The following is a 144179-nucleotide window of genomic DNA, read 5'->3' as shown; positions in this document are numbered from 1 at the left end:
TCAGTTTGGGCGCTCGACAAAAATCAATTTCTCTGAAAAAATCTGAGAAAATTACACACGTATAGACATTAGTCCTGCAGTATTTTCCCGAAATATTTTGAGCGGCAAAAATTTTTCGGGCACGTGAGCGCCATTTGAACTTCTCGATATGGTAGAAAACCAGGTACAAAAGAAAAATTCTCTATAAATGGACCGTTTCACGCATTCATTCGAAACTTGCTTTCTTGTGTTTTTAGAGCATCGCGCTTTTATTATAGGACAGCTGCTTAGAATAGCTTGATGTTTTTCACTCCTTGGCGCGTAGGTAAAATAGGGTAAATTGCACTGTTTTCGGGAATATTTTTACAAAAGACGACTGTAGATCAAATACATCAATTATTTTTATAGAATTATCCATAAAACGTACTATCACCTAAAATTCTTGTCATGCCTGTGTGCGGCGCACAGGCTTTAAAATAAAATCCTGAACTTGGAAAAAACGCTACATTGGCCTATGTTCAGACGTCTGTAGCACCCTATAAGGTGGTCCAAGAAAAAATAAGCAGAAAAGCGCATACGATTGAGAATCATAACTTCGTCCACAGAAAGTTTAATCGAAGTAGTTTTTGTTTTAGTGAAGAAAAAAATTTTTGAAGTTTAGTCCCACCATTGCATTATTTTGCTATGGGGGCAGTACAAACCGACTGAATTTACTGCATAAAAAAAAGAGGTAATGTATTCCTAGCACATGGTTTTCAGCTTCTTTTGTTAGTACTTTATGATGTATATTACATATCAAGGAGACGATAAACAGAGGTAAAAATATAACAATACCATTAGCTTAGATGCCGAAATTCCCCAATAATGAATCGCGTTACTTATTGCATGCGGCTATGAGAATCATTTGGCGTCAAAATAAGTTAAGTCTCAAAGTTCATGTAAATCGGAGAAAGGAGGCGTGAGCGTGGTCATTTATAGCGGGTCCAAACGGAGCTCATCTAAGTATTCTGCGACGAACGGCACATAATGTGACATCGCGCCGCGTATTCACGCATTCCGTCCGCCGACTGCGGCACTACGGACGGGATGTGCCAAGCTATTTTTCACATCCTTATTTGGACGGTTGCAGGCAGCAGATTTTGGTTAAAGTAGAATTTGTCAGTCTGGTAACATGCACTGTTTTACAGCTGTTATGAAATCACAACAGTCTATTTATGTGGCGCAGTTGTCCGGCGCCGCTTCCTCCGCCTCCGGTGTGCGTAAACAATGCAATAGGTAACGCGATTCATTATTGGGGGAATTTTGGCATCTAAGCCAATGGTATTGTTATATTTTTACTTCTGTTTATCGTCTCCTTGATATGTAATATACATCATAAAGTACTAACGAAAGGAGCTGAAAACCATGTGCTACGAATACATTACCTCTTTTTTTTTATGCAGTAAATTCAGTCGGTTTGTACTGCCCCCATAGCAAAATAATGCATTGGTGGGACTAAACTTCAAAAAAGTTTTTCTTCACTAAAACAAAAACTACTTCGATGAAACTTTCTTAGGACGAAGCTGTTATGGTTCTCAATCGTATGCGCTTTTCTGCTTATTTTTTCTTGGACCACCTTAGGGTGCTACAGACGTCTGAACATAGGCCAATGTAGCGTTTTTTCCAAGTTCAGGATTTTATTTTAAAGCCTGTGCGCCGCACACAGGCATAACAAGAATTTTAGGCGATAGCACGTTTCATGGAGAGTTCTATAAAAATAATTGATGTATTTGATCTACAGTCGTCTTTTGTAAAAAAAATTCCCGAAAACAGTGCAATTTACCCAATTTTACCTACGCGCCAAGGAGTGAAAAACATAAAGATATTCTAAGCAGCTGTCCTATAATAAAAGCGCGATGCTCTAAAAACACAAAAAAGCAGGTTTCGAATGAATGCGTGAAACGGTCCATTTACAGCGAATTTTTCTTTCGTACCTGGTTTTCCAGCATATTGAGAAGTTCAAATGGCGCTCACGTGCCCGAAAAATTTTTGCCGCTCAAAATATTTTGGGAAAATGCCTATACGTGTGTAATTTTCTCAGATTTTTCCAGACAAATTGATTTTTGTCGAGCGCCCCGGCTGGGACAGTTGGCGTGGAATGACCCATCTATCTATCTATCTATCTATCTATCTATCTATCTATCTATCTATCTATCTATCTATCTATCTATCTATCTATCTATCTATCTATCTATCTATCTATCTATCTATCTATCTATCTATCTATCTATCTATCTATCTATCTATCTATCTATCTATCTATCTATCTATCTATCTATCTATTTGATCGCATTATATCATCGCAGTAGGGAACACAAGGTCAACAAATGGCCGTACACATCTGCCAACCTATTAGAAAGAGTGCAGGTGCACACTTTCGTTTGGCAAGACAGGTATTTTACGCCAAGGGAAAACGAAGAACGAACCAAACATGTTGAAGTATTCCACATAACCAGACAGAAAATCATTTGCGTCGTTCTGCCTCTCTAATAAAGAGATTAATTTTCTTAGCACAGTGGTATCAAATAAAGAATTGCTTATCGCGATGGTTGTTTGTGCTTGCGACAGGTAGTTCCTGCCGGGCATAGGCGTGCGCACAGGGGGGGGGGCAGGGGGGACGGCCGCCCCCCCCCCTAATTACCTAAGAGGGGGGGGCGTAAAATCTGCCCCATACATTGACTTAGTAGGTTGGGGGGGGGGGCTACGATGAACCTTCGCCTCCCTGATGGGGAACCCTGCGCACGCCTATGCTGCCGGGTATAATTAGTCATTCAAGTATAATTCCCTTTAGCGGTCGGTTGGTCGGTCGGTCGGTTGGTGAGTCCTTAGTAATCTGGCTCAACCCACCGTGGGGGGGATCGCCCATGAAACGGGCGGTACCTAGTTTTAGAGATGAAATTGTTTTATACCTAAAATGTTTGGAAATAGATAGTTTACGAAATAGATAAGGGCTAGCTTGTCCCTCGGTTTTATTCAACTTGTCTTTCGTGTGTTCTGCTGGTTTTATTGCGATAGCAATTATATGGACACTCGAGGAGAATTTCAGCCGTCGCCGTCATGTTCCATACAAAGCTTAAATTGATAACATCGTCCCACGCGTCGTTTGTTCTATGTGCGAGCGAAAGCTTGCAAAGCCTGCAGGCGGGCGCAACTCAAGCAGAGATGAAGCACGCCGACCGGCTCCGTGGAGCGAAGAACCATGAAAATTGGGGACTGCATCTCTCGGGCAGCAGCTCCCAACTTTCACCAAATGACCACGCTATCTCGACAGACATCAGTGAATGGCTCCTACCTTTGTACGTAGCCCCGCCACGCTGGTCTAGTGGTTATGGCGCTCGACTGCTGACCCGAAGGTCGCAGGATCGAATCCCGGCCGCGGCGGCTGCATTTTCGATGGAGGCGAAAATGTTTGAGGCCCGTGTACTTACATTTAGGTGCACGTTAAAGAACCCCAGGTGGTCGAAATTTCCGGAGCCCTCCACTACGGCGTCTCTCATAATCATATTGTTACGAGAAAACGTATATTTACAAATATATACAAGCAGAAATAGACGCTGAGACAATGGCGGACCGGAGCCTGTCCTTTCAGCACTTCGTCGTTGTCCCCCTTTCAGAGTGGGTCCCACTACCACCTTGAGCCACTGGCCCACTGCTACCTTGTGACACTACCCCGCGGAGTAAAGGCGCCGACCCGGCGCTGGTCACGGAAGTAGTGAGGTGGACGGCACATATGGTTTCAGTCTTGCGACGTGCACAACAGTGGATGGCGTTGGCGTTGACTGCACTGAATCAGCGACTCGCTGTATTTCATATGTGAGGTCAGTGACCTTCCGCAGGACTTTGTATGGTCCGTCATAGCGAAATAACAACTTTTCTGCGAGACCGATGCGACGACATGGGGTCCACAATAGGACAAGTGAACCGGGTTCATAAGAGGCATCTCGGTGTCGGCGATCATACAGGTCTTTTTGAGAGGCCTGAGATGCTGTGAGGCGCTCTCGGGCAATCTGTCGTGCTGTGTCGGCTCGGGCAATGGCATCGAGAACGTATGTGACAGGCGAGTTCGAGCCAGTGGGAAGCAGCGTGTCAAGAGGGAGGGATGGCTCACGTCCATACAGAAGATAAAACGGGGAATAACCTGTGGTGTCATGCCTGGAGGAGTTGTAAGCGAATGTGACGTAGGGTAACGTTGCGTCCCAGTCGCGGTGGTCGGCAGAAGCGTACATCGACAACATGTCGGTGAGAGTGCGGTTCAGGCGTTCCGTAAGCCCATTAGTTTGCGGGTGGTATGCCGTTGTGAATTTGTGGTTCGTAGAACAGGAACGAACAATGCCCTGGATGACGCGGGACAAGAAGTATCGGCCTTGGTCGGTGAGAAGCTGGCGAGGAGCACCGTGATGCAAGATGATGTCATGCAGTAGAAAGTCGGCGACATCAGTTGCGCAGCTGGTGGGAAGAGCGCGGGTAATGGCGTAACGTGTGGCGTAGTCAGTCGCTACGGCGACCCACTTGTTCCCGGATGCAGAAGTGGGGAATGGTCCGAGGAGGTCGAGGCCGACGCGGTAGAATGGTTCGGCGGGGATATCAATAGGCTGGAGGTGTCCGGCTGGAAGCATTGTTGGTCGTTTTCGACGTTGACAGAGGTCGCAGCTGCTGACGTACTTTTGCACAGAGCGATAAAGGCCTGGCCAGAAGAAACGGCGCCGGACGCGATCGTAAGTGCGTGTAACTCCAAGGTGACCGGCGGTAGGTTCATCATGGAGCTGGCGAAGAACATCTGCCCGCAAATGGGAAGGCACGACGAGAAGGCGTTCAGGGCCGTGGGGGCGCATATTGTGGCCGTATAGAACACCGTCGTGAAGGCAGTACAAGTGTAGAGAACTGCTTGGAGTTCCGGAACTCAGACTGTCAATGATGGGACGTAAAACCGAGTCGCGGCGTTGCTCACAACCTATATCGAGGAAGTCTGATATTGAGAATACCCCAGACTCAGCGGATCCCTCTGCGGTGTCGGGTGGATCCACTGGGTACCGTGACAGACAATCGGCGTCCTGATGGAGTTGGCCGGATTTGTAAACCACCGAGAAGGTGTATTCTTGAAGGCGGAGAGACCAACGACCGAGGCGGCCCGTGGGATCTTTGAGCGAAGAGAGCCAGCACAGGGCGTGATGGTCAGTTACAACAGTAAAGCTGCGGCCGTACAGGTATGGGCGAAACTTAGCAACTGCCCAAACTAGAGCAAGGCACTCTCTTTCGGTGATTGAATAGTTCCTCTCCGCCGTGGACAACAGTCGGCTGGCGTAGGCGATGACGCAGTCTCGTCCGTGTTGAAGCTGAGCGAGAACAGCACCAATCCCATGGCCACTCGCGTCGGTGCGAACCTCTGTCGGGGCGGTGGGATCAAAGTGGGCTAATACTGGAGAAGTTGTGAGGGCTGTAACGAGCGCCGAAAACGCAGCAGCTTGAGGCGAACCCCAAGTAAAGTTGACGTCTTTCTTGAGTAGTTCTGTGAGAGGACGCGCAATATCGGCGAAATTCCGGATGAAGCGGCGGAAATAGGAACACAACCCGAGAAAGCTGCGGACATCTTTAGCCGAACAAGGTACGGGAAATTGTGTCACTGCGCGAATTTTGTCGGGATCAGGCTGGACGCCAGCTGCGTTAACGAGGTGACCCAGTACAGTTATTTCACGACGGCCAAAACGGCATTTGGAGGAGTTTTGCGGAATACCTCGAGAACAGTGGAGAGCCGCTCAAGATGGCTTGCGAATGTTGGTGAAAAAACGATGACATCGTCCAGGTAGCACAAGCATGTTGACCACTTGAAGCCGCGTAGAAGGGAATCCATCATCCGCTCAAAGGTGGCGGGAGCATTGCAAAGCCCAAACGGCATGACCTTAAATTGGTACAGGCCATCTGGGGTTACAAATGCGGTTTTTTCTCGGTCTTGCGGATCAACAGCGATCTGCCAATAACCAGATCGAAGGTCAATGGATGAGAAGAACTTGGCGCCATGAAGGCAGTCGAGTGCGTCATCGATGCGTGGCAAGGGGTAAACGTCCTTCTTAGTGACCTTGTTGAGGTGCCTGTAGTCAACGCAAAATCGCCATGTATTGTCCTTCTTCTTTACAAGCACGACAGGAGATGCCCACGGACTAGCTGATTGTTCGACGACACCTTTGGCGAGCATCTTTTCGACTTTTTTCTGGATGACAGCGCGTTCGGCAGCGGACACACGGTAAGGGCGCCGGTGAATTGGGTTGGCATCGCCGGTGTTAATGTGGTGGGTCACAACCGATGTCTGGCCTAAAGGGCGGTTGTCAAGATCGAAAATATCGGCATAGGATGTCAAGAGACCACGCAGGTCTTGTGCTTCAGTGGGCGGAAGATCGGGCGCTATCATTTTCTCAATGTCAGTGCGTGCAAGGTCGAGTGCAGTGAGCGAGTTGGCATGGTGACTAGGAACACCTGCTGATAACTGAGAGATATGGCAATCTTGCAGTGACGACACGACGCCGAGCGTCATACCTGCAGGCAGCACATGGGTGGTTAGACCGAAGTTCAAGAGAGGTAAACAAGTCTGGTTGCGGCATACTGTGACCACAGTGTGCGGTACGGCAACAGAATACTTCAAGACGACGTCGGTAATCGGTGAAACAACATATTCACCATCGCGCACAGGTGGATCAAGGATAAGCTGGACGTACGTCGCGGCTTGAGGCGGAAGATGCACAAACTCCATGGCACATAGGCGACTGGGAGCGTCATGGTCAACGTAGGCGTCTAGAGGGAGTTCCAGCTGAAGAAGGCCCGTCGAGCAGTCGATAAGAGCGGAGTGCGTCGAAAGAAAGTCGAGACCGAGGATCACGTCATATGGGCACTGCGCAAGCACGGTGAACAATACGATGGTCTGACGGCCAGCAATACACACGCGAGAGGTGCACATACCAAGAACTGTAGATGTGCTCCCATCGGCAACTATTACTGCACACTGAACAGGAGGCGTGAGCACTTTGCGCAGTTTTTCCCGGAGAGCAGCACTCATCACTGAATCTGTGCACCAGTGTCTATTAGGGCTGTAACGGTAACGTTATCCACCAAGATTTCTAAAATGTTTCGGCGTGTAGGAATCGTCAACAGAGGATTTGAAGTCCGGGTCGTTGTCGCAGCGTCACCTCCGGGAGCTGCATGGACTAGTTTCCCGAGGTCGAGGGGCCAGGCCGTGTAGGGGACGTTGATCGACGAACAAGCGGCGATAGAGATCGACGGCCTTGGGGTGACGGGGATCGGCTGAACCTTCTGCTTGGAACGTGGACATCAGTAGCCTGGAGATCGGAACGAGGAGAAAGCCTGCGCGAGTTGCCTTCAAATCGGCGCCATGTCCCGGTGTTCCAGGAAGTCGACGACCACCGATTGCGACAGTGGCGCGCAATGTGTCCTACGCGAGAGCAGTGGAAGCAGATTGGCCGATCATCAGTTGTCCTCCATTCAGCAGGGTTTCGGTAGCGTGAAGGGTACACTGGGTTCTGGTTGACGACGGCAGGAGTGCTCTCGGGAGTGCGAATAGAGCAAACAGGTGCTATGCCGAGATTCGCAATCTCTTGGCGTACGACTGCTTGTATGAGCGATACGGTGGACGCGTTAGCCTGTGGAACGTCAGCAGGAACCATTGCTTCCAGTTCACGACGGACGATGCGGGTGACATTTTCTGACGACGTAGCCTGCGTGAACGTGGGGGGGTCTTGGCAGGTCGATGTGGCTGCAGTATTAGGTAGTCGTACGAAATGGCGGCTGATGCGACGACTCTTGGCCTGCTCAAAACGCTGACATTCCTTGACCACGGCGTCGACGGTGGTGCAATCCTTCACAATCAGTAGATTGAACGCATCGTCGGCAATCCCCTTCAAGATATGGGCAATCTTGTCAGCCTCCGTCATGTTCCCGTCAGCTTTTCGACAAAGACCCAGTACGTCCTGTATGTAGCAGACGTAAGACTCTGTCGACGTCTGAACGCGGGACTCGAGATCTTTTCTTGCGGCCTGCTGGCGACCAAATGGCCTGCTGAACAACTCGATGAGCTTCGACTTGCAGGTGTCCCAGGTGGTTAATTCCGACTCGTGCGTCTCGTACCAAACGAGGGCGGTATCCCTGAGGTAGAAGACCACGTTGGCGAGCATCAACGTGGGGTCCCACCTGTAATACTCGCTGACGCGCTCGTACAATGCGACCCAGTCCTCCACATTCACCTTGTCTTTGTCAGTGCCCGAAAAGGTTCCTGGGTCTCGAGGAGGCAGGAGAACCACATGGGGCTGCTGCTGCTGCTGATGCTGCTGCTGCGCCGGCGAACCTCGGTCAGTCATTGCAGGGAAAAGGAGGCGACGACCGCTCCGAAGTTCCGTGTTGGTTTTCCGAGAGGAAACGCAGGCACGCAGGTGTACCCAGCACCTCCACCAATAATGTTACGAGAAAACGTATATTTACAAATATATACAAGCAGAAATAGACGCTGAGACAATGGCGGACCGGAGCCTGTCCTTTCAGCACTTCGTCGTTGTCCCCCTTTCAGAGTGGGTCCCACTACCACCTTGAGCCACTGGCCCACTGCTACCTTGTGACAATATCGTGGTTTTGGGACGTTAAACCCCAGATATTATTATTATTATTACCCTTGTACGTATACGTGCTGTGCTCTCCCCGCTTACTCTGTGGTGACGCGACAGACAGCCCGAAAGCCGCTTCGCTCCCTGGAGCGGCCGTATTCCCTTACACCAGCATTTTGTAGAGTTACACGAGATTGGATCCCAATGGAGTTAGCTGCTATTCTTACTCAGTATAACCTTCCAATTCAATGCTTCGCGCTCGCGGTGAAACTGACTTTTTTTTTATCTGTTCCATTAACTTGTATACACCGCAATTGGCATTACATGAGATTATTGTAGGGCGAACATGACTGACAGGTCACTGCATAAATGAGAACAGCCATCGCGATGGTATAGTGATCGTTTCATTACCTTCGTACACAGCAGGGTCTCAAACTCGCTGCCTGCGGCCGGCATGCGGCCCGCGGGCCTTTCGCTAGCAGCCCGCGGCTTCACACGAAATAAAGCTTTGCGACTTTGCTAAATAGTATACTAGCATTATTTTTGAGCCTATTGCAATTAATGGCTCTTTGTTCGGGTAAGGTACAAAGAGGGGACTATTCTCAAGCATATTTTTTTCGTGAGGCACCCCATGCGGTCACTATAAGAGGAACATAACCGTGGAACAAAAAACTGGGAGACGCTTAAGCTTTTTAAGAGTTGAACGCGATAGCGATATCCTGCCCTAGTGCGTACTTCGACCACTACGTGTGTGTAACAGATTGCGCGCACTAAGGTGTGTGCCTTATGTAATGGGTAGCATGCTTTAAACCCGAAGCAATAATGCGCTATAAACTTTTTCGAAGTTGCGATGCACCCACTACGTGGTCTTAAGGGAATACGCGCAGTAATGCGTGTGCCTTTTGCAATGGTTGGCTGGCTTTAAATCACCAAGTCGTTATTATATTCACATGGTGTGACGCCCGATGGCAATGTACGCTTGTACCACGCAATATTGCTGCGATATTACATCTCGTACTGTGATACCTGCATACAGGACTGATCACACTTTCACATTTCTCCAACTCAAAAGTAAAGAACGCAAACAACCACTCACATTCTCTCGTTACAACTTTTCACGAGTTGGTTTGCCCGGAGGCTTTCAGAGCTGAGAACACCGTCAAACACATAAGTGACATTAGACCGAAGCGAAGAGGAATGTTCGGCGGGGGCTTCGCGTATGCTTTCTGGCGACTATATAATAGCGGCAGTGCCAAGCCGAGTTTCCCAGGAGGCTCTTCAAAGTCGTCACGCGTCGGGAGTTAGCTAGTTATAATAGTTTAGTCTTCCAGCTAGCGACGCGGTTCCCTCGGGACTCGCGCGCTGCTTCGTTGTCGCAGGCAGCAGTCCTCCGGGGGGGCAAGTTGGCTGAAACCGGAGTTACACTTTTCGCTCATCATTCCCTTCCACTAGCTCCTCACTCGGGGCCTCTAATGCATTCCGAAAGAGTGCGCGATGTGCCGCTAGCGTATCCTACATGCTTCGGTGGCTTCGGAAACATCTTTCGCGTACGGACAGCCTACTCCCAGCGAAGCACAGCCGTCACTGGGATTCACACGCTCCAAACTTTACATCTAAGTTTTCTTTCTTTTGTTAATGTGTATTTAAGCAGAAACTTTTGCCTTCGACTCATAGTTGTCGTCACAAACGAATATAGACAAACACATGGACGAACATTCGCATACTCGATCATTTATTATATATATATATATATATATATATATATATATATATATATATATATATATGCAAGGAAGGGGCGACGAAACTTTCTTGAAAGCAGATTTACTTAACGTTTTCAGCTGGTGGACCAGCCTTCGTCAGAGTACGTCAGCCTTCGTCAGAGGTTACTCTGACGAAGGCTGGTCCACCAGCTGAAAACGTTAAGTAAATCTGCTTTCAAGAAAGTTTCGTCGCCCCTTCCTTGCATATAATACGTCGGGTCCAGCGTGAATGACGTTCGAAGAATTCTATATATATATATATATACATATATATATATATATATATATATATATATATATATATATATATATATATATATATATATATATATATATATATATATATATATATATATATATATATATATATATATATATAGAACATGGGAAGGTAAGCTACGTTACAGCCAGCTATCCCATCAACATGATATTAGTGTTGAAGAAACACAAAAACAAGAAAATTTAGAACGAATAAAAGAATAAGAAAAAAGAAAAATAATCATAACAGACGACTTAGTTTAATAGTTTAACAGTTTAACAGACGACTTAGTAAATATAACAGATAATGATTTATTTTTTTCCATGTTGTGAAATTGTTCTTGCAACAACAAATGTATGTACTACGTGTCTCGAAATTGTATTTGGTGATCTATACTCACGTTGCTCCTGATAATGTTTTGTTGATATTTCTATATGTGTGTGTATATATCCCTGCAAGCGTTCCTTTATTCTGGTTATGTTTTTGTTCCCCCCCTACGTAATGCCTATATGGCGATGTAGGTAATCTGCAAATAAAAAAAATAAATAAGCACTATGTACATATACGATATGTGGCGTATGAAAAATGGGCAGAGTCTTAGGGCAGAGTCCAATACATTCAGGGTAGCACATAGATTGCCGTTGATAGAGTCCGAAAATATAGTATTCCATGCCCTTACATATACCATGACCATGAAATCTGCTCACTAACAACACAATACCTTCAAAGGGAACAATAATGACAACTACAAACCGCCCATTTCGTTTGTGTCCATTAAAAACTGACGAAGAACGCTCACTGCGCGTCTTCGTCAGGATGTGTTCACGGTCCAAGCACTTTGCTAATTGCCAGTGGTCAATCACTCAGTCGAGCACGTTGTTCTTCGTATTGTGGGAATTCTATAACGACATGCTCCACTGGCGCATCGGTACAGTGGTCGCAGTGTGGGAGCTGTTGTTCTTTTGACGTCTCAGTGCACCTGATATATATACGTTCACGCAAGAGGAATGTTCACGCAGCATAAAAGTGTTCAAAAAATACGAGTGTCCACACAGCGGATATTGGACACTTGCAAATTAGGTATCTCTCGATTGCCGTACTTTATGAGTGCAACAGTTACGTATACACGCAGACACGAATACTATACAAAAACTTGAAAATACGACGAACGCGTCACCAACAGTATACTGTAGTCAAACACATAACTTCTTGACAATGGGTTCAACACTCCAATAGTGAAGGTCTGCAAGTTTTACGGGGCATTAGAGGGCGCCGGTATAGTTTTGTCCGTGCAGAAATAGTTTGAACGACAGTAACGTGAGCTTTTTGGTAGATTCATCATAGCCTTTGCAGCGTAGGAATCGCGTTGGCAGCGGTGTATCGAGGCCCAAGAAAACTATTTTGAAGAGTTTTAACAGTATGTACTACCTACCGGATGAATAATGTTCGTTTTACTAGGCCGAATGAAAGAAGAGAATTTTGAGGGCTCGTTTTTTTGTTTGACACAACGTTAACGAAAACCAGTCTCATTACTCTACAGACCGTGTAAGCTGATGAAATCACGAAATGCGGCCGCTGGATGAAAGACTCGATGTCGTTGCCTCTCGTGACCTGGTAAGCTCTCGAACTCCCTTGCGAGCTTGCGAAACAAGCCGCAGGGAATTCTAACGAGACGGCGAAACGTAAAAAGAAAAGAAAAAATTGTTTAGGCATCCAAGCGATGATACTCGTTCCTTTGTTGTGCCGTGGCAACATTTTATCGTAACGAGAAATCGACCCGCATTCCCTGTCTGCTTACGCTCCTTATTGGTTTGGTGACGACCGCCACCGATCTGTCTTGCATAGAGTGACAGGGTCTTTTTTTCCTACAATGCAATGAGAATTGTGCGGGCCGGTGTTGCGACACGCGTCTGACTCGATAAAACGACGCAATACGCAACAGTCCTGCTGCAGTGCTTGCTGCCGCCATTTGAAGCGTGAGACGCAAGCGCGTCGTTTCTTGCGGACGCTCGGACAGCTTGAGCGTGAGCAACTTGAGTGACATTTCGGCCGTGACTGAATTTACAAAGTTGTTCGTTGCTCGTTGTCATTCTCCAACGCTCTCACAGCCGTCCCATTTAAAATCAAGATGTGTTGAATTCATTTTGAAGAGTCGTTTATTATTTCTTTTCCTCGAGTACGAGCAGCATCGTGAATGGAGGTTCGAGACCGGGCCCGCAACGCCTGCACGCCGGAGTGCTCCGTAAGAAATGGTGCCGAACAATTTCAGTGGTGAACGAGAGTCGATCAAGGCGATAAGCATACGGCAAACAGTACGTACGTGTTTCTTTTTGTCTTGTGCTGCATATTCTCGCACCGTTTTTAATTCCTGAAGCAAAGCAAACCTTCGAAAATTATGTCGAACTATAGAACATCTGGGAATCAGTACCAAAAACCGATATAGTGTAAATTGCAAGACCACCGCCTCACAGCCTACGTTCCTTTACACTTAGCCGGCAATATATATATATATATATGATGGAACTGACGAGACTTCCTCGGAGTGCGCTCAAGAGAGTGATCAGACGACACCTGGACACGAATTAGCATAGTACTTTTTGGATCCTGGCTCATGGTTGTGAAAAGGAGAAGAGTTAGCTTCACGACGAACTGCTACGTAGTTTTGTGGGTGGATCAATTAATCCCCTCATGTTTTTGCTAAGAAAAATAAAACAAACAAGGCAAATGCTCATACACAGGCATACCACAAGCAAATTTTTCTTCGTCACTCAAGAAAAGTCATTGCAACATTTCTTTCTTCTTGCTGCTTCCCGTCACGAAGATCATGTGATGGCAATAAATGACTTTTTAATCATGCAGCGCATTAGTACTGAGACGCGCGTACACTCGACAAGGAGGCCCTGCAACACTTCTTCAACATGGTCAGAAAACGCTACCGATCGGTAGTCGAGGCTCCTGAGAACACGCGAACCAAATATTATTGCGCAGCCCACGGCCTGGAATTTACAATTAATTCTCAAAGTCAGCTAGAAATCGTTCCCTCTTCTCTCGACAAATGGTGCCATATATCCAAATGACCGCGCCATATACCCAATTGCCCGGCCATTGGCTGATTTGAGCATCCTGAGCTGAATAGTTACGGCCGCTGCTGGAGGCCGCCATGGGAGCGCACGCGCGCGCTCACGATCACACGGAAAGTAAGACGAGTGTTCGAAGAAAAAAAAAAGAAAAAGTGCTCAAGGTCATGAAGCTCGCGTGACGTAACTTCTTTCTCCCGTGCCATCCCTCTCTGCTTTCGTGACGAGAGAAGAGAGAAATCAATGGCTCTATCTATTACAGCGTGAGACAAATCTCTAGCTCCGCTCGTACTTGAGGGATTCTAAAAACTTTTGCGGCGGTCGAATTATGAGGCTATAAACTCCTCTAATAAAGCTATTCGACGGTTACTTGTAAAAGCGTTGCAGTGCCCTTTTAAAGAAGGCATTCAATTTTTTTTTGCAACTCACTAAACCTAAACCGTCATGAGTAAAAGAGAATGTCGTAGATGATTGCGAGCGAGCGCTCGTAACAGTTTACAACGTTCGCGCTATCATAGACGTTACTCCGGTATTTACGCGGAACACGTCGTCGCATTAACGCAGCTGAACAGAACTCGTTAAAAATCGCGTCATCAACGTCCCCATCGACTGCGCCTCCGAAGACAGACGCAGTCCGATATTGTTTTTTTTTTCTGTTTCCCTTCTTTTTTCACCTGGAGCAAAACAATAACATTCCGACGCACTCACGCAGTCGACTGACAGCTTGTGCTTCCCAACATTAAAGACAAAAAATTCATTTTTAGTGGAGGCCGGCAAGCCAGAGCCGTGTCATTGGCGGTATTTCCGGTCGTTATAAAACCTGGCACTGAAACTCGAAACACCCTCCCTAAGAAATGAGAAGGAAGGAATGCGATGTGAAATCTGCCCTTGCTTTTCGAGCCTCTTTATTTTGTTCTTTTCTTATTGATGCCAAACACGCGTGAACTGGTAGCGAAAATATTCCGCTACAATATTCTGAAATTGACGCTGTCATAGCATGTGGTGTATACGCTAAGCTCTTCTTGAGCATGTTATATATATATATATATATATATATATATATATATATATATATATATATATATATATATATATATATATATATATATATATATATATATATATATATATATATATATATAGAGAGAGAGAGAGAGAGAGAGAGAGAAAACTTAAGGGACGTCACGAACCTAAGTCCAAGTCGCTGCTTAAATTGAGTTCAAATTCTCTCTTTCCTCTTTTTTTTTAAAGTAACCTGTTCCGAACGTTGTTTTCTTTATTTCTTTTTTATTTGGCGATATCCGAGCGAGGGCCCCTGTCACATCGTAAATGAGGGAGCCACAGGGGCCGTAACTTAACAGTAAAGGACAGACTCGTGCGAGAGGGCAGAAGTCAGGAATCTGATACGGCCCGAAAAAGCTTTTAGTCCCCGCTGCCTTCAAAGTTCGCAAATAAACATTGCGGCTGATGGTGGGAAATGCTGGTATGATTAGATACGACAAATTGACACGTGCCGGAGTTGTGTTACGCTTTCGCGAGCTACGCGAAGTTTTTAGGGGCTCCGACGTGACTTCCTCTTTCGCGATGTCGCGAGAGCGTTCGGACACGTGGATTCCAGAAAAAGACGCGGAAATTTCATTACCTGCGGCGGCTGACGTTGAAAAATGTATATATTATAAATGCTTATAATTTTATAAGAGGAGGAGGTGGCGAAAAAAATCACGTTTTTATTTTTCCGATGCGACTTACACGTGAAATTTCTCAGAATTGCTGCTGAAAGAGGTTGTTTCGTAATGTGGGAGCCAGATATAGCGAAAGCAATGTTGACTTAAAAGCGAGGAAAGTGCGTGTGACTGCGGTACAGAGTTTGTCACATGACGCAACTGTACGCGTACAAACATACATTGTTATTGCATGTATGTATGTATGTATGTATGTATGTATGTATGTATGTATGTATGTATGTATGTATGTATGTATGTATGTATGTATGTATGTATGTATGTATGTATGTATGTATGTATGTATGTATGTATGTATGAGCACAAGAATCTCTCTCTGTCTTGAAAAACTAAGGCCTGTGAGAGCCACATGCGAAATAGTACTTGATAAGTTGCATGTTTCTTCCGGTTGCCTTTGTAAATATTTTTGCCCACAAAAATAAACAATCAAATAAAAAACACCGGTCCATTCAACTATAACTCAGAATAACGCCACAATTATGAGCAAACTTGTTCAGCAGAAGACCAATAGTAAAAGCGTTCTTCAGTTTGTTTGTTTTTTTTTCTTTCTCTCTAAATTTTACGTTAATCCGCATCACATGTTGGAGATGGCTCCAAAATTAACCTTCCCTTTAACATTCTCTGAGTATTCGAGAATTTTCTGTATCCAAATCCGGTCCCACGCGGCGCGCGGTAACCAAACCCACGACCTTGTAACCTTGTATACTCAACATCAGGCGTGGTACAGCCTCTGAACTATTACTACATGACGTGCTCCGTGGCCACCACCACCATAACAAAGCACGAAAGAAGCACTGCGTTAGTTGGCCGGTGCCTTCATCGCAAACATCTGCGCACCGCTGTTATTTATCGCCGCTGGCGGCATGGAAACGGGGAGTAAACAACGGCGACCCGTGTTCACACCGATTGCTGCAGCGTGTGCACTGTCACGCCCTTCTTTCTTTCTTTCTTTCTTTCTTTCTTTCTTTCTTTCTTTCTTTCTTTCTTTCTTTCTTTCTTTCTTTCTTTCTTTCTTTCTTTCTTTCTTTCTTTCTTTCTTTCAGGGATTCCGCGCTTTATCCATTCTTTCATAGCTAGAAACAGTAAAGAGAGGAACCCTCCGAATCTTCTGCAACTGCAAACTTCTGAAACCATCTGCAACTCTTCGTTTCGCGGACCCTTTGTTTCGTGAATCATGAATTTTTTTCCTGGCTCGTAAAACAACGCCACGCTTATTCGTTATCGTGGCTTTTATCACATCCCTTAGTCCATGTTACGCTAACATTTGCTTTTTTTCGGCGCTAGGTAGTTGAAGGATTAGCATATATTCAATGTGTATACAGGGTGTTTCAAGAAATGTGTCCGGAAATCCTCAAAAGTAATGGAAATGGAATATTTGTTCGCTGTCTTCATAATTGTTTTTTTTTCTGCAGCGGCAGACATCATAAGATGTCTAGTGACATCAATTACGGTTTAAGCTAACTAATAAAATGATTAAGCTAACTAATTGGTTAATTAGTGGAGACTGGCGGCCGGATCAAATGGGAGACTTGAAGTACCTCCTGTGAAAAGCCCATGACCGTTTCAGAGCGAATGCTAGCCGCTTTAAATCGACCTGTAAAAAAAAATTACAGTATAAATTGACAGGCGCCAATTATAAATGTTATTGCGATTAACATAACAGTGACTCGAACGCACTAATTTTTTTAGTTATACTTGGCGATACCACGGTAATATCATGAGACACACCGTATATAGTGAGAAAAACCCCGGATTTAATTTTCACCATCTGGTGTTCTTTAACGTGCACCTAAATCTAAGCACAAGCGCTTTTTTTTTTCATATCGCCCCCATTGAAATGAGACTGTCGTGGCCGGGATTCGAACCTGCGTCCTCAAACTTAGCAAAGGCGGCACTTTAGCATCTCACCTCACAGCTATGACGACGGTAACACTAATACGTGAACGCACGGAGGGAGACATCCGCGATGGCAACCCAAAGCACGCCAGGAAGTAGGCGCACCGTTGATGGCACTGCAGGCTTCTGCCTGTCACGCTTTCCTACCATGCGGTTGATTGAGTTACATTGTGTGCGACGCAGATTGTGCCGCCGCCACACGCCAGAAAGAAGAAAGAAAGAGGCTGCTCGGCGTGAGAGCGAGTTGTGGCTAAACTCGGAGAGTAAACGTGGCCTGGCCGCGACAGGAACACGAGGACTAAAATGTGGTCGCTGGTCAAACACGACGGGCCAGCACCCTAATGAAATACTCAACTACGTCGGAAGACGACGGAAAAGAAACAGCTAAAACTACAGACGAGTGCCAAAATGAACTTGTTCTTGTTCTTTGGATGCTTTTTTTGTGCACGTGTCCAGGTTTAACAATGTATGATCAGAAATCTTTAGTCGGCGTGATCACTTTACGTGCAATCTTGAAAAAAAAATGAATGATGAACCTGAGTGGAACCACAATACTGAATGAAAGAATGAATGAATAAACTTTAATTGTTGTCAGTACTGCGAGAAACTGTAGTACCTACCCTCGATATTTGTAACCCGATTGCAGCATGCTCCGGAAGGTTCGATCGTATTAAATGTTCCTGCGATGGAACCACAGCATACGACAGACAAATTACTACGGAACAGTGTGTGTGTTTAGGAAACAATGGAGGATGATTTATAGCACTGTGTACTACTGCAGAGGGAGAGCTGTATGCAGCTGTCGCTGTCGAAAGATTCGTTTACTGCCACTCCAGCAAAAAGTGCACAATTTAGGGCGCAGTGTACACTACTATGAAATCTCAGTTATCATCTAGACCAAGTATACGTTAGTGTTAATTGCGCTATACTGTATGTGAATTTCAATAATCTGTGTAGTCAAGATATTCCCTGTGCAATGACACGAAGTTCAAGTGGTGAAGCGAGTTTTTAGCAATGCCACAAGGCCCGCCGAGTAAGTTAGCTTAAGTCAGACGTACGTTGAGGTAAAACGTTGCCGCGCCGACACATCTGTTGTACTAGACTGCACAATATTTGGCACGAAAATACTGTACTAAATTCAACCTGCGCGTTCTTGCATCGAAATGTTTACTATTCGCGCTTCGCGCCCTCCTACACATACGGCGATATTCATGCCAGCCGTCTTTCTTAATAAATAATTAGGCTTGAATTAAATAATTAAGCAGACGCTAAGCTTTATCATAGTATTCTTACTCTTAATATGTCTAACTATGCTATTTTTTATACCTAATGCGAGCTACGTTATGGGAATTAAAGTGGAATTTTTTTTTACCACTTTCCAATCAGCGTGAAGAACTGAGCTAAAGTTGTGAAAACTTTTATTGAAGTAAAGTAATGCATAAAAGTAACTGTAAAGACAAAATAAAAGCTATAGTAACGGCCTTGTATACATTCCAAGATTAATTACATTAAATAAAAACACGCACATCATTAAGAAGCGGTACTCAACTTAAAATTGAGGAGTGTGTTGCCTCAGGGGCCAAGGAGTATTGTTTGCTCATCTTAGCTCGTGTTGGCGACTGCCAGATAATACTGGCTACATTTTTGCCAAATGTTCGCAACCCACTCAGGCAACAATGTAATGAAATATAACGCACGTGCACTACTATACGCCTCTGCCTCTCCCCGTTAAATGCCTCGCAGCATTACGGCAGTTCCACCTACGGAATGTCTAACCTAAATTTTATCGTCTAACGCATTATATTCCAGTTTTTTTTTCCTTATTCATACTATTTCAGATAACCGAGCTTTTGCAACGCACCCGCCCCTCTGATGGCCTAATCGCACCACGCTGCGTAGATGCATGCAACACGTATCTGTACCTAATGGAGGCCTCATTATGCGCGACCCCATCATGAGAGATCTCACGAGGGTCTCGTCGGTAACGTCTCAGCGCTCCTTTAGCTCACGTTGACCGCACGCCTATCAAAGCCGCGCGACGGCAGCTGCAGGGTACGATGCTAAAGTTCCTCTAGGGAGACGGAAGTTTTCCCCAGAATCGTCTCTCTCTCTTTCCCTCTCTCTCAATATATATATATATATATATATATATATATATATATATATATATATATATATATATATATATATATATATAAAGTTACAGAGGGCTATTTCTTCGCAGATCGCTAACGTAAGGCGTTTACGGTCTGCAGGCTATCAGCGAGGATCAACTACCGCCATATTTTCAGAAACCGTTGGGATACGTACATTTGCATCTTTTACCGAATGAGCACTCGTTTGGGGCCGTACGTGCAGGTGCTCCTCATGCAAGGGCGTCTCTACATTTACAGCTGCCGCTGCGATTGCGGTCACATATCATTATACGCTGCTATTGCACATTCAAGTAATGCGCGTTGGGGGGCTAGTTGGTACGACGTTGAAACTGAAATAAAACTGCGCAGGGGACGGAACACAGGTAGAAGAATTAGAGCATCCAGCGCTCTTTCTGCATACTTCTACTTTTGTTTCGCCCCTTGCGTAGGCAGTTCTATTTCAGTTTCAATATTGCACATTCGCCAATCCCTATTCGTACATTGTTATTTACTGTGACTACTACTAATACTACTACTACTAGCAGCAGCAGTATAGTAGTAGTAGTAGTAGTAGTAGTAGTAGTAGTAGTAGTAGTAGTAGTAGTAGTAGTAGTAGTAGTAGTAGTAGTAGTAGTAGCAGCAGCAGTAGTAGTAGTTGTTGTTGTAATCATACCATATTGGTAGTCGAGGCAACAATGCGGAAGCCCCCCACCACACGCAATATACTCTCCTACTGGATGCTGGTCACCTACGTAAAACTCCCCCAAAATCGCGAAATAATAAATAAATGTATAGCGGCCGTTACACGACTCTACACTATAGTTTATCTCAAGCCGCTACACCTGATGTTAACCTACTTACAAAACACGCAAAAACTTTTTTTTTTGTTTTTTCGCTCGTATATTCTTGTTATTTTCTTAGCTACTTAATTAGACACCCTAATTTTATGTTAAAACCTGAAGAACGTTCCTGCGTTGCGAAGTTTAGTGTTGCAAGAGCCCGGAACACGGTTGAATATACCTTAGCACAAACTGGCCATTAAAAAAAATCTTTCCTCGTTTCTTTTTTTTTTTTCTGGGAATAGCGATTAGTTGGGCTAGTAAAATAACGCGTGCATACCTCACAATGTACACCATATTTCCTCCTTATGGCACTGCGAGCATGCACTTAACGGCTTATTTCGTTAGACGGGACTTTTTTTGTTGTAAGCTCGGAATGAAAAGCAGCATTAATAGCCTCGTATGTGTCACCATAAACCACGAAGAGAATACGCAGGTGGCCGTTAAGGAGTAGCGACGTGCATAGTGACCATTTTTTACCGAAACTATTGCTTGGTATTTTTTTTTTCGCTTTTAACAACTTGCGACGACGCATTAAAAAGGCGGACTAATAATAAAAATCACCTTTCTTTACGAAAATCGTAATTTTAATGCACGGTGCATTAAGCCCGTTTTAATATTACCGCGGCACAGCTTAATAACGGCCTGAGCACGCTGTAAATCTCTTTAAATGGGTTTACATAACTCTTCGGTAACTTAAATCGATTATTTTCTTTACGTGCACAAGTAGAATAAACGTGGTTAGGAAAGACTTAAAATGACTGTGCATAAAGTGACAGCGACAAAATGTCGCGATGGGGACATGTGTTGCAGTTTGAAATTTTAAAACAAACTCCAGACATTTTCGCTTGAATGCTTTCATCTACGAGAGAAGCAATAGGAAAGCAAGACCAGTAGATATGTAAAAAAAAGTACTTTAGTAAATTCAACGTATATACAAAGTAACCCCATCGCATCTTCGCCTTTTACCCATTGCTCCAACGCGCCCAATGCGATGTGTCTTACGTCTTACTGGTGTCCCCTCCCCTCCCCACTTACTGTAACAAGGAATATGACACCCACAATGTCGACGATCATTTCTGACCGAACTTGTCTCAAGAGGCTTTTTATTCACTAGGCTATAAGCGGAAGTGGAAATCACAGTGCAATAAGAGACCGCAAGTACAAACCGGAAGTCACTTATGTTAGCAGCAGCCAGCACAAGCAGCGCGGTCAGGAAAGCTTGACGAGATTTACAAAGGGAATCCTCGATTAAAAAAAAAAATCACAGCATATTCACGGAGTGAACGATGATGAGTGGGCGAAGCTGCGGAGGGTCATCGGTAAACCGTGAATCTTCGGTGAATTCTGCCCAGTACATCATCACCAACGTGAGATCGGGCGCGTTTATACTAAAGGTTCGATGAGTTATGACGACTTGCAGCTCACTTTAATTTTACATGTACGCTGTGAATTTTCATTGTTTAGAAAACCATTGCTTTATAAAACATCTGGCGTCTTTCGTTAAGCAGCTGGCGTCTTTTCGTTTTGCTTTAGAAACATCTGGCGTTCTTTCGTTTTGCTTTTACAAAACATCTGGCGTCTTTCGTTGGTTTATTTCATCAATCAACGGCGTTTTGAACAACACTTTTATTGTTTAATCACGCACAGGAGAAATCTCATCAGGCACTACCTTGGAGGTAAACAATGGCTGCTAATGGGAATCAGAGACAGAAGAAGTCGGCTTTTAGCTAACACTTACACTTCTACTTCTACTAACGCTTCCTACTGGAACATGCCAATGACTGCTAATGGGGAATGAGAGACAGAAGAATTCGGCTTTTAGTTAACGCGCACGCTGCGAATTTTTTATTGTTCAACAACGCACAGGAAAAATCTCCCACCGGCACCACCTTGGAGGTCAAACCGTAAGACTGGTTACGCACTACGACTACTACGACGACTACGAGGGACGAACAGGTGCCGGCTTAAGGAGCTTCGCCCCTAAAAGAGAGATATGTAAATAAAACTGTACTAAATTGAACATTGTCAGGCTCCGCCACATAAGCGCTATACTTGCGGAGGTGCACGCTTTACAGGCAAGAGCTCCCTAAAGTACGGTGAGTTTTTCTTTTTTCTTTCTTTTTTTTTTGGCAATAGAATTATTATGCAACGTTGAGGATACTGTCATCGTGATGCCCAGGTATCAGCGGACCTGCGTGGGAGAGTGAAAACGCCTCGTTTCTAGAGACCCGAGCGACGAGCAGTCCAAACGGACTGCGAACAGCGCTGCGAAGCTCGCCCGAAGTCGGAGAAGCAAGCTGAGCGACAACAAACTCGAAAAATGCACCTGCGCGGAATCTATTTGCATTGCACGACGCCGTTATGCATTCAAGCGGGCGTAGGCGACATCGACGAACGACAAACCAACAGCACCCCTCCAGGCGACCGTGCCGCGCCGGTAACTCGTATCTGAGTGGCCGCCATCTTCATTGCTTCTCCGTGGGTTTCTGGTATACTGCACCGCGGGCGAACAAAAAGCGATCGTTGCATTCAAACAGCAAGGAGCTCTCGCGCAAGTACACACAGTGGCATAAATGGCGCTGTTGCCATTGTTGGCCGCAAAGCGTCGCTCGTTCTGCGTGCAGCGTTCGAGTTTGCCTCCGCGAGGACAATGACGACTGGATCCATTGTGTCCCCGAGAGTGCCTTTCGGTCCTTTCGTCGTGGCCGAGATTCTATCCTCGTTGCGTGTCCTCGTAGCTATATGCATGTTCCCGTCTCTTTGTTTGTTTGTTTATCTTACTTTTACGTCTCCCCTGTTCCCCATTACAGGAACTCTTTCATCACCCTACCGTCGTTATGGCCACCATTATTCTATTCTCTGTACGCTCTTTCACAATCGCATTGCACGCAATCGGATCGAGTCCCCCATACACGCACCATCGTTTGTTGTGTTACCGAGCGCGCTAAATAATTTATCGTGCGGAGGTGTGAGATGGCCCTCCTATTCAGGCGTATGCGCCAGAAGCGCCGAGAGAAAACTGGGAGTGAATGGGAACATAACCTGTCGGCACTAACGAACCAACTTATTCTAGCATTAGTTTAGGCGCTTATCACAGTAAAATGAGAATAGGTACACGAAGGTGAAAAATAAAAAAGGCTTCTATTGAATGAATGAATGAATGAATGAATGAATGAATGAATGAATGAATGAATGAATGAATGAATGAATGAATGAATGAATGAACAACTTTATTTGTCCCTGGTTAACAGGAAGGGGGCAATGGGACAGAGGGTGGGGGGAGAACCTACTTTAAGTAGGCCTCTTCAACCCTCTCAGCCCAAGAACGGCACTTGGATGCTTCATAATTGGACTTAGTAAGGCATACACAGGTCATAGATATTCGCTCGCTCTCTCCTGCCGCAAAAAAAAAAAAATATGAATAGATGTTAGCACTCTCGTTTCCATGAGTGCCGTGGCTCTGCAAGATTACCTTTATGTGAGTAGTTCGTTCCCGAGATCATTTTCCCCCGTGTCCCTTGGAAAAGAGCATGGAAGAGGTAGATGTGCCTCATGCGAGAACACTCCTGCAGTTTTGTAACTAAGCTCGAACCTCGATATTACGAACGCGAATATAACGAATTATCGGTTATAACGAAGTAAATGCAGAATAGTCTTGTCATAGATACAGTGTTACGAGTATATGTTCATAACGAATTGTCGGATATAACGAAGTTACTTTCGTGTCAGATGCGACTTTGTTATAGGTGAAGCCTTGAAGAAGACAAGACCGTCTGTCTAAACGTTGGCTCCAGCAACACACCCGTGTTCCAAGAATTTTTCATCGCTTCAAGTTTTTATCTTCACCTGAACTTCTATCTTATTTGTTATGTTGAGCTTTGAGTGTAGTGCTATATACGAAGACAGCACCGAGGCGAAGGCCTTATGAAAATCTCACTAGATTAATGTTTCCTTTTTGGCATGTTTGTCTAGAGATACACGATGTGCACTACCATAGTTTTTCTCATGTCTTTGTAGAGAAACAAAGTGATGGCTATCATTAGCATTAGTAATGCCATGTGCCATTTTAGAATTGGGGGGAAATGAGTATAAAAAACCATCACCGGTAAGATGAGCACGTAGCACGCCATATTCAGACACTGTGGTCACAACCATGCATAGCCACGCAAGCCTGATATTTTCCAAGTAAGACGGAGGTCCTAGCTATACTACCTAAATAAGGTTCTGGCTCAGATTTCAACTGAAGTAGGAAAGCTTGTGGCAACAGGAACACAGGGCGAATAGGACAAACCTAAGATGTATGTTCGATACCTGGCCGTGACATCCCCATTCATTTCAGTGGGGGCAAAATGAAAAAACAACCATGTGCTTATGTTTAGGTACGCGTTAAGGAAACCCAGGTGGTCGAAGTTATTGTGAATTTTTCCCACTACAGCACACCTTATAATCATATTGTGGTTTCGGGATTTAAAACCCCAGGATGTAGTCACTTTATTTATTATAAGACTAATTAAACAATTAATTATTAACTATGTTGCTAAGAACTTGAGGTGAACGCACTCTACCTGTGCCCGTACAGATACGATCATCAGCCTGTCCCATCTGCTGCAATTGTACTGATACTATTTCACTCATGCTTTAGATATAAATCTAGATAGAGATGCATGTAACATTTGTACGCAGCAGTGAGCTGATCACTCCATGTCATAATATCACAAGAGGGTCCACCATGTTATTTTGCTCATAAGAGCATGCCTTAAATCGAAACGTCGGCCCACATTTATGGTGCTAGAGTTGAGAATGTGCTAATCCTGCGGTGCTTTTTGTTGCTATTCAAGTGCCAAGCTAGCGGCTATTATGGCACAGAAATGCAATTCGCCTACCACTCATATGTGAATCACTTTTGTCAGGGTAGTCACAATGTAGTCGTCTATCTGGCATATAAAGGATTCATTAATGTGAAAGTGCATCAGAAGATTATCCTACAGTAAACATGAACAAAAGCATTTTGGAGAAAGGATGGGGAAAAAAATTCGTTCAATAAGAGTTTTTATGGTGACATTGAAAACCTTAAAGGGGTACTGACACAAAATTTCGCGGCCGAGATAGCCTGCTGGATCGATTCCCGTGTACGTGCGTGTACCATCTGCAAAATATCGACAGCGAATAAAGCTTGGAAGGTATTTTATATGAATTTTGAAGTTCGCGAGCGCGATCCAGCATTATAGGCCGTACCTAGTGCATTGACACCCTCGGAGGTGACCCGAGGTGACCCCCCTACTTCCCCTACGTAACCGTTGTAGCCGGTACAAGTTATAATTACGTCATAGTCGCCATTTCTGTTTTGACGCGCTTCCCGATGAATCGCTCCTCGCCAGCGGGTCAAACCTGAAGTGATTCGCCACGTCGAAAGTTCCTTCCATCCCCGCCGCAAGAAAATCGACGCCATCAGACGACGATGAGCCCGACAACGACAGACCGCGCGGATATGTGTCACTGTTCTGTGTGCTCACGTGACCGAGCGTTTCACTCGCTAGGTGGTGATAGTTGCACCCGGCGGCTTGTCGTTTTTCGAGCTCTGTGAAACCGAAACTGAGGCTGCGTCGGTAATGAGGAGCTTGTAATTAATTATCTGTCGTGCGCTGCAGCGAACGATGTGCCATGTTATGAATAACAGGCCCCCAGCAACACACTGCAGTAAAAAAACTCGGGGCGAAAATTTTTGTGTCAGGACTCCTTTAATCACAAAAATCAACAAAAATTGTGTTGAGCCCAACATGCACATCGAAGTAAAGTTTAAAGGAACCAACAAATCATATAGCAATTTCTTTATTAGTTTTGCTGTACATTGAAACTGACATAAATATGATTGTTCATGGTCAGATAAAAACAACATATATGACAAATATGATAATGAACATGACGAAGTAGTGGTGTTCGTTCACACACACATTTTACAGAAAGATAGTGAACAAAATGCCTACAGATGCGCACTAACATTTTCTTTTTGTGCTTTAGAGACGGTGTTCCGGAAAACAAATGTGATGTTTTCTTCTGCAGCAACCAGGTGAGGGTCCTGTAAATACCAAAAAATGGGAAACAATGGTTAACATGAGAATCTTAATTTTTGTCAAAAACTGGAAATTTCTGAGCATCCACACTAACAGTGAACAAAACTCACAATGTTTTAACTTGGAATGTACCATATGTTCTTCTCATTCTCATGAAGACATCTCACACACATTACGCTTTAAGAAGCATGACTGAAGCTCTTTATAAACTTCTCAAACTTTGTCAAATGTTCGATACTTATGAGCACTTATAGCTGGCTGCTTGTTGCTAATACGCTTCGGCAATTTTTACGGTTCACTTTTCTTGGGTGCTCTTTTGAGTACGCTTTCATAGGTTTGAACTTCACTATTTACGCATGTGTTCTTAATGTTTACTACATAAATTTTATTTATGTAAGTTAGTCAAAGGCCCACCAGCTCAATGGCTCACAAGGGGGCCTTGAGTGGTAATATTAAACACACAAGCAAACAAATTATTGCTATGGTGTTCGGTTTCCTTGACACCAAATCTTCTAAGTCACTTCCGAGACTAACAAAAAAAAGAAGACTACCGTATTTACTCGAATCTAATCCTATGTTTTTTTCGAAAAAACGATGTGCGAAAGTGGGGGGTAGGCTTAGATTCGAGTACAATGAATAGGTTTTTTTCTTTTCTGGCCTTGTGACTTTCGGGGATCGGCTTAGAATCGGGGCCGGCCTAGATTCGAGTAAATACGGTACTTATCGCAGTTTCTGGTGCACCCACCTGCAAAAAATGCTCGCCAATTGGCGCCACAATGTGTTCCCACCGCAACAAGTCGCTCATGCCAAGCTTCTGTAATGGGATAAAACAAAAAGCAGGTGCAATGGCCTTGCATTAGGTTTTGCAAGGAACGCAGCTCATTCACTCTTGAGAAGAGCTGTACGTCTGTGCTGTAAAGGAGTTCTCAAAGATTGCAGAACATCTTTTAAATCGCTGTGCAGTGAGAGAAGTCTGGTGTTGCCAAAATAACAGCAATTTTAAATCAATTAAAAAACACTATTTGCAAACTTTGAACTTAGAAATGTAGATGGTAGTATACCTTGGACAGCAAGGAAACAAAAATAAAAAAAAAACACTGTTACCAAAATACTTGAAAAACGCCCAAACACAACCTTTTGTTGCATTCCGTCACCCACCCTGAGCATGGTATCATTATCGCGAAGTGAAAGAAAAACACACGTAACACAAAGGTCACTTCACTCAAAATACACAAAAAATCATTACCGAAAAATCACCAAAAAACACACATACAAAAATCTAACACACAACATCAATTTACACAAACGCCTAAACATAGGCATTAAGGCTCTCTATGAAGAGGTTCACACAATGACCTGCATAAAGCAGAGCTTTAGAAACAGTCTTGTTTCAATGCATTCAGATTTCTGCCGAAATGCTACGTAGCTTCATGACAACGCAACATGTACAGTAAAACCTCGGTGATACGATCACGGCTCGTACAAATTTCGGGGTGATACAAATTTTTCTCTTGTCCCGGCCAAGGCCCATTAGCCTGCAATGTATTGAAGTACGGTTGTTGCAAACCGATTTGCACCCCGTGGCATTTGATACGAACGTACGCTAGCGCACAGGTACGAACAGGTGCTGCCCGCGCTATCGCGAGCAGCACCTGTTCCACGTTTTCCATTTTCCATGTTTTCTGGTGATATGAATATTTTTGGTAACCCCGCGAGATTCGTATCACCGAGGTTTTACTGTAGTGCCATGAAGCTGCACCACACCCGATCAAAAAAAAAAAAAGTCACACTGCAGTGAAGAAATGTAATGAGGCAAAATTTGCAAACAATCATCACCCCTGTTTTATTTAATCCTGACGTTCAAATTTAAGATGCGGGAAGCACACGCAAAAATGTGACATTTCCTGGCTCCCGTGTGATTATCACTAGAGGTAAGCAACTGAATTGTGTGACGCCAGAGTTGGATAAATCACTCATTGTACAGAACAGACAAAAAATTCTTGAACACGTGATTTCGCTGGAGCCAACAATTCGACAAGCGGTCTTGTCTTCTTCAAGGGTGCAACTGTTCAAAAATTGTTTTATCTCTTCGAGCTTCCATCTTCCCCTGAATTTCTACCTCATTTGGATTTTCATTATACAGTGCTGACACACTTGTACCAAAAGTAGGCTGACCGTGTGCATAGAGAACGCACCTTTCTGATGATGCTGTGAGTTGTTGCGCTGCCCAGTTGAGATGAACGCTTGGGTGTGTCACTTGGCTCTGCTACAGCATCAGCTCGGGCGTGACTGCCAGAAAAATCGTCGTCTGTTTCCTCCACACTGTCGCACCTACAACTCAGCAGCTTGTGAGTCGAGCTAGTGGTTTCATCATCGAGCGTGAACAGATCCTGCAACATTATTTAGAGATGTATAGCACTACAGGCAAGAGCTGACGAACTGGTTACGATGAAAACGCAAAGAATTTTATACGGGGAGCTTATTGTCCCGCACGAATCGATGCCACGCTGTGTATAGAAAAACAAATTTCTTTTCGTGACGGGATACCAAAATTTAACTTCAGGATATTATAGGTAAAACAAGATACAGTTGAAACTCTATCTAACGATGTGATGAGGATGCTCGAATCATTTCATTAAATCGGGAATTTTGTAAAATCGAGAAAGCGATTTTTCGATCCTTCAAAATCTAAAATAGCAACGTAGGGAAACCCGAAGCTACAACGGCATTGTTTTCACTAGCAAGCCACACTTGCACGTCTGAAAAGGCCGTGAAGGCTGGTTCGAGAGCAGCTTAGACATAGGGAATTGGCTGCATTGCCATGCCCTGGCGATGCAGGCCACGTAGATGGTCACATGAGGCTAATGACAGGACACCGACATGCGATTACGCGCAAAACTATTGCAGAGATCGTGCAAGCAGGTCGAGTGAGAAAGAACAACCGCCGCCGCCGCCTCTAGTATCATCGATATGCAAGAGCGCCACTGACTGCCGAGTCCGTTGTTTCCGTGCATGGCCGTGGCATGCAGCCACGTCAAACTAAAGCTAGGGCCATAACAAGGGCGCGGAGATGTTTTATCACAACAGCGTTAGAGAGCAAAGAAAGACCTATCTGGGTCAAAATTAGAAGGAAGTCGCCGCTTTTTCACTCACTTACTTCAGAAAAATTCGTTAAATCGAGTTTAGTGGCTAAATTAGTTTAACTTGAGTCGATGATAACACTGAACCCTATGGGTATTTGCCGAGAAATGGAAATTTTTTCGTTATATCGTGAACTTCATAAAATTGTGTTTTGTTAGATTGAGTTTTAACTGTATACAACAAAGAACTTCACTTTGCCTGACGGCAAATGAAGTTACCCAGTTGTTATATAACGATTGCCAAATGTCAGAGAAAAATTCTGAAGCTTTATGTTCCAAAACCATAACGGGACCTGCCATAGATGGGGATTGCAGATTAATTTTGACTACCTCGGGTTTTTTAACCCTTTATTGCCTGAATTATGAAAGCGCCGAAGAAAAAAAATTCTTTTTCGTTTTTCAGCTTTAAATAGCAACCTTACAACTAAATCAGCAGTTGTATTATCTAAAATGCAGCTTTAATGCATACTTTTAGGTATGTCGCGAATTCGCGACAACCGGCACTTAAGCCAGTAGTAGCTCAATATGTTCAGTGCAACGCAAGTATGGCATCGCCGCATCAATGAAGCGGATCTCTTCACGGCGACGTAACTTGGCGTCGTCATTGTTGTTAAATGCAAGTTTGACTTTATTGCCTCCTACCAATCACGTGACATCGTGTCGGCCACCATGTGTGCCCTAGTATGTGCCCAGTATAGCCGACTTCTTGGGAGCCGACAGAATGACATGAAGGTGACGGCACCGAGAAATAGATTTAGCTCAGCACGAAACAGAGCGAGTCCTTTGTTCGGATTTTTCTGCGTCGCAAACAGATTGCTCTGCTGAACGATGTGTTCCGTGAAGGTGTCATAAACAAATCCTTGAAATATTGAATAGGAGCTCGGACAGTGTCACATTGAGGATCAGCGGTTTTCCAGTGTGGCATTTCCCGCTGTTCTTGACAGTCTTTTTTTTTCACCGCACTGCATGTTTTAGAGAGGCACTAGCTTGGCTGGTCTACCACATCTTCGTCTTCATCCTCACTGCTCGATGAAGACACTCGTGCTTGTGAATAAGGATCGAGATCGACATCGTCGTCTTCGCTGTCACTGAAACAGCTGTCGTCACTTTTATCTTCAGGAGGCAAGCGCGTGCGAAGCCTTTTTTTCCATAAAATGAGCAGAAGTCCATCATGAACTTGTCATACCGGCAGTCGTCATTGACTGACTCAAATGCCGGATGTCGCGAATTCGCGACATACCACAGAAGCGAGGATAGTGCAAGAAATAACGTACTTCAAAACAACGTGATATATCGTGTGCAACCTCTTGTGTGCGTGCACATCGAAAAAATTTTATAGGAGATGGAACTTATGTCCATCGGGCAGAAAACAACGAAGACGTGAGAGCTGTTGCACGTGCTTCGCGCTCTCCGGCAAGTGATACACAACACTGGGTTCCAGATTGCAATACCTGACATGCAATGACGCTAGATGTCTCGTGCGGAAAGCTACGTTCGCCGCAAATACGTGACAGCCACCGGTGAAGGCATGAACGCGTTTCGTGTGTTACTTAATCGGCGTCTTTCGGTATGTCGCGAATTCGCGACAACCGGCAGTAAAGGGTTAATGTGTACCTAAATCTAAGTACATGGGAGCATTTATTTCACCCTGGTTTTGGGACGTTAAACCCAAGATATTATTATTATATTACATTTATTTCACCAGCTCGAAATGCGGCTGCCGTGGCTAGGAATGGAACCACATCCTTGAGCATAGAAACACCATAGCCACTAAGCTATCACGATGGGTAATCATCAGATAAACAGTCAATCGTTGGAACATTGTTTCTTACGTTGTGTCCTTGCTGATTACGCTAATTCCCATCAGCACTATGCCTGTCTGAACACACTTCCGCAGCTCCTGTAGTTGATCTTAAAGGCATACTGACACCATTTTTCAAAGCTGAGTGTACTTCATCAAACAAATCTCCTGTATACAGAGACCACTGTAAGCAAGTGTGAAGCTCAGTATACGCTGATCAGATATTTTATCTTGATATTAAGGTCAGTTTTCGCATGGTGCACCTACTGACATCAACACTATAGTCAGGAACAACTTTAGAAGGCAGCGGCATTTTCTCCTCAAAGGTGGATGCACACGAGCCTCCACTAATAGGCGCGCACTTCAAGTGACGTCATGAGCCGGACGGCCGGTGGCCCCGCCCACGGAGAACATGCCTAACATGGCCGCCTGGAAATATTTCTTTAGTCACGGAGGCAATTTGCTGCTGCGCTTCGGTCATCTGGGCGGGGCCTCTCCTGTCTTCTAAAGTTGTACACGACTATACTGTGGTGTCAGGCTGCAGTGTCTATTCTGGTGACCACGCACAACTACGGTTAGTGGTGATGACATCAGGTACCAAGCACACAATATAACTGCTTGCGCATCACCAAAAACATTCAAAATGGCCACTCGTGCATCACCAACAGTGCCACGCAGCGGAGCGGCCGTAGAAATGTCACAATATCTTGTGCGACCAGGTGATGGGAAGCTTTTAACGTCTCGTCACGCCAGGGCACAGTAGGAACCGAAACTAGGTTGTTGTAATGAATTTTTCAGAGTGCACTCTTGCTTACCAGTACATTTTCTAGGCTCTTGAGAGCTTGATCTTTCATTTGGTGCAAAAAGACGACAGCTGAATATTTTTCTATCAGTACCCCTTTTAAGTAAAGCACAAAAAAATGACAACACAGAGGAACGAGAAAGACAGGACAACGCGTGTCTTCTTCATTCCTTTCCGTTCTTGTTTCTTTGCGCTTTACTTCAAGATGCACGTATACCAACTCGCTCAACTGTCCTTGTTAGTCCTGTAGTTGAGTTCACCGATGCTGTCCTTGGATACGAGCACACTAATCACCTTCAGGTCTTCGAGGGAAAACTTGGCTCTCTTTCCATCCTTCTTGTTCTCTAGAACAGCTCCGCTGAGTTCCTGTTTTGTCACTTGCCGCTGGAAGATCTTCTCTTCGATGGTGCCCTGTTGAAATCGAAAATGGGAAGCAGCAGTGGATTTCAGTGATTTCAGTCGTTTGCCCAAGCCTCGCATATAAAAAGCAGAGGCTGCTACACACTTTCATGCATGGTACTAACATAGAGCACAGCAATATAAAGTGAACACATTACAGCAGCCATTTTGAGAGGATGCAAGAATCTTTGATGCCTTCTTCATACTTTAAATTGAGAGAATGAATTATCATACACGATACATTATTTGTTATATTAGACAATGTTTGCTAAATAAACATACTCCAGCTGAAACAGTGTTTAGTATAAGTTCTACTATAAACACTGGTGTAGCCAGGTGGGGTTGGGCTGTTCAACGACCCCCCTCCCCAAAATATTTTTAATTTTGCATTTGTACATATGCACGCACACATACGCATGCACACGTAAAAGATGGTTGCATTCCTCCCCAGAAAAAATGCTACATATACAACATCATTAACATTATCAGTTATCCCAAGTAAAGAAATGCCATCATTGTGCTTTACACAAGACAACAAAAAATGCCAGTTCCCATTGCTGGTAGCAGTAGTATACTTGAAAAGCTGTAAGTTTCGAAACAACAAAGTTTAAGAATTATTTCAGATACTGCACCAAGGGTTATCTTATACATGCTATGCACTTTGATAAAGAAGTCTACAGTGAGTGAATTATGTAAGAAGCCTCAGTTAATATTTCCAGTTCAGCAAATGACACAATAATGGTGAAGTGCACTTCCTCAAAGTGATGCTAAATTTCCCTTAACGTCAGGATACTGCCCACAATAAGCAGGACTTTATAAGCTTACAAGCAAACTGTTTTCAAAAGCAACGCAGGCAACGGCTAACCGTGGTCAGGAGTCTGTAAATGGAAACGTGACGAGATTGGCCGTCCCTCCAAACACGTGCCATGGCTTGCAGGTCGTTTGCAGGGTTCCAGTCTACGTCATACAAAACAATACGACTGGCTCCCACAAGGTTCAGCCCAACACCGCCTGCCTTACAGCTGAGCAGGAACACAACTGCAAACAAGGGTTGAACATAACACGTTGGTCAGGAATGGATCGCCGACTGGGCAAAATATGACATCCCCGCAGAGAGTTTTGAACGTATAGCTGCAGCATGTGAACCAATGTTCAACTTGTTCCATAGTCGTGCAACATAAACAGACACAGAAATGATGCGAACTGTCTGTTTACACACAGACTCTCAACTCAAAGTAAACACATACATACTTATAAATCAGAACGTCACTATATACAAGAATGACCATAAAACTAAAGATTAGGAGAAACAACCTATCATGAAAATCTTGTCATATTTAGTTGCAATGCTCTTTTCAACAACACTAATTTTCAATACTTATTCTACCCGCACAAACATGTTTTTCTCCCTAGTAAAAAAGACCTCCATCGCTTCACAAGTGTCCAAGAGTGAACGCTCATGCTGTCAAAGAATTTTGCAGAATGATGCAGCTTCGGTTTTGTCTTTGTCGGTATTCTGGTCTTTGTCGGTATTGCTGGCCCTCTAGGCATTGACACCATAAGAAACATGACGTAACATGGTACACTTCAAAGTGTACTGCACATACAGCAGTTTGAATGTGGAGAGTTAAATCGCTCGACAAGCTCCAAGCGCTGTGTCGATGACGTCGACCCATCCAGCCTCAAGAACGGATATCCTTTCTGCATGCACACATCTTCAAGGATGTCCAGAGTCTGGAAAGAAGGATGGGGAACATCAGCAACAGTGGAAGATAAAAAGAAAGAAGACGGTGAGAGGATGCATCTACGGGTATGACAAGGCATATGGATGCACACGTTATAGCGTTCTTCCAACAAAAGCCTTCGTACCTCCACCAAGGCTGAATTGGTAAAACACTGAAAGCATTAGGTACTACTTGTTATGTGTCTGGCTCCCACAGGTAGCAAATTGTCTTTTCAGTGACTTTCACTTCCCATTTTCTTTGCTATTTACGCATTTCAGTAAAAATACTGTTTATTTGCCTCAGACTTTCCTTAGTTTCATTGTATGTTATCTTTGTTTGGTTGTTGCTAACAAAAAAATGTCAGGCCTGCAGGGAACACGGCAGCACAGTTGCAGAGAAAACGGGAGGAGCGGTTTTTCTAGAGCCCGTCGTAAACTCCCTTGGGACGACTACTGCAAGTGCAGTTGCAAGGTACCCACTACGCCATAAAAAATCATAATATTGCGAAGTAGGGAAGTACTCACTATGCCACTGTTCGTCATTTTATGGAGATGCGAGGTGCCCATGACTCGTCTGTGAGACATTATGTGCACCTTGTTGATGCTGTGGCAGTTGATGAGGAATTATGGCTGAGCCTTTCGTAATGGGTACGAAGCTTTAAACGATCCACGCATTACACAATTCGCATTGTGTGACACCTGGTTTTATTTCACTCTTCTACCATACTATAATACATCTGTTAACATGATTCCTTGCCTGATATGACCTCTCTATAGGGTCTTCAAGTTTCAAGCACTGGCATGACTCTGTGGTAGAATACTTGACTGCCACGCAGAGTGCCTGAGGTCAAATCCCACTCGAACCCTTGGTTTTTTTTTCTCATTGTATGCAATAGCTGTTACGGACACCAGCGGTGGTGGATAACTATGCCACCAAATTCGGCTGTTGTTCTGATTTCATAACAGCTTTCGCTGAAAAAGTCAAGCCCCTCGGCTTCCACAACCCTTGTCACTTTTGTCTTATATACATAGCAAATGCTACAAAGCGTTGCAATCGCTAAAGTAACACTAAGTCACCTTTGTGAAGTTAGAGACCAGGACTATCCTCTCCCGAGGCAGGGAGGTCCATAGAGAATGAAGCATGGCAGCCAAAACCATGAGTTTTCCAGAGCCCGATTCAAGGTCCATCGTCATCGGATTGAATTCAGGAGGGAGGACTCTGCGAGCTTCGGCATGTAGAGCGGCCTGCCAAATCAGAGCAAACATTACCATGCAAGCCACGAAACAATGAAATTTCGTCAGATCTAGAATATAAATGTTCTAGCTATATTACAATCTCTGAAAGTGGTAGTAACCCCTCATCACCGATTCTGTGTTGTAAATAAGAAAGTGTGAAAAAGCTTGCTTTTATCTATGTTTCTCTCTTTTTTTTCGTATAATAACACTCATAACTGAGTCTTCACCGTGTACTGCAAGTCAATTTCTAGAAACTAGCAGTGAATGTTGCAGAAATTAAGGGTGTGCGTAGTTTCAGACAATAAATTCATGTGGCAACAAAGTTTGTTAACCCTTTGTAGGTTTGCCTATATTTTTACACGATGATATAAAAACCGGCTGTGGTATATTGATATAAACTACAAAAAAATAGTACAAAACAAATTTCATCAAAATCAAGCCAGTAGTTTACTGAAAAAATGTGGGACATATATGTCCCACTGGGTACTTGGTATTGGGTATGGGTATATGCGATGAAATGGCCGAAGCAAGTGGCACAGAGTATCACTTCTCAAGTTGCGCTGAGGAAAATTATGCGGACCTGATTTCCAGCAGTAGAACACCACCTGCACCTGCGCCTCTTGTGAGCCTTCATAGCGCTGTGGTCTATTCCTGTAAAGCTTACTTCACCGCATGCACCAACTATTTTTTTTCTCCATTTGCCTGTCCTTGCTTTGGCGATCGAAATTGTTGAGTACGGCTGTTGCCCATGAATATCTTCCTACTTTTCAGGAGGTGTATGATATGAAGAAAAAATATTTCCACGCACCAATATCCGCAGTTACACTGAAGGATGAGCGTGGTAATTTTGCAGGGGATTATGTTTCGATGCATTTATCGGTCAAGTTATTGCGCAAGTTTACGAAAACACGTGATGACTGGACGCTAAAATGGCCTCTCTGAAAAACCAGACAAAGAGGAAATTATCCGGCATTTTGATTGGTAGGTTCTTTCTCTCTGAAGAAGAGGAAGATTCAGAAGCTATCATAAAAAGGTTGATTGAAATTAAACGCCACTGTAACACTACTTCTGCCCTTCGAAAGCGTGGTAAAAGAATTTTCCTCGAGATTATGAAGACTAATGTCAGACATGAGTGACATAGCGTTGTGCTAATTGCAACGGGTGAGGGGGTAGAAAATTTTTTCTGCAGACGGAAAAGTGGGACATTGAGTGAGTCGACTCATGAGTCCGTTAGCGTATAATTAAATTTTTCGATCAGGATGTCAATCCACCTAAATGCCGATATCTCGCATAATCGATGGTCTACGATACACATTTTGATCTCTTACCTTCACATATGAGTTATCAGTGACTGCAATCCAGTGAGGACATTTTTATTGAAAGATACGACTCACATGAGATATTTTTATCAAGAACTTCCTCTGAAAAATTTTGCGGGGGGGTGGGGGAGGAGGAGGAGGAGGAGATCAAGGAAGGCATGCCTATGATCAATAAATGTTGAGCTGCCATATGAACGATAGTGCGTTGAAATATCTGTGAGTAGAAGGGAGTATCAACGTGAGCAGTGATAAGGTTGATAGTAATGTTGAAGTTGAGTAGTTATCACCATAGGATGGCAAACAAATTTGGAGCTCACTCAGACTCACTCAAGAAACATATTTTGTGCTTAGGACTCACTCAGACTGAGACTCACCGAAATTTTCCTCAACCGGACTCACTCGGACTCGGACTCACCAAAATATCACTCACCCGGACTCACTCAGACGGACTCACGGCTCGATCTGAGACTGTGTGAGTCTGAGTGAGACGACTTATGAGTGAGTTTGCCGACCTATGATCATGTGTAAAAAGTCAGAGTTGCAATATGCAAAACAAAGAATCTCACCAAGCCTGCGTCGTCGTCCTTGTCGGCAAATTCCTGGGACGCAACAAGTAAGGGATGGTTGCAGAGTTTCCGAAGAGCCAGAATGCAAGCCAGGTGGCAATTGGCATCAGTCGACAGATAACTGCTTAGGCAAGCTCGCACCATGTTTGTTTTCAGCATGTTTTGGTAGAGTGCTAGTTGAAGTGGTTGCGGGCGGCAGAAGACAACACACTCAACTGGAAAAAAAGAAACGCACCACATGTAAGGAAATATGAGCAAGGGCAAGCACCTGCATGCGATACCAGTATACATTTTGACAGAAGAGACTTTAGTTAATCACTTTGATCAATGCGTATAACGTACATGTACATGAATCCACGTATATACAACAAGAGTTCAACTGAAGCTGCATTTCCAGAACTGCAGTGCATCTGCCTTGTGTGCTTATGAACGTGTGCAGTACTCACGGATTAAAACACGACATCATTTTTTTTAGTATGTCGACTTCTATGAGCAACTGCTCGTGATAACCGCCTCATGGCGCTGCAAATATGACCGCTAAAGGTCATGTAGGCTCTGACGTAAGTGTTCGAGTCAAAGTTACGCCGATATGACAAGAACTGTAGACGCTGCAAGTGAAAGTAAGCCGAAATTTAGCCTGAAATTTTTGCATTTCAATCCATGAATACCGTGCTATCGTGAGCAGTACGAGCTGGAATACCGAATTCATGCTTATTCAACGATTACTTGTAATGTACTCATACGAATGTGACATATTGAATTGCCAGAGATACCTTCTCGCTTGAGCATTTAGTGTCATGATCGCTATTGCGCTTGCCAACTGCATTTAGCTGCTATGACCGTTAAAGGTAATTTCAATGTTCCAGCTTACATTGCTCACGACTATGCACAACGCCTTGCAGATGAAACATGCTAAAGAAAGCTTTCAAAGAGTCGAGAAACAAACATTAGCCTTCAAATTGGCAATTATGGAAGCACTGAAAATAGCAAGCTTGTGTACTTAGTTCAAAAAGTATAGAACTGGCAGTGCTGTCAGAAGAACTATCAATTTCAAATGTTATTCAGCATGAGCACAACGTTTCTGCTTATTTGCGAGCACTGCATCAGTGCACATCTACTGACACATAGTATGGCCTGTTTTCTAAAAAAGACACAGTTTCGCCGCAACGACGAAGCAATGAATGCAATAGCAACAAATTGGAATGTAACGCGAAGAACGGAATGCAGCTCGAAAAGCAGGACGCACAAAACGAACGCACAGGTACACACAGGATGAGTGCGAACTACTAACTGTCACAGTCGTTACTTATTTCTGTTTGAACAGCGCGCTCCTTTCACAAAGGCGGCCCCTACAGCAAGTGAAGTGACCTTCGTACGCTCTGCAACTTCAGCACGGACATCCCGGAGAAAGCAAGAGACATACACCCCCCACCCAAACCCCCCATTCCTCGAGATAAGTGCGCGCGCAGGCGACCATACCCTGTAGGGCGAAAAGCATCGGCATGGCAGGAGCGGGGCGACGACCTTTAAAGCGCCGCGCACTTCGCACCATCTCGCTGGTGACCAAGAAGCCAGGTCGAAGTAAATGGTGTACAGTAGAACCCCGCTGATACGTTTTTGAAGGGACCGTAGGAAATAAACGTAAGAGCCGAAAAACAGGAAAAACGGCAAAATATTTAGTGGTACAGAATTTTATTTCAATTCTTACGAGCAGCACGAAAATTGGCGCGCTCAGCCGCGATCTAGTCGATGGATAGAAACGCGGAGCTTAGGACGGCCTCATCCACAGAAATGTAATCAACGTATGTGATTTTTTTAACACCAACAGCTGTAGGCATGAAATAAATAAGCACACGCAATCACGACCGGCGCGGCGAGTCCGACCGCGAACCGCACGCACGACCATGCAAGCTCCAACCAGCTCGAACTCCTCCCGTTCTCCGACACATAACGATGACGATGAGTCTACGCCAACGCGATGGCAGAAGTGAATGCCAATCTCGAAGGCCTTGCTTTCGCAAGCAATTACGTCATACACGCCATGTTTGTGCGATACAAATCTCAAAGGCTATGCTTTTGTCAATAGTAAATGCCAATCTCGAAGGCCTTGCTTTCGCAAGCAGTTACGTCATAGATGCCATCTTTGCCATTTGAATCTCGAAGGCCATGCTTTTGTTTGCACAACTGAAAGATTCTGTTGCTTGCGCCTCTCATGCGGCTAATATTACGGTCAAACGAGGCCAAGCTGCGTGAAAATGCACCATGGCCGCTCTCTTTGGTAGTCACTCGGTCGGCTCCGAACGCACTTCGCGGCGTATCATACGGGAACGGTCCGACAGTTACGACGTAACAGCGGGGTTCCCAATACATTGTATCCTATGGGAGCTATGCCGGGACCGGCGGAAAACGACGTAACAGCCGGGAAAACGTAGCAGTGAGGAACGTAACAGCGGGGTTCTACTGTACATAAATAGCTCGCCGTTAGCACACTGAAAGACATATTTCTCGTGGCCTAGCCATCTAACGGCGCGCGCTGCAGAGTGAGAGGTCGCCCGTTCGATTCCTCGCTTCAGAAAAAAGTTTTCTGAATTATTTTTCTTTTTGGCTTTGATATATATATATATATATATATACATATACGGGCTGCGACAGCAAAAACCAGCCGAGAGTGTTCATATAATCGCTATTGCAATAAAAAGACATGTACAGTTGAAACCCTTCATAAGAGACACTTTATAAGAAGCCCTTTATAAGAGACACGCAGCGTACGCTCTGTGTGTGCACATGCGAAGCGCGCTTAGCCTCCAACGTGGCGGAAATGCACACGGTGACCGCTAGATGGCAGATGATTTTGCATAAGGTCTATAAAGAGTTTTGTCTCTATAAGTGTGACTGCTGCCTTCTTCATCGTCACTATCACATGACAATATATTGACAGCTGAAGAGGCAGCAAGATGAATGGGGTGGGAAGATGGAATTGTACCTCGTAGATGAGGAAAGTCCGCTTCCTTTTTATTTTTCTGCCTGTTGGCGTGCTTTGTCTGAGTACTAATATGTTGCATTTGAATGTTCACGAATGTAGGAACTTCTGACGTTCCCCCTGCCACAAGGAATCCAAGAGGCAGCCACCCTCCTGTGACAGTCTCACCTTTCCCAGGAAGGTAGCTTTGAATGACATCCTGGGTCCGGCGAAGAATGAACGGCGAGGTGGCCTGCATCAGCTCGTTGGCCCGTGCCTGGCCTAGCTCCTTCTCTTCCTCTGTGGCCCCCGGAAGTTGTGACCGCAGAATGGGTTCCTCGTAGATGCGACGAAAACTTGACGACTTGCCTGGGAACGTCAAGAAGACGATGCGTAACTACGGGTGTTTCACCAACGCACACCAGGGTATCGTATTTGCTCAAATCTAGGCTGCTTTCACTCACAACATAATGTTGTAAATATGTCGCAGTGACCCTGGTTTCTCTACTGCAAATCAGTTCTGTGGAATCCCGCAAAGTGGCGGAAAGGTTAAGAAAGAGAAATTGACAACCACCCATTTGTAGCACAAGGCCGCAAGGAAATGCATACAGATCTCTCAGAAATCCAAATGAAATTCGTATGAATTCGTATCAGAATTCTCAAAAATTGATAGAGTGACCGCTCCGGAAGGCATTGGTCTTGGGTTTGATCCCCGAACCAGGACAAATTTTTTGGCAGCTAAGAAGCTTTATTTCCAAGAAATTCGTATGAATTTCCTTGTGGCTTTGTGCTATAAACAGGTGGTTGTCAATTTCCCTTTCTTGGCTTATCTACTATCTCGCCATCACTGGCAGTACAAGTTGCGGTTTCGATTGTGTGTTAACACCTCCAGCTTCAGATTTCAAGTTTAAATAAAATAAGTTGACCTACAGTCGTATAAATACAGCATTCTTGTGTTTGATTTGCCCCTTATAGTATAACTGTTGCAATGCGCAAACATTTTTCGAAGTACTATGGTCATGCACTATCTGTGGTGGCATCATTGTGAGCGTGCGATTAGAATACTTAAGTGTATTAAAGAGTAAAGAGTGGATCATGTACAGAGCGCAGCTTTCTCAATTCCCGGGTTGTCGAATATGTACATAAGCGTAGTAGTGTGCAAGTGCGCATTATGAATCACATCGTGCGGACCAAAAGCAGCATGTATTTTTGACAGACACCACGCCTCACATCAAGACCACCAACTACACCAGTTCCCACTGAACTACTCTCATAAAAACAGTTGGATATATCAGATTCAGAACATGTTACATGCATGCATGCGTATAGCTCATTTTACTCTAAAGGTGCAGAAAACACAGGTATTACATGTGAGGAAGATTAATCAAGCCGCATACATTGTCTTACAAATGATGAAAGGAACAGACAGGATTCAAATGTTCTGCGTAAGATGATGGCACAAAAGCATTAACACCGACTCAAACTGAACCTGAAGATGAAGAAAAACACTGACTCATTGCCGCTAACCTAATACGTAGCCCTAGAATTACTTTGAACATAAGTAAAAGCCCATAAGCTCACCCAGTATCCCAGGATTGCAGAAATCAACAAGGGCAAAAAACTCTTGCAGGTCATTCTGAACAGGTGTCCCTGTCAGCAGGATTCTACGTAACGTTCCCAAGTTGTGTAGAGACTAGAGGTGAGTGGGAAGGAAATGAAAGAGATCAACAACATAGAGAAATTTAGTTGGCAGTGAATTTTGCAAAAGAAGCATGAAAAAAGCTGTGGGATAGTAATAACATAACAGGTCAGCTTGGAAAGGAACTAAGGTCATGTAGTGCTGAACAGTATTGCATTGCAAATCACGCAATTTATACAGAGTGCCCTTCATTACAACAAAAACTTCATTACAAAAAGAAAAAAAGTGTCCAGAAATATAATTTCACAAAAAAGTTTTGGAGACAACTCGCTTTTATAGAAAACGTATTTCACAATCTCCTTAGAAGAGGTGACAATGGGACCACTGTTTGTAGCAGGCTGCGAGTGATAGTTATGCATACTCGCGCAAAATAAATTAGGCAAAAAAGACAAATGGAAATTGAATGAAGGTGCAGAAAGAAAGTGAAAGATTAGCAATAATAACAGAGGACTCGACAGCCGCTGAAACGACAGGAATGCTACGGCGATTCTGGTCGGCTGAAGTTACCAAGCTGACTTACCTCCGTGGTTTTGATGTTGGCGTTCTTCAACCTGTGTGCCTCGTCGCAGATGAGCAGGTCAAAGTTGATGCCAGCGAGGCTATTGCTGATGCGCATGTACATCTCATACGAAAGAATCAGCACGGGATACGTAGATGGCTGATTTAGAAAGACCTGGAAAAAAAAAGTTAGTTATACAGCATGGTTATCTCTTAAAATCGAGCTCTGCACGGCAATACACTGGACCACCATTTACGGAGCACAAAAACGCTAATTTCAGTCCGCCGGCAACAATGGTACCATGCAAATCATGATGCTGTAGCAAGTGCTATAACTTGTGGCTATTACAAACTGCTATAAACGTATAAAAGCAACGAAAGAAGGGCAAATAATGTGTTGTTCATTATATAGCAGCACAGAGGTTCAAGCGTAAAAAGTAAAAACACTGCGTGTTTGTAAGGACAATGCTTTAAAGGGCCCCTTCAGCTGTGGTGTAGGTGTTGCAGTCGTGCACAAGTCTACAACGAACATGTGGCTGTGAGAATTTCTTGAAATGATGCTGTAATAGCGGAGTTAGACATGTATGATGATTGAAATGCGACACTTGCTCGTCTCGCTGTTTCCTTCGCTATGCTCAGTTTGTTGGCTCGTCTCTCCTCCTCGCCATGCAAGGAGGATAAGCAGGGAGCACGCGTACCTGCAGGCAGATAAACAGGTTCTTTCTGCTGCTAACATGGCCAGATTCTCGCGGTGATGTTACAACCAATGCTGGGGATACCGAAAGGATTAAAGAGAAGCACGGATTTGCGTTTTTTTTTGTGCGTTTGGCACGCCCACGGCGCATAGCATTGCCACGTTTGGTACTGTTGGTTGTGACGAAACTCTGAACTCAATGCGCGTGTTTATTTGAAATGTTAAACAAAAATATCGGAGGTGGTTTAGTGGCCCTCTAAAAATTATGAACCAGTCAAACATTTCAATAGGAAAAGCTCCAGTACAAATCTTCGACGAAATTATTTATAGCTAGTTGCTCGGCTACAATGCAACATTTCGGCAGTTCAGAAATTGGGCTTTCACAGAGCCAGTAAAGGGTATGGCACTCACGTCAATTTTGTTATTTTGGTCGACGTGGTAGACTCGGAGGTTTCTGTTCTGCAGCCATTTCTTGAACTCTTTGACCCAATTCTGCATATGATGAACAATGAGTAAGATGTTAGCATGTCTACAACATTGCAGAGGCATACAACACACAAATTATTGGTTATTAGCACTAACAGCATTCCAGTACATCCTACCAGCATCACAGTGTTGACAGAATGGGAGCACATGGCCTCTACGCTTGATGATATTGAGATGCGTACACTGTATATCTTTTAGGTGAATGTCCTAAACTGTCTAATGCCCCTTTTCTAAAAGTTTTTGCTTGAGCTTTCAGTTCTTAACCCTGAATAAGCGGCAGCACTAATGTATTCCAAGTACACAGGGTATTGCGCCAAGCGACAGTACCTTTAGTTTTAGCCAGTGACACACAGTCACAATGAACAGAAAAACAAGCATGCTTATCAATATGTCTTAAAGATCTAGCAGTTTACTATATGTATATGTACAGAGCAGCATCCAAATAGGACTGTAGCACAGAAAATAAGGACATGATAACGTGTGTCTGGGGCAAGCAGTACTTTGGTATTACTACAGTATTACAGTCCTGGATCACTACTGTAGATGCTATAAGGTGAAGTAATTGCTGCAGAGGAGCTATTAAACAAACTCTTCGAATGAAGTGTGCACAAAAATTCCCAAAGAAAATCGACGCTTCACACTCCTTTTTATAACTGCGTTGCACATAACATTGGTTTCCTTCAGTTATGACAGCATGAATGAACATACTTATTTTTCAACACCGCGTTCATGTCAGTGTTGTTTGCCCCGTACACACCTTAACAAGGCTACTCGGTGTCACAATGATGATTTTGCGGAGACATGGCTGGCCTCCATATGGTCCTTGCCTCAGTAGCGTCCTGAAGTGAATCGCATCACATTGTTCATTTCACTCTGCAATTTGTTTCACAGCTGTCACATGCAATGTTTATTGCGTAAGCACATGCTTTTGCACTGTTAGTGCTCACCATATCAGTGTGATGCACTGAAGAGTCTTTCCAAGGCCCATTTCATCCCTGAAACGAGATGTTCACTTTGGAAAAATGCGTAAATGCATCCCTTCTCCAAAAGAGACAAAATCATTTGAAAGATCCTATTACTCAAAACACAATAAACAGAAAAACAATATTTTCATTATTGCAAAAGCTATATATAAACCTAAAAGAGAATTCCCAGACAACACATACTCTTGGGAAGTGCTACATTTGGCCTTCCCCAATTGAATACATTCTACGTATGATATGCAGAAATTTGAATTTTTAGTCAAGACTGAACCAATTAACTCTCTCAGATCATTTTTATTAGATCCAACAGGAAAGACCTAATTGTAGTGAACCTGAGGGTCAGCTTCTGTTCATTAGAGTATATTTTTTGTAATTGCAGAAAAATGAGAGTTGAAACTATCGAAGCATCATGCTGAAAACAGACACATTATGCAAGGAAAACTTATCCAAATTATGTAATGTACATAAGAATGTTTAGTGAGTAAAAAGGAGTGATATTGCCTATTATTTGTGAGTAAACCGTTCACTGCAAACTTCAATGCGGACAATGTAACCCCTTAAAACTTGTTGCTGGTATAGTTGGCACAGGCTAACTGGCGATAAAAAAAGATATGCAACAACTACTGAAGAAGATGCTCATGTTGTTGTTCCTCAGATACTTGGCGCAACCCACCCCCGAGGATTGGCCATGAATCGGACGATGCCCTGATTAAGAAATTGATTAGCTAAAAGGAATAGGTATAGAAATAAACAGTTTAACTGCAACTCATTAATGATATAATCAAATAAAATTCAGAAAAAGAAACTAAACATATAGATACATATATATAAATATACATATACAGGTAAATGAACCACTGTGATCAAAGAAAAAAACTTTTGAAAAAGAAACAGAATTAAGTTACTTCAGTTCCTTTAGTCTCCCGTAGGAAATTCCATATAGATGGCTTGCATGTGACGTCATGGACACAGCTTCTGAAAGGAACTGGTACTCCACAATGGTGACTTTGATGACAAACAAGTTGCATCTATGTGAAAACGACGCGGCAGCAACGTCCCTGTGTGTGAATAATGAAAGAACCTGCGTGTGATGTTTTGATAACATCAATGCGACATCGGAAACTTCGCGTCCCCACGTGCTGGTGCTCCAACAGGGCACTTTCAGTGACGTCAGTGCAAGCCATCTATAGCGTCAAAAATGCTTCTATGGCTAAAACCAAGTATGGTAGCACCAAATGAAAGAACCCCCAGAAGTGACAAATTCAAGCTTATCTTTTAATGGGGTTCTTCAATTTTAAACCTTCAGCACGTCAAAAAGAAATGATCCAGAGATTCACTCTCATTGCAGTGAAAGCATAAAGGTGACTAAGCCAGACCAGGCCTGTGAAAGTAGATGTTCAGTGGGGAGACCCGAAATTGTAGCTTTGCAGTTGAGAGTCCTTACCTTCTGTCTACTCTTCCAAGGATGTTTTAGTTCTGGGAAATCGGATGAAAACAAAGGAGACTTGTCGAATTTTTTGAACGTGGTAAGCTTTTCGAATCGCGCTGCCCCTTTCTTCGTCTTCTTCCTTCAGCGGCTGTTGCGCATCTTTTTCACATCAATTAGAACAACTTTCACATAGACTACTAATCGATTAGGTAAATTTGTAGAAGTTCTGAATGCTGAAAAAAGAAAAAAACGTAACTACAGACAGTGTGCTGGGGCAATTCATGAACATCCTGCTGGTTTGCCATTGGGATAGTGGAAACTAGCTTTGAAAGAAAAAAAAAGGAAGGAATTCTTACGCCAGAATAGCACCGCATCCATCAAATGCTCTCATCTGCATGATACACTCGTAGAGGAACACGACGCCTTCTCGCTGGTGAGGTCTCAGACATCGGGCAAGCGAGTCTTCAACGACTACGTCTGTAACAGGGAGGTTCTTCTTGTTGTTGTCCCACTGTAAAGCAAACAGAGTTGAGCTGATATAATATAACTCTATCCTATTTCATGCTACTTCAAACTGACATACTCGAAGTCCCAGCTCATAAGTTTTTGAGAAATGTGCAGGCTTTTTTGCAATAGTTCACCTCTATTTAGAAAATGAGGGACGCAGGCAACACTCACAGTCAATCAGTTTTGCCAACCTGTGCAATGCAAAACCTGCACATTGCACAGGTTTTACATTTGCATATTATTTCGGACATGGCCAAACGTGTCCAAAGGTGACGAGCATATCTGAACACTTATATATATTATATCTGTCACTTATCAAAGTTTTGCTCATTGAACTCAGGTCCTGCTTTGATTTGCTCGTTCAAATATGCACACCAAATGCAGAAATGTTCCAGTTACACAACCATGAAATGAGCTTGTATAAAATTTTGTTAACTTTAGCAAAGCCAAATTTTACTAAACATTAGAAGTAAAGGTTTTATTTTGAGGCCGAAATATTTTATAAGTTTTGCCAAGAACAAGTACAAAAATTTTTAATTTTTTAAATTTAACTAAGTTAGCTCAGTAATTCAGCACCAAGAACCGACATCACTACTCCGCAAATTTTCTAAGACAACCATATTATTGCATTAGTAGCTGACAGTTTAACAAACAGTTACACTGAGCAAGCCAGTTAAGGAAAATTCTTATCACAAATGAGTGACTTGTGTAAGAACATGAATAATGACTATATTTTATCAGCTTTAGATGTCTCACTGTATGCAACTTGCACAAATGCAATATTTTTGTTGCTGTTACAGAATTGTACACAGGATGTGTCACTTTTAAAATTTTTAAGCAATGGCCTATGGAGAAATCTGCTTCAAAAAAGTCAGTAAATCTTACCTTGTTATCTTGTTTTAATGCAATGAATCTCCTCTTAATTTATTGAGTAAATGCTGAGCAAAATTATTTCTTATTCTCATTTATTTAGGTAGGAGCTCCAGAGGTACAGCTTCCTGCGAATGTCATGCCATCTGTGTCTCCTCATTATTATTGATTTGAAAGGAGATACACATCCACAAAGCAAGGAGTCAGGAGCAATAGGACTATCATCAAATTGAAATGTGCAGCAGCCCTTGTGAACTTTGGTGCATTGAGTAAGTGAAGAGAGAGCTCGAGAAAGCTCTTTATTGATAATGAACAAGCAAGACTACTGTTCCTATGCACGAAAGATGGTAAGCATTTTTTGAAATATTAGCTTCACACTCTGGCTTGCAGAGGACATACAGCAAACATCAGGCAAAACTATTTCATTCTTTGAATGGGTACTAACAAACAATGATAATATTTCTCTGGTCCCCCATCAAAGTGCTACATGGCACTCCTGATATTTCCAGCATTACAAAATGACCAAACACTAAACAATGATGTTGATGTCAATACTTCAGTGCCTTTGGGTGAAAATGCCCGCCTTTCTTACTACCCTCCTGCCTCTAACGCTCCTATCTCCCAGTGTTGGACAACAATCTGGACTTTCTGTCCTGGTTAACATTCCCACACTGCCACGTTCATCTCATTGCAACACCACTACTAACATACTATCTGCTTTAATTAAAAAGTTAAATTCCGGGGTTTTACATCCCAAAGCTTCCATATGATTATGGATCGTGGTGTGGACTTCAAATTGATTCTGACTACCTGAGGTTCTTTAACGCGCACCTTAACTTAAGTACATGGGTATCTTCGCATTTTGACCCCATCAATACGCACCGGTCAAGGCCAGAAATTGAACTCACGTCTATGGTGGGTAACCAACTGATGTGAAGTAACCCGCTTTTGTGTTGAAACAGCCAGTGTCCATTGAGTTAGCCTCATCTTGAAACATTAACAGTCCCAATGATGCAATAGAAGTGTGTCACAATGTTTTCCTTCCATGTACAGTGGCATTCAATATGAACTGCTACATGGTGACCATGGTTGATGGGGTGCCAAACCTACACTGTAACACCGGCAAACGTGAAACCAGTTTTGAAAATGCCAGTAGCCAAAACAGTTTTAACGTCACTGATTTTTTCCTGTGTCGGTGCCACCATGCAGTCTTGGCACCGCTTTGACCATGGGTAGCATGTTGCAATTCATATTGGGCACAACTGTACTCGGGCCAAAAGCTTGCTACGTAACGTGCTATACACAAGTTCTGAGAGTATGCATAGATTACATTGTTTACAGTGTTTTCTTTTCCTACGAAAAATAGCAGGTGGCCAACAAGCAGGTTATGCTCATACTTGGTGAATGTTGTTTGGGCGTGGCATGACTAGCGAGTCCGGCTTGATCTGTGGACAGGGTGGTGGGTTGAAAACCTTTTTGCTGCTCACATTAGAGGGAAGGCCTCCCACATGAGGACTTCTGAAAGCTGGGAACTTGACTGTGGCATTTTGTTGTGCCGATGTCTCTGTGTAGAAGTGAAAGAAGTTTTCATTAACTGTAGTACTTCATTAGCTGTATTATGAAGTGCTGACACTGACAGCACAATTACCGTATATGCACTCATGCAAGTGTCGCACTTCTGATATCTGTGATTTTCACAAGCTGCTGCCCTTACACAGAGACCACTCCAGTCAAATTTTATCACGCATGTGCTTCCCCGCACGATTTCGTCACCCCAGAAAAGTTAATTAATTACATCAGTGCATTATGAATGCAATAGCTTTCATAATGCAGATGTTTGTTAACTTTTGCACTCGTGTAATTTTCACTGCCCTTGCTGCTATCACTGCTTATATTTTTGTCACAGCTTATGTAGAATTGAATAATATTATTTTTTGTTCTGCTTTTTTCAAACACTGCCTTTTGTTTTAATTTTGTAAAAACCAATGACAAAAATTTGATAGTTCCAGTAAAATTACAGTATAATAGGAGACTGTTAATTCAGAACTTCTGTGAACCAAGCATTTTTTATTTGAATGAAACTAAATAGCTTTATATCAACATAAGTTGACTAAAGCGTAAACAGAAATAAAATGTCCTAGCGTAAACAGAAACAGAATGTCCTTGCGTCCTACAACGCTAAAGTCGGGAACCAGACGAGTTATGCGCAACACCCCACTGCATTATAAGCAGCCGATTCAATGGCACCATTTTGCTGAAGGCTCGTCGACGTAAACAGTGGTATCAAACATGGATACAATTTGACTGCATATGCCCCAAGAATGCCCTGCCAATCACCTGTTCTTCTGTTCTTTACTTTGTTCCTCCGTATAAAACAACAGGGTTTGAATTACCCTTCATTTATTACTGATTTCCTTTGTTTAGAAGCCTCTGGAACAAATTGGAAACACAAACTAAGACTTCAAGATGTGTTTGAGAACCAGAATTTTCATGTGTTTATTTCAGATTGAATTATCTCAACGCGATTGCATTGCTTTTCAGTTGCCATGCCATATCTCGAGACTTCTTCCAGCCATTTATTTGCACAGGCCAGTGCCACAAATGTTACAAAAAGTCGTCAAGACCTTATGTACATTACAGACTGAGAAGGCGGTACAAGCAATTAGTATAGGTCGTTTTTACTAAGTCTAGGTGCTGAACTTGACAGGTTTGAGTCTTCTTGCGTGGCTGCAGGTACAAAGCCGTCACTGAAGCAGCATCCCGATAAATACTCTTCAGTAGATATGGATGCTTGGATCTGTGGCAAAAAGAAACACATATAAAGAGGTAGACAATAAAAAAAAAAACATTCATCACAAGAATTCACTGAATTGATAGCCACATACAAAGAATATGCAGGAAATGAACTGGAGTGTTGTTAGATTAAGGCAAATTTTTATTGCTGTTTTAACAACAGTACATTAACACTGATGTTAAAAAACAAGCGTGAGAAACCTGGCCCTAGTCGGCTCGTATAGATAAGATGCCATTCATAGTGAAACTAGTATACCATAAGTAGCATAGAACTCTTGCATGCTAAGACAATAACGTCAAAATAAATAAACTGTGATAACTCAACATCACTGTAATAAAAAAATCGTTAACTAGGTACTGGGTGTGTTCAGATAAGGACAGACCAAGGGGGGTCCCGACTATTTTTTGTTTTGCACGAAATTTTTATATGAGGTGGGCAAATGTCTCTATAGAAAGGAATGAACCTTCGTTTTGCGGAAATTGTCACGGATTTCTAGGAAAAAATTCGCGTTTCACAACATGTGGAAAAAGGCAATTCTGCAACTTTCAGATTTCACAAATTTGGAGGCCTATCACTAAAAACTTAACGCATTGTGGACATCAGTGTTAATTTTTCGTAAATCTTCAGCAATAGTACTATCGGCCTACGGGAATTTAAATTTGTGTGACTGACAGTACATTTTCGAAAAATTGCCATACTTTGGTTTTTCAGCGACTGCCTCTGGCTGACCCCAAATTCAAGGGTCTTTTTTCGCAGTTTTCGCTAAAGCGCTGAAGCTGAAAATATTTCTCACAAGTCTACGAAAGGTTTTTCGCTAATTCAGCAATAAGTTATGCGACTACACTGCATATTTGTTTCGTTATAAAATCCCAAAAATGCCATAATTCCAAAACTAGCGAAAATTGCAATATTTTAGGGTCGTTTTAAAAAAAATAATCATCACCAATTTTTATGAAAATGATGAACTATACCCGACCATGACTGCTAAATATTGTGCTGCAAAAATATGTTGCATTATTTTGTTTTAAGTGAGAAAATTGAGCTTATTTTAATACCCATGTATGGTCTTCACATCAATGTGTGGCGTTCTAATGATAAAATAAATTTAATAGACATATTTAGTTCGTAGCTCGCTTTTTTGGTTTTAGTAATGACGATGGACCCAGCTTGTGTCTTCCTGACCGTTTTGACTCACAGAAAAGGTGAGCTTGAATTTTTCAGAGCTCCTCTGTCTGTATCCATACTACGGCACATTGAGGCACCAGGCACACGAGAGCGCGTACAGCAAGACCAGAGCGTAATTGAATGCCACCCGCAAGAGAGGGAAACAAAAGTACGTATAACAGCCAAGCACTCCGAGAACCTGTGACGGAGAACACATGACTGTCGTGAAATGCGAGACGCACCGCGGTGCGCCTGCAACGGTCGGCCCCAGACAGGAGAGAGCGTTCCCCTCACCCCTGAAAAGAAGCTTTTTGGGTGTGGACCGTATGTCAGTCTGGATAGTGAACTCGAACAAAGAAGTCGTGTTGTTTTCTACGTGTGTCAATGATACAGTTTTTTCATCACATTGTAGTTACTCTCGTGTCGTCCTCTATTATTAATAATAAGTTATCGTAAGCAGATAAGATAGAGATTGCGGAGTAAGTAAGAAGCCCACTGCAAGCAGCTCTCTTCACGTAAACCCTGGTGTCAAGACATCAGCTGCGATCCGGCTACTGAACTTTCGTTATTGCACTAAGAACTTCCTTGGACGCTACCTTCACCCCAAAGTGAGTGTACCTTATACTCACTGTAACCTACTGTGTCACCGAGAGACCGCACTGTGGCAAAGTTCTGATGGCGAAGTTTCCTGAACGAAATTGCTGTGCCGACTACTTAAAGAGACAAGCGGAAGATCAGGTTTCAGAGGAATTTCCGCAGTGTCAGACTTGGGAAATGACAATCTAAAGAAAGTGTTGGAAGCTGACACAGCGCTCAGAGTGCATGAATCGCACTTTGTGTGCCAGAATTGCTTTAGGAAATTTAAGGAAGACATTGTGCATATGGAAGAGGAATCCAGTCAGTCCAATCAGGGTTTCCAGACTTCAGAGGAAGTTATGGAAAGCATTAAGGCAGTCGTTGGTGCCCCATCAGCAGTGTCGCCACTAAAGCCTCCTCGGAGTGTAAAGAAAGGGAAGAGACTCTCGTACGCAAAGCGCAAGGCAGATGAAATTACTAGAGCTGCTGTAAGAAACATTCGATGCGGAATTCGCACAGCATACGGCATTAAAGACATTCCATCACAATTCAGTTGCTGCGCCTCTGCCAGCTGGAAGAAAAACCTACACACAGCGTACATCAAGTGCACATCTTTTCGAGAGTGCTGCCGTCTGCTATCCTTGATACATCTGAGCCTAACAATAAAAGAGGTGCAACGCTTCATTCCAGAGGCAACGAAGCACACGATTCTAAAGGCCAGGAAGATAGCTGCAGAACAAGGTGTGTGGAGCCTTTTGGAGCCGTACTGCAGAGAAAAATTGAGTGAAGCAGACACCAACAAAATCCTTGAATACTACACAAAAGATGAGCTGGACTGTTCAAGACAGAGTCCAAACAAGAAAGATGCGGTGCGCGTGCGCATAGATGGAAATGCCGAATTCATTTTGAAGCGTTTCTTGACGCGGTCGCTACAAGAGACATACTCAGTCTACAAACTTGCTAATCCGCTGTCAGCGGTTGGTCTGACAAAATTCATATCTTTGCGCCCAGAATGGGTCAAATGCTCACCGCATCGGGAGGGGTGTGTATGGGCATATTGTGCAAATTTCAAACTATGCCTTATCGGGATCAAAAATGCGTCGGGGTCTTTGATGTCGACTGATGATGTGCAGGCGTTCTGTGTGTGCACGCAGCCTAGCACCAAATGCTTCTTAGGCGAGTGCGAACAATGTCATGTGAAGAATGGTCTCAGCCTGGGAACTCTTGGCATAGCGCCGGACGAAGAAATTGTATTTGCTACTTAATTGGGAATCAGGTGAACTAATAAAGAAGACCATGATGCCTCCAGCATTCCTAAAGGAATTTCCAAATGTGACCATGCAATGGATCCCTCATTACTACCTCAGGCGCACGCAAGCAAATGCCATACACGAGGAAAAACAGTGTTGTGAAAAGGGTTCCATTGTTTTCCACTTTGACTTTGCCGAAAATTGGTCCATCGTACTCCCAGATGAAGTACAATCTTACCATTGCCAAAGTACGCAAATTAGCATCTTTACTTGCGTTGTATCGACAAGAAAGTCGACATGGAACTACGCAATAATTAGCGATGTCGTTTGCCACGACTCTGCACATGCTTGCTAGGCCCTGAGAAAAATCAAGGATCACATTGAAGATTATGCTCCAATTTACACGAAACTAACACTTGTGAGTGAGCTGCCCATTTTAAGAACCGCTTCCAACTGCACGAATTGCAATGCAGTCAGCTTCAGACAACCAAGTGGCTTTTTTCGGCAACGGGGCACGGCAAAAATGCCTGCGACGGCATCAGTGGCCTTGTGAAACACCAAGCCACACTACATAACCTGCGTTCACCCGCCACCGAGGTCATTCAGTGCGCAAGTGATTTCGTTACTATTGTAGCCAGTAAACTTAAAAAGGTTTTCTTACTGCATATGGAGAAGAGTGAAGTGGAAGCCTTCAGAGAACTGAAGAAGGAGGAATGGAAACTTGCCAGACGGGTTCAAGGTATTCAGGCAGCCCACATGTGCAAACACATGAAATCGGACCAAAGGAACTTCCTGTACGTAGCGCGGTGCGCAGACACAGAGTGGAAGGAGTTGTGAATCTGCAGTGTGCAAAATTTGATTGCCTGAATGGATATTACTCATTCTAGGTGACGTGAATAAACTATTTAATGCGCAACATGAACGTGTGCTTCTTGTAGATTCATAACTCCCTCATTCCCACCATCTCAACCCGTTTCTGCGAATGATAAATTCGTCGAAATATTAAGACCGCAATGGTCTTAATATTCCCCATACAATGGTAATGCTCGAGCCACCTGTACATTATTGTAACCAACTCTAGTCCATAAATTTCGTTGCTTGATGGAAGGATATCAGGGTAAGTACTCAGTTGAAGATGGTAACACGAAGGCTTTTATTATTAATAAAGTATAGGAAGATATTTTTGCAGGATTTTCATCGAAATATGGCCCTCAAGCAGTCTTAGGGCAAGTTAATAATCATTTTCCTTAAAGAAACAGACGCGAACGTCACATTTCTGGCCCCCTTTCTCTACCACCCAGCCACGAGCAATGGGGTCTAGGCACACTAACGCAACAATAACATTTTCCCGTACTGTTAAGGAAACACTAGTTGAATCTCTTTTGTGTTAGATACGTGGTATGATGTGAACTAAAATGGTTGACGTGCAGAAAGATTTGCACTCTACACCACGGGCTTTCATTTGTACGCGCTCTCGGGTGCCGGCTGCCTCAATGTACTGGTAGGGACACAGACAGAGGAGCTCTGAAAATTCAAGCTCAGCTTTTATGTGACTCAAAACGGTCAGAAAGACACAAGCTGCGTCCATCGTCATTATTAAAACCAGAAAAGCGAGCTACGAACTAAATATGTCTATTAAATTTTTTGTCGTTAGAATGCCACACATTGATGTTAAGACCATACATGGGTAATAAAATAAGCTAAATTTTCTCACTTAAAACAAAATAATGCAACATATTTTTGCAGCACAATATTTAGCAGTCATGGTTGGGTATAGTTCATCATTTTCATAAAAATCGGTGATGATTATTTTTTTTAAAACGACCCTAAAATGTTGCAATTTTCGCTAGTTTTGGAATTATGGCATTTTTGGGATTTTATAACGAAACAAATATGCAGTGTAGTCGCATAACTTTTTGCTTAATTAGCGAAAAACCTCTCGTAGACTTGTGAGAAATATTTTCAGCTTCAGCGCTTTAGCGAAAACTGCGAAAAAAGACCCTTGAATTTGGGGTCAGCCAGAGGTAGCCGCTCAAAAATCAAAGTTTGTCAATTTTTCAAAAATGTACTGCCACTCACACAAATTTAAATTTCCGTAGGCCGATAGTACTATTGCTGAAGATTTACGAAAAATTAACACTGATGTCTACAATGCGTTAAGTTTTTAGTGATAGGCCTCCAAAGTTGTGAAATCTGAAAGTTGCAGAATTGCCTTTTTCCACCTGTTGTGAAACGTGAATTTTTTCCTAGAAATCCGTGATAATTTCCGCAAAACGAAGGTTCATTCCTTTCTATAGAGACATTTGCCCAGCTCATATAAAAATTTCGTGCAAAACAAAAAATAGTCGGGACCCCCCTTGGTCTGTCCTTATCTGAACACACCCTACTATAATTCAGCAGCTCTATACCAGTGAAAAATTGACAATGATTGAAATTCTGTAAACGAACAGTCATCACTTCAAACAATTCATGCATTAATAAATTTACTATACCTCACATTCTTTGCCACCAATGCCGAAAATGCTTCCTTCTTCGATTGCATCGACCTCCTTCACTTTGTACCCAAACGCAGATGCCAATCTGCATTGTTTATAGGAATTGGATGAACAGAGAAAAATAATGTTGGTGAGAATTTTATCAGTTTATACTTCTTTCTATGTTTGTAGACTCCAATATAGAACACGTAAACTTACTCAGCCTCAGCAAAAGGAGCTCTAATAGCACATTCAACAAATGTAAATACGATACCCATATATTGCATAAGGGAGAAATATAACATGAATTGAACTGCGGAACAAGTGGGAACCAAGTATTGGATGCTGGGCACGTTGGTAATCGATATTGATGAAGAATATAGCACAGAAAAACGAAGGATGAGAAGGAAAACACACACACAAAAATAAGAGAAGTGACCTTGCATTCAGATCTGGTGGTCCCATACTGCAAGTCATTTCCCTTCTTCCGTTCTCGTGCCCTGTCTTCCTTCTCAGCATTTGTTTTTCCTGCACCATTCTTCATCTAAGAGTGAACAGTTGACATCAACGAAGAGGATGTTTCACTAAACTTACTAAACCATAACATGAGAAAAACATTTATAGTGGTATATAGCTCGCTCACATGCTTCGGTGTTTCTCAGAAAAAAATGACATTTGCTGCAGAAGCAAGTTTGCTCCTCCGACTAAGAAAGTTGTTGTGCGTGAGGCATAATACGGGTTATGCCGTTCGGAAAAAAAAACACAAGGTACCGGTTAATATACTAATGCACATCTAATGCGTATGAATAATTGGACTAAACTCACTCTTTTCCCTCCAGGCTTCTCAATGTGGCCGACCGTCCTTTGATGATGAGTACAGCTACATCAAAAAAATGCCCATGGAAGGTAAGTTCCGAGCACATTAACACAGTAACAAAAAGGGATCCAGAAAAATAAGAGAGCAAAAAAAAACAAAACAATAAGAGGCGGTGAAATCAGCCAGATGGCCGACCAGTTGGCCACCCTGCCATCCGAGAGAAAGGAGGTGAGAGATTTAAAGAACAAAAATGTGGAAAAAGAAACAATTTCCGAGGTTCTACATGACAAATCCACAATATAATATAATGAGGTATGCTGTAGTGAGGGACTACGGATTAATTTTAGCCACCTGGGCTTGCTTAACGTGATCTAAATATAGGTACACACGCATTTTTGCAATTCATTCCGATAAAAAGAAATGCAAGAGGAGGGAGGGAGAGTTAATGTAGATACTAGAAGATACATGGTGCCTTTAAGAACTTTATGAGATGCATCGATTTCAACGTGCAATTAAAGCATGCAAAGTCTCAATAGAGTATTGCTACTTACCATCGCCTTCCCACTTCTTGTGCTGCACATGAAAGACAAATGTCGCATCAATATTTCTGCCAGTTTAGATTCTAATGCAACAACAAGGCAAGAAAAACGAGCTAAGCTCACTTTTTTCGTGGATTTCTTGCACCAGACGACACTGTAGTAACGAGCATTGTTAGTGGCTCCCGATCCTTCAGACAGGGGCAACTGCGTTCCTGTACTCTTAGCTGGTGCCGGTGGTGTTGGCGGACTGCGTAGACATTAACGATGAGTTAGTGACAAAATTCAAAGACAGTTTGATGAGGCTGTGTAGTCTGCCTGACAATGACAGTGAAGCACCTTGTAAACCAATATCTAAAACTCTTAGATCGCCATAAAGGAGATAACATGACAAAGATAAGGCAAAGAAAAGATAGGGACATTCAACAGGGGTCAGCAACCCTGTGCTGCATGGAAGGACAAGAGGTATGAAAGATAACAGAAAAAGAAGAGAATAATGAAAATTAAGATGTTTGTGTGGGTGCTATCACATGCTGGTTTATGAAGGGGCAACACAGTCGTACCCAGCATCAATGTGCAATCCAAAGGTGTTACCATCTGCTGTGCCTGTTTTTGCAACTACTTTTTGACAATGGATACCTGACAGTGCCTCGCAGTTATGTGTAGCAAATGTTTTCATGCCCAAGGAAAAAAACGTAGCACTGTGGCATAAAGGGCAAAGTACTGACAACAACAGCGAGATTTAGAATTGCACATGACCTCCTCTGGCACTGTACCAGATATATGTGGGTGCAACTATGCATGGGTGCACCATACACTAGTGCAATATACACTGGGGTACCAGAAATTTCACACCTTTAAAAACTTTAGTGCACTGCATAAGGCCTGTAATGGTGCACCAGCACTACTGCGCTGCCCCTAAAGAGCTCTGATGCTTGCACCAGTGAAATTGCATCACGTTCAGATTGCAAGGCCTAATATTTGTTTGCAATTTTTTCGTTGTCTAAGAAGATTTAAACAGAAGATACAAATTGAAAATCAAATGTTTTATCATTGCACGTAACAATTGTCTAAAATTCTGAGAAGTTATTCAATGACAACCACAATACCTGCTCTGAACAACATTCCCATTCCAATAATATGAAATCTGCTTGACACATATGGCATGCCATACACAGGTAGCATGCATATACATGCATATACATAAATTAAATAATTAGTCATTATTAATCCACTTCTCAAATATTATAATCACAGCATAAGTGTCAATGAGAAGATTGTAAACCACCCTGAAAATTTTCTGATCCAGGTTTCTATCGCACTACAGGTGCTATGACAAAGTTTTTTTTTTTTCCATGCCAGAAAGAAAGCTCACAAAATGCAAGAAAGTGTCAAGTGGCTAATCAGTGCGGTGCATTGCTAACACACAAAAAGTTACATTAATAAAAGCTCTGTTAGCTGTGATTTTCACAGAGCATGGACAATAAATGCTGCAAGCAACATCAATGTCACACTATTCTGATGCAGCGTTTCAAACTAATTAGTTACCTTTCGTGACAGCTCTCAGCATGTGGTGAACCAAAGCTGGGGCTTAGTGTCGCACTAGCTGAATGCTCAACACGGACCTTCTTCGTCGCATCTTGTGCAGGTGGTGGTTGATTAACAAGGTTCATTATATCGCTGATACTTCTTTTCCGAACCCCATTGTCAGATCCAGTCGCAGCAATGTGACGATCTGTCTGTACCTACAAAGATAAAGCATAACACAGTCATGAAAGAAGACCTTCCTCTCTAGCAAGCTGATAAGATTCATGGACTCGTGGCTTTGGAGCCAACAGCGAGCTGAGGCTCTCAGAGATGACACTGGGCAAGGCAAACATTTCGAACAACCTTTAACGTCTCCCGACTGTCACTTCTCTAGCAAAGATCTACAAGATGTCCCCACCGTGTCCCATAACCACATGCCAACATTAACTATGATAGTCAGCGGTGCAGCACACTCTACAAGTTTCACCATCTGCGTCTCCTCAGGATATCTGATGGTGTTTCTGATTGTGATACTGATGGTGTTTCTGATGGTGATGGTGATGGGTATCTGATGGTGATACTGTATTCTACTACTGAATTGGTGGATTCTGCCTTAGTGTCTGGGTTTGTCTCTCACAACAGTGTGGTGTATTAGTTACCCCTCTGCAATGTCAGATACCATGGTCAAACATTTACTTGCCTATGAGTGGGTTCTCGCCATTGGACCTTTGTGCATTATGTGGGCAAGTAGTGGTAGTAGATCCTTAAACTTGTGGCACACGGCCACACCGAGGGACTGGCCAAGAACTGGGTAGTTTTTAAAGGAAATCTTTAAAATATAATAGAAGTTATCTTTTCTGAATTAGTAAAGAAGAAATACAGAATCGTTGGCCCATTTCCTCCTCTTTGGCTAATGATAAAATCCCGAAAGAGAGACATACTTAATGCAATACCCATCATGTGGTCTGCCAGTAAGTGATATTTTGTTTTTGACATATTAAACGCATTTTTTTTTTCTCTACTATAAGCACTTGACTAAAATTTTTGCCGCCGTTCCATGCTGGCTTCACCAAAAAATTCACACAGGATTTGTACAGGTTTCAAAGGAGAAAATTCACGGATATTCAAGGAATTTCAAGGGCCTGTCACACGTTTTTCAAGGACTAAAAAACGGCATCCAAATAAGGATTTTTTTTACTCTAACAATGTTCCAATTCTGGCTTAATTTATCGCACTTATGCAGTTGAAACTCAATTTAACGAAGTCATCACCACACTCAAATTACTTTGTTAAATCAAGAAAGGCATTTTTCAGTTCTTCGAAACCTAAAATTGTAACATAGAGGCACTCAAAATCTACTACGGCATTGTTTTTGCCACTAAGCCATGCGTGTTCATGTGAAAAGTCTGTTCATGTGTGCAGAACATTGAGCCTCACATATGTGGTCCAGGCGATGCAGGCCAGGTAGACAGTCATGTGAAATATGATACGCAGCCGAAATGTAAAGACGGGGAGAACGAATGCAGTCATTATGCGAGCAGGACGAGCAAGAAAGTTGCAAGGAGATGGTCAGTGTCGTCTGTCACATAAATCATGAAATAACGAAAGCACGCAGTAGTGTTCCTGTGGGAGTGTTGAGAGGAACACTAAGCCACCGCCACCCGTAGTAGTTTGTGGTATGCAACAGCGCGACTGTTGAGTCCACTGTTCCGTACATGTGGGTGGTGTGTAGCCTTGTTAAAATAAAACCAGGCTCGTGACTATGGATGACAGATGTTTTAACGCAACAGCTTCAGTGCCCGCGCATGAAGAAAAATGATATCTGTGTAAAAAAAAATAGCGCTTCTTTTTAGTAATATATTTCAGGAAAAACTTCTAAGTTAGTTTCATTAATTTGTGCTGAAAACAATGTTGAACGTTGTGAGTACATGCCGGGGAATGCAAATTTCTTCCTTAGATTGCGAACTACGTAAAATCGGATTTTGTTAGATCGAGTTTTAACTGTAGTATTACACTGTAGAAAAGACTAGCCTTGATGCCATCCAAAGTAGTTCCCAACACACAACAAATGTTCAGGACAGGTGCTGAGACTTCTCTAGTATTAGCAAGGCTTGACATCATTACAGTTTACTAACCACATGTACCGCTCCCTTGACAGGGAAAAAAGCAGCATAAATGTAGGATACACGAGCGAAGTCGCAAGGAGACGAGTACAGAAAGAGAGAAAGCAAGACAAGATGCACTGACGGGTGAGGAGTGAAATGAACGTTAGGCCAAGGCATGAACAAACAGAATACATGCAAACTCGCAAGGTGTATTGTTTGTGAAATGGAAAGTCTGCTGCATCGACGCTAATCTACAACAGAGAGCAGGTTGCACTGTGGACTTTAGACTACACTGGTCCCGAAATTCATGGGTTTTCAAGGACAGAATACAATTCCAGAACCTTCGAGGGCCTTGAAAATGTCATTTTCAAATTCAAGGGTTTTCAAGGACCTGTACGAAACCTGTACTCACACGATCACTTTCAGATTATATTTAGTACCTTAACATTATTTTGCAGAGTAAAAATAGAAAGACTTTTAATTTATGGTGGAGTAACGGTAATACACAGCATTATGTTACAGGAGAGGAAGGCACTCCATCAATTCAATACATTTACACTGCGAAACTTGGCGAATACACGCTTGTGGGTATGTGCCGTACATACGTTGGAGGCAACAGCAGCAACAACAACAAAGATCACCGCGAGATAGCAAGTATTATCGGTAGACTACCAGGCGCAAAATTTTGTAAACTACTCCAAATTTAAAAAGAATTTACAGTCAACTTTGTCATCATTGTCCAGTATGGAGAGAAATGTTAAAGCTATGAGTCTTTGCTCGGTTTTAAAACGTACCATAACAAAATCACAGTTCACTATATCGTCAGCAAAAGGAAATTCAGTGTGTGCATGGTGGAATTCGGATTGTGCAAGAGATTATAGACGCCGAAAAGCGGCCTGGAAGAAACTTCTTATAAACCAAAGTCCTACTAATTGGCGAAATTATTTGTACGCTAAAGCTATGTTCAAAAGAACAGTATCATTAGCAAAAGATGAATATGACGAAAAACGATATAATTTTCTATCCAAGAGTGGTAATAAAAAAGCTCTGTTTAGATTTCTTCGTAGTCGTAAGGCTATTGCAGCGCCCGTAAACATTGACTCGGTTATTCTTTCACCTAAGGAATTGGCAGATTTATTAACTGAAATTGCATCGGGCCTTGAAAAGCGATTTACATCACAGTTACAACTAAAGTTTGTGAAGCATTCATGTGTGAACGATTTTATCGAAGTAAATATGGAAGAACTTGCGCATGTCATTCACCTTCTCCCTAATTCAGCTCCAGGCCCAGATGGAGTTACGTCAGAAATGTTAAAGATATTATTTGATATCTCTCCAAACGATCTTCTTAACGTCGTCAACCACTCCCTTAGAAATGGCTGGATTCCTCCTGACTGGAGACTTGCAAAAATTGTTCCCCTTCTTAAAAAACAGGGAGCGGGAATGCAGATAGACAACATTAGACCAATCGCTCTAACGTCCCATGTCGTTAAATTAATAGAAAGAATTTTATACATAAGAATTATGAAGTTTATCACAGATAAAGCAATACTGAGCGCGTGCCAGATTGGATTTCGACCCGGTTGCTCGATATGGTGTGCTCATGTCGATTTAGAGGCTCGTATAAAGCTTGCCCGGCACAGAAGACAATTATCGGCTTTAGTAACCCTAGATTTAGCCAAGGCATATGATAGCGTTGAACATATCATTCTCCTTAATGCCCTCAACGAATTAAATTTCCAGCAATATATTACAAATTGGCTGTACGAATTTTTAAAAGATAGAAAATTTTATTGCTCCCAACGAGGCGTTTCTACGTCTAAGCATAGTCAAACGAGAGGTGTTCCCCAGGGCTCTGTTCTTTCACCTGTTTTATTTAATATCTTGTTAAGTTCGATTCCACTGTGTGATAAGGTACAAGTGTATGTATACGCAGATGACATTGCGTTTTTCGCATCTGATTATGATATACATTTACTCCATTCAACGTTGCAATCATATTTAGCAACATTAGACTCCTGGTTTGAAGATATTCGAATGCAACTAAACGTTACCAAAAGTGCCATAATTGTTTTTCCTTTACATATGCCTGTTAATATTTCTCTTCACTATCGGCAAGAAAGAATTCCCCAAGTGGACTGTATTAAATATCTGGGAGTAATATATGATGAAAAACTGAGCTGGCGTAGTCACATTGAACATGTTAAAGCTAAGGCTACACGCGCTGTCGGAATGATAACTAAACTTGGTCGGCTCCGTTCCGGGCTACGCAGAGATACCCTGATCATGATTTATCGTATGTATGTTCGCCCGATTCTTGAATTTGGTTGCGTGCTTTTTTCTGGTGGGCCAGCATACAAGATTACTCCTTTGGTTCTCTTAGAGCGCCAAGCTCTTCGGAGTTGTCTTGGTGTTCCTAAATTTACAGCTAATAGCGTGTTGTATCAAGAAGCTCGGGTACCCACTCTTGCTTGCAGATTCCGTATTTTGACAGTTAAAACATATTTAAAATTATATGAAGCTACTCCAAGACGGTTGCAATTCGTATTTTCTGCTGAATCGAGTGCTTTTTTCAATGAGCACTGGTCCCGTCTTCATAAACCTCAGATTTTGTTTGTTCAAACATTGCTGGAACCCCTAAATGTTAATATCTCCGAAATCATTCCATTAGATAAATCCATATCCAATGTAAAAATAGAATTCGACGACATATTCCCAGAAAATGCGAAACTCTTGCCCTCTAAGTATTTAATTGGCGTATTCGAAGATCACCTCTTACAATTAGGAATTGATAATGTAATTGCAACAGATGCATCCATGAATGATAAGAGAGCAGGGGTGGGTATCTTCTCCCAATCATTATCCTGGTCATATTCATTACGCCTTCCAGATTATACGCCTATATTTGAAGCGGAGTTAATGGCCGTTATTTTAGCCCTTCAAAAACTTCCCGCAAATCATTCGACAGCTGTTATAGTGACCGATTCATTATCTGTGTGTTCGTCCCTCACTACAACTTCGGAGTCAGTTATTCTAAACACATTCAGGTCATTAATCCCCATAAACATTCGCCTAGTGAGGCTCATATGGGTTCCAGGTCATCGTGGAATATTTGTAAACGAGATGGCTGACTCACTCGCGAGAGTATCCCTTGAAGGCCCAGTTTTGTCAGTTATGCCTCCTACAGCTTATGTCACAGCGGTGAGGTTCAGAAAATTTTCTCTTATTGAAGATTCAGAAAAGATTAAAATACCAAATTCAGAATATTCACACTTGCAATTTGCGTGGAATAATAAATGGTGTCCCACGCGTAAATTGGAAGTATCCATCACAAAATTAAGATGTCGTATTCCACCGCTTAATTTCTACTTAAACAGGTCTGGTCTGGTCCCATCCCCTCTGTGTCCCAACTGTAACGAACCCGAAAATATCGACCATTATCTTCTAAGATGCCACCGTTTTAAAAACCAAAGAAAAAAATGCTTTGAAATTTTATTTAAAAAATTAGGAATATCACTAAGTACTCTAAATATCCTCTCCTTTGGGGCTGCTTCATTGGAATTCAGTAAAAGGAACGTCTGCGGGGCCCTCTGCGAATTCCTGATTGACACGATGAGATTACCTTGCTAATCCTTTGTTTATCAATTTATGGTTTCCCATCCCCTTTTCCCGAATACAAATTCTTATTTATTTCGTTATTTCCTTTTCTCTTATCACTAGAATCACCTTATTCTACTTGAAAAATGCCACCTTTCCCTTTCCCTGATTTTCTTTTTTAACCCAATGTTTCAATTGACTGTAACCGCCGGCTTCTTGGCCAATCCCCCGGTGTGGGTGTGAGCCAAATGCAAGGAGCAAGCAAGCAAGCAAGCAAGCAAACGTCCCATTTTTCAAGCGTGCCATTTGTGAACACCTATTTTAGACTAAATGTAGCGAACACCGTCTGCGACTGTCATGTGTGGGCTCACGGGCTACCACTAGGGTCAATGCGATAATTTTGCACAATCGATATTTCTACTTCAACATTTTGCAGAGTTTACGAGGGCGCGCGTTCGATGGAGGCGAAAAGCAAGAAAATTCGCCCGTGTATTTTGATTTAAGCACGTTTTAGCTGAAGCGCCAGGCGGTCAAAATTAAATTGGAGTTTCCCACTACGACGCGCCTCATATGTGGCAGTATTGGAACGTAAAACCCTAGAACTTAAATTTCTTAAAAGGTTGAGACGCGTAGAATAAAAGCGTTACATAATCTAACATTTACCTTTTCTATCACAGGCGAAGCAGTCGATAGAGGCTTCAGGAAGGGGCTATTAAACTTCTTATTCGCAGATTGCTGAAGAATTGATGACTTGCGCATGTTTCCTTACACGCGTCTGAAGTTTACGAACCACTCAAATGTGTTTGATATAAACAGGGAGAAACAGTTTCTCAAATAATACACTGTATACACGCATTATGCACGCATCTTACGAATCAACCTAACCGCGCTATTTTTTCGCTTTCTTTGTTTGCTGCCGAGAATCGCCAATCACCTGCTACGTCAACTTTAGCCACAATAAAAAGAAAAGCATTAAATCAGTATTGAAGAATAAACTATTATATACTAGCAATAATAATAAAGATTGGTTATTTTTAGATAAAAAATGAATGTTGAATACAAAAAAAATATATTTTTAACACCAGATGGTTTGTTATTGAGTCAAAGCCAATCGAAAAAAGACACCGTTCTAGCCAAATCAAAATCTGGCTAATCTGGCCACTGCTGTGCAACCGCGATCGTAGTGCGTGAGCTTGCCGACTTGTTTTCCGGCGTAAATAATTCGTTCTCGTTGTCACTTCTCTGTACCGTTGTGCAGCGGCCCCCAAAACCGTGCTTTCTTGTTCAACTGGAATATGTAGTACAGCCTTGGCGAGAACAACTCGTCTCGATGCGTCAGTGACATGGGCAACACCAACGCGACACAGTGTAAGTGCCAGCATTTTCGCTACGGCCCTCTTATCACCCGCTCGTACCGTTTTCTTTTTTTAACCGATTCAGTACCCCGTGCCTTATCCTCCGTATGGGTGTGGCGAAGCTGCACGGGTGCTATGCACTTATAATGTATGCTTTCGCGGTTCAAATATTCGTGACCTGGAGTGACCCAAAACGGACTTTGACCGGCCGATCGCGTCGGGAAAAAATGTGCGGGAACGTTTCACTCCCGCTGATGCAACGCGGAAATGTGGGGCGTAAATATAACAGTCTCGGCGTGGTTTCGGAACACGTCGCCTTGCGCTTGGGGACGCGGCATGTTTTTCAGAAAGTCGTCTTTACGGAGAAAACATTCGAGCGGCCGATTCTCGCGTCTTCCTTGTCTCCCGATAACATCTGCTTTTGCGTGGCGAGCGAAGTTGCAATCTTTGTCTCGCCATGGTGTTTAGGGTTTGTTTTACTGTATATCTGCTGAAGGTTCACTCCCCTGTGCTCGTTTACTTCATTGGTTATCGGTTTTCTGTTTCCTTCCTACACGCCTTTTGAATTTGAGCGCTCACAGGCCTAAAATGTTATGCTAGCCTCCCGCGTTACTTTAGTCGTTGCAACGTCTAGTTTGCAGTGTGTTCACTATCGCGAGCGATGAAGGTTACGCGCGCGCATTTATGCTATTACCTACTGATAAATAAAACGGCGTTGGGCTACCGACGGAGTTATTATGGAAGCTATTGATGTGTTGTCACTTATGAAAAGTGTTGTCTCTACAATTTGAGGACTTGCGCGTAGTAGTTATAGTGTGAAAGGTAAAGTAGGTGTTCATGCATCTTTATATTTATTTATTTATTTCTGAAACTATTTTCATTATCAAAACTTTCCTGAGCATACGAGCATATACCATGCCTTAAGCCATACTGCTGCAAACGTGTCGCTATGAAGGGCAATTTCCGGCAGCATTAGCTCAACTCTGGTCTTATCTATAACGCCGCGCGGCAGCCTTTCTGCTGCTTTATATAGAAAGCTAGTCGTACCACGACGTTGCAAACGAAATTAGGTGCCGAGGCAAAAGCGTACTTGTAAGGACTGACAAGCGACACATTATATTTTCAGAACACTGTACTTACTAATGAACCGTGGGACCGCACTAAAGTTACAGCATAAGAAAAAAAATTATGTAGAGTACATTTTAGTGTATCACTTGGAGCATGCTTGCACACTGCTGGGAGATAAGTTTGTGCATTTGGTGTGGATTTCAGGCGGTTTACTATGCTAGCCTGTGAGGCGTTTATTGGATGCATTTGTTTGCCCCAATCGTTTTTGTCAGTTTTATTCGGATGTTGTCACAAGTAGAATTGTCTTCAGGCGGCCCCTAAATATGTTTTTTTTTTTTTCAAGGCTGTAGCCTCACTGAAGACATCTCTAATGCTACAACTAATTAAATATCTAGACTACCAATGCTGGAACGTTATTTCTGTGCTTCCACACACTATGTGCAAATATGCATTTTGCAGGCGGTGACACTTTTTGTGATGCCTTCCTTGAACTGCAGCACTTCCTAGATCTGCGGCTTGACACTTCCCGTGAAAGTGGCTCTCAAGAACAGCGTTTGCCCGAGCTTGTTAGTTGCAACGTTCACCAATGTCAACAGAAGGGAATAAGAGCCTCACACTCCTCAAACTTTGGAAACACCCACTAAGGTGCCCTTATAGTCCATTGGGCAGCTTCCTTATGTTATTGCCAGCCAGTCACTCTGGCTTGCAACTGTTCAAGGAACCCTTCATAACACAACAATTGGTATGATATACAAGTTGTCTTAAAGGGGTCATGAAGCACCCCTTGGGCTTATTGAAAAAACACATCCTGCGGAAAGCTGACACGGCTATGAACTGCTCTGCCAAATATTACAGTCGTGCGCGCCGCGTAATGGCCACAAGCGGAGCGCGAAGTTGCCGTTTCCCCAGGCACCCTCTTTTCAAACAGAGGCCGGTTCTCACTCTCGTCGGTGGGCGGGCCATCTGTCCGCTGTACGTCGCAAGAGACATAGCATGCTTATTGGCCGATAGCCGACGTAAATCGAGAGCGGCGTTCGGATCAGATGCGCTTCTTGCCGCGGGGTGCCGCCACTTGCCGGCGCCGCACTCCTCAGTACACGGTAGCCGCACTCGCGCAAGCGAATCACAGCGGGAGAGCGATCGCGTTTCATGACGCGTGCTGGCGTAACTTCTTTCCCCCATGCCATCCCTCCCTGTCTAGCTTCCAGTGCGCTCGCCGGCACGAGAAAAGAGAGAAAGCGCTGGGAGCGTGCGCCAAACCCCCATAACTCCGCTGATTCTTGATGGATTCGAGAAATTTTTGCGGCAATCGATTCGGGAGGCAGTACACTCCGATACTGAGGCCATTAGATCATTACTTGGAAAAGTGGTTCATGACCCCTTTAACAGGAGTAGGTGCCTCAGACAGGCTAATTGGTAGAAATAATAATATCTGGGGTTTTACATGCCAAAACCACAATATGATTAGGAGGCACGCCCTAGTGGAGGGCTCTGGAAATGTCGACCATCTGGTGTTTAAAGGGACACTAAAGGCAAATATTAAGTCAACATTGATTGTTGAAATAGCGGTCCAGAAACCTCGTAGTGCTACTTTTGTGCCAAGGAAGTGCTTATTTTTAAATAAAATCACGTTTTAGTGGTCCGCATCGCGTTAACGCACTTCAAATCACCCGCCTGAAAGCGGTCTTTCTCACGTCACTGTTGTCGTGCCCAACGTTGCCCGCCTTTACTGCGCGGCGGCGTGTACCATTCAGGCATCCGGCAACATCACATGCATGCAGAATTTTGTCGAACTTTCTGTCAGAGCGACTTTCAAGAGCATGAAAAACGCACGGGGAAGTGCGCGATACCGGAACTGCCACTGAGACGCGACCGTTTGAGCGAAGCAGGGCGCCGGGCAAAGCGCAGTTCAGTGAAAACGGAACTTTTGAACCACACGCGCCGTTCCCCATGGCAACCCCAAAGAGGTTCTTTTTTCCATTAATCAAACAGAAACGAACAAGCAGCATTTTATTATTTTTTTATTTTATTCAAAATGCCTTACAGGCCCATTGAAGGGCATTGAGTAAGGGGGGCATCAGTATTTACAAAACAATAAAGAGGAATACAGACAAAAAGCAAAAAAAAAGAAAAAGATAACAAACAGCAAGACGGAACAACGTTATACAATGCTAGAGTACAATGAAATCAGGTTATCACGGAATGTTTCACGATTAGGGATGGATACAATGTGATCAGGAAGATCGTTCCAATGTGCAATGGCTCGAGGTAGTGATGATGAGTTAAATGCCTGCGTGTGACCATGAATGCGCATGAAGCTACGTGTGTTGTGGATGCGTCGGGATGTGCGCACAAGAGAATGAAGTGGCAAACAATGAAATTTATCACTATAAATGTACCTGTGAAACAGACATAAAAAAGAGCACTTGTGCGGCGTTCTTCCAGTGACTGAAATGCAAGGTCTTGTTTTATTAGTGTAATGCTTGAATGATAGTCGTAGTTCCCAGAGATGAATCTCGCTGCCCTATTCTGGACGGCTTCCAACATACGTACTAGGTAGTCTTGATATGGTGACCATGTGGATGCTGCATACTCTAGCTGTGGGCGAACATAAGTAATATATGATAATGCGCGCACGTTAGATGGAGCGCTGCGCAAGTTTCTGCGGAGATAACCAAGAGATTTAAAGGCTTTCGATGAAAACAGCTGCTATATGCGTAGTCCAGGATAAATCCGATGAAAGGTGAACGCCGAGATACTTGTAGGATGGTGTAGCCGAAACCATGATGTTATTAATCGTATAGTGAAATGCTGAGTTAGTACGCTTCCGAGTGAACGAGACTAACTTACATTTAGAGGTATTAAGGGACATCTGCCAAGTTTCACACCACCGGAAGGTTAGGTCAAGGTCATTTTGGTGTGCGGAATGATTATTAAAACATTTAATGTTGCGGTATATGGCGCAATCGTCGGCGAACAACCTAACTGAGGATGAAAGGTTAGCGGGCAAATCATTAATGTATATTAAAAAAAGTAACGGACCTATTACACTGCCTTGAGGAACACCGGACGTGACGTCGCAAAGGTTAGATGAGACGTCGTTGACCACCGTAAATTGCTTACGCGAAGAGAGGAAGTTGCGTAGCCAAGACAGGGTTAATGAATCGATACAAAGTGCAGATAGTTTGGAAATTAAACGACAATGAGGGACAGTATCGAATGCCTTGGCGAAATCAAGGAAGAGGCAATCGGTTTGATCGTTAGTGTTCATATTAAAGTGAAGGTCAGTCGTGAATTCGAATAACTGAGTGTCACATGAGTAGCCTTTTCTGAAGCCGTGCTGATTAAAGAAAAAAAAGTTATTTGATTCAAGGTGATCGTAGATATGTGAAGCTATGATATGTTCAAGTAGTTTGCAGGATATGCATGTTAGTGAAATGGGTCGATAATTACGGGTCGAGTGCCTGTCACCGGACTTGAATACAGGAATTACCTTGCCAATCTTCCAATCTTTAGGCAGCTCACCTGATGATAGAGACTGGTTAAATATGAGACACAGGAAAAGACTGGAAATATCAGTAGTGTTCTTCAGTATTTTAGAGTTAATGTTATCAATGCCGGATGAAGTAGAAACTTTAAGATTGGTGATGAGTTTCGCTATACCTACGGCAGTGACGGTGATTGGAGCCATGAAAGGGAAAGGTTGATCTGGGACAAATGGCACATTGGAACAATCTTCCTGTGTAAAAACAGAGGCAAAATACTCATTGAAAGCAATCACGGAAGCTCCATCAGAAAGCGGAGTTTGTTCAGTATCGTGTATTGTAATGTGATTAGCAGACTTATTGTAGGGTGAAATTATTTGCCAGAACTTTTTTGGGTTATTTTTGAGAAGTGAGGGCAAGTCCTGCGAGTAATATTTCTTCTTTGCTGCGCCTAAAGCTTTACAGTAGTCTTTTAGGCACACCTTGTATTTATCCCAGTAGCACAGAGAATCATTTCGTTTCGCGGTATTATATGAACGTTTCTTTTTATTTCGTAATGTTCGAAGATGTTTAGTAAACCAGGGGTTAGTTTTATCGTTGGATATAGTGATTAGCGGCACAAACTGGTCAACTAACTCTAATATTTTTTGTTTAAAAAGTATCCAGTTTTCGTTCACGGTCCGTGAGGCAAACGACGGCAGAAAAAGCTCGTGATAAAAATCTTCTAGCTCCGTGCTGAATTGTTCAAAATTACCACGGTTATAATCCCGGATTCTTTTGTTCACTGAGGCTGTGAAAGTTACGGGTAGATTGATCTGGAAATTAAGGAGCTTGTGGTCGCTAAATCCTTCTATGTAAGTAATCGTTCCAGTGGTCTCTGGTGCATCAGTGAGAACAAGGTCCAGTATGTTAGTACCACGGGTGCATTGGTGAACAACTTGTGATAAGTTGTAGTCGAGAGTCAGTTCGAGAAAATTTGATGAGACGCGACATGTGGTAGACATGGTAGACCAATCAATGAGCGGGTAATTGAAATCACCAGAAAGGTATATTATGTCAGCTGGATAGAGTTGTGTAGCTCGCTCTATGTTATCACGTAGATCTTTGGGAAAAGAGAAATGAGCATCCGGTGGGCGATAACAGGATCCTATAAGTATTTTAGCGTAAGTTGTAACGCATGCAGTCCAAGTTATCTCTATAGAAGGGTTAGTATTAAGGGGAAATGATGACACTGTTTTTTTTACTGCTATTAACACGCCGCCTCCTCTTCTATCGATACGGTCACATCGATATATGTTATAGTTGTCCTTATCTGGGAACAGTTCTTCGTTGGTTACGTCGGGATGAAGCCATGTCTCTTGATGCACGGAAGGTTCTTTTTTTTTATTGCAGCAAGTTTGATTACTAGTGAATAATTGTAGTCGGAATCGCTCACGTCATCGGGATCACTTCCAAAATGCTATACTCGTGGCGCTCATCGTGTGATACATGTAGCTTAATTTCTTGGTAAGTAGGGCACTGCTGTTGATAATACTGCCGTTTTAGACGTTGTCATACATTGAGCTTTCACTCTGACATAAATTGTTTTTTGCCTTTAGTGTCCCTTTAACATGCACTGACATCGCACATACATGCAGGCAACATACATACAAGCAAACACGCGAGGTGGAACAGAAGGTTAAGTGGGCAGGTGAGATTAAGAAGTTTGCGGGTATAACGTGGCCGTAGTGAGCACAGGACAAGGTTGATTGTCGGAGAACTGGAGACGCTTTTGCCCTGCAGTGGGCGCAGTCAGGCTGATCATGATGATGATATCACGCATTTTGGCCTCTAGCATTTTGCGTTCATCGTAATGCGACAGCCACAGCTGGATCGAACCCGCAGCCTTCAGGTCAGCAGCCAAGCACCGTAACCACCGAGGCAGACATTGGTAGGAATCCATAAAAGGCAGAAAAGCAGAGGAAACTGCTATCTTGAAGTGACCCTGACAAAGAAAAGTCCTCTTGTCGAAACGCTAGCTCCCGTGACATTGCCTGTTCAACTGTTTTTCATCACAATAAATGTTAGTAACACTGAAGAACTCTTCAGCGATTTAGTGCTTGCCTCATTGTTTAAAGTTATCAATGAGTCTTGATAGATGGCAACCATTGTTTCTCGTCCTGTGCAGCATAGTCCTAACAGGGCATAAAAGACAACAGAGAAGATATATACATGGTGCTTCCGTGGCTTCATAGTGCCGCATCTTGTTTCTGTTAGTCTAGGATTGCCAGTTGCAATCCTAGACTTGCGTTCCCTTGCAACTTCTTGCAAGGGAACGCATGAGCCCACAGCAAATAGCATGATTTTGGAATTGAAAGGAAAGAACAGTGACATTCTTGCAGCTGTTTTCCTATTTGATCATCAAGAATGCAATGCCCTGCACTAATTTATGCGCCAGTTTTTCTTTTCCTTCTGCTTTAATTCACATCAGAAGTTAACCAACAGCCCACTTCAAAATTCAGCATTTCTACATTCACAGTAACATAAGTAGAATCTGTGTTACCATGCTCATGTGTTACTAGTTGACAACAATGAACCGGTAATCACAGGCGCCAACATTCTGACAAGCGAACTTGCTTACATCAGGGTGACAACAGCCTTTGAACTTGCTGCACTAATAATTGTGGGTGTGCGAATAGTGAAATTTCATCTCGAATCGAATAGTGCCGAATAGTGGCCAAAAACATCAAATCAAACACAGCAGATTTTATTAAATATTGAAAGAAAGAAAAAAAAATGAAATCTGCTCATCTCCTCGAGCACAGATTGCAGTGAGTAACTGCTACCGAAAGACTACAAATAGTCGTGCAGAAACACAAGCTGTTGCATATCTCACATATCTCACTGTGTTGTTACGGTGTTTCCTGCAGTTGAAAACATGCGCTCACTGGGCACCTCAATAGCAGGGATGGAAAGGTATTGGAAAGCAATTTTGGCGATAGCTGGATAAAGTGCAGCTCCATGCTCTTTCTTTCCAGTATTTCAGAGGATCATCCTTTCTTGAGATCAGAGGCTCATTGAAATATTTTTGAACATCTGGACTGTGCTCAGTATCTGGACTGAGCTTAATGTGCTGGTTATTTTTTCATGCTAGCAGTTCAGCAGTCTCCCAGACTGTTCCCTGGCCCACTTTGCTGGAGCCATGACGTCTGGAGATGACATAATCTCCTTTAAAACAAACATGTGCTTGCTTTTGAACCAGGATATCGGTGAAAGTATGAACCAGGATATAGGTGAATGAAAGGCCTACTGCAACGACGCTAGCATTAGTTTTAGCAACCCCACTCTAACCAAGTTTCACCATTGGCCTTTGTCATGTTTTAGATATTCGTCCTGTCGAATTATTCGATTAGGTATTATTCAATTTGAATTCAAAACTCGAATATTCACACACCCCGACTAATAATTAAGGAGCCCTAGATTGTGGTTGTAATATGCAAAATATCAGAGATTAACTGCTTTCCTTCTCAGTGTTTGCATAGTTTGTTCACCACTCCCATTTATGTGAAAGAGGCATTTTTAATAGAGGTGGAAATGCTTGAGGCCCGTGTGCATAGGTTTAGGTGCACGTTAAAGAACCCCAGGTGGTCGAAATTTCCGGTGCCCTCCATTACGATGTCCCTCATAATCATATTGTGGTTTTGGGACATTAAACCCCAACAGTTAATGTGCGAGGGAGGGTGATTACTATAAATGCTGTCAAAGAAATTTGTTACTGTCCTGATGACAAATTCATTTGATAGGTGTACTCCCTTAAACATAATTTACTGTAGAGTGATAGAAAGATTCACGGTAAAGTCAATAAAACAAATAGATTAACCTTATAGTTACCTCTAAAAATAAACTCTCAAGTAAAAAAGAACTCTGTAATCGCTGTGATGAGAGTTTCAAGCTGTCCCCTGCTCAGCTACTGGTGTCAAGATGCAGGCAGCATACATCACTGCCTTTTTTTATTCAGTGATAGCACTGATACTACGCATCATTTGGACAAAGTTCAGCAGGAAACTGGCCTAGTAAAACATTGGTGTAAGGGTAGGGAGGAAATGTATGCAGATCACAGAAAAGGTGTACGGTTATCAATACCATAAGAGACTATCTCTCACACACTCCTTTATTAAAGCTAGGAACATTTCATAATGCAGCAACAGCCCGTTTCATCATTGTGTTGTACTCTTGGATGCTCACAGTGTCACAGACTCCTCTTGGAACAGCTGGTGCAACATCCTTCAGCAGTGGCCAGCCAATGGGCTTTCACGAAGTGCACGGCGAGAACGTGCGCCTGGAGCAAGGTGGCAAAGTGGCACGCCGAGCTGAGAGCTTCTGCAAGGCCATCGTCTTCAGCTCCCGGCCCGTGCAGGTTAACGAGAGAGTGGTATTGCGCATCACGGAGCTCTCCAATGGTTGGAGCGGGGCACTCAGGTGAGGCTCTTCCGTCATCGATGAGCTTTAGCCTGTAGATATGCGATAGTACTATAACTCGGTTGATACTCAATAAAATTTATTTTTGCATGGAACAGACAACCACAAAAAGAAGCTTCCCACATAAACAGAAATCACCAAGTGGCGCTGCTGTTTAAAGAGAAAATTGAAACTATGAATCAGTTCAGATAGATAAATTGCACTCTCAGAACTCTGTCTTTAATTTCACTGTCATAGGTTTATTAATAGAGAAGAAAATCTAGTTCAAAGTCTCATTTTTCCGGGCACCACAGGCACCGGGTCTTTTGTCCGCTTTATCCCTAATCTCCGCCTTATTCTTCAAGATCGTGCTGAGAGTGCTGCTCGGAATCTTGCATGCTGCCGCGACATCTGACTTTTTCTCACCATGTTCAACTCTATTTATAATTTCGAGCTTCACGGCGAAACGCAAATTCTGCCGCTTCACGCTAGCCATCACGGCACAGGCACATGGTGCGAAGCACAATGAACGAGAAATGCAGGGAGATACTAACTCGCACGTCCCGCGCGCTCGCACGACGAGAGTACAAGAGGCCTTGGTTGGCTGTCTCAGCAAGCGCTGCGGGCGGGTCAGGATCATTTTTTCAGGGGGGTGACGGCGGCTCGACTGACACGGCGCGGTCACGGTAGGAAGAGCGGGTCATGCGCTGCCGGGTTAAACCACTTTTGGGGTGAGCGGTAGGGAAAAGCGCCAGTTTCTTCACTGCTACGAGGGAAAGCCAACTTCCGTGGGCACTTTTGCCCCGCTTGACGTTCGATATATCGGGAGTCACTGCTATTCTTGTTCGATGTGACCGTAATTTTCGCTATATATTCTCACTGTAAGTATACCGTGTTCAGAAGTTGTTCAATATACAGGATAATTCGATGTAAACTGGTTCGATATAGTCGGGTTCGACTGTACCTCCAAATGGCACAGTGTCGTAACTATCAAGAAGGATCCGTTGATGGGCGAGTTGGTACATGTCTTGAAATATACTGAGTATGTGCAGCGCAATGGTACGAAGACAAGAGAAGACACACAAACGACAGTGCCAGTCTATGTTGTTTGTGTGTCTTCTCTTGTCTTCGTACCATTGCACTGCACATACTCAGTATATTTCAAGTCATAACTATCTCGGTATTCAAGGATTTTCATGTCATGGGAATTTGCCTTGTGCGTATCCCAGTGGTACGTTGCCTCTGCATGCACTTAACTGAGCCAAGCCAAGTATGATGTTTGAAGCATTTTGAAATGATACAAATGAGTAGTGGGACACAGTGACGAGGAGGTGTTTATAGGTGTCTGTTGATTGGGAAGGCTAGTAATTGTGTACCGAAAATCGAAATTCTTGCCTGACCCTTTGTTCCACTTGCTTTTCTTTTGCCAGGCTCGGCTTCACATCCCATGACCCTGTCACCCTACAGGGAACCCTACCAAAATATGCTTGCCCGGATTTGACCAACAGGCCAGGTAACTGGGCCAAGGCGTTAGGTGAAAGGTGCGGTTCTTGGTCATTCGAGTCTCTTTTTGAAGATGATCTATTCCTCCTTTAGTTGGATACAGCTTTAGAAGTCTGGGGCATTTCTTCCTCAAAGGTGGATGCACACAAGCCTGCACCAATGGGCGTGCACTTCAGAATGACGTCATGAGCCAGACGGCCGGTGACTCAGTCTCAGGCCACTTCGGGCTTCTTAAGCTGTATCCAACTATTGGTTAAACATGTTCAGATGGAGAATTAACTGCTGTCATTATTTTTGCCCCTCATAACTGATTGCATGAAGCTTTGCCTACCATGTCACCAATATTGGCCACGCAATTGACAGGAGCTCAGTTTAATAGAATCAAGCAAAAGGCCTTATTGCATTCCTTTGTAGTTAGTGCTGTCTTTGTAGTCAATGATGTCCTGGAACGTTGCATACAAGATGTAGCTTACTTATATGATTATGGCTACAGAACAAGCACAAAAAACAGTTGTGAAGAAAAAACTGTTGGGTTCAATCACGCAAGCTTGAGTTTATGGATGTCATTGTCGATGCCTTCAGCTAGTAGATTGCACGAACTTTTGCAGGTATGCCCTGGAGAACACTTTGCTGCATTACTATGTGAACAACGCTGGTGAAGTGTTCTTCGGCATCAATGGTGAGGAGAAGGGGCTTTTCCTGAATGGCGTTGACGTCAGAGGGCCTCTATGGGCACTGATCGACATCTATGGAAACACTACAGCCATCAAGATGGTCGGTAAGTGGCTCTAAATGTACACAGCAGTCCACTGTTAAAGGGAACACCGGAGCGCATGGCAGCCGCTTGTCACCACTGCCGGCCGGCGGCTGCAGCCAGTTTTGTGCAGGTGCAGTTCGTGCTGTGATTGGTGCTCTATCGTCGTCCGCTACCGCCTGGTGCCACGCTTCAAATCGTCGCAAAGCGAGCTGTTCGCGTGACAAAAGAACACCATGCACGGTGCTCGCTGCGCCTGCGTGAAACCCGTTGCAGCCGCCTGCCGGCGGTGGCGTCGAGTAGACGACACGCGCTCCAATGTTCCCTTTAACAGTGGAGCGCTGTGTACCTTGCTTCGTTCCTTCCTCCCTTGAAATAGTTTGCCTGAATTTATGAACACTGGAAACTAACCCACGGCAGATTTGTCTTCCATTTTGTGTGCATTGGTTTCACAGGCCAGCAAACTCACTCATGGCTCACCAAGGCTCAGACTGACCCATGAGTCTGGGTCCGAGTCCAGGTGAGCCAGGCTGAGCTAAATATTGCTGATATTGAGCTAAACTGAGTCCAACTGAGCAAACTTTTGGTGAGCTTGAGTTTGAGTGAGCCTGATTAAGCAAGATTTTACTTAATCTGAGTACACGAATGAGTCCAGCTGAGTGAAATTCTGATGGATCCAAGTACATGTGAGCCCTAGCAAAAAAAAAAAAAAAAATTTCTTTTGAGCAAGTTCAAGCATGAGAACGACATGAATGTTTCATTTATGAGAACTGTCTTTTACTGTTCTGTATTTACTTGTTTAATTTTTTTTTATTTATCTCTTTTTGTCTGTGTTTCTTTTTTTCTAGTAGAAGCCCTCCAGCCTCTTCTGTCAAGCTGTCTAGAGGGCTGTTGGTAGTTCACAAAGCTCTTCCATTAATTAGATTAGTCTTGCCTTTCAACCTGATGTTGCTTTCTTGCTCTACAAAGAAAGCTTATATTGCTACAAGAAAGGGGCTTGAAGGGATAAACATATGATACATAAATGCACATCTATGGCTTCGATATAAACAAGTTGCTAAATCAGCAGTTTACTTCTTATTTTTTAATTGTACCTTTTTTTACACCATATAGTCGCTAATGGTTCCTCCTTATACATGAAAGGGGCCGCAAAAATATCCAAATATGTGGGCGGAGGGGTGATGCACCTATCACTTCTGATGCTTTCTTTTTTCTTTTTGCAGAGGACGAGCAGTTATTGAACAACCGAAATGAAATGATTCGAAATGGTAAGATATTTATCAAAGTTGAAAATTTTGACTCTCAGATTACTGTAGTAGTTTTCTAGCAATGAAAAATCCTCGGAACTCGGGGGTGTCGCTGGAGCGTACGTTTCGACAAGCGGTCTTCTCTTCTTCAAGGCTGCAGTTACAGCCTCGACGAAAAGATCACTTGTCGAAACATAGGCTCCAGGGACACCTTGAGTTCCAAGGATTTTTCATTGCTTCAAGATTCCATCTTCCCCTGAAATCTTCTACCGTATGTAGTAGTATTCTGTGTCATTGTATGCAGCGAACTATCTTGGAGCTGAATCATAGTCGTCCTTGCATGAATAATGGAGAAACAGTAAGGGCCTATAAAAAATAATGGGCTGTGTTACTATGGGCTGTTACCCGTGAACACAGAACGAGTGCGAATGCGTTACTGAGTGGCGCAATTTTCGACAGTCATCACCTCGCGATGCACAAGCAGCAGACGACTCTCCTGAAGCGAGCATCGGACCTATGGTGAGGCATGCTAGCAGGTGCTGGAGCAACATGGCAGCAGCACCCAATCAGAGGCCTCGAATTTAACTTCAAACATGTGCTTTTCGTACGCTTGTTACTGAATGGAGGAGCTAGCTGAAACGGAAAACTTGAACACGGAGAAATGCTCTTTACAACGAGCCCAAAATGGTGCGCCCGGTTGCGTCGTTACCGAGCTATAATTTTGAAAAATGCATTTTTTTTTTGCTATTTTCACAATTTTCGCCATGTCGGCAGACACAAAAAAATTTTTACAGCACTTCTGCGTAGTTTTCAGTGAAGATATTTTGGAATCTGATAGAAAAAGAGCTACAGAAACTAAAAATGCGATTTTCCGAAAATTGCATTTTTTTTGGTCCCCTGTTAAGAATACATTAGGTCTTTGACCATGTTTGTGACTTGTAATTCTCTCCGGCTATGGCAGACCCATTCAGTGTTTACGTAAAAGTCTGTTGTAACAGTACAGTAAAACCTCATTAATTCAAAGTCACTGAGACTGGGACTTTCAAATTAAGCAGGTTTTCGAATTAACAAAACATACAAAAAGCGGGATGCAAGGAGCTTTGAATTACTGAAAGTAATCAGAGGTGGTCGTTTGGCCTTCTAGTTTGTGGCTCCAAGGGTTGTTTTCCAGCAATACCCAGTCCAATTTTTGCCGCAAACCCAGGAAAACGGCAGGCCTCGCTGCTGTCAGCGAAAAAAAAATGTAAAGTCTTGTGGTCAGCTGAAATGCGTGCCTGCGGGAAAGAAGGCGTGCTTCACTGCAGCACAGTAATGACACGCAGGCAGCATGTCACCTGCTCCTCGCAGCCTCAGCGCATCATGATACAACCATTCGCCCATTCTTTTTGGTAAAATAAAGAATGTGATAATGGCCAGTGTGCCGGAATCCGCAATGTGTTCTGGCTGGAAAACATGATCATTGAAGTTTTCGAACTGAGTTTTCGAAGTAGGCGTTACAGGCAAGAACTCCGCCAGCAGTGCAAGTGCGCAAATTGCCAGAGCAACCGCCAATCGGAGGTGCGCATACATCGTGAATTCCGTCAGATCGTCCTTTATTTTCTTTTCCCAAAAAGAATGGCCACGAGACCGTGTTTTCTTTCTTTTTTTTTCTTTTTTTTTTTTGCGCTAGCAGCAGCGAGGCTGGGTTGCTTCAACTGTCACTCATTAATATCGCTACATTGCATTGCCCTGTGGCTCCTAAGGGCCGTCGCTTCCGCGGATTTGCGGCGAAATCGGGATCGGGAATTGGCACATGGCACCCAAAGTTTTCGAATTAACCGGGCTGACACTGACCGCCGCTTCAAATTATCCACTCAGATTTACATTGCAATATATGGGACCGCAGAAACCCTTCGAATTAAGCGGGATTTCGAAATAACAGAGTTCGAATTAAACAGATTTTACTGTACTAGGATTTTACATACTCCCTTTAGAACAGACCACAATCCTCTTCACTGTGAAGGTCTGTTGTAATGAGGTTATACTGTACATATGTCTATTCGTTCATTTCGAATACTTCGAAATTTATAATAATTTAAATTCGTTTCGAAGCGAATTCGAGTACTGTAGTATTCGTTCAAATATTCGAGCAGTTCAAATATTCGCACAAACCTAGTAAAGTATCTTCAAAAGTGATTGCACGGGAATATGGCCGAAGTTTGCTAACGCCTTGCTGCTCACACTTAGCTATGACTTTGTATAGGCCATGACTGAATTTTTGTAATCGTGTTTTCCTACACTATTCCTCTTTAATTTGCACTTCGTCAGTTAGGGCAGTGCTCCACTCACATTTATAAATGACATTAGCAGGCCACAGATGTTGGATGATATGAGTGGCACCAAAGTGAGTGAAAAGCATTGCTACAGAATCGCAGCCCAAATCTCTACAATTGCCATGCTTAATGCTTAATGTACAGTTTTAATAACTTACACGTACCGTAACTACAGAACGGTGCATGTGGTCTATCGGAACATAAACGTCGATCACCACTGTGATTGCAACAGTCGTTATTCGTCACTACCACGCACCACCCTTGTCGAGCATGCATATTTAGGCTATAGTTTGTGCCACGTGAAATTGCTTGAAGAAGATTGTGTCGCTGCTAACACTGGGTGTACAGACTGAAACTCCCGAAATGCTTTTATGACTTCGTCACTTGCCTTGGATGCATTCAGCAGCTATTGGATTGATTTGTTCACTAGTTTTGATTTTGAAGGATGCACTGGCAACATATCAGAACTCAAATATCGCCATTTCTGCTTCACTCCTTGGCCAAGCAGTCGCAAAAGCTGGAGTCTGAACGGCACGCTGTATTTCGTCCTAAACTTCAGTCGTCCTTATAATTGGGTGTGTCCGGATTACCAATCTGCAACTGTATTTGGCCCTGCCTTATAAATGGCCTGGATAACCTCTAATATCTTACTTTGAAATGTTGATAGCTGTGTGTGTTCATATTTATGCACCAGTTCAGATGTGGATTAATGTTCGACGTGCACCATAACTACTTTTCATTGTGCTTTGCAGTCACCCTCAACACTGGCGGTGTGGAGGACCTGATTCGACAAATGGAGGAATTTGGTGCTGCGAGGGAGACAACAGGGCTGGCTCCAGTGATTGCTGAGGTATTTATCGGATTTAGTCTGTTAATCATTGCAATTGTGCCTGCTGTGAAAGACCATCTAGCTTGCCATCATCACCTGCTGCATAATGCATTAAACTTGTACTTCCATGCAAGCAGTTTTTGTCGTAATTCTTCCCATCTCTCTCGCAACTGCTGAAGTTACTACAGTACAGTAAAAGCTCGTTAATTCGGATTTCACGGGACCGGAAAAAATGTCCGAATTAACCGAATGCCGAATTAACGAATGAACAGGAAAAACAACATTAAAATCAAGTTGGAGAAGCATACCTTTATTTGCTGAAGTATTTTGTAATGGTCGTCTGCGTTTTCGCGCAGATTCCGGCTGACATTACAATTTTTCTTAAGGGGGGACACGGGTCTTTGGGACGAAAAAATCGCGAAAAAATCGATTTTTGGAAAATGGCATTTTCGAAATCTAGAGGTCTTATTACACGACTACACAAAGTTTCTCAGCTCTTGCATTAATATTTTAGCCGTAGCATAACTCTATTTCAACAATACTGGCAGAATTGCAGCCGAAGTTATTGCTAAACAGGCCCTTTTTTCGCAAAACGCAGCGGCCGTTTCACGCGTCGTAGCATGGCTATCTTGGTCTCGCTTGAAAGAGCTATTTTTCTTCTTCATTTTCCCGCCAACTCCTGTTCTATGCTGCCATTGGCTTTCTCAAAAAAGCGCGCGAAAAAAGAGTCCCAGCGCAAGCCCTCATTCGTTGCCCAGCGCACGTGACCTGAGTTCAGCATACAATTGGCGGAATTCCTTTCTTGTCGTCTGCACAGCGCTCATCCGCGCTGTCGGCCATGCGCCATGTTTTCAGTGTGTGACCAACGCCGGTGTGGCTGAAGTGCAGAACGATGGCTCGGAAGAAGTCGCACACGAAAAAAGCATTTGGGGCGAAGAAAGTGCGACGCGCACTTATCGAGAACATCAGGAAGAGGAGTGTAACGCAGCCGAACGTCGAAAGCGTCGCGGCCGCCGCCTCTGCTGATGCCGCCGATACGGACCTAGGCCTAACAAGCCCGTCGTCGTGCGGAGGTGCCGATGGTCGCGTGCGTTGCAATACGAAGTTTCTGCAGCCCGCAGAATTGGAAGAGGGCAGAAAAAGAGCTCAAGATAAACTGCTGCAGCTGTCGTCCACACCCGCGACGGAAAGGAAACGGGATCTGCTGACCGATAACGCCGATGCCGCATGTGAAACGCCTGACGCGAGTGTGTTTACAATTGTAAGCTTAGATTTGGTGAACACTCTGCTTGTGCATGCGAAATGTAAATTATGCAGTGCTGGTGACCTAGAAATCGTCAGAGACGATCGTGAATACGGACTCGCCGTCAAGCTGCGTCTCGTGTGCACGAACTGCAGTGACGTGACGTGGACTTGGAGCTCGCCGCGCGTCCGTGGTGAACCGAAGGCAAACCCGTTCTGTGTGAATGTTCTCGCGGCTCGCGCCATGCAAGCTACAGGAAACCGACAAACAGCTTTTAATGATATATTCTCGCTGATGAACATTAGCCATCGCGGCCTCCACACAAAGACGTGGCAAAGCTACCTCAAAGGTAAGCTGGTTCCCGCAGCGGATCGTGCGGCCAAAAATGTGACAAGCGAGTGCGCGCGCTCGGTTCGCGAGCTCTATCAAGATTTGTGCCTCAGCAACCCCGGAAACATCGCGGTGTCGTACGATGGGTCGTGGATGACTCGCGGACATTCCTCGCACATCGGCGTCGGCACCATGATAGAACTGTTCACGGGGCTTTGTTTGGACTACGTTGTCTTGAGCAATTTCTGCGCGGGATGCGAGACGGGCCCAAAGGAAGGCGATCCGTCTTTCGAAAGCTGGAAGAAAGGCCACAAGTGTCAGAAGAACACTAACAAAAAGTCAGGAGAAATGGAAGTGGAGGCAGCTCTTATTTTATGGAAGCGGTCCCTCGAGCGGCACGGTCTTCGGTACACTACAGTACTTAGTGATGGAGACAGCCGTACGTATCTCGCACTCCAAGAGGAGAAAGTTTACGGTTACGTAGAAGTGGAAAAAGAGGACTGCGTGAACCACGTACAAAAACGTATGGGCACGGCACTACGCAACCTCGTCTCAAGAAGCAAAGCTTCTGGCCTTGAGAGCCTTGGCGGAAAAGGTAGGCTCACAGCTGACCTAATTACGCGGCTAAGCTCCTATTACGGATGGGCACTGAAAACACAGAAAGGAGATGTGGATGCCATGCACAAGGCAGTGATGGCAACCTACCATCACATAACGTCTAACGACACTGCGTCGAACCATTCCTTCTGCCCAACAGGCCCCAATTCGTGGTGCCGCCAAAATGCCGCAGAGGCTAGGGGTGAGCCAGCACCAAAACACCCTCGCAACCTGCCTCCTCATGTTTGTCAGGCTTTGTTGCCTATATACGAACGCCTGAGCAACAGAAAATTGCTTGAGAGGTGCCTGCGAGGGAAGACAAAACAGCAATGAGAGCCTCCACTCGGTCATATGGTCGCTTGCACCAAAGGAGCGCCATGCCTCCCTTTTTACCGTAAAAGCAGCTGTGGCGGAGGCAGTGCTAAGGTTTAATGCAGGAAATGTGAGAGCAACTGCATCAATACTAAAGGAGCTGAGCCTAAGCCCCAGCACACTGTGCAGAAATCGTATGGCTGAAAAAGATCAGCGGCGCCTGGAAGCTTCAACTCGAAAGCGTGCATCAGCAGAAAATATGCACCAAGCCCTGAAAAAACGCCACACAGGCAACAATGTGCAGACAGACTATGTGCCAGGGGGCTACTGATCATTTACAACTGGTAAATTGTAAATATTTTATGATATTCTGGAATAAATTGAGCTGTTTACGTTTTTCGCGATTTTCTCAGAACAAGCTTTTTACTCCTTTTTCTTGTTTGGTACAGTGATATCTAAATTCCTAGGACAGCTACAGCTGTAAATTTTTTTATATGTGATGCTGAATGCCTAAAGCTTGAACTGCTGCAAGCAGATTATTTGTTTTCTCTCTCTATAATTTTTTATTTGCTTTTGTTCAAGTTCATTAGTGGCTGTGACGTAAACATCTAAGCTTTGATGAGCTCCTAAATTGCTAATTGTTGGATTTGAAAACTGCTTGCAGCAGTTCAATCCTTATGTATTCTACTTTGCATTCATGCACTAAATTTAACTTTCTGCTCAGTAGATTTTTATCTATTGTCTCACCAATTATTAGTAATTAATATCTAATTATTTCGGTATCTAACTGAGTCACAGAAAAAATCACTGCATTTTTGAAATCAGCACAACAAAATACATATACCTATGCTTTTAAATTGAATTTGGTTCATAAATAAAAAAAAACGCCAGGCCTGCGCGGAAAGCGCAGCACAGTCACAGCGAAAGCTGGAAGAGCGGCTTTTCTACAGCGCGTTATAAACTCTCCTGTGGCTACTAATACAGGTATATTAGCAACGTACCCACTACGCCACAAAGCGTAATTTTTGGGAAGTTTGGAAGCACCCAGCGCGACATTATTCGTTGTTCTGCGAAGAAGCGAGGTACCATATGTAAGCGATTATGTGCAGTTTGTTGATGCGGCGGTTGATGACGATGAATAATTATGGTTGCGCCCTTTGTAATGGGTTGGAAGCTTTAAACGACCCACTAGTTACGTAATGCATGTTGTGTGACGCCCGGTCGTTATTTAACTGTCCCACCACGCTTTATAACACACTTTAACCGGAGAAACGTAGAGCGAGAGAGAGAGAGAATTTACTTTATTGAGACCCTGAGGAAATGGATCATGGGAGCCTTATGGGCTTCCTTGGCAACCAACAGAAGTGCACTTGCGAGGAACCCACTACGCTATAAATCATTGTAATTTTTGAGAAGTAGGGCAGTAGGCACTGTGCCATTTTTCGTCATTTTACAGACAGCCGTGGTACCTGCTAAACGCATGTAAGGCATTATGCGTACTTCGTTGACGATGTGCGTGATGACGATGAAGAATTATGGCAGAGCTCTTTGTAATGGGTTGGAAGCATTCAACAACCTACTCGTTGCGCAATTCGCATTGTATGACGCCTGGTTATATAATTCGCGTTGTGCGACGCTTGGTGCTTATTTTACTCTTCTACCACGCTATATTGCATATGCTAATGTGGTTCCTTCCCGACATGAAGCCTGTATAGGACCTTTTTGCAAAGCAGTTTCAAGCACCGGCATGGCTCAGAGGTTGAATACTGGGCTCCCACGCAGAGGGCCCAGGTTCGAACCTCGTTCCATCCTGGAATTTTTTTCTTATTTAGTTTTTTTTCTTATTTCGAGCGATACTGGTTACGGACACCGGCGGCGGACAACTACGGCACCAAAAACGGCCGGTGAAATGATCTCATAACAGCTTTCGCTGTAATAGCTCCAGGTACCATGCCCCCCCTTAACTCTTCCAAATGGCCAACAGCACGCAAACTGTCGGAAGTGCTCAGGCAAACGTCCTCTAATGTCAAACGAGCCTCCGACACTTCCCGTGAGGTGCGATGAGTTCGCGACATCATTAATAATTTCTTGATCGGGCAGGAGACCAGTCGTGGCGACACAATCATCAATCGCGATGTAGTCCTGAAGGGTCATATCTGAGGGAAGGACAGCATCGAAGGTCGGGCAGTCATCGTCGGTGGACTCGGCTGACACCTCGCCGATGCCATCGTCAGCTACTGCCGCATGCTCGGGCCTCACATGTAAACACGGTCACAACGGGGAAAAAAGAGAACTCCGCAAGAAGAGACGGTGCCGACACAACACAAGGGAAAATGGCGTCGGTCCGTCGGAGGCGCAGTGGAGCGAAGAAAGAAGACGCCGACGTTCGGTGACGCTGCGATCGCCCCCACTAGTTGATGGCGATGTCACTCAGGTTTCGGTTTCGCTCCAGTGGTGCCAGCACTGCCTTACCACACTTTTGTGTAGCGGCAGCCGTCAACATTTGTCCGAATTAAGCGGTGCGGAGCCCTATTCTGACGAATTAACGAAGGTTTGGTCCCATAGATTAAAGGGATACTGAACAAAAATTTGAAAAAGCTACGAAAACACTTACATTCGACTCGGACGACACGACTGTTCCTGTACGCAGCGTTTATTTCACGTAATTTCGAGCAGTTGGCCGTATTTTTAGTGGATTGTGAGAGCGCGGCGGCTGCATGCCACTGCGCTTGTCGGCGGATGTGACGTCGAGTGCTCCAGCAAGAGGGGGGCAACCGGCACGCTCTCTCCTGCCCTGCCACTTCCCTTTCTCCACCTCTCCTCTCAAGAACCGAGGGTGGCTGGTGTGGCGCTGAGCCTTATCCTCTTTTCCCCACATAGGAAACAAAATAGCGCTTATTCCTCAAAAACCGCTACAACTACCGAGCGTGTCGCGAGAGCGCAAAGATGCAAGGTGCGAGTGACAGTGGTTCCACGAGCGATCATTGCGACTCCGAGTTCGGCAGGCCTCCAAAACGGATGCGCCAAATACAACCATATGCATGTGACCGTTCTGCTGTGTCAAGCGACAGCAAGGACGACGAGCCAGACGAGCCACCGTAGCCAAACGTGGGTCGGCAGCAGTCACTATCCTCGAAGTGTTCGGAGCACAAAAAGTCACGCTTTCAAGGCACCCACGTTGGCTGCGATGGGCGCGCAGCGCGAATCCATATCCTTCGAAGCTTCGGCTCTGTTGGAAATGTATGACAGGGCACACCCTAGCGCAGAACAGCGTTGAGGCATTCTGCGTTGTGTCAGGTGCTTCACCGTTCACATTGCGTAGCAGCACACAACACAGACGGCAAATTCGTAGACGTGGGCGCAAGCTCCGCTTGAGAAAACAGTCTATTCCATGGACCGTAATACGGCCGAGAGCGCGGCAATGGTGTCGTTGGCTGCCGGTTGAGAACACGCACGGAGAACACCTTCCCGACCGTGAAAACACGTTTTGGGAGAGACGCGCGGCAGCGGGTGGCGGCTTGCGATGTCGATTGGCAAGCGATTTTGCTGCGAGCACGGTTGGCGAGTCGCTATCCGCGGAGTTTCGCGTCACTTCCTCTCTAGTTCGCGGCGCGGCCGCTAGACGCGCCAATTCGCGAAAAATGCATTAAATTCATTATTTTCTGCTAGTCTCTGGCTGAAATGAAGGTTGTTTCAGCAAATTTCAGCACCCAATCTTTCAGTTGAGTCATTTATCTCGGCGGCGAAAATTTTGTTCAGTATCCCTTTAACATGCACTTCGGCCGGGACCAATAGAGCCGTCCGAATTATCCGAATTTCCGAATTAACGGGTGTCGAATTAACGAGCTTTTACTGTATAACCTCATTACAACAGACCTTCATAGTGAAGAGGATTTTGGTCCCTTGTAAAGGGAGTATGTAGAATCCAAGTACTGTTACAACAGACTTTTATGTAAACACTGAATGGGTCTGTTATAACCGGAGAGAATTATGAGTCACAAACATGATCTTATTTTTAACAGGGCACCAAAAAAAAGTGATTTTTTGAAAATCGCATTTTCAGTTCCTGTAGCCCATTTTCTATCTGATTCCAAAATATCTTCACTGAAAACTACATAGAAGTGCTATAAAAAAATTTTTTTTTGCGTCTGCCGACTTGGCGAAAATTGCGGAAATAGCAAAAAAAAAAAGCTTTTTTTCAAAATTATAGCTAGGCAACGGCGCAACCGGGCGCCACCATTTTGGGCTCGTCGTAAAGAGCATTTCTCCGTGTTCAAGTTCTCCATTTCAGCTAGCTCCTCCATTCAGTCACAAGCATACAAAAATCATATGTTTGAAGTTCAATTCAAGGCCTCCAATTGGCTGCTTCTGCTGTGATGCTCGCTTCGGGATCGTCGTCTGCTGCTTGTGTGTCGCGAGGTCGTGGCTGTCAAAAATTGCACTACTTAGTGACGCGTTCGCACTCGTTCTGTGTTCCCGGGTCGACGATAATTTAGAACTCTTTAGTTTGGCAGCTGCAAGCGGAGGCTCAATCATCAGATTACGATAGCGCGCCGGACTCGTATCGCAGACGTGCGACTGTAATAGCGTTGACTCGTTGGACCCACTGTTAGAGGTTCTTCTTATCAGCACTTCGGAGCTTATGACGAAGACCACCGCGGGACAACTCTTTGTACTCGCAATCGAGCATGCCGTACTTTGAAACATTGGGCACCGCGGCCACGCACATCGCAACCGAGCTTTCTACTCGATGTCGTACTCGAAGCAGCCATGTTGTCAGAGTATTGCCTTGCAGTCACTGCACATAGTCTGCGCGCCATTTTACCAGACTATGGGCTTTTCATTTTAGTAAGAGAAAAGTTACGAATGAGAACACCACGAAGAGTACCTTGCTGCGAGGTTAAGCGATGCTGAGCAGGTTGGCCTGCCCAGATTTACATGGATCTGGTGTAATACGCAGGCGTCAGGATCGGAGTCGCTTGATGGCACGCCGTTGCAGTCTCCACCTCACCGCCGTCCCACGACCATGCACGCCCCTATCGGCACGAGCTGGCAGCGTCTGATGTTTCACAGTGTGCTGGGCCCAAACACTAGGCTAGATCCGATGGACAAGTGAGTAGTACTTACCTGGCACTTTGGGGCTGCCTGACAAACAAGCATCATACTTTGTAATGATTGCTTCAGCGAGGAAGCTGTTCAGGTGAATTTCACAGCCATTGTGCATCAGGGAAGGCCACTGTGGGTGGCATCAAATAAGTAGACGCTCATAGAACAACTGCCTCTAATATGATTGGTTTCGTACTTAAATTCAGCACCCCTGTTCATCTCTCAGTTAACTGAACTCCTGTTAAACGGAACATATTTTCCTAGTCCCTTCAGGTTCCATTTAACGAAAGTCTATTGTATTACAGTATAGACTGCTTATAACGTAAGTCGCCGGAGTCGCGAATATCCGCGCTGTAAGCGGTACCGCACTATAACCAAAACAACCTTCTTCAAAGTCTGCACTTGCGCAAAACGTGTTGAGCATGTAGCCTCGCGTGTCCGATAATCGACATATGCGATTTGGGGCGCTTACAACCACTTAAATCTCCGAATGTTCAAAAATTAACCGACCGGGGAAACACGGGGAAAAAAACAACACGGGGAAAAAAAGCAAACAAAACAAAGTGCCATCGTGGAAATTCGCCGACTACGTTTCAGGCCACCTCGAGGTATGCGCATTACACAGAAACCATGTTTTCATTAAGGTATGATTCCCTTCCCTTCAAGTGCAGCCATCGCAAAAAGTTTTGTTGATTCCGCACCAAACCGCAACTTTTATCGCCCGCGACCGCTACCGAAAAGCAACCAACGCTGGTTAGGCCTAGCCTGCGGTTCAGCATGTTGTCGTGGGAAGTTTGTCCAAGACAACAAGAAGATCGGAGGTCGAAAAGATCGCACTCAAGCACTAACCCAAGAACAGCGCACGTGATACGAAGTTTGTGTTCGTGGCCGGGAGATCAACGGCGACAAAAGCCCGCCAAGCTCGTTTAAGTCCACGCACTGGCAGAAAAGGCGAAGGCTCGCGTCATGAAGCCGCAAATCTTTTCAATTTGCGGACGAGGTAGCAAACGCGATATCTGTAGCAAGTGTGATAACGACGACGCTTTTCCCAACAGGAAACTTATTAAAGCGCACATGATGAGGACGCGATCGTACGTTCCACGCGGAACACGCTGCCGGCAAGCGGCCGCGGAGCCTTTACCGCTGCCGGTGCAAAGGCTACTCCGTCGCCTAGGCAACCACCATCCTTCCCCACTCAGCGAGCCCGCACAGCGCTGCCGCGGTCTTTTTCCTCCCTCCGCCCCTCGTTCGTTCACTGTGCGTGCCCTCGCCCTTCGTAACGACCTCGTCGCTCCCTCCCCAGCGGCGTACCTCCTTTGAGAACCGCACTCGCTACCGCGTTTGTCAGAAATATTTTCCCGCAACCGCATTATAAACGGTATTTCATCTTGGGGGACTGCACAATAAGCGGTATGCGTATACATGCGGTTCTATGGGAGGGTAAACGGGAGTCGAAAAAGACCGCATTATAACCGGTCCTGCACTATATGCGGTTACGTTATAAGTGGTCTGCACTGTAATATGCAGTTGTCGACATGTTTCTGTAAATAAAAATGGTTAGCTAGCAGGAGGCAGAAAATAATCTTGTTGCCCTTGTTAAAATTTTTTTCACAGTTTACGTGAAACACCTGGTATACAATTATACATCGTTTGGTTTTCTGGCTCATGTTATTTTTCTGACAATCCCATCTGTGGTATCCTTTACAGACTAGTGGCGGAACGTTGTGACATCGGAGAACAGCGCGCGTTCGTGTTCGCATCGCGCACGCTCTGTCCGAACGAACGGCTCACGGTTAAGGTGACAGGCATGGATCAGCTGCTATCTGGTTCTCTGGCCTTCGGCCTGACGACGTGCAATCCGGCATCTCTCGCACACACTGCCCCTGAACTCCCCGCCGACCTGGATGCACTTCTGGACCGGCCAGAGTACTGGGTCTTCCAGAAAGACATTCCCTGCTTACTCAACGACGAACTCACCTTTGTCACTGGGGATGACGGTTCGTTAAGCTTTGGCAGTTTTTATTTTAACTTGATGCATGTTTGGCACGCTTGCGCTAGCTGCACTTTTACGTCGCTCCCAGAGTGTGATATTGGGAAACTTTAATCCACCACAAAGTTCATTACATTGCGTTTTCATGCGTAACATTGCATTTCAGCTTGAAAGAAAATGCTGTTTCAACAAATAGTCCAGACATTTCATGCAGAACTCGACATTGCTATACATGGTTGCTCTTTTGTGTCAAGCTTTTGCAGCACCCAAATGAAAATTTGATGCAAGAATATACCTTAACAAAACACGTTGTGGGGCCAGTTGGTGATACATTCTTGCTTCAAAAAGTTCCAACACTAGTTTCGATGAGGGCACGACAGAGAAGTGCATGACAGGATGGGCACTGCTTTTTTAAGTAAGATATTGTACAATTCACGTTTTTCAATTTATTGTTAACTGCCACATTTAATGTATTGAATACAGTTCCATGCTGAAACCCTGCAAGTGCACTTCATATAATGGAGGTGTGATTACTTGATCCACATTAACTATCTTCAGTGTCAACGAATTAGCACTATTTTGGTGGTTCGGTGGCTGCCGTGCTGAAGAACGGAGCAGTACACACACAACTTCAGCTTATGTTGAAGTTGCACAGGGCTTCACTGAAGAAGCGTGCAAGCTGTTCTACATAAGTAATTTCTTTCTTTGCTTTTGCAGGAAGGGTTCAGTACTCGCAAAACAACGGACCGTTCAAAACAATAATGTACGTGGACGGCACACAACAGTTCTATCCGTTTTTCGACATTGCCGGCCGGGTAACAAGGATCAGGCTTGTTGGTTAGTCTTCACTTTTTTTTTCTCTCTCTCTCTCTCTCTTTGTGCGTTTGTTTTCCTCCTTTGTCAACTTTTCATTGCTTACAATGCTGAGCACCCTACTTGTCTGGTATCATCGTAGGTGTCCGCAGTGTTTTTTCATTTACTTCTTTCACAGTGGAAAGCAAATAAGCAAACATACGGCTTGCCTAGTCATCATATTGTGGTTTTGGTGCTCAAACCCCTGAATTTGATTTTAATTGCTTGGTGCTAAAATAGTGGGTCATGTGTAATAGTACTTCTCTTTATTGTTTACGTTTGTATCAAGGAAATTACAAAAACTTAACAAACCTGCAGGGAGCAAGCGAGGATCACCTGTAACTGAGATAGAGCAAAGCCCGGAGCAGCCCACCATCGAGAAGAGCACCACAAAAGCACCAAAAAAACCAGTTGGTAAGGACGACTGAACGGTATTAGTACTGCTAACCTTAATACTAGTGTCATGATGCTGTTTAACCTCATCATAATGGAAGTTACGACATAAAAGCAGCTTCATTACACAGACCACTGCCGATTTTTCGGGCATGCTTAAAAATTCAGACGTTTTCGCAGCACCACCACATTCCTCATGGAGTTAATGCATGAGAACGTCTGAAGCTTCAGACGTTTCAGCGTCCAATTTTTCAGACTTTCTGCTCAAATTGCAGGTCCGAAACGGCATTAGTTGAAGGCACCACTACTTCCGCATCGGTCATCTCACATGCTTGAACTAGCGCTTTTGCGAGTCAGTCCATTTGCGGCCCTAGCAGATTTCGAAGTCAGCTTTTCTAAATGCCAAGGTGTTATGGGGTGATGCATACTGAAAATCTGTAGGGGCTGCTGTCACAGAGCAGTGCAGCTATGCATTTACGGATAAGCGCAGTAAATGCATGGAGGCGTGATGGTGGCAGGCGGCAAGCACACTGGTACAGGCGTGGTCAGTCTTCTGACTCCAAAGCAGCGCTCCAGTGCATTATGTCCCCATATCGTCATGGACCAAATGAACAGTTAGTCGCTGACATAAGACTGCTTCATCACCGCGCCATTGAGAAGCACCACAGTCTAATCTATCAGTGGATACCGGGCCATTGCGGTATCTACGGAAATGACCGTGCTGATGAGGCTGCCCGATCTGCCCATGATGCTCTCCATTGTGCAGCTATACCGCTGTCAAGAACGGACGCCGCAACAAGGCTTCGTTCCCATGCACGTGAACTGACACTGGCACAGTGGAACTCGACGGAATTTACCAACGCCCGTCTTCACAACTTGGACCCAAATCTACAGCTCCGTCTTCCGTCGGGAATAACTAGAGCTGAGGAGACGCTCCTGTGCCACCTGTGGCTCGGGGTGGCCTTCACGAAGGCCTACTCATTTCGAATTGGAATGGCCAGCAGCCCGACATGTGATGACTGTAGCTGCGAGGAGACAATCGCCCATCTTCTCTGTGAGTGTCCTCGCTTCAGTGCACAAAGAGAAGAACTGTCCAAAGCGTTAAATAGACTTGACAATCGTCCACTGTCGGAGGAAAAGTTCTTAGGACACTGGCCGAAACCATCCTCGGCACGGAAAGCTTTGAAAGCGTTATTGCGCTTTTTGCGCAAAACTAATCTCATAGACAGACTTTAAGCAGTGTCGTTTATCGTACTATTGTTGTTTTTTTTTCTTTTTGTAACATCCCTTTTCTATCATCTTTCACTCCCCCTTCCCCTTTCCCCAGCACAGGGTAGCCAGCCGGTCTGAGAACTGGCTAACCTCCCTGTCTTTCCGTTTTTCTTCTCCTCCTCCTTAATCGCTGGCAACCCTATTATGATAAGCATCTTAAACTACCTGCTCGGCAGTGTATGCAGCCTAGCACAGTTGTAAACGTACTACATGCTTTTATTAGGCGACAACCCAAATGCACTGTGCTATTGTTCACTGCTGCCTCTTTGTGTGAGACTGCTAAGTGTGCTGCACAGGTGTAGCGCTTTCATGAACGAAACCAGCTCGCCGTCGTGAGTGCGGTCATGGGCGTGATGTGCGCTTGCAAACATTTTCGCCAAACATGCGCACATACAGCAGGTGCCTTGGCAGTGACGGCATGAGCTTAGCAGGCAAGGTGTTGCACACAAGTAAGAATGATTGGCTGTGAGAAGGCTGTGTTTCAATGAAGCAGTGGAGATTTTCTTACAGGAGGACATTTTCTATGCGGGCAAACCCTCTCCCACCAGGGCCATAATTTTTGGCACTCTTTGCTGATATCAGTGGTGTTCGTAACGAGACGCTAACTTGCAATTGGAGGTTGGCACGTAGTTAAGAGAGGTTACCGGCTGGTACTGAATGTATTCATGGGAGCTTGTGCAAGCACCGAAATGCCTAAGTGTACTGGGAAAACATTGAGCACTATTTCAGATGTGGCTGTGGCAATTTCACTGTTTGAGCAAAGTAAAAAAGCATGAATTCATTTTTTTTTTTTACAATTTCCCGGTCTCTAGGGAGTTCGAAAAATTGGACATTGACTGTACTGAGTAAGTAAAATCTCGTTACTACGAACATCAGATTAACAAACTTTTCAGATTAACGAATTTTTTGAAATCCCCGCCAAAATGCCTATAATTGCCAATGTAAAAAACTTTCAGCACTACGAATTTCAGAATACCGAATATTTCAGATTAACGTACGTAATTTAACCCCGAAATCAACAAGATGCTTCGTTATTACGAAGTTCCGTGAATGTTTCGATATGGAAATCACTGAAGGCTTACACTTGTCATCATCTGCAGCAGATAAGCGCCGGGAAACCCGCTTCAATGGGTGCAGCCCCATCAGCATCGACATCAACGCAAGCGTCACCAACCGGTCAAACTGGTCAAACCAAATCAAACAATGTCGTAGGCTTAGTCCCGCTGTTGCCGCTGTTCTCACCAAGTTTCCAGTTGCTGTCGTTTGGAGCTGCGAAGTTGAGATCGTGTTGTGCGGTTGCTTTTCTGGCAATGAGTTCTCCTGGCCCCAGCATTAAAAAGAAGCGACGCCAGTCTTCGCTCAAGGAAAAAGTGGTCATTCTTACGGAGCTGAATGCAGGAAAAAAGCAAGTGGACATATGCAGGGAGCGTGATATCGCGCCGTCAACAGCGGCAACAATACTGAAGGATCGGGAGAAGATCGTGAAATTACATCGACAATCACAGCTCGCTCCCTCAAGAAAACGCTTGCGGCTGGGCAACTACCAAACCGTCGACGACCTCGTCCTCACATGGTTTAAGGATGCCAGAAAACGCGGTGTGCCCTTGTCAGGCCCTATTAAATTTCAAGAAAAGGTGCGACAGTTCGCGGTCGCTTTGGGCACCTCCGGCTTCGACGCAAGTGCCGGATGGCTCTATCGGTTCCGGCAAAGGAATGGCATCATGTGGCAATCGCGTGCAGGGAAGAAAGGCGGCCGATGCCGAAAGTGCAATTGCCTGGCGGAACGAGTGCTTTCCGGAAATCGTCGAGTCGTTCAGTCCAGACGACGTTTTCAACACCAACGAAACGGCGTGCTTTTATTAGCTGTTACCTGATAAGACAATCAACTTTATAGGTAAAAAATGCAAGGGCGGAAAAAAATCACATCTTCGTGTGTCAGTGCTCTTCTGTTGCAACGCCACAGGCACGGAAAAACTCAAGCCTCTCACTATTGGCAAGTCCGCCAAGCCTCGCTGCTTGAAAAACGTCTCGTTGCCTTGTGACTATCGGGCAAATAAGAAAGCGTGGATGACGCGGGAACTGTTCACGCAGTGGCTGCTGCAGTTCGACAACACAGTGAAGAAGAAACAAAAGAAGGTTCTTTTAATCATTGATAACTGCTCGGCACATATGGTGAACGTGCGTTCGAGCAATGTTCAGCTTGAATTTCTGCCCCCGAATTGTACATCTTTGCTCCAACCTTTAGACCAGGGCATAATAAGATGTGTGAAGGCCGAATTTCGGAAGCGACTTGTGCAGCACCTTCTCATTAACATACGACTGAAGCTGCCCTCGGAGGTCAACATCCATCAAGCCGCAGAAATGCTGGCAGGGTCGTGGTGGAACGTCAAGGCAAGCACCATCAGCAACTGCTGGTGAAAGGCACGTCTTCTCGAGACTTCGCTTACGCCGCAAGACTGCAAGCCTATGCCACGAGACTGCGATGACGAAGCGGAGCTCGACCCAGAGCTTTGGAATGAACTTACCTAGAAGCTCCCGGTAGACGCTGCAGTAACCTTCGAGGATTACGTAGACAGTGACTGCGCGACGGCTACGTCCGCAGAGCTCACCTGCGAAGAAATCGTGAGTCAAGTGCGTGAGCAAGATTGCTGTTGCAGTGACAAAGACGACACTGGAGATGCTGAGTCTGGGACAATGGAAGAGACTATTTCCAGCTCGGATGTTGTGGTGTTCCTTGAGAAGACCCGATCATACCTCGGGTGCTGCAAGGATGTACCCGAAGACATCCTTAAAAAGGTTGCGGACGTGGAGGCATACATGCACCAGCGCCTGCTTTCTACTCGCCAGAAGAAGATAACCGACTTTTTGAAGCAGTAAATTGTTTCTACTCGGTGCCCAGTGTTTTCGTTCATTGTTTACGCCCCAACATGTGCACCTCCTGCAAAGGTACGTTATTTTCGCTGTTGTGTTACATTACCGACATCATTTTTCAGTACTACGATATTTCAGAATAACGAATTAAATTTTGCGGTTCCGCGAAGTTCGTTGTAACGAGATTCTACTGTATTCGTTACAGCTATGTATGTATAATTGTTAATGATACTACCAGAAATACAGTAGCCTCTTAGTAAACAGAAATCTGTTAAATGGAATTGCTGCTTAAATGGAAATGGAACTCCTGCCTCTGATACGATTGGTTTCATACTTGAATTGTGCACACTTGCTCACCTCTCAGTAAACGGAACTCCTGTTAAACGGAACAGATTTTCTTGGGGTCTTCAGGTACCATTTAACGAGAGTCTACTGTATACTGTTAATGTCTGATTTTTCGGACTCCCTAGGGACCGCAAAATCATCCAAAAAATTGGGCAGTCCGAAAAAACGAATTCATACTTCCTTATTCTACTCAAGCAGTCAAATCGCTACAGCCACGTCTGAAACAGCTTCAATGCTGGCCAGTACACTTAGGAGGCATTTTGGCGTGCGCCCAGGCTCTTGTGATCACTATCGGTACCAGCCACGAACCCCGCCTAATTACACGCTAAATGGCCAGCGTCTCGTGATCACCCCCGCCGATGCCCGCAAAGCGCGAAAAAAATTATGGCTCTCTCTCATGGAGCGTTTCAAAACAATGATGTGGAACACAAACAAGAACGGTAGAGCATACGACTTATCCGGCATTCCCTGATGCGCTACTGCACGAAAATCGGCACTTACACGGCGCATCTGCTGCTGCGTGAAGCCGATTGTTCGTTGTTGTGTCCGGCACCTCGCCTACTAAGATCACGATATCACTGCTTGCTGTATTGTACGCACAAGTTTGCCGTAAAAGCGTTCGTTATGGCATGTCCATTCCGTTCCTGACCGCACAGGGGTGCGGCGATGGCCAGCTGCTTTCGTTGTGAAGGCAACACATCTGTGCAGCGCACTTAAAGGGGTACTGACACGAATATATTCAGTTGTCGTTTTTTTGCGTCAAATGAAAGGTCAAGCCCTCAAGAGCCTAGAAAAGGTAGTGCTAAGCGCGAGTGCGCCCTGAAAAAGTAATTACAGTATGTTTTTAAAAGCTAGTTTCGGTTCCTACTGTACCCTGACGTCACAACACGGTATGAGCTTCTCGTCACGTGCTCGCACAATATATAGTGACGTTTACATGCACAAGCGGCCATTTTGGAAGTTTTGATGACGTACAAGCGGCCATCTTTGAAGTTTCGGTACCTAACGTCATCACAACTAGCCAGACTGCTGCGTGAAGTCACCAGAATTTGTACTGTAGCCTGACGTCAAGCTAGTGTCGATGTCAGTAGGTGCGCCATGGAAAAATTGACTTTAATATCAAAATAAAATATCTCATAAGCATTTGCTGAGCTTCACACTTGCTCAGAGCCGTCTCTGCATACAGGAGATATGTATGGCAGAGTAAACTCGCCTTCGAAAAAAGGTGTCAGTACCCCTTTAATGGTCTCGCAAGAAGAGGCAGCATGAACGGTAGCGTAGCGTGTTTTGGTTCAGTAAGGTTCAGTTTTGGTACGTGCAGTAAGCATACAACTGCGCTAGGCGGCATGCACTACCAAGCAGTTAGCGGAAGATGCTTATCATGAAGGGTTGTCAGCGATTAAGCCGTACATTTCCGGCGCTTATCCGGACATCGCCACACTGTGCCATGACAGTGGCCCCTTCAGATTTTTAATATGCTTCACCCCATCACACTTTGGCATTGCGGCAAAGCTGCCTTTTAGACTCTGCTACGGCCACAAACGGATCGACTTACGAAAGCGCTGGTTGGCACCTGCGTGATGATAGACGCTGCAGAGGTGGGGGCTTCAATTAATGCCGCTTCGGACCGGCAAGTTGGGCAGAAAGTCCGACAATTCGGACATTCTTTTACATTGATGTCTACGGAATTAGTGACAGAGCCGCGAAAATGTCCGAATTTTCAAGCATGTCCGAAAATTCGGCAGTTGACCATATAAGTTACTTTGTTCTATCCTTGTTCAATGTATTGTGATTTGACTGTATACTCAAGCAGCATTAATTCAAGCTACCCAGAACCATATATTACAGTTGCTTTAATTGTTTAATGGCACAGAAACATAAAACAGTGTTATGTAGCACTTCATAGGCAGATGTACGCATGCAGCTTTGATTCAACACATCTTATGGTGAATCATCTTTAGAAGTGGATGTAGATACTAAATAGCCATTGACAACGTGTTAGCTAGTGCCATTTGATGCTGTTTGAACATGTGGTAAGGCTAAATATTAAGCGATACATATTTTCTATTTATGCCTCATGAACATTCTTTGCCTTGAAATCTTGGCTGAGTTCAATATATCAAGCTAATTTAAGTAGATTAATGGCTCAATATGACTCTAACGTAGTGCTTTATCTGCGCACATTTCACACTTAAAAGGCACATTTTCATGTAAACATCGGATGACCTCAGTATCCGAGTTTCTTGCCTCATGAATCGATTGCTGCAAAAAATTTTCGAATTAGTCAAGTACGAGAGCAGTTTCTCTTTTTTCATTCCGACGAGCGTGCGGGAAGCTGCGCAGTGAGGGATAATATGGGGGAGAAGCTACGTTCGCGTGCATCATGACATCCATTGCTCACTTGTGTAGTTCGAAGGGTACTAGTGTTGCTGCTGTGTACTTCGAGTAAAACAGCTCAGAGATGGGACAGAAGAAAAGCCGTTTTCATCAAAGTAACATGTGTCGACTGCCCCTTATACTCTTCTGCTATTGTGTAATTTTAGCACATAACTGCAAGATTTAGTGGAGCCATTCACAGCAGCATCTGCTTTCTGCAGTATGTGTTTTTTTTCACCAAGCACGATAGGTGGCTCAGGACCCTTTTATGCTGAATGAGAGAGAAAAAAAATGTGCCATTTACGAAAAGCTGTGTTTCGTTTTCAAGGTTTTAAGTTTCTATTTTCGTGGAAAACCTAATAAGGCTACGCACCTGACCACCCTCTCCTTTGGATTGTCTTCTCCGCAGAGGAATCTGACGATGACTGCCGAATATGCTTCGAGAAGTCAATCGACAGCGTGCTTGTGAAGTGTGGCCACTCGCTCACTTGCCACGACTGTGGCCTGAAGCTCCTGAGGGAAGCTCCTCAGTGCCCCGTCTGTCGACAGCACATACAAGAAGTCATCCGCATCTACAAAGCCTAAGCTAGCCAGTGATAGTCGCCTGACTGCCTGCGTATCACTTGGCCAACTGTGAACTGAGGCGTGGGGGTGTAGCGTGCGAAGCAAATGTGCCGTTTTAGCAGCATATGGTCAATGAATTAACTCTGGCTCACGGGAAACAGAAACCGAGCGAAAAGAAGAAGCCCAGGAGATTCCTGCGCAAGTTCTTCACGAGTAGATCACAGCGTTGGGCCCATCTGATGCCTGGATATTTGTACCGTTAACGAAATTTTCAACCTTCTGAACCATGGTTCTGTCGCGCATCTATAATAGTCGTCCGTGGGTGCCATTATTTCCGAGCACTGCATGCTTGCGGCGCGGCAGCTTTTAGTGTTACCAACACAAATGTTTAGCTGCGCTGCTCATTACCTATGGAAACTACAGTGTATAATTAGAATTTCTGCTGAGAGACAGGAGGTATGCTCCTGAATGAAGCAGGGAAAATTTTTTAGTCTTCGTACCTCGTGTAAAAACAACAAACTTGTGTTGCGTATGTTTACAGTGGCAGAAAATTTTTATGCAACGCTGTCAATTTCAAAACAAATACCTCCAAAGAACGTCCTCCTGCTCCACGTGTCTAGTTTCGCACTGGGGTCCTTGCGAATAAAAATACAAAAGCGTACTGATGCGTAAAATCTACCTTTATATGCATTCTCAGTTGTGGGCACTTGTTACGATGACTCGGTGCCTCGAATATAAACAGGTGCAAGTTCTTAACTGGGTGTGTCAGCTTGTCTTCTAAATGTCTAAAGTTTATCGCGCCATGTCTTCATGACCTTTAGGGCTTTCTACCGTCTACTGCAATTTTTGCTGATGTTGGATGCTTAAATTGTCACCATTGTTGTTTGGAGTTGCTTATTAAGATGTTGCGTTTAAGTTAGTATTACATTCTTTGATGTAATTTCTCTGCAATAAGTTGCTGTGCTCGTTTATTTACTCTTAGTACTGCTGCAATGCTACTATATGAGCCAGCACGAAGGCCCATTAGTAGAGATACAATATATTAATGGTAAAAAGTGTAATTTGTCTGACATATAACAATTGTTTTTTTGTCTTGAATGGATGTACAAAACTCTACAAAATGCTGCAAAAAATTTGCATGAAAAAGTGTCATTTGTTTGGTAGCTTAATGTTTACTAATCAGAAGCTCATTATAATTTAATTGATGCAGACTACAAACTTCTGCGATGATAGAGCTTTGTCCTGTACTGTCTTATCACTGGCGTATGATGCCCCCTCTCCCTTTTTCCCCCTTTCAGTGCATAACAATATGTTTACGTACGTCTGAACAGCATGCTTTATTCAATAAATTTGATTGCATTGATTCTTAACGTATTAGTGCTTCTCACTAGAAGCAAAAGCTACATTTGGTATAACTTATAGCTGATATTGGTATTGTTGTATCACTACCATACCTACTGCCTGACTAAGCACTTTGCTCTGTCTAGATATTGTATGCAGTAAATAAGAGATAAAAGTTTATCTTTTTATAGTTTTGTTGTTTTCTTGGTTTAAATTTAGCTTGCATCATATCTGGGGTCTTTCTTCTTTCTTTTTAAAGACTACCATGCATTTTTTATAAATAAGAGATTCACCGATTAAATGTAACAGATTTTCTGTACCAAGGCAGTCCAAATCATTTAAATTTCACGACATTGCCCTGGCATACCTCAAGGAAATTTTTAGTGCAATATTCAAGAGCAAGGCTTTCCTTTATTTGGTTGAGAAGTAACCTCCTCTTTTGCCGAATGAATCAGAACAAGGTTTTTAAAAGAATACCATGCTAGCACTGTAAGGTGATCATGGTTGCCTCTTAGTCCTCTCTGACACTGTCCAAATTGCATTGCCTCCGAGATTTTGCAATGCGGTGAACCAGTCTCGGTGGCTATGCCAGTAATGAAGCTGAGCGTGATGATTGGTGGAGTAGTAAATAACACCGCTCCACGTTAGACAGCAGTTCAGCTTTGAAAGCAGTCAGAGCCACAGAAAGGAGCAGACTGTTATTGAAGGCTTGACTGGTAATAAATATTCTTTTCAGTAATTTTCCTTGTACTAAGTGCATTGGCAAGAGTTTAAGTTGTAAGGGATTCATTAGGTCACGCAAGCAACTTTATAGTAGACACATTCCATGCTCCACTGAAGCTGTTGTAGGGCCTTTAGGAATCTGAATGTACTCTTTTTACATCACTGCTTCAGCTGAAGAAAAAATAAAAGCAACTTAGATATCTTGGCTTGTAACTTTCTGTATAATTTAGTTTTGTGGTATATATACAATCACACTCAAGTTTCTGAAGTACTATACTCTTTTTGTTTATGCAGACCAAAAGAGTGTATTCATCTTTGGCTCTGTTTGACATAATGCGACGTGAAAGCTGTGGGAAGACTTGTAAAAAGTATATCGCTATTTACTGCGTGTTCCTGCAATGTTCAAAGTCTTTCTTTTTACCATTTGCCCCACTTTTTTAGGAATGTTTACTTATTTTATCAGCTTTTGCAATTTCATTCGTTACGAGGGGGGGTGTAGGCGTGTTTCCTTCATTATCAAGGTTTTACCTCAGTCTGTCGCGGATATCGCTGTTTACTGCGTGTTCCTGCAATGTTCAAAGTCTTTCTTTTTTTCGTCTTGTTCCCGTTCCACTCTTGTATTATCTGTGTGATATGTTCCTACTTTATGTCCATAGTTTGGCTTTTTGTTTGTCTGCGAATTTATGTTGCAAGATTTCTCCTGCTTTTTTTAGCAGCATATCACGATCAAATTAGGTAATAAAGTACATCAAACGTTTGGGGGCAATTGCCAGGTGAGCATAAGCTGCGTATGATACATGCAGGTTGTGAAAAAGCTCTGCAACTCTGAATTTCAAGCCAGGTGCTCTAGCGTTGAGGCAATTGCACTTTTCTCAAACACTAAATACGATCAACTGTTTATTTTTTGTCCTGCTCATGTGGAATATTTAAGCTTCAAAGAAGTAACTGCATAAATTTCTAATATCCCTCGAATACCTCAACTCTGTGCTGATGCCAATTGTTTGAAAAGCACTTGAAGAAGACAACATTGTGTGTGACATTTCTTCTTTAAAAAATGGTGGTTTAGGTTTGGAACTCCAAGTTCAACTCTCTGGATACTCGCTGCGATGACTTCATTGGGCTCATGTCCAAGGTTCAGTTGAGAAGTACTCGTTCAACATTCGTCACTCTGTCTCTAGCGGCAAGCCATTTCTCTTGACTTTCCTTTGAAAAACAGCTGTCTTTGCTTTGTGCAAAGAGTGCATTGCTAAGCTTACGTTTCGGAAACTAGAAGAAATGTAGCTTTATGCTCCTTTCATGAGCATACTCATTACAGACTGACTATTCTGGAGTAAAGGTTTGCATATTTGTAGAAACAGAACCCTTGTTTTTGAGCGCATGCTTTGCAGGACTTTGTGGGTCTTCTTTTATAGACACCAGGTGTTAGCCTGTGCCACATGTTACTGCTTTTGAAACGGCCTGGCTTCCTGCACATTGAATGGCTTTATGCACTTGCCTTGTGCTAAACTTTCGCATAACAGCGATCTTCAGGTACCCATACAGAGGCTTCTGATAGCACTTTAGCCGTTGTCACTCTCGTCACAAAATGCTCATGCTGGTCAAAAGGAGTGAAACATTGAAGCAGTCATTGCTTAATGTTTGAGTAAAAGCGTTATGCAAGAAGCAAATGTTCAGTTGTCACTGCTCGAGTGCAGGCAGGATGTGCAAGACTCAATCTTTTTTTTTTTATTGACTACAAATTACCTCCTTTTTTCATTATGATAAGGGTGGTAGACAAAGGGCTTGTGAGTTTCTAAATGATCTTAGCTTTGTCAAGTCTGAGAAAAGTTGTGCCTTGCTAGAAACACTGAAAGGGCAGTATTGCTCTACTTGTACAGAGTAACCACTACACACTAACTTGTTGTTACGACCCCTTACTAATAAAGCTCCAAAATGCATTCCACCCAGGGGAGCTATTCTCGATGTGTCCACCTAGTGGACTGTCCACTTCGCCTGCATGCCTCCCGTTTCCGGTTCTTCTTCCGCAATGTCATTTTGACGTCTCGAAACTTTCACAACTCTCAGCACAAATGAGAGAGATGGAACGCGCTTCAATGCAACGAATGCAGCCCCCAGAGGTCCGCTTTTGGGTGCACATCTCGGACGCCGTGCATGAGCCCTAACCTCGTTAGCCCTTGAATTAGGTTTAATGCGGCTGCCCGCCCGCTTAACGCACCGGGAAGGTCGGTATGCATTCCCTGCATCGTTCTCAAACATCTGAAAACATTCATGTGCAAGTTCTGACTTGTCAAGTTTGTTTAAGTTTCCTATCACTGTGCATTTCGACCACTTTTTTTCTCTTTACGCTGAGAATGCGCTGCCACGTTCAGTGCGTCGATGTGGTCAAGAGCGCCAGGACGTCGCAGCTCACCGCTTTTTCAAATAACTGAATGCACTCCGCTGAAGTGGACATGTCCACAAGGTGGACACATTCAGAATAGCTCCCCTGCTGTAAAATGTTACATAACGCTACTACTGTTTATACATGAAATGCAGTCATTTAGGAACTTCTGTGGCATGGCATACTTCGATTTCCCACTTTCTTGCTGTGACAAAGCTTTCGTTTTTATTGACTACGTAGTAAGCCAGGCCACTTCCAATGTATGCTTTTCTTCGCATGGTTCTAATAATTTTTACTTGTGTGCACATGTGTTAAAAAGTATGCCTTCTTTATGCTTCATGTCACATGCACTCTTGATCCATTCCGGGCTGTTGTCCTTGTCTGCTATTCATGCACTGCATGTCTTAGATGTATTGCTGTTGCACACATAGATAGAACACACAAGGCCTTTCTGCGGTATTTAGTATGGACACTTAGTATCTGTAGGGCTCAGACATAAACTTCCATACAGTGAGCTGAGCGTCGCATTGTAAAATGTATATAACCACGAGAACTAAGTTGTTTGTTTTTGCCTGTTCCTTTAGGCCTTGCAAGCTTCAAATTGTTTATCACGTAGCTTGGAAATGACCTGTACTTGCTCATTTTCAATTTAACCTTCTGGGATGTGTATTGCTGCACAAATGCCGATTTTGGTTATTCAGCGGTACTTCCGATATGCAATGGAGGGCGTCTTTCACTCAGGAGCAGTTGCCGTTTTGTCTGCTTCCCTGCAGTTTGAATTTGTGCTGAGTCAGCTGAAAATAAAGACAGTTTTACGAAGCATAAAATTTCGTTTTGTCATGTTGCCTAGTGCAGCCATTATTGTGTCATTATCACATCCGTTTCACCTTTTACGTATGTTTGTGTGCACATATGTTCATGTTTGTGTTTTGTAATACACATGCAAAATGTAAAAATTTCGGAGGGTGGCTTTGAAACCCCCAAACCATCCTCATGGCCACGCCACTGTCAAAAACATTGTGAAGCGCACACATTTGTATAAGTATGAATCCCTCTTTTGCTGTTAGCCCACTCCCAATTCAAGCCTACTGCTCTAATGCAAAGATTTTTTGGCTAAAAAATTAGCACCAGCAGCTTGTCCAGCTGGCTCACTCGTGACGCTGTTATGTTGCCGTGTAGGCCATGGAGAGCGTGTGTGCTGAAAAAGACAACTTTTTGCTGGCTGTTCTTTAGTCTAGTAATTACTGTGTATGAGGGGTGTAGCCAGAATTTTTTTTTTTTCAGGGGGATTCAACCGCCTTTTATGTATGCTCGTGCGTGTGTTTGTACATATACACATGCAAAACTGAAAATTTTCGGGCGGGGGCGGGAAGAGGGGTAATGCGCCCACTTGTTATATTTGTTTCCTGTGCCTTCGTAAGCGTCTCCTCTGTACCGCCCATGCAGTCCAAAATTCCGCAACCTAAGTTCTTCTTTGTCAGGTTGCCTCGGCTACCACTGCCCAAAAGGGGGAAGAAGAATCTTGTCCCCTTTAGAGTTACTGTGTATGCTACCTAAAGGTAGCATATACAGTAACTCTAGTCCCCTTACTCTACCTGTCTCCTCACCTCCGCCCTTTTCTGCTTGCCTATGCACATTTTTAACGAAGTCTTCTTAGGCGCCGCCATAACACTGGACTATTGTAAATATGTTGAACTTCCCCTCCCCTCAAAGTAGGCACCTGGATCCGCCTCTGCTCCAGCACTACGTATACGACAGGGAACTTCACGCCAGCATTTGTTCATTTTTGCACCTATAATGCAATATCTAACGAAAAATTGGAACTCTGTGGGAACAAAGACGGTATAAATAGCACATATCAAAGACAGCGGAGCGAAACCCAGCGTCACACGCCGCACCGCCGCCCAAATCTCCATGACCTCGCGCATATTTGTGGTCGAGATCGGTGCAGATGCGAGACCGCACGGCGAGGCTAGCTCACGTCGAAGCCTTGGGGTCTTTCGGACTTTGCTGCTCTTCAGGAGAGGTGGTTGTCGGCGAGTCGGGAGGAGATCCCTGGTCTGGCTCCGTCGCCCCCGCCGGCGACGTGCACGCCATCTCCGACGACGCTTCTCTCAGGCGGCTGGTGTAGGCGTGCAGGCGCGAGAGCATGTACGCCTGCGCAACGTGGGCAGCGCGGAGTCGCATGCAGAATTGCCGCAGTAGTAAGGAAAGCCGAGCTACTAGTTGGTATGAAAGCATTGTGGAGCGCAAATAAACACAGGGACGCAGTCTAGAGAGACGATAGGTTAGAAAGGACAATAGGGATTAAACTCCGAAATTCGGAGTTTAATTTTGCATTATTCTCAATACTACAATATGTTAGATGAAATGATATCTGAACTCGAAAACATCAGAACACGCGAAGCGTGTTTTAGTTGCTTGGATGGTTTGAACGCACAAACACATGCCTACACGCACAAATGGTTATAATACAAAACCCCTGCGGTTTTACGTATTACAACCACCTTTAAGCTTGTTGTAATAGAAGCAATGATACCCGCCAGGGGACCGTATATCAAGGTGTGGTCTCGCGCTCCAGGGGTCCTACAATACGTTGACGTCTCTCGCTCCGTTGCCGACAAGTCTTTTGTTAAATGTGCGATGGGAGTCTACGAGATACTGTTGACGTGAGGTAAATTTTATATCGCCCAAACCGGCCGATGTATCAATGACTGCTTAGAACACGCCCTTTCGATAAGGAACGGGACAGGGTCATATTGGCCGTTAATCATATCATCATATCGGAGTTAATCAATCATATCGGAGTTTATCGGATAAATCCGAAAGTCAAAAATTTTACCGGCCAGTGTTTATCGGATTTTTTTTTCGGATTTATCCGAAAACACGGAGAGCTACTTATGATGTGCTTTATACAGTAATTTTTATTATCTGTCGTCACGCCATCCGAAGCACCCACGTAACATAAGTTGTGTGCAAGGCCAGACAGGGACCCGCACGTACACGTGTGGCTCAAGCTATGTTTGAATGCTTGGGTAACTGGATGAAAGAAGTTTGATGTAAACAGGCAAACTGAGAGCGGTTTACTAAAAGTTACTAATAACAAACCTCGACGACCAGCCAGAACACCCCATACCACAGGCGCAGCTCAGTGGGTATCTGTAACAAAGAGAAGCTTAGATTAACCTGTGCGAATGTAGCCGCTTATGCAGTAGTTAAACCTCATATTGAGGAGCCCCCCTTCTCCCCCCCCCCCCCCCTCCACCAAAAAAAAAACAAAAAAAAAAACACTCGTGCAACAGCACGTGCCGGCAGACCCGGCTATTTTCACGTCTGCAATGGACCCAAGTTTTCCCATCGCATTGTTTTCAGCACTTTTGCAATAGCCCTAGACACTAAAGTCAAGCAATAAACTAGGTTGGACTGATAAAGTACTCTAAAAACTATACTGTCGTTAATTTGATCGCCACAGGTTTGTTAGTAGATCAGAAAATTAATGTCAAAAGTTTAACATTTAAATTTCCCGCCGAAAGCTCCGTTGATGACGTCATGGATTTTGAAGTGGTTTTTTTTTTTCGTATTTTGGCCACATTGGTTCAACGAAATTTCCTGAACCTTGGTATGTTCAGTCTGTGGCCCCCTCAAAGGACAATGTACATCATTTTCACCGATTAGGAACTACGTAGTCCCTAGTAGACATCATCAAAATATATGACGTCACGGCGACAGTTGCGGGAACTTCAAGGTTGCGTCGCCACCCGCGTTTTCTCGCGGCAAGCGTGTTGTTTTTGGTATCGTGAAAGAGTAATTTTCCAATACGAGAAATGTAGTTTTTAACGAAACGTCAATACGTATTTATTTTGCCTTTTGCAAATGTCTTATCCAGAAATCGAGATACAAAGGGATCTTTGAAAGATAGGAGGCGCGTTTGTTTTGTTTGCGTTTTCTTTATTTGGGCGACTATAGATCACTTTACGGTTGAATTTCGGTGCCTCCATATTGAACAGTTGACTTAGCGTTTTGTATCATTAGCAACTAAGCGAACCGTGCTACTGTAGACGCATACGCATGGAAATGGTTGGGTTAGTGCATTCGACGTTTCATGACCTTGTTAATGTCACGTTAAGACATACGAAAATAAGAAAATATTCGTTTAGCAGCCCAAGATGGCGGCGCCCATGCGACGAAATTAAGATAGTCTATATTTGTCGGCCAGTGTTTTTCTGCACGATTGAGATCGCATGATAACGGCGACGCCCGACGTATCTTGTTACAAAATAATAATTTAGAGAAAATGAGAACTTGAAAATTCTTAAGACGAGAATAACATGGCTCGCCTTACCCAACTCGCAATCTTGATAACGTTGACAACAGTTCTTGGCTGAAATAGAAGCGCGAATGCTTACAACATTTCTCAACTGCAGGTGCTTACACTAAAGTGCCACTCTGACAAAGGCACGAATCTGAAGATGATCCTAGCTTAGTGAAAGTATCTTTGTTGCGACAATCACAGTAACCTGTAAGGGAATACCGCTGCACTTACCAATACGAAGAATTCGTAACATGCTACGGTCGCAGTGTAAATGAAGTTGCCGCTCGTCCTGATGACCATGGCTGAATAAGCGAACGACATTCCCGATAGGTAGTCCTGCAAAGTCCATATTATCAGCCTTATAGTATATATACATGTAGTCAAGACAGAGGTGCTTACGAAACCGGCTATAGTTTCTGAATTGCCCTTTCGTGCATCCTTCTTCACTTATGTTCGATGCGCTAGCATACGTATCCTTAGTCCACTGGACTATCGTTTACAGGAAACTGGAAGGCGGAGACGTAGATACGACCTACATTTGGGAATCGCAGTCTCTTTCACGACAGTGATCTCGGCTGGACAGGCGCATCCGAACTTACATTATAACGGTGCTTATTTAAAAAAGAGCATCAATTGTTGCTTCTGAAGTGCTTCGAATCTGACACTACAATTCACCGTTGAATGTTACGTAACACGTGGGCAAGCTTATTCTCTTGTAAGTGAATTTAGGCAGTACAAGTTTGCTTTTTTTATATTTGCGACCTCGTATCGCTCAGTACGCTGTTCCACTCGCCTGCCTCGCTGCATAGATCCAGTAGAGGCATATGACGAAGTGCACCGTCTGCAAGAACACGTGGAGGCCCAGTCTCGAGAACCGCTCGGGCCGATCTGGGAACAAGTCACACGGGAACTTGAGGGAACAACAAAAGTCCAATAGCAAGAGCACGCGGTGATCAAAAGCTTTTCTGACAAGTTTTATACACACAAAATGTAAATGGCATGTTGTAGCGCTGAAGCACATTCACACAAGAATAAACACAAGACGATGGGACAAGCGCGTCTTGTGTTTCTTCTTGTGTGAATGTGCTTCAGCGCTACAATATGTCAGTTAGCAAACACCAAACTTGCCCTGCAACACGTTCATCTGCAAGAAAATCTAAACAAACTTTGCGGAACATGCTGGTTCTTCAGGATTCCACTTTGATTCAGCAACAGCACATGCTCGTTGCAATGGCCCAGTGGCCATGGCACTGCGCTGCATACATGGTGCAAGGGCGCCGGTTCGGTACCTGGTCGCCGCGTTTGTCATTTCTAGGGGCTGCAGTACATAAACGTTCATGTGCTTTGGTATAGGTGCCGTTAATTTCGACCAAGTGGTAGAATTGCCTGTCTATTAATTTGTTTTTCTGCGCTTTAATTTTATGTATTCCGCGCACTGTGAGTCTATCTTATTGAGCATGCATGCACGTTATGTCGTGGCCTAGACAAATCGGTTGGAGCTGTATATCAATCGTGAAAACTCACCGGCATAATCCGAGAGGTCGTAGATGGCTGCATAGCCGAGCCGAGCTTCGAAGATGGTTGTGATCGCGACGACGGCCTGCGAGTGCAAACCAAACAACCGACCTTGACGCTGTTGCGACCGGGTTTTTGGATCAATCCCACCGCTGACTCCAGTTGTCGTGCCGGTGTATTTGAATCCATCCCTTCTCGGCAACCATGCTGTTGCTACGATAGGGCAGCGTCGTACCCGGACTCCGTTTGGTAGCGTAGTCGAGTCTCCGGGTTGAGGAACTGATGCTAGCAAGATGGGAAAACAATAACAAGTTTACTGGCACTTTTTGAACACTCAATTACATCGTTACAAGGAAAGAGTTCAGTGACGAGCGAATTGGATGAGCCTGTTACCGAGGGCTCAGAGCCCCATTTCTCACTCAGCACCGTCGTTTTAACCCCTCAGTTTGGCTCCTCCCTCTTGATGACCACCAATCACACACACGACACCTCCCACCATGGCACAGTCCATTTCACTGTCGCGGAGGGGTCATGGCACACTTGAAGCGGCAAGAGTCCGGCGGTTGTCGGCACGCAGGTGGGGAGAAGCAGAACAGGTTCCTCGTGCTTGCCCATGCAGATCTTTTCCCGACGCAGCGAAAGGGTTGCGGAGACTCCCGTCCAAACATACCCGTCAGGTGGCTTCGGCAGCGTACCAAGCCAAGCCCAGGTGGTCCATTGTCTCCGGCATCGCCGTCCCAGACTTTGAGGCCGAGATTCTGCCCATTGTTGGTCACTCGCCGTCCCAGGAATTTCGTTTCCAGGAAGGATACAGGTGTTCTAGCAGCGTGAGAACGCCTCGTCCGCCGATTCTCTTGGTAAGTGCTTCGCCACCGACAGCCGGTCATAACAACGCTTCCAATCTGACGAGCACGTCGCACCATATATTTATATATAAAACTATCGACTTTTGTTCCGTAATAATAATTTAGCACAGAGGACTACTCAAAGGCGTTGTTTAAAACAAAAGCGTCGTAACTAGGGGTTAGTGTAGGAGACACAGTAGTGATGCGTATTTGATTACTCAGTGCTGTTTCTCGGGGTATATAGTTGGAATAGCATGCTGTACTTTTTGGACGCGCTTGAAAAACGAGGACACAATGAGACATACAGAAAACCACAAGTTCGTGGTTTTCTGTGCACCTCACTGTGTCCCTGTTTTTCAAGCGCGTCCAAAAATAAAGCTTAATAAATAAGCATGCATTTACGCACAATTGGAGGAAAGAATGCTAGTGAGCGGAGCTGCTAAACATAATTAAAAGTAACAATTCTTAACGAGTACCGTCAAAACGGCAAGACGCGTTTATACATCACCGCAGTAGCCGGCGCAAGCTAGAACTTGCATTATAATATATATGTGCGCGCTAGATTTTTTATCAGAACCTTTTTGAACAGATGCACCATGAAACGCGCAGCCTTGCTGAGGGATACCAAAGTCTGCCCATGCTGTCCAGTCACATGCCGTCGTAATCCGATGCGTTTTACAAGGCGTATTTCTTTATTTCTTTCTTTCTTTCTTTCTTTCTTTCTTTCTTTCTTTCTTTCTTTCTTTCTTTCTTTCTTTCTGTGCAAGTACAGAAAATGGAGCGAAGGCAAAAGTAAAAGCCTGACAAAGGGCCTTTGCTCCAAATGCAGTGAGGCACGCAGGACGTCATAAGCACTTTGCAGGATACAAATAATAGGAATGAAAGAAAAAATAAAAAAGGTACATGTGCAAAATAATGTAACATGTAATGTGCAAAATAATGTAATTTGAAGAGAACGACCAGGAAACTTACGGTGTAAAGATAGATGGCCTTCCTCGTGCCGCCGTTGTTCTGCCAGAACTCGGAAACCATAGTTCCTGAAATGACAAAGCAGAGAGACCGTAGTTGCAACTGAACATCTTTATAACGAACACAGATATAGCGAATTATCGGTTATAGTGAACTAATAGAACTTTGGTTGGTCACTCTTCATTTCAGTGACGTTTATTCTCTCCATAACGAAGAAAAACGCCAGAGCCGCCGCGCCTTCAGCTGTAACGAAGAACGTTTGGTTCGCGCGGGTCTATAAACCCGAGAGGTTACATAAAAAGCAATATACATATTGAACGACAGATCACAGCCATACTTTTTATTCGTTTTAAAAAGAAGTTCCGGAAATTTTGGTCATCCAGCGTAAAAGAAATGCACCTCGTTTAAAGTGGTCTTGAAGCCTTAGAAAAAGGTTTTTGCATGTCGAGGATTTTTGCGGGACACAGATTGCCGACAAGTTAGAGCCTATGTACATATGTACTGTTACAGCTGATAACGCATGCGAACTAATTCACAGTCCCGATGCTGCTTCCTTATAAATTGGTTCGTATGTATGAAAGTATACGATGTTGGAGCCGCAAGCATCGACATTTGAACTCTCTCAAGCATACAACCAGAATTACTCTGTAGCCCCGAAACGGCCAAAGTATTCGCTTTTGCTTTATTTTTCTCATTCTTTAAGGCAAGTAATGGTATTCAGGTCCGTGAGAAGCCCAATGTATGCCACGGTGGTTTGTTCGTATTAACTGCTGACAGACAAGAATATTCCATTCCAGGCAGAGCTAAGTTGCCGCTGACGTAAACCTCGCATTGTCAGGGTGGATTCCTGGTGAAGATATTTTTGCTATGTAAATGTTGGCTCCGGGTTGAGGCTCCTCATATGTTGTCCCACGATCGTTCGATTCGATTAAAACTTCATGCGTCACATGTCATCTCTTCTATAGAGGTGCTTAGCTTTGGCGAGATGAGAATTCTGTATCTGCTGCTATGATGTCTCTGACCGCAATGTTAGCAGTTCGCATATATGTTAGCATATAGTTAAACAGCGGCCGGGGTAGCGCAGTGCTTACGGCGCTCAGGTGCTGACCCGAAAGATGCGGGTTCGATTCCGGCCGCAGTGGTCGCATTTCGATGGAGGCGAGGTGCTATAGGCCCGTGTACTGTGCGACTTCAGTGCACGTTAAACAACCTCAGGTGGCCGAAATTATTCGGAGTTCTCCATTGCGGTGTCTTTCGCAGCCCGAGTCGCTTTGGCACGTTAAACCCCGTAAAAACCAAACAAAACCAAACATATTGCTAAACGTGGGAGGTGATTTTCATCATCCTAATTATCGTTTTCTGCAAAGGAGAACGAAGTCCAGTCCTACATTAGTGTAAGTGCAACATGGTTTAAAGACTAGCATTGTTCTCTCGGTTTTGCTGTTGTAAAACTAGAAATCGAAGTAGACGCAACGTACCTGCAAGTATAGCTGCGTTTAGTCGACACCGTAGCACTGGACGTTGTATTTCTTCCCAGGCCACGGCACAACCAGAGCGGATTTGTTAGTTCGTCCACTGTTGATGGCTCACACCCACTATGGGGGATTGGCCTCATTTGCCAAGGTTCGTGTGGAATTAGAAGAAGCCGTTTATTGCTATCTATAGAAAAAATTTGGCAGATCCCACGTACCGTGGGAATCGGTGTTATGCGAAGCATGCGCGTTATGGTGACTGTGGCGTAATTTTTCACATTGGGCGAAACGTTACGGAATGACGCTAGAGAAATATGGAAGAGGTATACGCACGCTCCTATGTTGAGGAGTCGCATATCTATTTATATAAACAGTTGTTTATAATTGCGTAACGATGGTAACAACAACATGGGTGTTACCAACACCAGACGCGGTAAGCTGGTATGCAGTGCTTAAATTCTTCATTACTGGACAGTGCGAATCCGAACAAGACAAAGAAGGAACATAGATGCACAGGACAGGCGTTACTGGCAACTAAGCTCCATTCAAGAAAGTTTGTCTAGATATATACACAGCCGAGTGGCACGTGCAGGCGCACTGCGCGTACGTTACAGTCACAGTTGCAGTTGTTATGCTTATACTTGTCTGTTATGACGGAGAGCGCACGCACGTTTTACGAAACCGTGTGTATGTGGTGAAGGGGTTCTTGACAGTTCTTGAACAAGGCCATCATTACCGTGATCAGTGAGCACCAGCAGCTAGACCGGACTTGTTAATCGGATCCGTTCGTGATCGCGGCTATGAGGAGTTAGTGTAGTGACGTGCGAGGTATAGTGCAGCTGGTGGAAATCCTGGATGCCTCTTACGATGTAATGATCTATGATGCCTCCTGTCATGGACGTGGCAACGAGATCTTTTGATGCCCTCTCCACATCCAATCCGTCTTTCACGCAGTATAAGGACCAAACGTTGTTGGGTCTTGATAAATCAATGTCGAAGTCACCGGTAATGATGAGAGGCCTGGTTCTCTCAGCATATTCATTGTAGGAAGCATTCACGCCGGTTTCTGCGTAATCCACTTGGTCTACGTTGCGGACCACGTGGACGAGTGGATGGTAGTTGAGCGTCTTCCAGGGTTGTTCTGTCTTCAGTTTCCTCACTTTGCTGGCGTCCGCCGCGGTGGTGTAGCGGTTAAGGTGCTCGGCTGCTGACCCGAAGGTCACAGGTTCGATCCCGGCAGGGCGGTCGCATTTCGATGGAGGCAAAATGCTAGATGCCCGTGTTCTGTGCAATCTCGGTACACGTTAAGAATACCCGATGGTCAAAATTTCTGGAGCCCTTCGCTACGGCGTCTCTCATATCATATCGTGGTTTTCGGACATAAAACCCCAATTATTATTATTGTCACTTTCCTTGCGTGTCAATGTGTGTGTTCGTGACTACTGTGTTGGTTGAGACTTTGTATCACCTGTGGCACATACCAGCACAACATTAACTCTGGTTTACGGGTATGTGCCACACGTGACTGAGAGAAAGGGTTTCATGACGTACGCGACAGGTATTTTGCGTTATTCATGTCATGACCAGTGAGTCGTGTTCGTCATACACTGATCCCCTGCTATGCCAATTTTGGTATATTACAAGCTATGGAGACGACCAGGAGAGCGCCCAGACGTAGGCGGCTAGATAGATAGATAGATAGATAGATAGATAGATAGATAGATAGAAACGGCCAAAGTGCCTGAGGTACGCTAAGAAATGCTTCGCATTTAATATGAGTGGGTATGCGTCACAAACACCTAGACGTCACATCTGTACTACCGCCTCACACGCCAATACGTGAGCACTCATTGTTGTCCGAGTTGGTACGGTATTCTGAAGAGAGCACTAAAAAACACAAGGGCACGAGATGACGCAGGAGTACATGCAGAAGCGTTGCACTTGTGAACTATCTCAAAACATGTGGTCCTTACCCAAACATCACTGAATAAAATGAGAGCTCACATTCTGTGGCAAGGATGTGTCAATGGAAGACTACTTCTTATCATGCCGTCGTTTCCATTCATTAAAAATAATATTCTTTATCGGATCGTTGGGTGAACTTCATTCTATATGTATCTTCATTTTCACATCTTTACCACCTCTTGGGTTGTCATCTCCTGTATACTTTCCATATGCATGATAATCTGACTGCGTGCTCTAGTTGTATTTTCGTTTATTCGATATTTTAAGTTTTTGTCCCTATTAATACGTCCTTGGAATACACCTCCGGCCGCCCGACTCGTGGCCCGTCCCCTTTGTGGGTACGATTCATAGAATATGTATCCACCACCACCTGTTCCTTGCAGTCTGCAATTCCGGCTATTGCACGAGAATTAAGTGAACGTAGGGAAAATTTAAACTTAAGTTGGCAATGTGTCATCGGGAAATTACTCTATTCTTAACTTTTATAACATCTTGTACGACCAGGTTTATTGCCAATTCGATGCAGTGCCTGCGTCGAATTTGACAGAGGGTGTCATCATCGTCAGATTAGGGTTCCAGAGTGGTTGTTCATCAAAACCATGAAAGCAAACGCGATGCTCTTTGGATCATCTTGGCAGATGCCTTGCGCGGGCTTTATAGTCTTCGTCTATGGGGTAAGCTTGAATTTTTGTGGCATGAAAGCAACCGCAAGAGCGAGCGTTAATTTTGCTCTGATGGATGCTCCCGTAATATGTAGACCTAGTATAAAGTGTTCCGAGTACGAACCACGCGTCGTATCCTTCTGAAGTAGATGAGCGTGTAACGTTTGTTAAGCGTGTAGCAGTGGCGTAGCCTGCATAGCGGTGTCGCGCGCCGTTTGAGCGATGACAGACCTGCTATATTTACGAGACTGTAGTTCCTGCTATTGGTACGTCTAACATGTACCATTGTTCTGCAACGTGGTTTCCAGTAGAAAAGAGGAAAACGGAAAGAAGGCACGTGATCTGCTGCCTTTTTTTTTCGTTTTCAACGCCGCATGCACACATGTGTTTCGACACACACAGTGGGCATTGTTTTTTACTTGTTTTTCCAACGAACTCGGGCACAGACCAACCTGTATGGGCAACCCATCCCATTGTTCTTTGCCTTCAAGGTGGCCAACTTCCTGGCGTTCGTGGGGGAGACCACGTACAGTCTAGCAACCATTGCCGAAACGCCGGAAGCTGGTAAGTCGAAACGTATACAAGGAAAACCTATGAAGCTTCTGTTTACCCCTCAACTCCTCGACATAACCCAACATAACTCGACTTGGCCCCTGCGTGACATAGCGAGGCAGCCGATAGTATATATGGAAACAAAGCGTTCACGTTGTTTTCGGACCCACTGCGCACACGCTGCATTGCTTGCGCCGCCGCCGCTTTCTTTCCGAGCAACGAGCGACTGCCACTGCGCTCAACCTTCGCATAACGGAGTACCATAGCCGTCGATACACCTTTTATTGCGTTCAATACCGGTGATGCAGTCGGTCTGCGCGCGCACCCACTGTGGTATCTCGATGGTTATATACAGAGAACGAGGTCCTCGCATATTGCGCCAGATAACGGGCATACGAGCTGCGGTATCCTTCCGGCCGTTTTCTTCTCGTGTATTTTTCAGACAACTATCAGGAGTATTTCCGGGCTGTTACCAACGGTACCGTACGCGTGATCACGATGCTGATGTGTGGCTGGTGGATCATTTCAGCCAACAAGGTAAGTCAAGTGTACAATGGATGTTCTTTCCTGCTTATACATTTCCACTCTTAATTAATAAATGTAGTAGCTTGCAGGGAGTGTCAACGATTGCGTCGTTGTCAGAATATAGCTAGAAATTTTTAATGATATTCCCGCAATGTTAGCCTGGTTTATCGCCTGGATTACTGCTCCAGGTAGCGGGTGATGACTGTGGTATGTAAAATAATCACATATGTACCCAAATAACGCGTACAGTACGTCGACGCGCGCATATATACACAAATGAGTTATTCATAGTGTTCTGTTAAGGCCTGTTCTCCTTTAAAAAAACAGCGCTTTAGTGTTGCATAGCTCACAGGTTTGCTACAAACCGAGATGCGGCCGCAGCTCCAAGCTCCAGCCTCGTTGCAAATGCAGTGATGCCTTCAGAATCTGTCGCTTTGAGCAGCAGCGGTGACAATGTACGTGTTTCAGGTCTTCCGCAAGAACTGCATGCAGAACACACTGGAGTTTGTCTTTTGAATTTGAAATTAAAAATAGTTTGTGTAGGCTATATACGTGAAGTCTGATTCGGCGAATACGTGCTTTAAGCCTCGCGGCTCATAAAACGCTGACTTATGCATGCAGGTGGTGCTGCGGCAGGAGCTGAACCTTCTTGTTTTTGTTATCTTGTTATCACATGGGCGCGACCTCTCGCAAATGCGTGAACACATACTGCACAGGTGCTAAGCGATACTCACTATTTATTCCGATAGTTATACCTTGGTTGTGGTTATCGCGCAGGCTCGGACTACTGGCATGAAGGTTGCATTCGCGTGGATTCTCCTCCGGGCTGTCGGCAACGTGATGTACGCGTACGGATGCGTTCTGTACGAGACAGCCATCGTGGTAAGGACAACGAGCCTGGCCTTCAGTTTTGTGCAGAATAAGCATAAACATTGGAGCAATAACGCTGAAGCGTATTTCACAAGAGCGAAGCGCAGTATACAATGGACGATAGGAAGACCCCTCGAACTGGGTACTTCTAGAATGTCTAACTTGTTCTCATTAATAAAACGACGCCTGTAGCTTCGTTGATTCGCGACTGTCAGAATGTCGACGGTGGATTAGTCCGAGTAATGTAGAACGTTGCTCTAACGTTGCCTCAATGTGTCCAAATGTCGGTGGGCAACGTCGCATGAACGCTGTTCATGTCCATTTTTCTTGTGACCAGGCAACGTTACGAGGTGACGTTGTGGCAACGTTCAGGATGACATTTCAAACATTTCAGCGCAACGTTTCAACAACGTGTTATCAACGTTGGTGGGCCCTAGATGGACTTTCAGGCAACGTACACAGGAAACGTTCAGGCAGTGTTACTGTATGTATGTTATTAATACTGGGCATCCTGACCTGTGATGGAAGCTGCTGCACAGCTCTTGGGCCAGAAAAAAAAGCGGCCTATATCATGTCGTGGGGAAAAAAACGCATAATTAAATACTGCTCACGAACTGGGATGAGGTAGGTGCAGCGGGACAGTAATGAGGAAGAAATGAAGGAAAAGCGGGAGGCATAAAAGAGAATTATATAATATACAATGATTATCGGAAAGAGAAAGATATAATGAGTCAATGTTTTGCGTAAGAATTATACCGAAAATATGTAGAATTATTGGAATGAAATACGAAGCGTTTCAGTATAGGTTGTTCTACATTTAAGTACAATCTTACAGAAATGTCTCCATATAAACATAAGTTAGATAGGTGAATTCACGCTATATACGGCGTTAATGATTGCAGCTCCTCGCTGATCTTTAAATTCGCTTGCATGTAACTTTCCTCTTTGCTTTCAGCCCGAGAACCTGATGTCCTTGCTGGGGGGAGCGAACACGGTATGTACTCAGAAATTGCTTTGTTTGCATGTCGAGAGAGAGACGCAACATTTATCAATAATAAAAAAAAATGGTTCATTTCTTGTCGAACCCGCGACGGTTGATGGAAATTACAATGGATATGTATGCTGTAGAACCAGGACAACATGACCGCGTGAACGGCCACTGCGCCAAACCTTATTGCAATGAACACCGAAGCGCGCTTATAATAACCGAGGGTTCCTTGAGAAATGAAGTATAATATGCGTCAAATGAAATCCGAACGCCGGTAAGCGTTCGCAGAGGTATAGTGCGCGCCGTCCGGTTATCACCATGGACAGGCGTGCGCATCCGGTTCGGCAGCACTGCGCGTATATGCGCGCCTGTCCATGGCGATAACCGGACGGCGCGCACTATACCTCTGCGAATCCTTGCCGGCGTTCGGGTTTCATTTGACGATGATAGTACATGCTCAGGAACGATTGGCAGTCCTTCTTGAGACAGCGTTCATTGGTTCAAATCTCTTTTAGTCACTCTGAAAGCACATGCTGATATGACGCTCGATCACTATTTCTTTCTTTTTTCCTCTCACAGTTTTCGCACACTACAAGACTGGCCAGCGCGACAAGCTGGCTTCTTGGTGAGGTAAGCTTATAAAAGTGCTGGCTGCAAGCATACAGCCAGTAAGATCTTGAATATCATCACGCGAGCGTGATGCTGTTCTTTGACTGCCGATGCAAACATGGCTGTTCAGCTGGCTTTATGGAGTGATAGGCGGTAACGGTACACAAATCTATTTAAAGGTCGTCCTTGCCGCTTCAGACTTTGCGTGCAGATTGAAAAGTTGCAATAAGTTGTTGCGTCGTAAGCGAAGCTTGTCGCATTGCATCCGCGGAGAAACTTAAACGTGACTACTTGAAAAATTACGAAGAAAAAACTGTACGATAAGTTACACCACAATAGCATGGCTCACCCCCCTCCCCCTTTGCCCGCCGTGACTGACGCCTTTGTGTATATAGTCTATCTGCTACCACCCCCCATAGTGTAAGAAATAAAAAAAAGTCCTTTAACTGTTATTTGTGAGTCCTATGACTTACCACGTATATGACTCTCTTTAAAGAGACGCGTGAAGTCTCTTTGGAGTTCATTACACTCTCGTCGGAGAGTCGCGCGACCCAAAAGAGAGTTAACGATTCTTTAAAAAGAAAGAAAGATGGGTAAGTTTAGGGGCTTTTTTTCTTTGTTAGACAGAATATTAATAAGGACTGTTATTGTCTGTTAGTTCTCATTAATACTCTTTAAAGAGAGTAACACACGTGGCAAGTCAGAACTCACAGAAAAGAGTAACGCTCTTTTTTTTTTCTTAGATAAGTGGTGACCGCAGTTCCACCTTTTTTTTCCTTGTATAGAACAAAAGTTAACCTTCCTTGGGGACAGCTTGTCGCTCTTCATTAGTCGAGTACATAATCGTGGATACTTTTTAGATGTGAAGCATCTTATAGCGGAGTTCAATCCGGTGGTGGTGGTGTGCGGCGTGACCACCCTTACTGCGCATGCGCAAGCCCTTTCCACACACCTCTTCTCCTCTCCCCTCCGCCTCTCCACTTCCCATTTCCCCTCCCATTTCCTCTTTCCCCTCACCCTCACCCTCTCCAGTTCCCCTTTCCCCCCTCCGCTTTCCACTCCCCCTCTGAAACGCGGGCTCTACATGCCGCAACGTTGCTTCGCATCGCCTCATGGTCCCCTTTAGCAGGAGATGATGTGATTTTTTTTGTTAACAAACAGCATAGTTTGCTGTTTTCGTTATCCAGCTCTATTTTTTATGCATACATTTCCCCAAATAAACGACCACTCACTATACTCGTTCTGCAGGCTTTCGTGCTGTCCAGGATGCATGCGTTCTACTGCGTGACCACGACGCCGGACTACTGGCAGATCCATGTTAAAGAGCAGACACTGGTCGACAACGAGAAAGCTTCTCTTGCGCCCAGCAAATGATACCCGTGACCCGTGTGTTGCCTTCCCGCAGAGCAATGTTTGTATAGACAACTCTCCGATAAACTCGCGCGTATGCGAAGTTGCTCTTGTATTGTTGTGACCGCCAAGATAACTTACTCCTGTACACTAATCTTCATCGCGTGTAGCACAGGCTGAACGTCGCTGCATGCACGAGAATCGTCAATGCAAGACACATATATACAGTGCGTCCCAGCTGAGTTTAGCCAACCCTAAAGGAAATACAAATACTCATAGAATGTACGGTTATTCGACCTATATGGTGTTAGGTCGTGTGTCCACTTTCGCCAACAACACTTGGCAATTGAAAAATGAATGCAAAACGGCACCCTGTGCCAGTTTTCAATGAATGTTTGAACAGTGCCTCCTTAATTTGGTTTGAAAGAACTGCACAGATAGATAACCATATATATTCCATAAGTATTTGCTTGTCTTTTCTTTAGGATAGGCTAACCTCAGCCAAGACGCACTGCATAGTGTCTTGTATTGTCGATTCTCGAGCGTGTCGACGTCCATCCTGTGATACTCACTTTACAGGCACAGTCGCATATCGAAGCAATCCGTGTTTCCAGCATGAATCCTTTCACTGTGTCACAGTGGCGTAGCCAGGGGGTGGCACACTGGGCCCGTGCTCCCCCCCCCCCCCCCCGATATTTTTATTTATTTTTTTTTGCCATGGTATACAGTGCAGAAAATGACACTCGCCCACATCTGCCTGCCCGGCCCCCACTTCAAATCAAGGAGGTGCACCCTGCGAAAAAAAAATTCTGCCTACGCCCCTGCTGTGACACGACACAGCATCGCTCCTCGCCGCCCGGTTCTACATTTAAAATTGATTCATCACTCTTTACATGCTTGTGTGCGTTGATTATGTGCGTTGATTACACCGTGTCCCTCTGGTGCGCGTGGTTTGGAACAGAACAACGAGTCAGATCTATTTGCACATCACAATACAACACAACATACTTTTGCGTAGCAGACACGCAATGAAAATATGATAAAAAGCGATGAAATCATCCAGTTGCCATTGTCGTGCTGCGTCAAGACGCTAGCGAGTCGGTGCCAGTTTGTCTAATACAGACATCAAGCGTACACGTGGTCACATATGATCATAACAAATGAACGATTGATATTGGTAAATCAACGACAAATGAAATCAGTGAACAAGGGCAGCGCCCTTCAGTATCCGTCGACAATGCCGCCCTTGCGGAAGTCGGCGACCGCGTAGATGACGCGGTCTTGCGCGCGGGCGATGGCGTTGACCGCGGCTGGTCGCCTCTCCATGGGCTTCACCACGTGGCCCCGCCGTCGGAGGGACTCGAGCACCTCCTGTGACGTCATGGAAATAATTACGTGCAGTGTTGATCTGACTGACGCTGCAGGAGACAAACGTCGAGTGCCGAAGCACTGCGCAGTTTCCAGTTATAGTTTTTATTGTATTTATAATTACCTGTTGCAATTTAAACTCGTATCACTGTTCTCCCTAAGCCGGTACCATGCGCCTCAATCCTCTATAGCAGGGGTCTCAAATACACGGCCCGCGGGCCGCATGCGTCCCGTAGACATTTTGCTTGCGACCCGGCCCGCAGATGAATGTCCTCGTCCCATATATTTTTTTTTATTATTTTCATGATTAGTTATGTTCATGAGCTGCACAGACGTTACTGGTCTGAAGCGCTTTTTTTTTTTCGCGAGGATACCCATGTGCATGTATAAGGCTTCCAAAGAAACGTCGAGCGGCGCCACTGCTCTTATCGCAACTGGGGGCATCCACGGCCCCAATACTGCCGCTTCCGCGCTCACGCGCAGAGCTCTGGGATTGCATCTGTGGCGCATCACATTAACTATCGCTGACTAGCAGTGCTCCTGGCCGAATGAGGAGCGCATGCGCGCACGTGTCTTTGCCGCCGCCGCCGGCAAATCAGGCGACAAACCGCCTTCGCGGGCAGCGTCTGCCCCCACTAACGCATAGCTCTGCCGCGCGAGCGTCGCGCCCAGACTTGAGCTTGGGTTCCCTATAGCGTCCAGATTGTAGTCATTCTGGATATCGGTAGTGATATGTTTCTTGAATAATCCTGACGTGAAATTCCCTTTAGAAATGACCCATATTTTGGATATGAGAAGGTCGTCTTTCAAACGGCACCGTTAGTTGACATTTTCTTCAAGCTCATCCCTCCCCCCCCCCCCCCTCCCTCCGCACTCACTTCTTTCTACCTTCTTCACTGCCCCGGCCCTTGCGCGATTAAATTTCGTGACTGTGCCCGCTAGCTGAGTTGAGTTCGTATAGTTGAGTTGAGTTGAGTATAGGCCCTGCCCTATAGGGAACCCAAGCTCAAGTTTGCGGCGCGACGACAGCGCCGCGCCAGCCGCGCTGCGGCTCTGTCGGACAACACTGAACCGTCGCGCGGCCGACTCAGCCCCTTTCACGGTAGCGGTAGCGCACGTGCGCTCGCGTTCTTCTCTCGGTGCAGGTAACTGTGGGGTCGTCAGCTCGGCACGTTGAACCGAGAGGCTTGCTGTGCGAAGCTGCGCATTTCCACGATGGCAGAAGCGACCCCGCGGAAGCGCAAGCGTGGTCCGAAGTATTGCGGTTTAGTGGCCAGCCACAACAGTGCAGACAAGGCACACGATTCACGTGTTAAACTGTATCGGTTCCCGGGCGTGTCGCACGAGAAATAAAGGCGCGTGGATAGCTGACAGCGCTGTCTCGCCTTCTATTTTGGCTGTCTGAGTTCATCGCTTTCGTTCGTTCCGACTACCTGAATCGGTAAGTAACGGGGCGCATGCACGCAGCGACTACAGTAATGATTACTCGCTGTCTTCTCGCATTGTTAAAGTCCAGTTACGGTTGTAGGTGAAGCAACTTTGTGTTTTGATTCCCCGTGCTCGTGAGACCTACCCGTCGTTGTTGAACGTTCACATTCGCGTTATACCGTTAGCGTTGCGCGGTTGGTTGAATTCAACTGAACTCCGCACATTGTCAGAAGTTCGGCGCCTGCATTTCACGCGTCGGGAAGGCTGCTTTATCACGCCGGAACGGACGTCTGTGCATTTTCAGCAAGCTTTGACATCGTTCTGCAGGTTTGCTTTGTTTTTGTCACTTTATTGGGGTGATATATATTTAAGCCGCTAAATATAACTGGCTCTTCATACATGCTTTGCAATTGCAACCTTGAATTAACCACCTTCTGACTTTGTGCGATTTTCTAGCCGCGTTCACGCAACAGGTTTTATACGCCTGTCAAGTCGGTATCATAAAAAGAGACTGCAAGCATGACGCGAGAGCCGAAAAAACGAGGCGAGCAGTTCATCTTGCTTCACAGTGGTTGAAGCTCAGCTAGCTGCCTCGCGTCTTAATCGGCGGGTGATTCTCCAGCGGCACGGAGGACTTGACTCTAACCTTCTCAGGAAGCAGTGCTATGGCCGTATAATCTTTTTTTCGCACGCCGCAAACGTTTGTTCACGAAAGTACACGGCTGCTACTGTAAGCATGCCATATCAAAACAACAATCATATGATTCGTAGTCCACGCCGCAGAACATCGATAGCGTGTACGGCTTCATTTCGGAGTGCATGTGGACCATTATTCATCTTTAACGTGACAGAATGAGACTTACCTCGAGGTATACGTCCTACACGGTGTAACCGCGACTTGGGAAATGCATTTCGCTTTGAGTCGGGCGTGGTTGTCGTCGATCGTCTGCTCTTCACCGTTAACGTGATTGACGAGCTTTCCTCATTTTATCAAGTTCGCTTTGCGGAAGTGCCAGTCAAACTTGAAAATCCTTTTGAAGCCGCACTGCACGCGGTACATTGTGAGACGCCGCAAGTGCACCGCGAGAGCTCTGCACGTGCACGGAAGCGAGCGGCAACGCGGTGGCGAGAAGGGAAAGCGCTCGCTGGCTCGCTGATCACGCCCCAGTTTCTCTTTTTCTGCCAGAGATGGCGCTGCCTGTCAAGAGCAGCAGCGTCGCTAAGCGTTGCTTGGGAAGCCTATAGCGTGGAAATGCGGAACACATGAACCGAGAAAACACCTGCAGTGGTAGCTCAGCGGATACGGTGTTTGCTGATAAGGTCGAGGGACAATGGGGGGGCGGGGGTAGTTTTCGGCCGTAATATCTGCATATGGGTGCAAAATTCAAGAACACTGGTCTAGTTGGGGTTCTTTAATTAAGCCGGAGTCTCCCCAACACTGCGCGCTCTGTTATACTATCCTAAAGATATGATATGAAGGTAAACTAGCACATAGAAGCACTGTACTGTTTCTTTCTTTGCCTTCGCCTGTGTTGTTTAGTGCTACCTTCTTCGACATTCAATACCAACTCGCCCAACAAACCACCATGCTTGTAATCATATTTTGGCACGTAAGACCCAATACTTTTTTTTTATTTAAAACGACCTTGTCTGCTTGCTGCCTCTTGTTTTTCGTCTGGCTGTGTGGCGACGACTTTGACATCTGCGCATGATAGTCTAAGTGCTTCTATATTCTACATCGACTTGTGTAAATAAGCTTGTTGTGAATTGCGCAAATCAAAGAGAATTTGCACCTGCACGTGACGTCACGGACAGCAAATTAGGACACGAAAATATTTCGCAGTGCTCGTAGAAAAAAGCCGGTGGGTAAACGTATACCGTTAAAGCTCTCTTATATATATCTGTATTAATCTACTTCGCAGGACAGGTTATGCGGGTAAAACGGTAGTATTCAACTTTCTCATGTAATGAGTTATAAGGAATAACTCGAACTTCAATTTTCGTTCATTGTTTAGTCCGCCTGTCCGCTACAACTCTGGCATACAGACAATCTAAAGCTGTACCGCAGCTTGGTTTCTATGAACATACATACAGCTGCTGCCTTAGTTTTAGGGGATCGTCATCGAATGTCCCATACCTCGGAGAAGTGCCTCTCGTAGACGACCACGTTCGGCAGCAGCTGGTGGTGCAGGCGCGGAGCCTCGATGGCCTCTTCGACGCTCATGTCGCGGCGCACGATGTTGTGGATCACCTGCGTGACCACCAGGCAAGGTCGCTATACCTCGAGATTAGCATGGATTAATACAAGGGCTGCGTCTACGAAAAAAAAAAGAAACACTAGACATATCTTGTAATTTGGTTGGACCGGTAGCGTACCTAATGCGGTGGCTGACTGCTAAAGACGGGATTTTTTTTTTGAACTTTCGGGCAGATTGCCCGGATGTTTTGTTTCGTTTTCGCGACGATGCCCGGATGATCTCGTTTGAGTTCTCGGATGTCTCGTTTTAAGTTGCTGGATAACGGCGCTAGCTTTTGACTCAAGGTCGCTTGAAGGCCGTCGACAACGTAGCTAAAAGCATTTCATGCTTAAAAAGAGAAGCCAAGCATTCGTGCTTCTGAAAATAACCCTGCCTTCATCATTTTGCCGCCAGCCGAGTAATCAATGTAATTTACACTAACTACAAAATTAAACAAACAACAACAACAACTTGACTAACGTTAGCTACATGACACCCTGTATATACTATAGCCGATTTTACGTAAGACATGTGCGCCGCTACTTCTGACTGTTAAACGAATGCTTCTTTATTTTTGAATTAAATAAAACCATGAAACTTCGAATGCACCAATTCTCCACCATGTTCATGGGCATGCGTCAACCGTAGCGCTGTTCGCTTAGTTGTTAAAGATACAAAACAGTGCGTTTAACAGACGAATATGGCGGCACCGAAACCAACCCATCGTTAGAATAGTCTATAGCGTAGTAATTTATGCACACAACTCACGGACGCCGCCGAGCTGACGATACGCGCACCCCCGGACGCGCCTATGACGAGCTGCACGTCACCCCGACGGTCGACGAGCAGGCCAGGTGCCATGGCGGTCACGGGCCGCTTGCCGGGCTCGATGTAGTTGTTCTCGTTGGGCTGGTAGCCCGGCATCGGGGGCCGCGGTAGCGTGAACTCGGACATGTGGTTGTTCAGCACCACGCCCAACGTCGGGGACACGCACCGGGCGCCGAAGCTAATTTCGAATGATCAGGACAAATGCAAGACGTTAAAAAGATGCAGTAAAGATACGTCTCTGTGTGTCTACTTTATTTGTGCGTGCTACTTAGTTCGTTTTGTAACAACGGTGTCGAACTCACTGCCCGGTCGACAAACAAGCATTATGTGAGCTTATATGATGACCTGAACTATATAAGAGAATAAATATGTATGGATGTCTGTCAGGCCCGTAGCAGTAATCTTTTTCGGATGGGAGGGGAGGGGGGGACTTGCGGAAGGCGTGACTATTTGAGAAAAACACTTTTCATTATTCATTGTCGGTAGAATATCCCCCTCCATCGAAACTTGGGGGGGGGGAGGCCCTAGAGCCCTCCCCCTGGCCCCTGGCTATGGGCCTGATGTATGTATGTATGTATGTATGTATGTATGTATGTATGTATGTATGTATGTATTATGTATGTATGTATGTATGTATGTATGTGTGTGTGTGTATGTATGTATGTATGTATGTATGTATGTATGTATGTATGTATGTATGTATGTATGTATGTATGTGGATCCCCACTGAAGAGCGCGAAATCATGGGCTCGGTATCACGACCGCGGCTGCCGCGTATCGATGAAGAAAAAGAAAAGAAAACACGCGCTTGCGCACTTAAAAGTTAGGTTTCCGTTATGGCGTTCCTTATAAACCCGTGGCGTAGTTTCGTTAACTCATGCATTTCATTTTGTCTCATTCAAAAGGTGCGATAGCGTGATGTATACTTAAGAGACTGTAGGATTGGGCGTGTTAGTACAACATGATTAGGAGTGCCTATCAGCGCTCTGTGTCCTGTTTTTTGTCCCCTCTTCTCGTTTGCGCTGATATGCACTCTTAATCATGATGTATATATCGCGCAGGCACACGTCGGTAAAGCTGACCGGCGACAACTAATATAGTGGCATAATTAAAGACGAGACTAAGTATAAATAAATAACATAATAAATAAATATGGAATCAGCGCTTCCGAGAGTTCTTCAAGTGACGATGCGCTAATAATGTAAATATTGATACAGTCAGATGTTATTTCGCATGATACATTTGAATAATCTTGAGCGTACTGCTCTCCGAGGGAGCCGGTCATGGAGACTGCGTCGCCCGCGGAGCCCAGGAAGGCGAAGTGCGAGGAGCCGTGCTGCATGCGACCGAGACGGTGGAGCCCGTAGTGCCGGGGGTCGTCGTACGTGCGCTGGTCGTCGATCAGGCTCAGTGTGCGCCGCACGTGCTCTACCGACGTGATGCTGCGCATGCTCTGCAAACACAATTGGGACCGTCGGGAGGAGAGAACGCCACACAGGGCTCGCGCGTGTATTCTATACAGGGTGTTCCATCTAGCCTGCGCCTAGTATTAAAAAAACAAACATATGCGTGTCGAATTGGCTCAGTATTGTCCTGAGCCGTATGCAGCACGTCGTGATATTTTTTTTCCAAACCACCAGGCCAGGTAATTAACAAATATTGTTTAATTGTTTAATTAGTAACTCAAGCGAAAAATATTCAGGGTAAAAATTGTAGCACTTGTTCTGAAAAGCCGGAATATTTCACCCATGCTAACTGCCAATCAGATAAGCTGGGTAATTAACAAAGATTGCTTAATTGACCTTTAAAACATAAACTAACGAAATATATTCAATAGAAAAATTGTAACATTTGTTCAGGAACGTCGGAATACTTCATCTATGCCAATATAGCTGCTCTGTTTAATTTTTTTTCCCAGCTTTTCCTTAGACTGCGCGAAATTAAAAATTATAGTTGGTGCAATTTAGCTGAAACACACCGTATGCAGCACCTCCGTGAGCTGGTTAAGAAAAGTTGGATCGCAGCGTAGAATAAACGGCTACATGGTTCACGTGAATGTTTTACAGCGAAAGCTGTTATGAGATCATTTCACCGGCCGTTTTTGGCGCCGTAGTTGTCCGCCGCCGCCGCCGCCGCCGGTGTCCGTAACCAGTATCGCTCGAAATAAGAAAAGAAAAAACGAAATAAGAAAAAAATTCCAGGATGGAACGAGGTTCAAACCTGGGCCCTCTGCGTGGGAGCCGAGTATTCAACCTCTGAGCCATGCCGGTGCTTGAAACTGCTTTGCAAAAAGGTCCTAAACAGGCTTCATGTCGGGAAGGAACCACATTAGCATATGCAATATAGCGTGGTAGAAGAGTAAAATAAGCACCAAGCGTCGCACAACGCGAATTCTGTAACCAGGGGTCACACAATGCGAATTGCGCAACGAGTAGGTTGTTGAATGCTTCCAACCCATTACAAAGAGCTCTGCCATAATTCTTCATCGTCATCAGGCACAGCATCAACAAAGTGCGCATAATGCCTAACATGCGTTTAGCAGGTACCAACGCTCTCCGTAGAATGATGAAAAATGGCACAGTGCCTGCTGCCCTACTTCTCAAAAATTAAAATGATAGCGTGATAGATAGGAGATAGCGTAGCGTAGTTTATAGCGTAGTGGGTTCCTCGCAAGTGCACTTGTATTGGTTGCCAAGGAAGCCCATAAGCGCATGATCCACTTCCTCGGGGTCTCAGTAAAATTACAATGATTTATAGCGTAGCGGGTTCCTCGCAAGTGCACTCGTATTGGTTGCCAAGGAAGCCCATAAGCTCATGATCCATTTCCTCGGGGTCTCAGTAAAGTTCTTCGCCACCCACCCCCCGTCTCTCTCCCACGTCAACGTATGTTATACAGCATGACGGGAGAAGGAAATAGCGACCGGGCGTCACCCAATGCAAATTACATAACCGGTGGGCCGTTTAAAGATTCCAACCCATTACAAAGGGCTGAGCCATAATTCATCGTCATCAGTCGTCGCGTCAACGAAGTGCACATAATGCCTTAGAGACGTGTAGCTGGTGCCTCGCTTCTCTGCAGAATGACGAATAATGGCTTAGTAGGTGCTTCCCAACTTCACAAAAATTGTGATTAATAGCGTAGTGGGTACCTTTGTAATGTACTTGTATTGTAGCCCCAGGAGAGCTTAACGGACTCTAGAAACGCCGCTCTTCCAGCTTTCGCTGTGACTGTGCTGCGGTTTCAGCGCAGGCCTGGCGTTTTTTGCAAAAGACTGTCTCAGGTTCACACTGCTGAAGCTTTTGAGCGCCCCATTTCACCGCTAATCCAAACGATGTTTCAGAAGGGTAAATGAAGGCTTAAATCGGTGAGTTGTCGTCGAACAATGAATGCCTCTAGAGCCAAAAATTCCAAATGCTTTAAACGCTGTGCATCTAACAATAACGAAAATTCCAGGGTGCACCAACCGTTTAGCGTGTACTGTGTCCTTCATGTGTCTCCCATATCAGTTTTAAAAAAACGATGTTGACGATGATATAACCATTTCATTTGAAGACGGGTTAGTGGGAGATATCTACAAGCACATTTTCTTGTCATTCTTGGAAGTCTGTTCGTCGCATTCTCCATTGACAGGTACATAGGAACACAGCTGCTCGAGAGGACCTTAATTGAACGGTGCGAACTTTGATTATAAGTATACTTAGAAAGTACATTCTAGGAGAAAAGAAAAAAAGAGTCATTTGACTCTTTTTGATGAGTCCTGACTTGCCACATATATGACTCTCTTTAAAGAGACACTTGAACTCTCATTGGAGATCATTATACTCTTTAATGAGAATCGTGAGGCCCAAAAGAGAGTTAACGTGAGTCTTTAAAGAGAGTCGTGCACGTGGCAAGTCAGGACCCGCCGGAAAGACACATACTATTTCTTCTTTTTTTCTTGGAGTGTAAGTGTATCATAAGCGATAATGGCAAAAGATGGCAACAAACTGAACGAAATTGCGAAATGATAACTGTGCGAAAGTGTAGCTATTTACGCCACACTCATTACACGTTTGGTATACTCTAAGAATGGATTAATGCAGGGGTGTATACCGCGGAGAGGTTTGCGAAGTCCTCGTCGGAGAGCTCGTTGAACTTGGCGTACGCGTACTTGAAGCTCTCGACCATGCGGTGGAAGAGCAGCTCCTGCGAGTGCGGGGCACCCATGTGGTTGAGCAGCGCGGCCGCGTACAGCAGCACGGGGCCCGAGCTGGGAGCTGGTGCGCTCTGGAGCCGCGAGCCGTCCACCAGTTCGGACTCGACGGGCGCCCGCCACTTGGACGTGTACGATCGCAGGTCCCGCTGCGTCAGGATGCCACCTTGGAGGACCGTGAATGCCAGGCGCAAAAAAAAAAGAAGAAACGTTTTAGATCGCGTACCGGGGAAGGGGGCGGGTTCAACCCCCCCCCCCTGAATTTTTTCAATTTTGCATGTCTATATATACACGCATACACACGAACTCACCAACATACATAACGGTTGGTTGACCCCCCCCCCCCCCCCCACTCCCCCGCCACTGCTGTATTTTATCGCTTTTCAATCCGACGCACGGTTTTGTCAAGTCTTATAAATGCGAAACCAACGTGAAAAAATCGCGTATATGGGAGGATGGCGACAGAACTCGTACGTGCAAGTCATTGTAAGTTGTAAGAGTTGAGCTGTGCTGACAATGCGGACACTCGTCTTAGTACTAAGTTGACTGCGTTTTTAGGTAGTTAAATGTTGGAGGGCGAAGTGGCACAGGTTTTGTTTTCAGGCCGCTTTAGAGACGCCCACCTCCTCGCGGTGCCCCTTGGATAGCTCGGTGCACACTGGGTGAACTAAATGGCGTCGCACTGGCCCAAAATGGCCTCCCGAGTGTACTCTGCTAATCACATTTTTTTTTAAATCAAGGGCTTAAGCTACTAGCCTAAGGCCATCGATGCTTCGTTGCTGCTCCTTAGGAGAGTTCTTACACTCTAAGAAAAAATCGAGTATTTGGCGAGTATTTCTGCCACATAACTACAATCGTCATCCACCTCGCGTGCTTTCCTCGCGTTATCACCGCGATCCCGGCACTTTCCGGTCACGAACGACGCGCGCGTTATCAACGTGACATAGCATTCTTAATGGGAAAGTGACAAGAGCTGGGTTTTCAAGAAAGGAAACGCGAGCAGGCCAGATTTGTGTGGCAGAAATACTCCCCTAATACTCGATTTTTTCTTAAAGTGATATTGCATATTGGTGGGAGGGAGCAGGGTTGCCGTTGGTGGCTACTTTGCGCCAAATTGGCCTCTTTACGACCCCGTCTGGCTACGAAAATTTCAGGTTGGCTTCACGGCTACTTTCTGGCTACTATTTAACTTCTGTTATGGCACATTCAGTGGCCATTATTCTTACTATTGTCAGATATGATACACTGTTTCTATGTTTTTCTGTCATGTCAGCCGTTGCTCTCAGCATCCTTCCCCCACCAGCATGCTCGTGCGCATCGAGGCGCCCCCAAGTAACGCGCCGCGCGCCTGCAAATACGAAGTGACGAAGTTACATGAATGTTGGAAACCGCGTGGCTTGCACGCTGCTCACGCTGCCCGCCATGTACGTTTATGCTATGCGCAAGTTTCTAATACTGATGCGCAGCACGTGTCCTAGTGTGAACTTGACAAGAACTTGAGATCCGCAACGAAATGAAGCAGGACTGGTATTATGGTAATCTACTAATCAATCTCGATCTTCGGCTCCACAGAAAAATTGCTTCAACGTGTAATGTTCCTACTGACTTACTGGCTGGAATGTTCCAAAATCACTCTGTATCTGACAAGAACTCTATCCATTCTACATAAACTATACATAAACTATATAAAGGCAGACGGAATTTGTTATTGTTATTATTACCTGTGGCTTGAAGACCAAGCAAGAGGGAAAAAACTGTGCTCTTATGCTCTTAGTTATACGACCTTGCTTAATCAAAATTGTATAATTTGTTGTTCAGTAATGTCGTGCAGACTGCACGGCATACGCCATTAAATGGGCCCTGCAACACTTCTCCAAGTAATCATCGAACGGCTTCATTAAAGGCGTTTATTGCCTCGTGAATCGACTGCCGCAAATTTTTTTTTATTCCTTTAGTACGGGCGGAGTAACAGGGATTTGCTGCGCGCTTTGCCGAAAGCTACGCGGGAGGGGTGGGGGGATGCCAAGGGGGCAAGAAGCTACGTCCGCTCGTCAGCGCGCGTCATGAACTTGATCCCTGTTTTATTTTTCTAACGTGTGGCTTACTTTCAGTGTGATCGCTAGCGAGTGCGCGGGCACGTCGCGGCATCCAGCGGCGGCCGCGGTAACTATGCAGCACACGATGTTCAAATCAACCCACGGCTGTGGACTTTGGGTAAATGGCGCAGTAATTTGGGTATATGGTATCATTTGTCGAGAGAAGAGCGAGCGATTTCTAGCCGACTGAGAATTAATTCTAAAATTCCAGGCCACGTGCTGCGCTATAATGTTTGGTTCGCATGTTCTCAGGAACCTCGACTACCGATCGGCAGCGTTTTCTGAGCATGCTGACAAAGTGTTGCAGGACCCCTTTAATGGCATGCGTACGTTTGAAAGTTCCAACCTAGCAAGATTTGTAGTCGTCAGAGTGATTTAGAGTCCTTACCGATGCTCCTCAGGTCTCTGACGAGAGCCCTGGCGATCCTGCCGTTATAGAAGGCGGTGGCGCTGTCGTTGGCGATCGCCTCCAGGGCGTCGGCCAGAAGAGGCTGTTTAAGAGTCTCCCCTTCCCGGTAGGGCATGTTGGATACGTCGTTCCAGAAATGAGCCCGGGCCCGCAGGTTCGTTTCGAACATGGTTTGGGCGCCGGCCAGGGCCGCGGCAAGCTCGGGACCCACGGGAAAGCCGAACCGCGCGAGGTTCACCGCGGGTGTAAAAAGCTCGGGCCAGGGTAGCCGGCCGAAGCGCTGGTGCAGTTCGCCCAGGCCGTGAACCACGCCGGGAACGGCCACTGCACGGCCGCCTGTCGTGAAAAACAGTTACCAAGTCATCGAGCTGATCAAGCGATGTGTAAACTGAAATGATGATAGGCGTGCGCACAGGGTAGCAGGGGGGTGGGCGGCCGCCCCCCCTAGTCACCTAGGAGGGGGGCGCCAAATCTGCCTCCTACATTGAATTCGGGGGGGGGGGGCTGCGATGAACCTTCCCCCCCCCTGATGGGGAACCCTGCGCACGCCTATGAGTGTTGCAACCCAGGGCTTGAGAGTGAGCCAGTTGGTATTCTATAATGAAAAACACTGAAGCGTGGTAGCGAGCTATGCATTCATTAAGCTAGTGAAGCTATGAAGTCATCAAGCTGGTACGTGAAGCGATGTGTAAATTGAAATGACATACTACCAGATTGAATTCATGTGCGCCGCATTAGTAGGGCGCCAACTCAAGGCTTGAACTAGTTGGTATTCCATAATGAATGACACTGAAGCGTGATAGGAAATCGAAAAATGCCCAGGAGTGACGTAAACAAGACCGAGTGCAGCATTTTCGAACGTAAAAGAGAATGTAAAATATCACCTTAATTTGGCTTCTCCACATACTTACTGTTGATGCAGAGAAGGAAGCTTTCAAGGCACTTGCAGTTGCCGGGAAGATCATTTGAAATTACGCTAAGGTCCGCATGTACGCATAAAAAGCTTGGAATTTTGCAAAGGCGTGTGTTGTTACGGTTTCATTTTTTTTTTCAAACTGTGTACCTGCCCCATATGCAAATCAATTGAACTTCGTCACGGCGAGGATCGTTTTTCGACCTCCACTCGGTGATATTTGTCCGCTACCAGCATCGTCGCTCTTTCCGGTGTAAGCTTTAGTCTAGCCATAAAGCCTCCCTGTGCGCTACTCTTCATCTTGCACCTGATTCTTCATCTTTTATTCCTCTTTAATTGTTGCTGCGTGATTTTTTTTATCTGCATCCACGCCGTAGCCGCCTGATTTACAGGACGCAGAACCGTTACAAACAACTCCTAAACGAGCCTTCTGCGGAAATCGCACGCACTTCACATTACCTTACAGCTGTGAAATAAGCCGCAACCTTTTTCCGCTTTCTACTATCTTTCCAGTTGCCTTACGCGCAGACATGTGAAGTAAAAATACCTTTTCTTTTTTTTTCAAATCTAGCAGACAGGCTGGGCTTTTCGTGGATGGCTCAACTATTTTTCGTTTCTTAAGTATACACCAAGCGCATCTTCGAGCGGGAATGTCACGACTATATAAAGTAAAATAAACTGATTCCTGTGCACGCAAGTCACCACGTGTAGCTTCAGAACCCTTAAAAGCTTCACTGCGGACCCACCACAAGTCTAGTGTTAAGTGAAACTGACCCAGACTCACTCTCAAAGTCCATTTGTTCTTTGCTTGGGGCTCACTCGGACTCCGCTATTTAGTCGGTCTCACTCAGACTCATACTCGCGGGTCGGTCCTATTGTGAGCGAGTCGATTCGTGAGTATGCCGACATACTGTACGGCGTCATAACCCATCTCGAGCTAGTTGCTTGTTCATCACCACAAGGCAAATACAGCAGTGGCGACGGCACAAATTTGTTTAGGTTGGGGCACGTCCTTAATCCGAAGTGGGGTCCGCGCAGGCGAGGGTGGTCGAGTGTCATTTTGTGCTCTGTGTCCCACGGCAGAAATTTCGGGATAGGATGGATGGATGCTATGAGCGTCCCCCTTATAAAGGGGCGGTGACAAGTGTGCCACCAGGCTCGACAAAAAAAAAAAAAAACCTTTACTCTTCTTTTTCTTAGTGTTGGCCTAGTGTCTTCACTTCAATTAAAACTAGATAGACTAACTAGATAGACACGAGCCCGGTGTGCCACCTCGCGGGCTACGCTACTGAAATACAGCGCGCGCTTCACGAAGACAGGCGCATAGGAATACGAGGCACAGCTGCTGTGCCTTGTGTTCCTTGTGCATGTGTTCATGACGTGTGCGCTTGTATTTGCCTACGGCGTCAGCTGCTTAATCAGAGCCCGGTGGCAAAGAGAGCCCTTACCGACGAGCGCCTCCTCCGTGTTCTGAATGAACATGTCCGGCCTGGCTGCCAAGGGGGCCACCTCGCGGGCGTCCAGAACGTGCGTCGCATTCTCTTTCCTGCGATACGCATCTTTTTGTGTTTGAAGGATAACGCCCACACTAAGTGACATCATGCAAAGAAAGATGCTGGAAAGGATACTCAACCTGTCGTAGATGAGCGCAATGAATCCACCGCCAATGCCGACGGCGTGGGGCAGCACGACGCATGCGCAAAGGAACGTCGCAATCGCCGCGTCTGCCACCGACCCGTTGCGCTCAAAGATGAACCTGCGTATATGACAAAAGAACATCGATGGAATACGAAAAACGAAGGAAATAAAATACGAGGATGTTTAAAAGCGACACCTTTATTACTTCCTGGGTTGTGTCTTTTATTATTTTCTAGTACATCATTCACACTTAATCTCTTTTTCTTGTGAAATGATTGTGTGATGTACTGTGAAGAGTATGTTTACTAGACCTTTCTCTGGTGCCATGAGTGTTACGAAAGCTTTAGTGTTGTATTATAGAATTTTCCAGTCCCCTATTTTATGAGGTGATTTTGTTGTCCCAACTGCCCTGTTAAAGTTCATTGGCGTAGTCAAGCTTTCTAACAAATTTTTGCCGATGGACTTCTCCAAAAACTGTTGTCCTGGGAAATAAGATGATTTCATTCGATGACGTCACAATAGGAAGAAAGATAAGGAGCCGGCAATTTCTTCTGGTGTCCCCTCACCCATTTCCTGTATAAACATTTTCGTTATAAAATAGGTGCCTATAAATTATCAACATAGTCGAGGAAGGTGGCTCATCAGGCGAGTTGGTGATGTAAAAAAGCCTTCACGTGTATACGGTGGAGTCACTTGACGCAAGAACTCTGGGGAAGGCCTTCGTATTGGCCTCGAGGCCCACCACTGGAAACGCCGGCGCCACCGTCGGCGTGACGTGCTTGGCAGGATCACGTGGTCTCAGCGGCCGCGTCGGCTGCTTGTGGCGCACTGCCGCGTGCTTTGAAAACGAGTTTCAAGTCCCACATGCGCTGCGGTGTGTTCAAATTCGGAAGTTTTCTCTCATTTTCTGCTCAATTGAAGCCATTGTAATAGAGTGGCTGCCTCCGAAGGCGACGAACATGGGGCTCTACCGCTCGGTGCCGCAGTGCCGCGCTTACGCAAAGGAGCCCAGTGTCTGCCTGCACCGGTAACCGCGGGACAAGAAACAGCGTGAAGCATGGGTTGTAAAGCTAAGAACCGGCAAGTAGCCATCCGTTACGAGTCTTGTGTGCAACAAGCACTTCCGCGGCGAAGACTTTTGTTACTGCGTCGGGCCTGCGATGTTCGGTGAGTAGCAGACAGCGCGCACTGAGACGATGGCTCGCGCGCGCTTCCCGCCGGCAAATGATGCTTATCTGCCACAGGATGGTAAAAGCGCTACCTTTTACCACGTGCGATGCCATCTCAGAACCCTCCAATGCGACCTCTTGATCGTCGGCCCCGTGCTCAGCGTCCACAAAATCGGCTGCAGATGCGCAAGTCATTGTTTAGATACGTTGAATTAAAAAACCCGCATTTCCCCGAAGGGGAGTATGAGGAAGTGCGAAGCACGGGGTGATGCTATGAGGGGGTGCACGCGACTAAACTGCAGAGCCGAGCGAAGGAGACGGCAGCGAGAGAGCACGCGCCAGCCGACCCACGGAGGTCTGGCCGTTTTTAAGTGCAAAGCACTTTTACTGATGATGATGATCTGTCTTCCGAACTCGTTCCAAAGAACCCGCAACGCGTTCAACTTGTTGGCGGCGTTGCGCACGCCCGAGATGGGGCTCAGGTTGTTGTCGAACCGCAGTCGATCGCACACCGCGCAGCTATATCCGAAGCTGCGGACCAGGAAGTCTCGCTTGAAGCGCGCGTCCGGTCGATCGAATTCGAGGGCCCGCGCTCGCTCACGCATCGCGCGTCCCCGCGCCAGATCGGCTTCGGGGTGCTCGGCTCGCTTCGCACGCTTTCGTTCGGCGTCTCGCCGCCGGCCTTCATCACCACAGGCAATGCGCCGGGCGCGCGCAGCCACGCAGCGGAGGGCGGAGCGCGCGCAGTCACGTGGGGCCTGACGTCGCCGCGCCGTTGCTACAGACGCTCCTCTCCGCTCCTCGCGCCGTTGCTATGGGACGGCGGATTCAGGGTCGCTTATAAAGTGCATTCGCACTTAAAAACGCACAGGGTCCCTTATGCATTCGTTAAAGATGACTAGAAGGCGAAAGCCATCTTCTTCTTGTCAGTCGATGTACTGATTCTCCCGCGCCCCCCTCCAAAAGCGTTCTGCACCTAACGCGGTTTTGCACGGCCTCCGTGACCGATCCCGGAGGCAATGCAAAGCGACCATGACGTGTGAATACGTCATCATGTGACGTAACATTATGTGACGTCATAATGACGCTAAATATTTTGGCGATCTGTGACGTCATATGGTGACACCATCACGTGACGATTTTTTGCATCGCTCGTGTTGGCGCCGCCGACGCGGGACGCCGACGGGCAACCTTCCCATTTGATGAGGCATGCATTGCTTCATAAGCTACATAAATTTTGCATTGCCTCCGTGAGCGGCCCACCGATGATCGGCCCACCGGCCAACCCCATGTATTTTCTTGGAGCCTTATTTATTTGCGTGGAAAAGATGCCAACCTGTTGGCGTTAGACACGACACTGCTGCCAAAATTGCTGGGGTACACGCCAAATAATTACTATCCTGCTTTGCGGCTGCTGGTTGCTGCAATAAGTTCTATTTTATTCACCGCTATTTCAAGTTCATGTGGGTCCTAGTTCACAGCCGACGTTTGCAGAACAAATCCGGCAAACGTTACTGTATTTTCTTTCTTTTTCTAGGCGTCGCATGCTGCTACATGCTCGGTCTCGTATAGACTGGTTCTTCTTCCACCAGCAATCTCGAAGTGGTGAAGCTTTGGTCTATGAATTTTTTGATGACAGAGAGCGGCAAGTTCACTGGAATGCAAACGGAACGATAATTAAGGAGCATTGAAAAGAGGCGTCGCATTTGCTCACGTTTTGTGTGAGCACCAAACGAAACGAATGCGCTGAATAAAGAAACAGAAGCAGCGGCATTTGCCCGCTGAGAAGACCGATCAATACGCAGTGCGAGACAACTTGTCAAATGACATTGAAACGTACCCGAATTTAGACCGAAAAAGAAAAAAAAAAACACTGAATCGTCGGGACGGCAGATCAAAAAGTTGCCATGCGCACCGAAGCCGCAGTTGTAAGGAAATTGTTTTTGAACTGCTCTGATAGCGTCCGCGCAACAGTAGTTGTTTGTTTACTCACAAATTCTCATATTTTGCGGCCTAAAGTTCACAGCGCGGTGCCAAAACGCGATCGTAGCAAAAGCGAAACCATCAGTACGAACATACATGCCAGACGCTCATACATGCAGAGGCACCATCAGTCGTCGCGAACCCGTGCGATCGCTGGCTTGAGGCTTCTTTCTGTTATGCTCCGTTTGGTTATACAGGCAGTCTACTCTAACGAGATATTTCACATAGTTTACACTCAGCGAGTGACTACCTTTCACGCAAGAAGCCGGTTCAGGGGTCTCCAACGCGGTGATAGCGTGAAGCGGGTGCTCGGTTTTCTGCAAAGAGACAGCGACTGTAGACTATCTTGTGCTTTGAGTTCGTCGAAAATGATTATTTGACAGTACAGAACACAGCTCATTTCGAAAGTACTTACAGAAATGCCCTGGCGGGCTTCCGCGAGGCGTTTTTGTAGAGCGCCGACAGCAAAACCTATGGGGAGCGCGCCGGCGGTATCCTGCCTAGCACGCAATCGAGGCGCGTCCGATAGAGGGCGACTCCGTAACTCCTCGAGGCCAATAGCAGTGAACGTAAATTAAGGTAATGAGGATTACAGTGATGCTGATGGCCATGGTGATGCGCTTGAACTGCATCGTCACTTTCAAAAGCTTTCGCATTTTCTCTGATGAAGTGTGCTTGCTCTTACGCCGAATCGAACTTCACTATTCAGTTCAGACTTCACTACTGATAATTCGCTATTCAGAATGCGGACGTCACTATACAATTTTCTTCATTTAGGTGAAGAGAAAGACTAGCGAATTTAGAATAATAAAAATACTTGAGGAGCCCTTCCCCTATCGGGAAAATGGGGGCAAGCGGAGCTTGGCGTGTGCGTTCCCGACTTTCTTTCTTTCTTCATTTCTTTCTTTCTTTCTTTCTTTCTGAACGGAAACGAAGTCGGCGAAAGCAATACGGCTCTGACTGGTGGCGGGCGTTGCGTGAACGCACGCACTTGGCATCGCACCTAATGACACACGTTCCGGCGCCGGCGCCGATACGCAACAATGAAATGTAGCACTGAAGTAACAAGTGACCTCGATAAAAGGTCAGATTGCCATATCAGAAACGGCTGATCGCTGGCAAGCCCATGATCGAGACAGCATCAATTATTGGAAAACGGCGCATACAAGTATATATACGCATGCGACCGGGGTACCTTCGAGGGCCACATTCCACGCCGGGTTTTTCGAGTACGACAACGCCGCCACCGAAATCTGTAACTCATAACAGGCTTCGCTTGAAAAAGTAACGCCCGATAGCAGTCACCAGAACTCCCTTTTGCTCTTATAGTTCAGCAAAAGCGTATGTATACCTTGTGACGGGCGCGCACTGAACGGCATCGGTGGCGGCCGCGTAGGAGCGGAAGTCGCCGCTGCTGGAAAGCCGGGCCTCGGCCGTCGCCCGGAAACCGTGGTCGGAATAGCGCGTCCACAGTGCGTGCACCGCCAGGGACAATCCCGCGCACAGGCCTACCGCCACAAGCATCACCAGGGCGAGACACTCCCATGGGATGTCCAGCCTGCACGCGTAAAGAGGACAGGACGCATGCGCAAGGGGTACACGTTGTTGAGTCAACTTGAAGGAAGCCCGAGTGGTTCAACGGACCTCTAAGAGGGTGGCAGCGCAGACAGACAGGAGTAGATGTCTCAGTGACCCTATTCCCTGGTAATTCATTCATTCATTTTTATTTACCAGAAAAGCTATCTTAAAGGACACCTGAGCAAAAAGCTGTCGCAGCAGCTTGACGATGGCCCAGGGTCCCTCACATATACACATGACACATTTCACAAAGTGATTTATACCAATCGTATGGAAAGACTGTATGCACTATCACCACCATATACCATACATATACATAAAATAAAAAAAAAAACACAGCAGGAAGTGGAAGATGGAAGCTGGCGATGCGGGTGGGTGCTATGCGGGTGGGTGCTCTGGCTCGAGAACCCACCCCTGTTTACGGATTTTTTTATATGCATAAAATGTAGCATTGACAGTTGACACTTAAATGCAGGTTAATGAGTTGTTATAAAGATAATAAGTTGTCACGCAGACTTTTTTTGCGGCTGTGTATTTATACCGGTTAAGTATGGTTGGAATATTGTAAGTTAAAGTGTCTCGGGTTAAATTCTAGTGCAGTTCCATGTTTTGTCCAGTGGCATAGCTAGGTCGTCTGCACCCGGGGCCTGTACGTCTTCTGATATTTTGCCTCACCCCCGCACCCTTCCTTGCCGATGGGTCTACTCGGGCAGTTATTTCGGGTGGGTGTTTCCTTATAAAAAAAAAGTGTAAAAAGAGTGCTCCACGGAGTTCGCGGCCTTCGAGATCGCGGTTATCTCGAAATTTCGGTGGAGGAGGCACAGCCGCCTTGGCTGCATGCATTCCTCCCCTTTCCCAGAGATGCGTATGACTGTAGCCGTACCTTGCATAATGTCGCTTTGCCAGGTCAAAGCTACCTGGCAAAGCGACATTATGCAAGGGTACGGCTGACTCCTTTCTCTGCGCACCGCCCCCATTGTGAGTGTGATGTGCTAACTGACCCAGTTATCGACTCTATACTGACCTTGTTTTTGCGCCCAACTAAGAAGCATTACTACAAAGTAAACTTTCCCACCTGACAAGTAGCACATATGCAAGCATGAACACGTGAGGCGTGAACACGCGCTTGCACCGGAGACATCGCTTAAAATCAGATCGCATGTTGTCTTCTATTTCAAGTTGGAAGTTTGTGCCTTCATTTTTTAATATTTTTTTAGCAAGAGGGATAAAAATATGTAACAGCTTCTGGGACAAGCGAGTGTTGTTTAAGGCACGGTGGTCTTGCGGTATTGCCGCTTGTAGCTTCAATGATGCCGCTCATGCACTAAGCTGCCTTTATTTATTATTTTTTTTGCATTATGTAACTCAAGCTATTTGTTAGTTAGCTATATGCGTAATAATTAAGGTATATTGGTCCTACAAGAAGACAGTAAACAACGTCTTGTTTACTGTCTTTAGCATGTATGCCATATATTGCCTTGAGCTGTTGTAATAAAACCGCATCTTGCTTTCTTTGCTATGTTTTGCTTTCTTTATACGATTAGTATATTTAGCCGATATACTTCAGCCCCATCGCGTCTATGTTTTCAACGAGATAAACAAATATTCTCTAATGTTTTGATTGGGTTATGTGAAGCAGTCGGTTTATAGGGACTAAGGCTTCCACAGGGGCTGATAGGGCATCGTCCTTTTACTGTTACAAGGAGAAGAAACGGAAACACGATGCACACACATTGCGCACATGTGTGTCTTGTCTTTCCGTTCCTTGTCCGCGTGTTAACAGTATAGCGCAGCAAACGAGCGGGTATATGTTGAAATAGGGCACAAGCTCGCCGGACTCTGCTTGTCCCTGAAGTCATCTTACAACACGCAACGGCTACCCACGAATGACGAGAAAGCGAGCTTACAGCACGGAGGCGACGGCGGAGTTTGGCCTCGCAGGGGGCACCGCTGGGCTCGGTGCGCCGGCCCGTGATGAAGGGTCCGAGTCCGTCATTGAGGAAAGCCGACAGGATGCTCGCTTCTCGTGTGCCGCGACTTCTTCTTCGCCTCACGAAGCTCGCGCTCCCGCGCTCAGCACGAGAACGATTAGTCATTTATTCACACGAACCAAGTTACCACAATGCGGTAACTTGGTCTGCCAGTTACTTCGACTGAACTGTTGTCATTCGGGGCTTTTGTGCCGGGACACTCGGACGAGAATATATGCAGTGCTGTAGAGAAATTAATGGGGGTCAAATCGACGTAATAACTACAACAATCGCTAATAATTTGTAGATGATGACCTTGTGTCTTAATGATTTTTGGTTGTTTGTTTGTTTAAAAGTACGCAAGATAGTTTATTTAATAGTCTAAAACAAGGATTCATTAAAGACAACTATTCTCTCTAATCAACGCCATAACCCCGAGTGGGATTCGAAAAAAATTACACCATCTCCCGCTAAAGGGGACCAAGAGGCGATGCGAAGCCGGAGCATTTGCACGATCGCGTTCCGTTGGCGTTCATTGGGCATGCTACCGACCTCGCGTCGTGGAACGCGAAGAGGGACGCTACGCGCGTCATATCTTCCATCTAGCCTGGCCGTTAATTCTCACAGGGCGAGCGGGGAACGCAGTCGACAGGCGGGCGAGAGGGGGGCAGCGTAGGAGAGGAGAGAGAAGGGGAGGGGACGCGCATGCGCTCGAGCTCATCGCGGCGTTGCGCAGGAGAGAATTTCGGCATGTCTAGCCCACGTTTCAGAGAAAGAGTGGAAAGGGGGAGGGGAGAGGGGAAGTGGAGAGGGGTATGTTAGAGGGGAATGGAAGAGGGTGAGTGGAGAGGGGAGAGGAGGTGTGTGGAGAGGGTATGCGCATGCGCAGTAAGGGCGGTCACGCCGCACACCACCACCACCACCACCACCACCACCGGATTGAGCTCTTCGCATCTAAAACATAAGACCATATGATCCGCCCGACTCTTGGCCGATCCCACCTGAGTGGGCAGGTGCCAATCATCCCAGGATCATCACCATCATTTACCTGAAATGGCTGATTTATCACGCGAGCATCTATGAATAACGTACCCACAGTTTTCGTTCTACTAGCTTCGGCTTGCATCGCATGCAGCGATTCTGTATCGAAAGTTTTCGACGCGTACACTGAAACAATAACAGCGTGCATATAATTCGAACACCCACAGTTTTTCCGCATAAACCGGCGATCTCCGCCAAGCCAATAGGAAGTAAAAATAACCAGGTTACGCTGCATGTTCGACCGATTAATATTTATATTTACACATGACTGGTCCGGCAATATCGCCCTTATGCCAATTCTGTTTGTAAATGGAAACCTTAGAGCCTTTTATTTCACTCGCCGCCGGTGTATAGCAATAACTTAACAAGGAAAAAAATTAAAAGTGCCTTTTGGTAATCTTGGGTAAAAATTTCAGCCGCCGTACGTTGCAGCCGTATTCCATATTCGGCCGACCGCAAGAACAATCGTGCGCCCTATTTTCGGCAACAAAATGAAGCATACCACGCGGTCAAGGGTAATCCGGCGCCTCTTATACAGCAACGTTCCTCGTTACCCTCTGTGCAGTTTGGGATGCTGAACACCATAAATGTTTGGGCGTTCGACTGAAGGGTGCGTCTCGCTAAGTTTTACCTAGCACTCCTCATTAACGTTCAG

The 144179-nt window shown here is 44.9% G+C and overlaps 4 protein-coding genes across 5 annotated transcripts; 2 read left to right on the top strand and 2 right to left on the bottom strand.

The window, feature by feature from the left end:
• Positions 1 to 26151: 26151 nt before the first annotated feature.
• LOC119389782 (DNA repair and recombination protein RAD54B) lies at positions 26152 to 65263 on the bottom strand. The gene is made up of 23 exons (XM_037657171.2): positions 65018 to 65263; positions 58674 to 58870; positions 57252 to 57375; positions 57141 to 57162; positions 56598 to 56652; positions 55791 to 55878; positions 50197 to 50311; positions 48912 to 49078; positions 46494 to 46648; positions 44673 to 44720; positions 44483 to 44564; positions 43651 to 43731; positions 42568 to 42720; positions 41930 to 42041; positions 40538 to 40717; positions 37390 to 37604; positions 35346 to 35513; positions 34153 to 34279; positions 33411 to 33583; positions 32441 to 32557; positions 28599 to 28793; positions 27149 to 27217; positions 26152 to 26408 (listed from the first exon to the last, which is right to left on the bottom strand). The coding sequence occupies exons 1-23, from the start codon at positions 65111 to 65113 to the stop codon at positions 26313 to 26315; spliced, it is 2835 nt and encodes a 944-aa protein (XP_037513099.1). The 5' UTR covers positions 65114 to 65263; the 3' UTR covers positions 26152 to 26312.
• Positions 65264 to 65502: 239 nt separating this feature from the next.
• LOC119389781 (protein neuralized) lies at positions 65503 to 103491 on the top strand. 2 transcript variants are annotated; one of them, XM_049414539.1, is made up of 12 exons: positions 65503 to 65722; positions 74489 to 74720; positions 76130 to 76240; positions 76811 to 76980; positions 78180 to 78224; positions 81268 to 81365; positions 88787 to 88938; positions 90640 to 90929; positions 91640 to 91759; positions 92093 to 92188; positions 94252 to 94284; positions 99441 to 103491. In XM_049414539.1, exons 1-12 carry the CDS (start codon positions 65698 to 65700, stop codon positions 99614 to 99616), a joined length of 1548 nt encoding a protein of 515 aa, XP_049270496.1. In that variant the 5' UTR covers positions 65503 to 65697; the 3' UTR covers positions 99617 to 103491. The 2 variants fall into 2 exon arrangements, with proteins under 2 accessions (XP_049270496.1, XP_037513098.1); XM_037657170.2 differs by lacking the exon at positions 94252 to 94284.
• A 12240-nt stretch (positions 103492 to 115731) lies between these two features.
• Positions 115732 to 120828, top strand: LOC119391141 (uncharacterized). The gene is made up of 7 exons (XM_037658817.2): positions 115732 to 115791; positions 116226 to 116343; positions 116774 to 116868; positions 117634 to 117738; positions 118682 to 118720; positions 119294 to 119344; positions 120572 to 120828. The coding sequence occupies exons 1-7, from the start codon at positions 115732 to 115734 to the stop codon at positions 120695 to 120697; spliced, it is 594 nt and encodes a 197-aa protein (XP_037514745.1). The 3' UTR covers positions 120698 to 120828.
• Positions 120829 to 121741: 913 nt separating this feature from the next.
• On the bottom strand, positions 121742 to 142509 carry LOC119388733 (scoloptoxin SSD14). The gene is made up of 10 exons (XM_037656158.2): positions 142421 to 142509; positions 140287 to 140493; positions 135779 to 135901; positions 135594 to 135691; positions 133212 to 133568; positions 130628 to 130893; positions 127797 to 127987; positions 126475 to 126712; positions 125607 to 125720; positions 121742 to 122044 (listed from the first exon to the last, which is right to left on the bottom strand). The coding sequence occupies exons 1-10, from the start codon at positions 142507 to 142509 to the stop codon at positions 121895 to 121897; spliced, it is 1833 nt and encodes a 610-aa protein (XP_037512086.2). The 3' UTR covers positions 121742 to 121894.
• Positions 142510 to 144179: the final 1670 nt, after the last annotated feature.

This window comes from Rhipicephalus sanguineus, chromosome 4 (assembly GCF_013339695.2).
Source record: "Rhipicephalus sanguineus isolate Rsan-2018 chromosome 4, BIME_Rsan_1.4, whole genome shotgun sequence".
Lineage (NCBI taxonomy): Eukaryota > Metazoa > Arthropoda > Arachnida > Ixodida > Ixodidae > Rhipicephalus > Rhipicephalus sanguineus.
Note: the sequence above shows the minus strand (reverse complement) of the source record. Positions and strands in the feature narration are given on the sequence as shown.

Coding starts and splice junctions, on each gene's coding strand:
- LOC119389782 (XM_037657171.2), bottom strand. CDS start 65,113: ATGCGCAAGTCATCAATTCTTCAGCAATCTGCGAATAAGAAGTTTAAT. Junction 57,376..58,673: donor GCTGAGAGCTGTCACGAAAG/GTAACTAATTAG, acceptor ATGTCTACGCAG/TCCGCCAACACCACCGGCAC. Junction 44,565..44,672: donor CAGTGCATCACACTGATATG/GTGAGCACTAAC, acceptor GATTCACTTCAG/GACGCTACTGAGGCAAGGAC.
- LOC119389781 (XM_049414539.1), top strand. CDS start 65,698: ATGGGCAACACCAACGCGACACAGT. Junction 76,981..78,179: donor TACAGCCATCAAGATGGTCG/GTAAGTGGCTCT, acceptor TTCTTTTTGCAG/AGGACGAGCAGTTATTGAAC. Junction 88,939..90,639: donor AGGCTAGATCCGATGGACAA/GTGAGTAGTACT, acceptor TATCCTTTACAG/ACTAGTGGCGGAACGTTGTG.
- LOC119391141 (XM_037658817.2), top strand. CDS start 115,732: ATGCTCTTTGGATCATCTTGGCAGATGCCTTGCGCGGGCTTTATAGTC. Junction 116,344..116,773: donor TGCCGAAACGCCGGAAGCTG/GTAAGTCGAAAC, acceptor TGTATTTTTCAG/ACAACTATCAGGAGTATTTC. Junction 118,721..119,293: donor TGCTGGGGGGAGCGAACACG/GTATGTACTCAG, acceptor TTCCTCTCACAG/TTTTCGCACACTACAAGACT.
- LOC119388733 (XM_037656158.2), bottom strand. CDS start 142,509: ATGACGGACTCGGACCCTTCATCACGGGCCGGCGCACCGAGCCCAGCG. Junction 130,894..133,211: donor CAGAGACCTGAGGAGCATCG/GTAAGGACTCTA, acceptor CGGTCCTCCAAG/GTGGCATCCTGACGCAGCGG. Junction 127,988..130,627: donor ACTTCGCAAACCTCTCCGCG/GTATACACCCCT, acceptor TTGTGTTTGCAG/AGCATGCGCAGCATCACGTC.